A 144,179-nucleotide genomic window follows, 5' to 3' on the forward strand; every position below is an offset into this window, starting at 1 on the left:
CTACCCCAAAGGGCTACATGTAGCTCCTCCTTTCAGTTCATGTAAAAATCAAAATCAACTAAGTTCAGAAAATAAGCAACTTTTTAATAAGCTAAAACAAAATCACAGATGTTACCCTTCCCACAGCTTTTCGTCCCCAAAATGAAAGAGTTGAATATTTAAAGAAATGCCAGAAAGCAATCAAAACTGTCATCAAGAGACAGTTCTGCAGGCACTACAAAGCCCTAAGAGGGATAACATAGCACAGCGCTTTGCCCATGTAATCAGGAACAGAGAAAAGGAGGAGATGCTTTGCAGGGGTTTCCAGGCATGGTGCTGCAAGTGCATCTGATACTTTCTAGTAGAGTTTAGCAGTACAAGGCACATCACTGCAACTGGAATTATCAATAACCAGGGAAGCCCCTTAGGGCTTGGGTAGAAACCTGGTCACAGAGAACAGAGAAACCAGCTTAAAAAGGTCCATGCAGAGAATGCACTAGCAAGGAGGCAAACTTACTTGAAAAGATGTGCATGGGAAGGGTGGGGGGAGAGTGCTAAGAAATAGCCATATGAGCTCTTACACAGCACAGATGGACAATGTTTGTGATACACTGGAAATCATCTGCTGGGAAGGATCTAGAAAGCTTTCAGTAACAGGGATACAAAGTTCTCTTCCAAACCATGGCTCACCTACAAGAATACTCGGCAGCATTACGGCAATACTGCACAAAACAGAAGCACTACATCACAGCAACTGCATTTAAGAACCAGCAGGGAGGAAAAAAAGAGAGAGAAAAGATCTAGACAATTTGTTGACTATACTGAAGCCTCTAGTCCAACTATCACTCTTCATTATTTACATCAGTATCAGCAAGGTCACAGACAGCTCTCTGCCTGAGCCCAACCAGGTGCACTACAAAAAAGATCCCATTGCTACTAAGTACTTTTTGAGAACTCAAATCTAACATAGAGACATTATCACATTTGACCTCTCTCCCCAGCCCAAGAAAACACTTGACCCATACTCCACATTTGTCCAGAGGATCAAACTATCAGCCAACTCCAAAATAAAAAAAGAGCTCAACATAGACAAAACAGCTCCTCATGCACTTCTCTTGAGCTGGACTCCAACCAAGGTCAGGTCTGGACCTTTCCACACCTGCAAACTACCATGCTTCAACTTCTTTCTGAAGAGCTGTCTGGCTCTTAATGCACACCCAGTCTAATCCACCCAGAGAACTCAGTCACCTCTCTGATAAGGCACCATTGTTTAATTTTCCCACCCACTCCATACATTTCTTCTTGTCACAAAGTCTCTGCATGCCATATTTCCAGCTCCCCCCCAAGCTCACTTACAGTCAGGAGCGTTGCCTCCCTTCCTTTGTGGTCTCTTCCAGTTGTTCCTGTTTTCCCGGTGTCCTTTACAGCAAAGCTGGCTTTGAAGCAGGCAGCTTAACCAGTAAGGTAGTAGACTTCAGTAAAAGCAACCTGAGTTTTCCTTACAGCACAGGAAATACTTTTCTTATCCTTTAAGGAGGGTCTGCAGTCACTGGCATACTTCCCACTTGCAATACTACATGTGTCCTGAGAACAATAAAGAGTTTACTTTGGATAAATTAGAGTAGATGAGGGTTCCCTCCCCTGTCTCAAAACAACACAGACACCAGATAACACACCTCATTTACAAAATAGATGGGATTTGAGTCCTGGCATATGACTAGCATCTTCCACATGAGATGGGGAGGAAAAAACAAAGCATAACTGCAGGTTTCTAGAAGAGGTTAGGGGGCAGGGACCGAGCTTAAATGGAGCTCCTGGCCCAACGAGCAAAGGGTGTGCAGCTGGAGGTCCCAGGTGAGGCTGCTCAGGGCAATTAAGGCCTGTTGGTGCACTCAAAGCCCTGACAATTTTTACTTAATTGCTGCCCAAAGATGACAGCTGGACATGTCTAGGGAATTTTGATCTAGAGAAGTTTCTGGATTTCTGTAAGAGAATTTCACTCTTGGAACACGACAACAAGAGAAGTGGATTGGCTGTCACTTACAGCTCCAAATCAAGATTCAATGTCTTCTCAAAGTGCAGGCTCCTCATCAACCATAACTGCTACCCAAGAGTTTAAACCAGGTAACTATTGAATTTAATGAAGTCTGTGAACTGGCCCAGCTGCTGAGGGCAAAATATACTTCTTTTGCAAGATCCTGACTGTTCTCCATTATAGGCTCCCTTAAGACTGAGTGCCCTTTGGTGTCACGGTCTTACCTCTGCAAGGCAAATCGGACCCAAAACTGACCGAAGGCACTTGTGTGAAATCCTCCTAGATCACACTACAAAATCAGAAAGGAGCCAGGTTTAGGAGGACAAGGAGTACAAGGAGCAGTGATTCACGTGCCTTGCTGAGGCGCTAGCTCTCTAAAACCGCACGCTAATGACTCAGGCTAGCCGTGACATCGTGCTCCATCTGCGCTGTAACCTCTCTGTTTCTCCACTTGCTGTTTGCTTTTTCTCAGCCCTCTTGACTCCCTGGAGTTCAGCAGATGAGTTAAGCACATGAGTACAAGGAATTGACTTTTTACGCTGGTCTTTTCCTTTCTTTCACACCCTCCTTTCCCCTTATCCCCTCCTGCACCTTGCCATCAGCTGTCTACAGTTAACTCCTTGGCATTTAGGCTTTCTGCTCATTTCTGCTCCAAGTCACCGGTAGCATCCTCTCCCCCACTCAGCTGCCTGCTGCAGCAGCACTTCTGCACCAAGAAGATAATAAATACATCAAGCCTGTCAAAGTCTCATTGTTTTGGCTGGAAAGAGGTGCCCCCCTGCCGGGTGAGATCACTTCCCACCACGATGTATGGCTTTCCCTTACTGACAGCTCTCCAACAGGGAGTAATCGGTGTCCAGCTGAGAGAAGCAGGCAGCTAATGTTGTTAAATGGCACTTAGGACTGATGAGGGTGAGGAGGAGGAAAAAGGAGCTTAGACCTGCTCATACACAGCCTCGCTCGCGCGGGTGTACTGTGCTGACAGACAGACCAACTGGATCTCCCTGCTGGCCCTGCCCGTGATTTCCCAGGCAGGAGGTAGCAAAGAGAAACGGGAAGCAAATACTCGAGTCTCAGGGCAAGCGTCAGCCTTGTTCCTACATGAGGATGACACCTGGACCCTGTAGCTCTTGGCACCTGCATGTATTAGTTAACATGAGATTAGGAAAGGAAATACGTGAAGAAGGACAGGGGAGAATGTCTCTCCTGGCCCTTGTGTAACGATGCTCTCCCCGAGGCCAGGCCCTTCACCCACCGTAGCAAATGGTCTGGCAAAGACCAGCCCGGAGTTGCACTTCTTGCATAGGATGGATTTCTGGGACAAGAGCTGGCAGGGCTATGAAGTTCACTTGGGAAATGGACTTTCCATGGAAGAAATCAGAAAGAAATAATTTGGCTTTTTTATATTTGGCAGCTGTAATGGATTTTCATCCACATCTGAGACATCCAGGTAAAAGGAAGGGCAGCAGGCTTCTGATCTCCAGCTCATCAGCTTGCCTCACAAGCCTGCCATCACTGCACTGTTGTTTTCGCTTCAGCCAGAGGAATTAGCTTAAGTTCTTGGCTTTTTTTAATTAAAGAAATTTACAATAGTGAAATGATCATTGAGACACTGTGACCAGACTAAGTAATATTAAATTGAGTCATCTGGAGTTTCTTCACTTTTAGACTGGCCTCTTCAAAGACACTTAGGGGAATCAATTGCCCGTATCCCGCTAAAATCCTCTCTGTATGTGGTTCATGAAGATTTAAGCCCCTTTCCTGCCCCCACAACCTCCATCCCTCACCTCTGAAGTCTCTCTAGTCCATTATTCTTGAGGCTGATCTGTGAACAATGCGTTCACTTTCCGTACAGCCTAATGAAGATGTTCCTGTCCCTGAATATTATATCTGCTGCACACTTAATGGAAAAAATAGCTATTATTTTCATTGGTGGTTCAGCTGAGTTTCTTGGCAGTGAGGGTGGTACAGTTATGTGGACAATCAAACCAGCCAGTGATTATTTCCAATGCATTTTTGAGGAAATCATTGCTGTTTAAACTCGAATCACAACAATACCTCATTTAAAAGCATAAAAGCTTTCACTCAGCAGACCTACCTTTTTTAATAGCTAGACAATTAAATAAATCTCCTGACACTTAACCATCATTTACCCAACAGTCAGAAAATGGATTCAGTGCCTTCGCATTAGTTAGATTATGGTATTAAAGCAAAAATTGAAGAAATACAAGCGGGTGAAAGAAGATCTTTAAGGAGTGTACGCTGCACTGCAAGTCTGCGTGGTGTCCTTAGCGTTGGGGGGGGGGGTACAATTTTTTCTTCCCTTACTCAAAGGGCCAATATAGTTCTTAGCACTACCGTGTGTTGTGTTTGTGGATTTTAACTTTCCTGGGATAAGGAGGTGCTTGTTCCCCTTGTATAAGTTAGGAACAGAAGTACAACATGGATGATGCCAGCCTGCATTTCTATGCCTGAACCAGGAACTGAACGTGGATGTAGTGAATTGTTCAAGGCATTAGCCCTTCTACCCGTGGCGATGATTCAAGCTTTGGTTTGTTAATACCTCCATCAAAACTGGTATCTGGAAATGTCAGTGAAAGTGTGGATTAAAGCTCAGCAAGCAAAAATGTCTGGGACCTAGTGTTTTTTGCTGGCATCTCAGGAAAGACAGCATTATCTTAAATAACAGCCCCCAAGTTAACACTGAAGCAACCGTGACTGATCCTGTGCCGGTATGAACATTAGCCATTAACAGCTTATCGATCTTTTATTATCCATGATCCCCAGTGGTACTCTTAAACCTGGTTCTAGCACTTCTCCCTCATTAGGTTCCTCATGTGAAAAGCATGTTTCTCTGACACTGTTATTCAGAAGCTGACACTAAATAATTCCTAAATTTATTACCTTCTGCTGGCTGTGAGCTACCAGCGATGGCAAAGGGAGTCCCTCCCTCCTTTTTAGGTAACAGCAGTGATGACACAGAGTCCTTATCCTCCAAGCTGTACTTGAGTTTGAGATGGGTTACTATGTATTCATAAACCCATGGTGAATTTTATGGTCTCCTTTAAAATATACTGTTTGGGGAAAAAAAAAAAAAAAAGAACGAAAAGGAAGGCTAACCAACTGATCCAGTCTCATTCCAGGGCATCTAAATAACTCACAGTTCATTGTTTCCTGATTCCTGCTTATTTGATTTTTAAAGAGTTCCCGCAAATAAATTTTATAGAAATTATATAGAGGACCCTTGTTTTTACCTCCGTCCCAGCCCTCCTGTTTGGCAGAAAAGATGCACATGGTTTGTAAAGATGTTTACGACGGGCTGGAAAGAGTTAAAAGCTCGTCTTCCACTCCTCCCTCTTTATCGTTTTAATTGGCTGCTCCGACGACCTGACCACCTCTTTGATACGCATCGAGAGGCGGCCGTGAAATACGGAGCATGTCAGCCTGCCGAGCAAGGGTCAGCCCGATCGTCGATACGGCCGGCCGTCAGCCCCGCCAGCACCACGGAGCCGATCCGACCGAGCGTGCCAGACGGGAACGCAGCGGCCTCGCCGGCGACGGGGCGACGTGCGGTGCAAGGCCCGACAGCTCGCGGAGGGTCGCCGGCCCAGAGGCCAACAGCGGCAAACTTCAAACTGGGAAAAAGCCACAGTGAGCAAACACCAACCCCCCCAAAACAAGCAGCGAGAAACCCTCCTGGCCAGCCCGGCGGTGCTTCCCAAACGAAGCAGCCAAGTGAGGTGAGAGCGGAGGGAGGACGTGCAGGGAGCCAGCAAGTGAGAGAGAGGGGAGGTGCCCTTAAAGGGCGGCATAGCGCACGTCCCGCCTAACGGCACTCGTCCTCGTGCTTCTCCTCGTGGTACCCCCCCAGGCAGGCAAGAGCGGCAACGCCACAAATGAACGCCACGGTTGCACAAAACACACTTTCCCCCCTTCCCCCTCCCTCATCCTCATTCGTCCCCCAGTGAACTGAATCAGGGACTAGGTCTGAGCTAAAATCAACCCTAATTTCCTTCTGAGCTTTTGGGGCAGTTGACCACGGAGCTAAGAATGCCCCTGCCAGCAAGGGAGGAGACAGCACGGGAATGCAGCAGCTAGAGAAAGGAGGGGGAGAGGAGAGCGCTGGCTTACATTGGCCTCAAGAGTTTATGAAACCGCTGCGTAACATTCAAGCTGCACGGGTGCGACGGCCACACTAGCTGCAGCAAGGGCACATTTCTTTTTGTACTGTCACCATCACCGCAATCTTCTTCAGATCATCTGCTTATGGACAGGATGTAAAGTAGGGGTGACACTCCACGTAACTCTGCAATGAGAAGCAGCCCTAAGATGTCAACCAATTGAGGTGCAGGATTTCCTGAAAACGAAATAGCTTCTGAAACACATGACCTCACCACGGGCAGAGGAGAAAGGGATTCAAACGAGGAGTGTCCTCTTGCAAAACTGGGGAAAGACTGCATCCAACGAGAGACTAAACGGCACAGGAAGGCCTAAAGACAGAGCACGGTCCTACCCATCTGGAGTGTTCTTCTGGCTCCATCACGGCTCGGCCTTCTGGGAAGGAAGAAGGTCTGAATCCTCAACAGGCTCAAGGTGCATCTGCAAAGGCAGGAAGCTCGAGACAAAGCGTCTAACCCCAATACAAAGTCTCACAGATGGCACATGCACTCCTGTACACCAGCACGCCCACTCACAGTATTAATACACAGGAATGCAAAAGCGTACCCACATGATGTACATACTATTTTGAAACCCAGGAGCCTGGCAGCTACGCAGATAATGCTAGAAAACACCACTTAGCTTGCAGTACCACCCCTGTCGCTGTTTATGAGGCCTTGCTACTTAGAGACTTTCAGTAGATGAAGTCCATCACTGTCACACGTACAGACCTCAACATTAACTCATGCAGCTGGGCATAGTGACACAGACACCCCCCAAAGCAAAGTTCCCTTTTTCCTGCTAGCCTGTCTTTGCTCTGAAGACGAGGCAGTCGCTTGCTAAAAACTTCAAGCCAGCTGCACCAGCCGCTGTGTGCTGATTTCACACCCTTTGCCTTGCCACCCCTGCCCTCTGCTGCACCTCCTCGTGTTGCTGCTCAGGTCTTGTGGCTCACAGACTGGTGTGGTGCAAATATTTGCATGCTCTCGGGGAGGAACACAGTGCACTGGCCTCCAGGGGCAGGCTGTCTGCATATTTATTCTGGAATAGCAAACAACAGGGAGAGCAAAGAAGAGAAGAAGCCAGATAAGATAAAAGCGTGTTACCAGATCTAACAACATAAAGTCAACAAAAACCACAAAGAAAAGTTATCTGTAAAGACCAGCAAATCCAGCAGCAACTGATTCTGATGGAGGAGCCTTTTTACAGGTTGGATCACTCAGAAGACTGGTGATACAAAGCTCTCTGTCTCTTGGAGTGCCCAATATCAGGTCACTGTGAATCACTGCTTGTATCTCGTGACGGTTTACACAAAAAGGTATTTTTGTGGCCGCTGTCCTGCCCACACCATGAATCTACAACTGCCACCGGCCCCTCTGTAATACAGAACAGAACCAAAAGATTTTCCCACACATTATATGATCTTTCCAGAACAAGCCATAGGCTAATGTCTGATTGAAGAGTGGTAAGAAACACTGAAGCAGTTAATTTCCAGTACGTCACGGGACTGGCTATTTCCTTCAGAAGATAGATTCGTCCAGCTGTGAAAGCTTCTTCTTTCATTTAAGAAATATCCACATTTGATGACGTTTTAATTCATGTATGCGATTAACTTTTAAAGTGTCACTTTGCTGAAACAAAGTGTACTTGTTATACAAACTGCACAACGATGAACCCAAAGGGAAAAAATGGGAAGGAGGTACTAGAAGAACCACATGTGAAAACCATATGGAAGTGTGTTCCACCAGCTTGGAACCAGATGGAAGAAAACACTGTCCCTGGACACTGTACAGAGTCCTACTGATAACACATGATAAATCATTCACTGAGTGTAAGCAGGAGAGTGAACATCATCACATACCAAGCTGCGCAGGGACAAGACGACCACGAGCTGGAGGACATTAGATAAAAAGCCAGCATCAAATGCTCAGATGTTACCCTTGTGCAGATCTAATCTGAGCTATTATCAGCAGGGACAGCCAGAGCAACAGCATAAACAAAAGCACCGCGGAAGGGTTTGAACGCACTACAAAAACTCACAACACAGCTGAGGATGTAATAACTAGAAGCTGAACAGAGATATTGGAGGATAGTCTAAATATTCACCCCTACAAAGCAGATATGAACTTAGTCCTGTACCCGAACACTGATTTTTCTGTGTGACCTTTGACAAGTCATTTAAGGTCCTCTGAAGCCAAAGGACAGTCTCCCATCCACTCTAGCACCGTTCACCGGCTGCTTTTTCAACCATGCCGCTGGCTGGCGCATTTCCAGGGACAGGAATTCTCCTCTTCCACACTTCTGTCTGTTTGCATGGAGGGTTCCCTGTGACAGTGCCCATCTTGTTGGGAAGGACAACTTTTCCTGACACAAGAGGACTCCAGGTTTGACTGGGTCAGCCAAGATGACATCAAAATCAAATAAATGATGCTCAGAGGCATGCTAGACAGAAGGTGACTATGGCTAATATTCAGTAACTTCTCCATAGTCACCAGTACCAAAAAGCACCGATGCCTGCAGTAGTCCTCCTTGAGCTAAATGGGCCACTGCATTGACCGAGAGTTGCAGATGTCAGACTGACAACTAGTTAAAGCTTTACAGCCATCTCAACTTTCAAATTCTGTTTATGGCCTGAAAGGTCATTCCCAGCCGTGACTCCTCTTATCTTCCCAGTCTTTTCATTTCTTCTATTATAGAGAATTCTTCTATCATGGGGGAGGCAAGCCTATCCACAAACATGACTTGTTCATGCCCTCAGTAGCCCCCATGTAAACAATTATCTGTATAAGCACCAAATGACTTCTTGCCCTAAGAAGGGCCTGCAATCTCTCTTTCAATTGCAGCAAATGTTTTGGTGGTACAAGCCTGTGTAACAGACCCAAGAGCACGATGGGTCGTTGTGAAGGGAGGGAGACACGCCGACAAGGAAGCTCACCAAAGCATGTGTACACCGGACCACCAAGGATGACCCTAAATTAGACCACCCAGTCACTTAGTTGGCCCTGTTCTGAGGAGGCAGAATCTCAGAGCACAGAACTGTGTCCTCACCCCGGTTCCTTGGCCTGTGTTTTAGACCATCGCGTATCTCCAGTGACTTCCTGCTACTGACCTCCTATAATAAATCATCCTAGCCAGCCTCCCTCCCTCTTGGCAACATCCTGTTCCTTCCCTTAAAAAAGACTCCCACTCACAATTCCAAGGTTTGATATCAATCTTAAATAAATGCCTCTCTGGGCTCAGCTGCATTCTCTAAACCACCTTATCTCCTGCCTCTCTAGAATGGCTGCAGTTCAAGAAGCATATGCAGAAGCCTCTTACGACTTTTTGATTTTAATTCTACACTCGTGTCCTCTTTCTGTTCCCCATTTTTCCTATAGAGAGGGAAAGTTAGCTTCAGGAGGATGTGCACGGCAATACAGATATATGCTGTCTGTGACTTCTGAAAGAGAAAATATGAAAGCTCAAGAAAGAGACAGTGCTGCAATTCTCTACAAGAAATACAGTGAGGAGAGAATCCAGAGCAGAGGTTCTCTTCCATCGTCTCCCTTCCTCTAGCTTCCCTCACTTCACAGTCTGCGAGAAGGAAAACCTTTTTAGCATATTGACACATCAGAGTCCTTGTTCAGCATCCAGAAGTAGGGGGACCAGGTGCCTCCATTTGACCTTTGTGCTTCTCATCAAAGCTTGGGTTGACCTGGGGTACCTGAGTTAGGAAAGCCTCACTCCTCACTCCCTGGATCACCGCTGCAGGACGGAGAGGCTCCGACAGCAGGCGATTCAGCCCTGGAATCACACACTGACCACAGGAAGAGTTCAGGGCACCTGGGCTCTTAATTGCATCCTTCAACCAAACAACTTAGGATGAATCCAGATCCTGGCATTAGGCATGTCTCTGGAAGCCTGTGGAATAACTGATGGCCAAAAGGAATCATATTTGCCCCTTGTTCCAGCAATGCCCCTTTAATTCTCTATGTATTTATGCTTTGCCAACCACAGGGATGACTTGTTTATGTTGCATTTCGGCTGATTTTCACTCAGGGACTCTTTCCCGAGGGTTTTCATTATTTCATCACTTCTGTAACCCTCTCTGATAACATATTTCCCCCGCCCCCAACCTCATGCCCAGTGCCATGCAGGTCACAGTCCTCCCAAACAATGGAATTGCTCAAAAGCTGTAAGATCTGCCTGCTTAAATTTCATATTTATACGCTTCTATGTAATACTGACTCTTAGCTGCTTATCTACGCTTTTTTTTTTTAATCTTCCTTTGCTCTGTGCTCATCTTTCCCTGCCTTTAGAGACCACCAAAACACCCTTGACCATCTAGCCAGCTCCCTGGAGTCCGTTTCAATGAGGGATCAGTTTCTGACTGGAGAAGAATTCCTTGGGTGTCCCCAGACTCCCATCTCTTTTTTTTCCAGCTGTAAGAGTAACCGACTAGTTCGTTATCAGCTCATTTGATAACAAGCCAGCGACCGTCTTTAAGCAGAGCAGCAGCAAACTAGCAGATTTCAAAGTCAGAGGAAAAAGCTGGAGAAGCAGGAAAAGAAAACAGGCTCGAGTCAGAAAAAGAAAGTGGGATGAATAAGATGGCAAGGCAGCCTCCTAAAATGCCCTCAGAGTTTATAAAGTAACCGTATTCCAGCACACACATCCCTCAGATGCCCTCCCGCTCCTTATCATCTAACTCACTCAGCCATGTCACTGACATATGTACTTAGCAGCAGTTATCGTCAGTGGCACATAAATAAATGGCAGGTATCAAAGAATCAAGGTCGTCAACTCGTCATGAATATTTCAGAGAGAAGCAACATGCAAAGCTCGAGTGTCCCAGCCTCTCGGATTTCCAACAGAAGGAAAAAAACACAAACCACACGCACACAGGCACGCGCGCACACACACGTGGGCTGCTGGCTCGGCCCTCACATGCACGCAGTTCATTTCAAGGCAATACCGCATATGTTACAAGACAATCTGTCACTTTTTAAAAATATATAAATATATATTATGTATCTCCTCTGTATAATGTGCAAACTCTAAGCAGCTGGCAAGAGGGCAGTGGTGATTTAATGCAAGCAAACTGCGCTTTGCTGAAGGGGCTAGCGACTACACAGCTTGGGCTGTAACGAGAAGCCTCTTTGACAAAGGCGCAGAGTGGCATCTTTTCACACAATTATATGTGGGTCACGTTAACCTCTGCTGTGCAGGATTCCCTTGAGCCGCTTCTGTCTGCACGTCGCTGCAAAGAAGTCGAAGCGGAAACGCCTCTCTCCCGCTCTTCCTCTCTCCCTGTATCGGGCGAGGCTGCAGGACGATGGAGAGGGAGAAGGGGGTCCCGGCTCGTCAACCAAGCAGCGGGCTGCCGGCGGGAGCGTCGGCCAGATCGGGAGTGAAGTGCGTTTCTTGCTGAACGCGGTGGCAAACTCCACCTTTCAGGAGCAAGTAGTTTCATCAACCAGCTATGTCAATTGATGGACACATCTGAGATTTCAAGCTGTTTCAGTGCAATATAGTATTTGCACATACAGATATTTATATCCAAAGAGGCCTTGTTGACACTCACTTTCGGTGTACACGCGAGACACTGGAAACTATTTGCATTTTGTTCTATGGATGGGGAGACAGACAGACAGAAGACGACAGACAGACATTATTTCACAAGCTTTTGGAGACACAAATTTGCAAATGGAAATTTCATCAAGACCATCATGATTTATTAAACAAAACAAACGCTTCTTTAACCAAATCATTCGGGCAATCCACTGTTCGGGGTCTGTTTGTTTTTGAATGTCTGTAGGGAATTTATTTATCAGACAACTGCACTTCTGACAATGGGAGGACAAACCTTCAATGAGAATAATCTCCCCCTTTCTAGTGCCTTGCAAGTCTGTTCTTTTATAGATTTTCTTTTTTATCGGGCAGCTTAGCATAGCATTCCACAGCACCTCTGGATTCAGCATCTGATGTGGTATATGGCGAATGATCTTTTATGTTCCACAGCAAACTAGATTTAAATGACAGGAACTTCTAGATTTGAGAGAGTCACCACGGAAATTCTGGTTTCATTTATGTTAAAATGTGATCTTTCTTAATGAACTGATTATGGAAACGAAGGATACATTCCCCGCAGTGACAACTGTTACTCACACTGTCATCCGACTCCAATTATTTTAGTTCATTCCCACATTTTCAATACCAGTGCGTCGCAGGTTTTTGAACTTGCAAAACACAAGAAGCTGGAGAAGTTCAGAAAGACAGCTGGCAACTGAGATAAGCACACAGATTGGAAGTGTCTGCCAAGACACCTAAAAGTGAAGGTTAAGACCCACAATTTTAAAGGTATTTGAGCATGTTTCACATGCTGAGATCAGGTGCAGGCCACGCTTTGATATTGCAACGTACACCACGGCATATCAGGAGCAGTAATTGCTGCTCACCTTTCACCCTCTGTTGCTCATTCCCCCTCCATGCCAACGTGCTCTTTCCACTCATGTGTGCCAGCAAAAGTGTCTGTGTGACCAGGCACTGAACCAGACTGAGGAAATTCTCCTGCTTTAAACAAACAAACAAACACGCTATTTTTTTTTTTTTTTTTGGCCAGGTTGGATCGCTCCTCCCATCTGGTTCACAACCACATGAGGAGTTGTGCCAACAAAGCAGCAAGAACAAGAGGCCAGGAGACAACAACGTTTTAAACCAATGTTACCGCCAAGCAATTTGTAATATCAAACCACAGCCTAAATCTCAGCTAAAAGCTTTTAGGGTTTGGAGTGAACACCTCTATCAAGATGAATTAAGCAATTCGCAGTGCTCAGAGCTGTAGATTCAAATGTAGTTTAAATCTTTATTTTCAACACTCACCCCTGAAGCAGAAATGGCCTGAAAGAAACCAGATAGGAAGACCATTAATTCCAGGTTTCTATAGATGAGGTTTTGTGTGTATATGTTCTCTGTAATGCAAAAGCGTAATCCTGCACAGCATTCACTACCACTGTGCCTCCACAGCATTGTTCAGATACCAGAACTACCTTAAAATTAGCTAGTGCGGATGCTGATAACCATCTAGTCTCAACATTACGGCACTCAGCATGGACTAATTTGTCCTGACAAGATTATTTGCAAATTAGGTGAGGAGGTCAGATGGCTGCCCTATAACCGCATTAAAATGTAGTAAACGCTGGCTCCAAGTCTATAGCCTACCTCCATTGCAACATTCATGGGGCACTTGGTTCCTGCGTCCCCTCACTGCCAAGTTTCACCCACTCTTAGACCTAGTTTCAGCCAAGAGTATGTTCAAATGCCTTGTTCAGCGCGAGATCCCAGGTGCGTACCAAAGTCAGTCAGGAGGCTTTCGGGTGAAGATTAGGAAAGAGATTGTCAGCTAGGAAGAATCAGGAGCGGTGACAGCCAATACCACGTGGAAACCGGATCACTGGAATTAAACGTGTAAAACTGAGGAGGATGGGAGCAGGTTTTGCCCTGAACTAGCAAAGAAATGGCTCCTAGATGTTTATACATTGCATCTCTCTGTGCGCTGCAAGAGCCTGCCCCATCTGGAGGGCAAAACTAGTCAGATGATGTTATTATGAGAACAATTTTGGAAGGAAATCAGAACATCCTCCTCCCTTATGCTCTGCAAAGGGTCTGTCTCGGCTGTGTCATGCGGAGGCATGAGCTGCCTGTCAGTGAGATGAGCAGAGGACCGCAGGATTTCCCACGCAAAACGATCCAAAACCCACGGACTCACATGAACCCGTCCAGATGTCTCAACGGCTTGTGCTGACACATGGCACAAGCATGCTCAAAAGGCAGACTGAGCTGGAAGAGGGTTCACGCTTGTCTTTAATCTCAGCTTTGCAGTCGATGTGGAAAGCACACTCCGGGAGTTTGTGCCCTGTTCAATGTTTTTGGAGTGGAAGGATTCTCTGAGTCTGGGAAGCACTAACAAAAACAAGACTTTCTGGTCAGGGCCACTGCATGCCCTGAGGAAAAAAAAAGGTACACAGATAATATCTCTTTAATCCAATGTTTACGTAGAAATGGTGTCTGACCACAAACACTTAGGACATATGTCTCATCACAGACATATCCTACATGTCGATGTATGTGGACAGGCTGTACACAAAAGCAGGCATACCCACTAGATTGGCAAAGAAAAGCCAGTGTAATCTTCCCGGGCAGTCTCAAGGGCAAGAAGATGCAGAAGTAGCTCTCCTGCTTCCAGAACAAGAAGAAGAAATGCCATGCTGGGTCACATCAAAGGGCGATCTAGCTCAGCACCTGATCACCACCAGAAGGCAGGGACAGGCACTTACGGAAGGAATACAAGAAACAGGTCCTCATAGACTCAGTCTTTCCCTGTTACTCTTGGCAATTGTTTTATCCATCTGTTTAAAGGCCTCCTACATCAGGTGCAAGTACAGTCATCGATGGACCTATCCTCCATCTACACATTTAAATGTTTTTTGAACATATTTGTGCCTTTGCCACCATGTCTCTTGGCAATGACTTCCACAGTTTCTTTGGTCACTAATTTCATAAATTATTTCATTTGTTTTACACTCATTGCCTGAAGGTTCTTCTGGTTCTCCTGACTCCAAAGCCTCCTTAAGAAAGCTGGTCAGGAAATTTTTCAGTGAAATTTTGTTGGTAAAGGTCAATTAAGCCAAACCAAAACTTCTTGTGAAAAGAATGGAAGAGTTTCAAAGAGAGTATATTATCAGGTCTACCATGGGATTTCTTCTGCAACTCCACATCTGATTTTCAGGATAACTGTGTGTGATGTGTGGTACCCAGGGTTAATTCTACACCACTTGCAAGTATTTTATCACGTATATAACACTGAATGCCTCCAGCAGGAGAGATTACAAAAGTTCCTCCCTGCCATCCATTGCATTTGAGCTAGTACACTTGATGCAACGTGGAAGACCTCTAGTCCATCAGAATGAATAAGGCAGGACAGAGACTGGAGCTCCGGTCTCGCATCTCACAGCTGCATGCCAAAAGCACTGGATTACTCTGGGGTGACCGAACTTTTTTTAGTTTTGAATGGCCTTGGATTTGTCCGGAATTCGAATAGATATGAAAACCATTTCTCTTCACCATTTGTGTTCTCCTATGTGCAGCATCCATTTCCTGTACCCTTGACCTTCACTTTTGAACTCCTAATTCTCCAACTGTGCCTTTGCTTTCTGAAATCCCTGCCTCCTCAAATCTTACTTCTTCCCTGTAATTCCATACTCATTGAACAAGCTTTTCCTGTCACTGCAGTGAGGTCTTCCTCACTCTGATCCTGACACTCCCTTCCCTGACACCTCGGGTGCTATTCTGACAGAAGTAGATGAATGCAGTACAGGTTTCGTCACCTAAGTCAGTACAATTAGGAACCTTTTACAGTCAATAATAAGAAATGGGCATTTCCAAGGCATGATTCATCTCATCCTAAAGTGAATCACTACATAACTAGAATATGGATGACTAAATCATCGGTAAACATGTACAATGTAAACACCTGAAGTTATTTAAAAGAAATCTCACTTTCTATCTTTACACTCATCTAAGACTTCTCTTGGCCACATCTCAAATTCATGCACTCCAATTTGGCCCTGTCATTTTGGGTGCTTTAACAAGAGTGGCTATCTCCTCCCTGCAGCCTTAGTTTCAATAGCACTGTCTTCTCTTGACTTCTTTTTTTGTCACTTTCGAACGGTTTTGTTTTCCACCAATCACATCCGACAGTATCTCACGAACCAACCGTAAGTCCTACCACTGAGAACAGCCTCATTACCCTGTCCAAAGGCCCCTTTGTGGACACCAGCTAGAGAGGTTCTCAGACGGATGTAATTAATTCGGTTGAACTGACAAGCAATATCATCTGTACAGAACAAAACCTTCAGGTGCGTCAGTAATCATCTCAACTTTTAGGCACAGATATGACCTCCCAACACCAAAGCATAATGATACACACACACAGGAAATTAATTCGGCTAGCTGTTAAATCAAAGCTGTGAAAGAGCCTTTCTCACCACTCCAGAAACAGGCTTTTCTTATTATCTTGTTGAATAAATGACTTTTGTAAAACTCATGTTCATCGATTTGGGGAAGTTTCAAAAGGATGTAGGGAAGGAAACAGTGCTAAGATCCTGGAGCCCTCCCTGACACTGCACCATGGCCTTCCCCCATCTCCTGTATATGATTAAGAATCTGAACTCTCTGCTCATTGCTGTGGTGTCAAAATGACCCAGGGATGGGTCAGTCCCTCAGGCAGGCGGATCTGAAGCCATTTATGAGTAAATTGTTCATAACCCTTGAAGTAATTCTGAAAGCTTTTTAGGTAAAGGGCTGAATTGGTTTTTGTCTGAGAAAATCTGACGTACGAAGCGGTAGCCCCGTCAGCAGATGACATAACCCAGATGCCATGCTGACTTGACACTGACTTTACAGCACTCTGGAGAGAGGAAGCAACTTCCCCTTGATCAGGCAACACCCAGGATCTCTCCTGCATCACTGAACACTCCAAAGCTCTCCATCCCACTTACCTCCCTGTAGGCAAAATGAAATGTTGTCCCCTATGCATCATTCATCAAAGCCATGCCCTATAATTAATGGCACCATTTGTTCAGCGGATTTCAATAGGTACTGAAATCCAAAGCATCAAAGCATGGACACTGTCTCATCCCAGCCCGGACAGATATAAATATGCCAGGCAGACTTTCACAAACACGTGATTCAGGATCTGTTGTCCCTCTAAAAAGAGTTTATAGGTCTTTCAAAGCTTTGAGATATTGCAAACTAGGTTCTCAGCTCCAGCACAGATGCTACTTAAAAAGGAGTGTTACATGAGGAGACCACCTTTTTGATCTCTTGAGGCAAGACTTTGGCCTGGAACTGTCCCCACAAAAACTGAAAGAGACACAGTTACAACAAATACCAGAGCTTCAAATGAGCAGCAGACTAGGAGTAGACAGGTATGATGCAGGCCTGGTCATGCTCCCTTTTCCTTTGGCAACACTTTCCACTGTAGCAGCAGGAATAACAATGGTTGTTGGGAAGCAGCTATTGTTCCAACCAGAGGCTCAACCCAGATCTCACCAAACCAGCCCCACAAGGCTTAGTTAGAAACCCTTTCTCCCTAGCACCGCAGCACAGCCTGGCTCACCCCAGCACAAGATCTCAGCCTCCCGCTTAAACTCTGCCACTCCTCCGAAACAATATTTTGGGGCCTGTGGTTTTTCAGCAAAAAGGAATTTAAAGAACAAAACCTTGGTTCATTACATCACGGCTCCAGTAATGTCTAGGAACACTTTACATTTGATAAAATCTCCCCAGATTACCTTCTGAAAGCCTTGCGGTCAGGTCACATGGCTGGAAACACTAGAATGATGTAAGTAACCACTGAATAGCCCACAGATCAGTTCTCTCATGATGCTAATACAGAAGCTTGGGAGAGGCATTACTCCTCCTCCAAGGGAGCGGGATAATTAGCTGGAGTCAAGGAATGCCTATGGAGGTAGGATGGCCCGGAGTTAACACGTGCTTAGTCTCACTTCCCAGGAATTTTGGGTACAAGGTTGCGCCCCGCTACCAACTCTCTGAACTAGTACGTTCCCTCCCTGTCTATCCCTCCGTGTCTCGGTTTCCTCTGGGTATACAGTCCCACCTCCTGTCTGTGTGGTTGGGAAGCTCCCTGGGGAAAGAGGATGAAAGACCCATCTTTTACTGAATTTTTAGTGTGAGACTTCGCTTGCAGTCCAGGCTCTTTAAATAGAGGTGAACCTACCTTAAGGTGCAGATTCGTATCTGAAGCTTGGATATACCGATATTAGACTGGATGGGCAGAGTGAACCCCTTCCAGCCTGAAGGGTTTACAAATCTTCTCCCTGTTAAACTCAGATAAAGATGGCAGAACACAGGGACATGAAAAGTGCCAAGCTCCACAGGGAAAAACTGAGGTATACTTTTCAAAGAGACTATTATTTCAAAGGCAATCTCCATTTCATCCTTGCACGTTTTGCCTTCAGGAGATGCACATTTAGTTTTGTAATCTCTGTTACTTACAAGATAAGCCTTGTGCCTCGGTGGAATACTGTACTCTGCTTTTCAGAGACACAGGGTGAACCCTAAATCTTCATGTAAAGGAGCATATACACAATCTATGTGTTTAACAATCAAAGGATGGGCAGGGGCCACCTTAGAATGCTGAGCTTAGGTGACTTCTCCAATGCCACTCACGTCAAAGACAAATTTAGACGTAATAAGCAAGAAACCTTATTCCCGGACTGTAGTTATAACCACTAGTTCATGCTGTTTCTCATCAGAGCAATGTCACCATGAGACTCTTACTCAACTGAGAAAACAGAAGTGACAGCAGCTCCTTGTTTTGATTGGCCCCTAAGCTTCCCTTGTCACACCGTAATTAGTTAGCAGCATTGCTTTATTGCAAATGGGGTATTTCATTCGCGAGTGCGTTTGGATGGCTAAATCAAAGATAAGTCTCAACAGCAGAGAACAGTACAGTGTTGCAGCCCCTCAAAATGAGATGTTTCTCTTATCTAGGTAACTCACCCCTTTTGCCCACTTTCCATTATGGACGTAACAAGTCTTTCCTTTTGCTTTGAAGGCTCACATGAGCTGGAAATTTCAGCTGAATTGGGAACTCACGGCACCGGATAATGACTCAGCCAGAAGACCACTCTTCCTCTTGAGCCGTAGCTGGGGTTCTGGACGTGACCAGCCTGGCAAAGAAGGGATTGTGCTGTTCGCACAGCTGAAGATTTCTGGATGCCCCGAGGCCTTGCTGCAAACCACCCCCCGCCTTTGGCACTGGATCTTTGTCAAAGCAGCTACAGATAAATGCTCCAGTCTGGTACGGTTCCCAGTGCCCCATTTGTAAGCTTTGGCGCTAACTTCCTGGTAGGTGCCTCCCTTTCAAACTGGAATCCAATTTACAAAGCCTTTAATTTTAAACTTTCTCATCATGGACTTAATAAAACTAAATGACAGGTAATGGTCCCAGAAGCCAGGAACTATTAGATCTTTCTCAACACTAATAAGGGCTGATCAGACGCTTGTGTGCTCCTTTTCCAGCTCACGAAAGCCCAGCTCCCCAAGGACTCTGCAACCGGGGGAGAAACAGGAAACCAACCCTCCCAGAGGCACGGGAAGGAGGGAAAGGAAAAAAAGTAGGCAAAAAAAATGCATCAATGTGAACACTTAAAACTGCAAATGGGTAGCAGGATCACGGCGGATAATGCCTGCTCTCCCCTCGGAGTTCATTCGGGGCCCACGTGCTCGCTCCATTTCCCCAGCAGGGCACTGGGGGCTCTCCGAGGCGCTACAGGCGCTGTGGCTACACGTAGGCATGTAGCAAACCGGCTCTGATTTCTGCCCAAAGGCATCAGTGTCATACCGGTCGGGATGTCAGCTTGGGAGAATGTCAAGGCAGCAGTCACGGTGTGCTGTCACAAAGAGAAATAGATATCATTTCAAATACACAGCTCTGGAGAGAGGAGGGAGCAGCAGAAAAGAGAATCCCATCATGCACTTTTTAGGGGGGAGGGATAGAGAAGGAGGGCTTAACTCTGCTTTGGCCATATGGGAAGAGGTGGAAGTAGAGGATGCTCCATACTTGTACAATCAACATGCCATTAGGCTGGGAGGAGCAGGAGGGATACTCCAGAATGGACCTGATTCTCAAGTTATTTTATGCTAGTTAGAAAAAAGGAGCTGGAAATGGCCCCCTATGAGTATTTCCTGCTTTCGGGAGTTCCTTGGCCAGCACGAAGCTTTACCCTTAGCCTCCAGCACAAAGGGGAAGGATAGCACTGGGGCTGCAATGAACAGGGCTCCAGTGGTTTTCTACCTTCCTCAGCTTCTGTGTCCACACCTGACTCAAAAGGAGGCTTCCAACCCAATCTTGCTCCTACCCCAGCTGCCTTAGTAAGAATCACGTCTTACAATCTTCATGTCCCAGGTCTAAGGCAGCCCTGACTTATACACATTGCACTATACCTTCTTCCAGCCAAGGGTGGCTGTTACAGTCATATTTTCCCCCATTACGGAAAACGAGGAGGAAGGTTACTTGGAGGTACTCTATCTCATGTACTGTGCGAGTGAATTAGACTGCACTGTTTCGGTAGCCATTAAATTACTGAGCCTTGTTTTGAAAAGGAGAAACTGAGGCAATAGAAGATGGAAGAATATTACCCAGGTGATAGAAGGCAACTGTGGCACAGCTAGGACTAGAAGACGGAGCGTCAGGTTCTCCTCCTCAGCTCCAAGACCATCTTGGGGCAGCTCCTCGCTCTTTCCTTTTCTTTCTTATTGCCAATATTGTCTGGCTTTTGCTTTTGTCTCCTGCCATTCAGGATGGTATTAGATCTGCTGCCACTACTCTCTCCTGTACCACACTTCTGTCATGCTGTATTTCAAGCCTTCCACAGTTACAAGGGCATTAGAACAGTTTTTTGTTGGAGGGGAAAAAGACAGAGTCTACTCTTTGGTCCCTTTTCCACAGCTAGGAGGAGAGCTGAAAGGAACAAGTTATCCATCGCAAAAGCAAAGCCTGAAGGCCACTATTCCCATTTACATCAGCCCCCCTCAGACCAGCTGATACCACTACCCAACAAGGAAAGCAAGGTCCATAAGAATATAGTAGACGGCCAGTGACAGTGCCTGGAAGGAATTTCAAACCAATTCTTGCAGCTGAGACAGAATGAGAAGGGAACAAGGAGGTATTGGGGGTCTGAGGCAAACCCGGGCTAGGAATCAAATCCAATGGATGCTGGCATCTATTCCCTTCAGGGTTTGGGGTCCTAGGTGGTAGCAAACCCTGATCACTAGCGGCAGCTGCCACTCCTATTGGTCTGAAGAGTTAAAATTTCACAAGATCATCTGTCAAGAGTTCTGCCCATAATGAACAGTGAAAGTATCCCAGTACTGCCCAATGACTTCATCTGGGTTTAGGTAACCATATTATCAAAGCAAGAAACAGGACCACTTTTGAGGTAAGACCTTTTAGTGTCACAAAAACGCCATCCCAGAGTACGTGTATTTTAACAAAAGGACAGTGGAGGGAGTTAAATCTTGAGAGCAACGTGACACTTCCAAGAGCCCTCCATTATTCCTCCATCCCCATAAATCGTTTGCTTTCTGTTCATGTGCACAAAGGGAACAGCACCAAGGGATCTCAGGCTTCACCTCTGAAGGCGTCCTAGTGGTGAGTCTTGGAGATGACACAGAAAGCTTATCTTGTTACCCCCACCACAGATGTGTATGTCGTGTTTCTGATATACAAAGTCTATACCACAGAAAGCCCTGGAGCCTGTTGCAATATAATTAATGTGGTAGGAAATCTTGTACTGGAGCACAGCCAGGATTTTCATCCCACTCAAACCTCACTCAGTTACCACCGGACTTTCCATTCCTCCCTTAGCCACCCACCTTATTTGTCTTTGCTTTCCAATTCCTCTGAAGCACCTTTTAAACCCTATTGACATGACTGTTGGCCATAGCAGTGTGCAGGATCTATGAAGGACTCTCTGTCTGGAGCAAATTTCTTGCTTGCTGGTGCGTCTCTAGCCTAAATCAAGGCTCTCTTATCCTTGCACATGACACTAGCTCAAATAGCCTTGCAACCTCTCACTTCCCTATTCCCTTCAGACATTGTTATACTTAAAGTGGTCCCTCCTTCCTCACTCCTGTCCTTTTCCTCCCAAGTTTGGCTTTCCACATAAAATTCTTTCAGCTTTTCTGAATAGCTAGAAATCTCCCAAGACCCTGCGTTATTCTGGTTACCCCATACTTTGCCCTATACTCTGGATCTCTCTCTCATAATAAGGTGCATACGCTGTATATCACAGCTGTAGAAAGAAGGGGGATTTATACGTGGCCTCTTCTAAGTGCAATACACTGGCCTGGATCCCCTCCCAACATCTGCTCTTAGTCTGGTCAAAGGGAATGAAAGATGTTACAAGGTTTGTGGCTTGTGTAAGAAAGATCTCATGAAGAATTGCATATTCCTGACCCATGGGAAATGGGTACGGACAGCCTCTTGGAATGAGGTGTAGCCTCAGGGATGCTTCATCTTGCAACACTAGTTTTTTCACTGCATTCTTTACTAGTAAATAGCATTTGTATTGCTTCTTACAACACTGCAGCGCTGGACAGATGAAAATGAAAGTATCTGTAGCCCATAACAGACAGCATCAGCAAAGGGCTTGCCTCATCCACACAATACATGGACAGCAGAGTGAAGAAGAGAAGCTGGTGTCTTAGTGTCAAGGGTTACGCTTTGTTTATCTGAATGCATTCATGTTTTGGGGAAAAGGACTTTTTTTGCTCTGTTTCTACCTTCTGGTCACTCATGAGGTACACGAAGTTGTCTTCCCAAGCAGGGTGCTGGTTCACTTAGTCCAAAATTTGCTTCCATAGGGAAACATAAGCAACCCCTTGCTGGCAGCTTTGGTTTCACCTGGTGCTAAAGTAACCCAACCCTCATCACTAATTATCCTTTCCTGTTCCTTTTCCATTCCTTATGAGAACTTAGATGTAACTGTGGATTTTCTCACTGACCACGTAAGGTCCAATAGTTAGACAGATTCAAAGGACGATCTAAATCCTTGTTTGGAAACAGTCAGCATTATATCCCTGGGCATCATCATATTTTAGGTTTGACCAAAGCATTTCATAAATTCCTAATGCCTATGAATCAACTTGCTTTTCACAGGACAGCATGACAATACAAGGTCCCCATAAGGCCACCAGGTTCACAATACCCAGATCCCCAGAAAGGCCCTAGATGCCCAGCTCCCACGAGAATCCTGAATACCAGCCCTTACGCGTCTCAAGTGAGGTGCTCAAAAGCCACGGTCCTCTAAACCTGTAACGGAAAGTTTGGATTAATTGGCTAATTTAGTTGGAGCTTTCTGTGCTTTAGGCAGTGAGTCACACCCCAGGCTACTGTATGTCCCTGGGTATGTCCTTTTTATCCAGCCCATCATTTTGTCCACATGGGACTTGACACCTCGAGACAGTCCCCTGGGATTTCAGCCTGGTGGAGCAGTGTCTGTGACCTGGTCTGTACGAAAAGTCCAAGCAAACAACTCACAAACAGTAAATCTGAGATGTCTGAGGGGCACTGCAGGTCCTGGGTGGGAAAACAGAAATCCTCACTCCACAGAATGGGCTATGCAGACACAAAAATCAAGGATAGCAGGACTTCTTTCATAAATACTACTGCTCTTTAGGATGACTGTTTTTCAGCCAGCTTAGGCTGGGAAATTCATCTCTCCCAGAAACTAATAGCCAGAAAGAGAAAGGGTGTTTCTACCTTGAACAGAGAAGAGCTGAGCTGCCCTCCTGATTCTGCCACCACCTCTTTTTTAGACTCAGGGCAAATTATTCAATTCCCAGGCCTCAGTTCTCCATCTGCACAAGGGACACAACAGCAACAGTTCTCTCCCTCTTCTCCTCACCATTTGCTGTCTCGTCTATTCAAGCATTTCACAAAAACAGCTAGCTCAGGCCTAGTGCACTGACTTCAGCTGGGGTCTTATGGAAGCGGCAAAGAGCAGTTAGTAACAGGGGACCTGCTTTTCCCAACAAGTTAAGAACAAGAGAGGAGATGTTGTAAGCTGGACGAGTTCAGAGCAATACTCACCCCTGTGCCAGGGCCCGGGCGGCTGAAGAAGCAGTGCAGCGCAAGCACAGCGCAGGATTCCCGGCTGTGAAGCGGAGCCCTTGCGAAGGACAGCTTTGCAGAGAATATTAACAGCAGAATCTCACTGGTTGTTACAAGCTGTGACCTCCTCTTAGGCAATTATTTTATTAAGGAAAATACAGCTCTCATAAATCCCCCTCCCTTCTCCCCTCCCCAGCTTTTCTTCTCGCGTTCCCAGGACCATGTAATAAGGCGTAGCTTTCAAAGGAGCACAAGCATGACCAGATGGTCTAGCAAAACCGAGCTTGTAAAAAACAAGTTCTCCACAAGCAGAAAACTTGGGATGCATATGTGTCCCTTGGAAACAGCTCCCAAGGCGGATTTTGAGGTGCAGTGTCTCAGGAAAGGGTGAGGGCCAGGATTTCTTTCTAACCGATACCCACCCAGGCACATACACGATAGACACTTATCCTTCTCATGGCTCGTCGTCTTTTCAAACCACACAACAGTGTCATTGTTCAGATGGCAACTTCACAGCAAAAGGCGATCGTCACATCCCTCCGCTGGAATTGGCTGCAGTTCAGATTTCAAAGCCCAGAGCAAGGTTTCTTCACTGAGGCTTTTCTTCTGGGAGCAGGCTGACAAGCCGAGTGGCTCGCCCTCAAATGTGCCAGGCCGTAATAAAATCACCAGTCACCCAGGATCTTCTCCAGACCAGACAAAGGTACTGCAAGGGCAGGGAAAACAGATGCCCTGCAAATACCAGAAATCATGTGGTGTTTACTAGGACTCGCGGCCTTGTTCCTGCCACTCGGCTGGACCGACTCCAGGCGTTCAGGGTTCGCACTGGACTGACTCCAGATTAAATGACAGTGTAATAATTTATGTGCATCTCCATGCTTTGGTTTTCAAACCTACAATTAAAAGGATACAGGGACACAGTAATTTCCTTGCTGAATCAGACCTGCGGGCCAGCTAAGGCAGGATCCTATTCATTACACTGGTGCGTGGAAAGTTGACAACATAGTTCTCCCTGTCCTGGTATTTGGGAAATTGTTGCTTCAAGAAGGATGACAAAGAAAACCCGAATAGTCAAGAGTAAAGAGCAAGCCTTGCTGAGAGAAGCAGGGAGCACTTTCTGCAGTACTTTCTCCAAGGTATCTGTAAACCATGCATGGCTCAGCCTGCATCCATAATAACGTTGCTAGATTGAGGAGACGAAAGGAAGTTCCATTTGATAGCGAATTTTATGCTTTCATTTATTACTTCTATTTGGCTTTGGAAAAGGACCCCCAAATCTCAATGTTCCTTTCACGTTTTTATGTTGAACTGACTGAAATACGTCTTATCTTACACACTACCATATACAACTAGGAAAAGAATGTAACTTCCATCTAAAAAAACAAGCAAAAAGTCACTTGGAAAGAAAAAGAACAACTAAATAAAACATATGGCTTCAGTCTAGTCAGGATCTTCTCTCTATTATTCCTCTGAATTAAAAAAAAAGGGGTCAAATCAATGCCATTTCCTCAACTGTTTCAGTTTTGCCAGAATGGCATTTTCCAATGGAAAGGCAGTCTGTCAAAATGTTTCTTACCAGTTCTAACTATAATAGTTCCTAGAGAGTATTTATGTGATAATTAGGACAAGATTTACAAAAAATTGGGTTACTACGAGGGAATTCAGTGCTTGGACATGGAGCATAAAATTCTGTGATTCCTACAATTCCATTTTCACCTTGAGATTTTGAGATGTTGGCTGAGGACAACTACTACTTTATCATCAGCCAAGAGATACAGCCTATTACAGAGGAAACACATCTATCAAACAGCCCCTGTTACGAAAACTTAATTCTTTTTCTGTCTTGTTTAGCTGTTTTCTCTTAAAAAGTCATCAGACTGAAAGTAAATGGTCAGCCTTTATGAATTGAAAACATAGCATCACATCCTCGGTTTATCAGCATGAAGAAGACAAAACATAACGGACGTACATCTTGTCTAAATGCCAAACATTTAAACGTCTCTAAATGTGACCAGAAATGATTCTTACCAGCTCAGGAAAATCCTTTTTGGGGGGAAGATTTTCAGTGCTAACAGCTTTTGATTGCATGAAGAATATTGCATGGAAGTATTTTCTCGAGGCATTTTGATAATCCAGCTGCCAACGCCAACCCGACAGAGGAATCTGAGAAGGGAACGAGCAAGTGTATGAGTGTTTGTGCAAGATGGTGAGTTCTGCGACAGCTTTAAAAACGGTGCCGTGCAGCTGCCCTGCGTTAGCAGGAGCTTCTCCCTAAAATGTTTCTTCTACAGATATTTCCTGCCAAGTAGCATGTTATTCCTGACCTGTAACAGCAGTGGATTGCTTTCTCCCTCCCGTCCCCACGCTGGCTCAGCTTCTTGGCCAGAAAGCCGCGGGGTGAGGCCGTCCTGTGTCTCTCTTCACCCTCTTCCCACCCAGAAGCTCTTAGTGAGCATCCCCGCCTGCTCCCCGGGCTCACACGAGGTGGAGATAATGCCCGTAGGAGTATACGTGTTACTCCAGCTCCCTAGGATAGGTGCTCAGCCTGACTCAGGCTTGCTCTTGGAGCACAGGGAGGGATTAATGCTTGCAGGTGTAATTCCCACCTCTCCCCCCTGCCCCAAAATATATTTGATTTTAAATTCTTCCAATCTTATCAACCCTCTTCAAACACCCAGTTTTGGTTGTGTTTGGCTGAGAAGATAGTCAGCTGTTTACCCGAACCAACACAATTGGTCCATTGCTATGAATAATCTTGGCAAAGCGAATCCAACCGAATGACACGCTCCTCTGCCGAGGTAGAAATGGCAGGGAAAGGTTGGAAAGGTTCTTATCTCGGCACTTCAAAGAGCCTCTTCCCTTTTGACAACGTGGTGTTTCCCTCTGGATGATTTGGAAACATTTTTCGGAAAGGTTTTAAGCGTTTTGATCTCCATAAAACCCCAGTCACAGAATATCTTATACTTTATGTCTTGAGGAGTGCCATAGACCCTGAGCCATTGCCACCTCCGGTCCTCAGTACCACTCATCTTGCAGCATTTAGGACCTCGTCTTTCCTTTGAAGGGACACAATCTACTTGAAAATCTCGTATGAGAAACATAAATGCGCCTGCATTTTACGTTAGTAAAAGAAGAATAAAATCCATCATCTACTCATTCCTCCCCCACCATTGCAGCTTCTAAGTTATTTGCACATAAGTCATCTCCAGGAACAAAACGATGAGGGAATTTGCAGCCAGTTTCACTCGCTGGGCAGTTCCACAAACTTGCTACTGCAAATGCTGCAGGGGAGTATTTTAATCTAAATAAAGCCCAATCTAGTCTCTTTAAAAAAAAATGCATTAATCAATTCATTTGAAGAACATTTTGTAAGGCTCTTAAAAATGCAGAACATGTAAGTTCACTGATGACTTAAATATTTTAAAAATTCAGAAGATCAAAAGCTGAATGACAAGGATTTATTTCTACACATGCTTACTGAAGGTTCTTTTATCCGTCCGTCTATTTGTCAGTATTTCTGAAGGTGCTTTTCATCGCCTTGCTGTCTCAGGGCCGGATCTCCATCCACAGCACTGAACAGCCCTGAGGTGCAGGGGGCCCTCAGAATTTCACTGCCTGTACTCAGAGCCGGGACGACGATCAGCCCTGAGCTAATTTCAGCCTTGCTAGCTCCGGCCATGGCGTAGGGCACGAATACCATCAGTAGCTATCACCAAAGGTAATTTCTTTGCCTTTTCTGAAGTAAGTCAAGGCATGGAGCTGATCTGGATTGCAGAAAGAAGTAACAGAGCCTGAACTCAAGACGCTTCTGAGTTCACAAATTCACATGGCACATTGTGCCATAGATACAAAATCAGGTTTGCAAGGTCTCAAACAAGAAATGGGTCTATCACCAAGACAGTGTTTCCCCTACTGCTAGAAATGGAAAATAAGCTCCTTTCTTTTCCATCTTTGCAATCGGTGCATTCCAGCATAGTTAGAAAAAAAGACAAAAAGTATTTAGCCCTATTTTGAGATGTGGGAAAGTGAGGAAAGAGCTCTCCTTTTCTGGACCTGCCACCCAAGCAAGAAGGTGTGTAGAGAGTCAAGCCTTCCTCTTGCCTATTTGTTAGAAGAGGAAGATCAATCTATGCCCCTCTTCCCCCTAGAAGACCAGTGAATCGTGAAAACTTGTGGCATTTTGCTATTTATGTCAAGCACAGCACAGATTTGCTTTTTACAAGGAATGTCACCGAGTTAGTTCCCCCCTTCCTGCTGGATCAATACTTGCACAGAGCTAGAACGGGTGATTTAGTTCATGGCAATGCTTCACATCTCACGGACTATTCCCCGTCCCTCGTCCACAAAAGTGACAACAAGCAACTACATCCCAAGTCACGGGGGGGGGGGGGGGGGGGGGGGAATGACGGCCGCAACGGGGATCCGTTGGAATTATGCCGCATTACAAAGTAAGGGAGAAATGTTTCCAAAATCATTAAATTTCTCATTTGTCCAGTGCAGTGATCATAAGAATCAAGTCAGGGAAAACAACAAAAAACGAAACAAACACAGAATCAATAGGAAGGGAGGAAGGGAGGAAGGGAGATCAGTGAAATTAGCACTACCCGAGAATTAGCACTACCCAGGATGTCAAGGTTGACATCTTCCTTCTCTTTCCCTTTGAAGGGTAGGTTAAGGCAAGCAATAAAATTTTATACACAATGTACAGAAAGACAGGGAAGGGAAATAAAGAAGTAAAACAAAAGGAAAGAAAAAAATTACAGGGCCTGTGGTTGATGTTAGAAAAAAATACAAAAAGGGTATTCCCCCCAAGTCGTCAGGGATACACCCGGCACCTGGCACAACCGGCATCGACAAAGGCTCAGATCCGTATCATTAGGAGACGGCTCCACAGGTTTGAGGCCTAATTTATGATTTTCAGATTGCCAGCTGGGACATAATTCACTGGGCAGCAAGACTGAGGTCAATATACGTTTAAGTAAAAAGGTTTTTCGTAAGCCTGTGGGGTCAATCAGGAAAAGCTGTCATTACCGCACGGGAGGGAAGCCGGAGAGCGGGCGGGCGGGCAGGGGGAGGAGAGGCGACCAAGCAGTCAATTCCCGTTAAGTAACTAAGGCTGTTTTATGGCTAAACAGCAGTTTAGCAGCAAAGCACATCCTGGAGCATCTGAGCCAAAGCATTCACCCTTTTGGACAAAAAAATTCCACCAAGTCTCCTGTGCCTCGTTCCCTACTATGCTCTAGGCAACTTCTTCCCAAATTCTGGTAGGATCCAGATTCAAGTCCTTCTTTCAGAGAGGGAAGAGAGGCAATTTAGGAATTTAGGAAATTTATAGAGTTCAGTTCAAGCACCCCCGTGGATGACAAGAGCATGAGATATGCCCTGCCCATGCCCTGCATCATGGCTTCAGCGCCCCGTGTCGCTTGGAAGGGGAGGTCTTCCAGAGACTGAAGCTCCAGTTTTATTCACACCTACTCTGGGGCCACTAAGATGTCATTTACTCTGTGACAAAAACCTTCTACTTAGTAAAATCTACATATTCATATTTAAGGTCATATTTAAGATTCCTAGCAGACCATGCTAGGGAAAAAATCACCACACCTAAACCAACTGAAGCAGATAGCTCATGTCCACTCCTTGAAGGATAACTCTGGTGCAGATAGAGTTAGTTAAGTGTCCCCTAGCCAGGCCTGAACCCTGCAGTGCACACTGGTGACCCTCTAATATCCAGGCCAGGATGATGGGAAGACAACTGGTCTCTGTGGTCAGGCCCCATTTCCTCACAAAACTGAGGCAGCAGCAGCTCCTGCTCAAGGTGCCAGGATGGGAGGCTGAGTATTAAAGCCAGACTGAGGGGCCTGATCTAGGTCCCTGCTCTTCTCCAGCTACACCACTCCGAAGCAGTTGAAATCATCTGCTTAACCTGACTAAGGTCAACAGCAAAAGGACGAGGAGTACAGAAGGGAAAAAGTGCCCTATGTGAGCAAAGGCAAAGAGGGTGGGAAAGGCTGCCAAGGTTGGGTAGGTACTTCCAGTAGCTTTTACTACTTGTGCAAAAATGTAAAATGGTGTTAAGAGGGGAAAACCAAAGAGAATCCAGCCCAAAGCGTTCAAGGGATGATTACAGAAAAAGGTACAAAAATCCATCTTCTTGCAGACTATCTACAGACAGACCCCGTAGCCGGAAGAGTGCAACAGGCTCTCAGTAAGATCTAGCTGGCTGCTTGCACAAAAAAGCCTGGGAAGCTGTTCGCAGGCCAAGTAAGCTTGGAAAGCAGCGTTACTCATCAAGATCGCACCAGCGCTATTCCAGAGAGCATGGACGTAGCCATGCAGCCCAGCTTGGTTTGGCACGAGAAGGTGGCTGCATAAACAGCGGTCAGAACGAACTCCAAAAACAAGACCGTTGTTCCCACAAGTGAAGATGGCAGGATACAAGAGAGACAGGCCTCCACAAGGAACAGATGGAGGCAGGGCCTAACAAACCTGAGCTTGCAGTTCTAGGACCGTGACTGCTGACAGGGCTGGCGTGCCCTAAGAAGGCACCAAGAAGAAATCCAGGTTTCACTTCTGAGCAGGAATGTGGATTATGACTTTTCAATTCTAATGCAAAACTCTACCCGGACTTGCTACATAAGTCACTTACTGTTCATACTCAGTCTCAAATTTACTTCCCCTCCAGCAAACTCCCCTATGTTGGCATTAGTTTTCTTCTCCTTACAGTAAAGAAACAGCCCATCCCTCCCTGCTTGGAGCATTCTCTGCTGCATGTAGGACTCTGGGGTGCCAAGAGTCTCCCCTGGACAATCCCTTGCTGCCCACATCTGCTGAGGCTTCTGCAGCCTCTCCCTGGGACCCTTTGCTTTTTGTTACAGGTAGTTGGGCCATCTCTATCACCCAAACCTGGGTGAAAGCAACACTTTTATAAAACCATTAGGCATCTTAAAGAAAAACACGGTAGCATACTCATTTCAGACATAAACTCTCCTGAGAAACAGATATGGGTTCTTGGCTCAGGCCTCCGCCTTGGAAAACCAAAACGTGAAGGAGCTTACGGGGGGTTAGAAGCACTGGCTTTCAGGGTGGGACCCAGGAACTCAGCTCTTGCACACCTATGAACCAAAGCTCAGGTATACACCCACCATCTCTAGGCAGAGCAGTTACATTACAGAGCATTTAGGAAGGGCTGAGAACCTCAGCTGCAAGGTGCACACAAGATTCAAGTATTTTCCTCATTATTATTGCAGAGGCTGTAAATGGCAGGAGCAGCTCATGTTTTCTCCTGGTTTCTAACTTGCGGGAAAGCTCGTTATCAGCAGGGCATCCTTGAAACAGCAACCAAGAGCATTAACTTTTAATATTTAATGAATTCTTCAGGCTTGGGGAGAGCAATGTGAGAAATATCCCGTAAAAATCTATTAGTGTTAATAAAATACCACCCAACAGGTTGTCCATTATCAGCAATTAAAGTTTTCAAAGCAGGTCAGATAACTCCCTGGAATGATTTGTGTGGCCTTTACATCCGTTCTTCTCCTTCTTCCATTTTTTTTTTCTGTATTAAACTTTCTCAACTCTTTTTTTCCTCCCTCCCACAGCACAGTCTGAGCCCTAACCAGTGAATTATAGCACTAATGAGGTGTTTATACTCTCTGCCCATCAATCACAGATGTGTGTGAGTGAAAGCGCCAGCCGATAGCCGGGAAGTGCTGCAGCCTTTGCTGCAGCCAACGGGATATGAGACCGTAGCTAGATAAATCCCTTGCTCTTTCCCTTTGCTGCTCTTAGCCACAGGGCAGGAGCAAGCACACTCCATCTGATTTCCCACCCAGCTCAGAAATGCGGAGATCTTTGTAGCTCACTTAGGTAACCTGCGTCCTTCCCTTTTGGCTCACTTTACCCCTTACGCAGAGCGCTGCATCCCCGGCAAGTGACATCCCCAACAACTAACGGAGCAGGTAGCGCAGGATGCTGTGACGTAAGGCAAGAGCTGTCCCCCCGTTCCCCGGACGCCGCACAGTTTATCACCAGCGCTCCTGTCCTCCCTCGTCCTCACCTCCTGCTTTTCTCATCTTCTTCTCAGTGTCGATGTCTCACTGTGAGTCCCCAGCACACAGCTCTGCTAATGCACTGGTGCTGCACCCCAAAGGAGCAACACCAAGACCATAATTAGAAATTAGTTAATTAGTTAATAATTAGAATTAATTAATTAATTAAAAAGAAAAAGACTTGGTTTTTTAATAGTGAGAATTTGGCTTTTTTCCCCTGGTAATGAATACATCTTAAGGAAATAAAGGAATAAATATGGAAATTTTCCTTAAGGAAATAAGGAATTAATCTTAAGGAAAAGTAAACCAAAATCTAAATGACTAAATACCCATTTTTACAGAGGACCTGAACGTCTTTACACCCACACAAACGGAGTAATGACATGAGGTTGCTCTGGCCTCAACTTAGCATACGCTGGTGGAGAGTGGGACAAACTCGGACGCGAGGCTCAGGAAGAGCTCCTCGAGGAGTACTTACTGCCATCTCCAAGCTTACAGGAGCATCGGACCTGGCGTGACTCAGCCTTGTGCAAGAACAGAAAGTCCCCTACGCAACCCTTAAGAAAGTTATGAGCAGATGAAGGAGTTGAAGAGATGCAGCCAAGGCTGGAGGGACCAAAATCAGCTCTTCCAAAGCAGCTGCTTCTGCTCTGGATTGAGAGCAGGATCCTTGCAAACGTCAGCACCCCAGCAGCTCACAAGAAGTGGGGACCGAAAGGCGCGTGCCTGTGTGCTCCTCATGCTAAGCAAGTCCAAAGCTGTGCATGCAACACCAGCAGCCTTCCCCTCTCCCTGTTGAACAAATACTATGTTAGGGTTTTACATTATTATTAAAATAAATTGTTTTCAATTGAATGTGGTTGATGTCTGTGGTGCTTTCTAGAGCAGTGTTCTCCCTCCCACCCCCCAACCTTTGATTTTTGCAAAAATAGCTACAAGTCATCCCATCTCCCCTCCCTCCCCACCATATTTATCTCTTCTCCTCCTCACAGGGTCATGTTCCAACTTTTTCCGGTTCATGCTCCATTTCTGTAAATCTTTGTGCCCTGCTCCCTCCCCACACTCTCACACGCAAACCCAGACTTAAAGCCAGCTCCCTGGGTGCTGGTGCTTTTCCACTGCTCTAGAGCTGCTCATCCAACACGGCATCATCCTTGGGGATGACGGCAGCCTTGGAGCTGCCATTTCACTTAGTTTGGGATGGGGGTTTCTTCTCTTTCCCTGGATTCATGTGTAGGGGAGAGGTTTTTAACCTTTTTCAATCTGCAAAGCCCTAGCATTTTTCTAAAGAAGTTATAGGTCCCTGTGCAGCAAATTCACATCTACTGACAAAAATCATGATTTTCTTAGTTAATTTTCAGAAATCTCTTCTCAGTTACCCATGGAACCCATCAGCCTGCTAGCTGAAAAACACAAAGACAATTTCCATGGGAAATAAAAGCCTTTTTCAGCCCGACTGCTGGGTTGGATCCGCACAAGAACCTGCTGGAGACTGGAGGAACCTCCACCCTGCATTTGGGAATAGCCCATCTTCTGGCGACTCAGATCAGCAGAACAGCATCCTGTGGCCACGCTGCTTTCGGTACTCAAGCAAAGGCATCCGAAGCCAGCTCGGGTACCTCCTCCTCCCACCCCGTCTGCTGCATGGACATCTCCTGACTCCGTGCTAGGGGGGAGGGATGAGAATGAGAGAGGGAGACAGACACTGGGTTTTGTGGCGAGCAGCGGGGAGGGGGGACTTGGCAGCTCTTCTTAGCGGAGCAGGAAGTGTCCATACTTGGAGCCAGTTGACTAACCTCACTGGTGACCTTCCATCGCAGGCGCCAGTGCTCCCGCACAGGGGGGAAAGCAGAAGGACAGAAAGAAGCAGGAGCAGCTCGAAGGTGGCGCAAGCGATCAGTGCAGCGCTGGATAACGACGTCTGTAAATACGGGGGGAGCGCTGGGAGAGGGCAGCAGATTCACTGCCCCGCTGCACCCCACAGACGTGACTTCTGGTTTCAAGGGTTCAGTTTCTAGCTAGGCACCAAAACGAGCGGTTGCATTTTCTCAAGAACTTGCCACGCTGAGAAAACGTGGCTCGGAGCGTCCCAAGGGCTGTATCGCAGTCACGGGGTAGGTGCGTGCTGCAGTCTCGGTCCTGGCTCAGTCACACGGGCGACACGACGAGCGCACGCTACGGCTCCCTCTGACTCACGGGCCCAGGACTCCTCCCTGCGGAAACCAGAGCGTGGGAGGCGAGAAAACAGAGATGGTGCACAGCCACATCTCCCGTCTGGCAAGAGCAGAGCCACTCCTGGACGCGAGAGCTGGGAAACACTGAATATCCCATAGTTCAGCTAAAGCCCCAGGGAGCTACTGGGTGAGAAGTTCCCCTAAAAAACTCACAGTCTTGCAAATCTTGTCCCCTTCCAACAAGCCAGGCAACAGTAAGACGGAGAGAACAGGGATGCCCTACTTCACCATGTTCCTGAAGGAAGGAGCCTCTTTGGATACATTTCACATATTCTTTCTGTTGCTGGAATTGAACATTCAAAACATAGCTTGTCCCTGAAATATTTTAAATATCCCTTTTTCTCCCCTTTGCCCTGTGCAGTGAAATTTATATGAAGAGCTTAGCAAAGCATATATGAATATCACATTTCCTTCCATCACAGCATTGCAGCCATCTCTAAGGAGGAATAAAGCAACTATTTTACAACACACCCGACTTCTACGGTGAAAAAATACAGGGAAGTGCTGACGATGCCCATGAATGTGCTGAGATAACGTGTGCATGCCTGTGCGAGGGAGACAGCTCACAGGCTCCTCTGCTGAATCCGACTGCCCCCAGCTACCCACCCCACCTGTCTGCCAGGGCTTCGTCTCGTAGCAGGGTCAGCAGAGGAGAACGTGCCTCCACGCACACTACGGAGCCTGAGAAAAGAGGGGGGAGAGCGTGGGCAGCACAGTGGTTTACGGGTAGGAATTCCATGTTTAGGACAATACTAGAAGTCAGCTGAAAATCATTAAGTTTGGTCACTTGAGTGCTTTTGAAATCCATGCCCCAGACATCAGTCTGAGGCAGCCCTGATGCAGAGTGACTCACGTGGCAAGCATGCAAAGATCATACATGGAGAAGGACCCATGCGACAGAACCAGCTGTGTAAAGTGTAAAGCAAAAATAATTTCTAATTAAGGTCACCCTCTAATATGTCATGTGTGATACTGGCACTGTTACACTACACATCATTTTTCCTTGCACTGTCGCCAGGATGGCAAAACACGCACCCTCCAAAGTCAACAAAGGCATTTTGGACAATGCCCAAGAATCCATATGTTGGGCTCACTCCAGCAAAGCTGGGGAGAAATGACCAGATCACAGCCAAAGGCTGTATTGCCACAACAGTGGATAAGCGTGGAGCCAGCCTGGGCAAGCCGGAGTGAAAGACATCGATTTTATACCACCAATATAGCCTCTGCGAGCACTGCTGAATTCCCTGTGCCCGCTGGATCTGACTGTTTGTGGAAATAAGAGCCAGGACGGGAGCAGGGAGAGGGGAATGAGGGAGAACTCCCACCCCGTAATTTTAACCCTCTAAAAGCCAGGGATTCAGTCCAAGGTAATTGCTTAAGTTCACTTTATAATCAATGGAGAAAGAAAGGCATTGCCAGAATGCAATTTCTCTCATCTCAAATTGGGGGGGATATGTGTGTCCCCCTACCACTCTCTGTTGACTACAAAGGAAGCCTAGACAATTAGTATAGCCCAGATGCTTAGCTTTAAGAAGACTAAAATTAGGTGAGACGAATCCTACCCCAAATGTCCTATCCCAGCGAGCCCAGCCAGCCAGTGACAGAGCCAGGAACAGGATCCAGGAGGCCAGCGGCACTTCTCCCGCTCTGACACACCATCTTCTGACCCTGCCACCTTTGCCCGTGTGGATCTTCACCTAAACCCCTGAGAAACCAAGCCAACTCCTGACACTAGGATTCCTGAAAGCAGCAAAATCTCGGTTGCAGGAAGCAAGCAGGAATTTTGGGAACACAGGGGAGGAGAGGTGGTTGGCATCACAGCCATTTCAAACAACTCATGCCAATCACGAGATTGGGACAACTCCCTTTATGTGGCCATATTGTCACATTTCTAAGCTGGAAGAAGTAGCGGGCCCTGGCGCTTCTCCTCGAGCAGTGGAGCCTTCTGCCCAGCTTCCTCGCACGAAGGGGCACGAGTGCGTGAGCCCATTAACCCCTTCTCTCCTTCACCTTCGTTCGCTCTCTGCTCCCCCCGGCATCTGCAGAGACCTGGGCTGAGCGGGGCTCAGCCACTCTGGTGGTGAACGAAGCCAGCTGCCGACGCGCAGGGCCGCAGTCGGCTCCTGAGAGCCACGGAGGTGCGATTCACCTCCTCCGTGCCAGGTTACACCAGCTCTGCCATCCACGACATCCCTGGCCTCGCTCAACAGCTTCAAGCAAACTACACAGACTTGCGCTGATACAATTAGTCTGCCTCAGCCCTGGAAAAAGAAAAACCCATGAAAAACTACACTGAATCCTGCCTCTTGCAATGTTCGCAGCTTCTTCTCCCTCCTTCCTTCCTTTTGAATTTTTTTAATTATTCTCCCCCTTCTTTTTTCCCCCCTCTTCCCCCATTAACGGGGGAAAAACACAAGGAAGAAAACACAGGCAGCCAAAAGCTCATTAACATACTTGACCTTTCGGAAGAAAATTAATTCCAAATTCGCACATACCGGCTGTGTTGCTTGGTTTTGTCAAAACGGTGGCATCATTAGAGAGGAGAAGAGATGGCTCAAGGGGACGGGGTGTCTGCCACCTCAATGGAACTTGCACCGAGTTACTGAGTGCTGGCACAAATAAAGCAATGACATGGGCCATTCTGTCAGCTTTTCACATGAAATTAATCTTCGTTTCGTTGGCTGTGTAAATTTTTATCACCATGGAGTGGGGGGTGATGAATATACCAAAGCATCCTGACAGCTATGGCCTGAAAACTCGAGATTGTCTCTGCATCTTAACCGCAGTGGTGCTGGAAGAATTCTCCTTTCCTAATGTTCTCCCCGGGTGTGCGTGTGCGTGTGTGCGCGGGCGGGTGTGTGTGTGTGTCTGTACGTGTGAGTGATCCGCTGACACTGTCTTTCGACTTGAACATGCTCTGGCCTGGGAAACACTTGGGGTTTGGGTTTCCCGGCTTGAGGGCAATGGCAAACAAATCACTGCTTCCCTCTCCCTCGCCGAGTCCCAACCCAAAAGCGAGCGTAGGTCCCAGCCTGCTCTGCTGGGCTCGCCTGGGTTTGCTAACTGATGATCAAAGAGAGCAGCTCTGCCTTCTCCCGTGGCTCCGCAGCTTGTTGTTGCTGTTGTTTTTACCGTGTGTGTCACGATGCAGTCCAGGTAGGGAGATGACAGTGTTTGCTGCTTGCAAGGATGTGAGAATAACACACACCTCCACAGCGCTGGATGCACGGTGCCTCCTTCCCCGACAGCTCGGGAACAAGCACGCACGCGCTCACAGGGGCACAACACACCCATGCACACAGACTTGGCCCTTCTAGCTATACGACCCCATCAACGCACAGCGTAAGCATAAACCCACATAGACCCACATGCACAAACATATGGACACACGTGAACTTGCAAACATCTTCAGGAGCACTGTTCACGCTGTGCTCCGTATTGCTTTTGAGACAGAAGAGAGACGTAAACCTTTCGGTCCCCATAGAGCAGCAATGCACATTTGCTAATGACACTCATCTCTCGCGCAGGCTGCCTGAAAACGGCCAGAACACAAAAACCCCAGAAGGCTGGCGACGCTGAGTGACCAGGCCTCTGGCCACGATCACGCAGGCTGCATTTTGCCTCTCTGGTTAGTCAAGGGCATCGGTTGCTCTTTTCCAGAGCAATAGAGAGCTGGGCCAGGCAGAGTCCTTCCCCCTGCGCTGAAGCTGTCAGTCAGAGGCAATATGCTAAGTAGGAATTGTGCTGCTTCACTTGGCTTCCCCCAGGAGGGTCAGGATTTGGCCCCTGCAGGCAAAGCACGTCTCCCTTCCCAAATTAGCCAGTGCATGTCCTGTCCTAAAATGTGCATGCACGGAAGTCTGCACAAAGCTTGCAGATGCAATGCAATGATAGAGGCTTATCCTGACTCACATGAGCACAGTCTGCAACACATCCAGGAATATCTGCATAGGACTGGCTGAATGGAAGGATGTACATGCCAAGTAAGAAACTCCTCTTCTAATGTAAATGGAGGTCCTCACTGAGGGTGCACACATGAACATATACAGAGATGGATGCTCACATCCATGCATATTTGAAGATACCCCACAAATAACTGTTACTACAGTCTTAAAAGTAAACATATGTGGAAACATGCAATAGAGGTCAACTGCTATTTTTAGTTAAAGTATTACCAATCTGAAGCGATTCCAATGAATTCTACACTTGAGCAAATCTGTAATTAGAACCAGAACCCAGCCTCCTTGACACTGAGCCACAGGTAGCTAAAAAAAAAAATGTATATAAATACATATCCACACACAGTCATGTCTGAACGCTTTCACGGGTCACCATTCCATGCAGCTCTGGTTAACCGCCAATATCACACATATTCCTACACTCTGGTGGCTCTTGCACTGACAGGGATAAAAATCAAAGCCACTTCAGTCTGCTGTGCTTACCTCATACATGGCAAACCCCTCCTGTGCTTTATGGTTTTTTAGGGACAAATGAGAGTCTTAAGCCTTTAAGCTCCTCCAGCAGCAGTGGAGAGGTCCCAGGGAAGCTCCTCTCTCAAGTAGGCTGGCTCATTATGGCCAAAGAATGTCACGAATAGCTAGCTGAGAGGAGTGGCCTGGCCTCCAGCCACTGCCTCTTTCCCTGTCTAAAAAGGGAGTAAAGGAGCAAGAATCCATCCAGGAAACACCACATCAAAAACTACTCTTTGCTCCAGAATTTCTCCTGGTGAGAAAACAAACTGAATTTGACAGACACAAAGACACATCACTTAATGCCCACCGCGCAGGTGGTCTGATCTTACCACCGTTATGTTGTATGAAATCAGCATCAGAACAGGATCTGACTCCAGGTGAATTTTCAGCCTAATGTTTTAGTCACCAGAATATTGTATTATCCAGATTTGGGTAATCCCAAAGCATTTGCAGAATTTGGCAAATGTCTCTGATTGCCAAAATGGGAAAAAGCAGAAAAGTCAACATTCCTTCAGATTTTTTCTTAAAATGAAACACTTCAGCTGTTTCTTTCTTTTTGCCATTCGCCTGAGTGGCTCTGCCCAGGATTCTTTGCAGCTTGAAGTTGAAAAGTGTGTGAGCTGGGATGCTCCCAAACAGGGTCTGAAAATAAGCTGAAGAAAAATACCCTTGCCTTCAGTGCATGCCTCACAAATAGTAGGCAGGTGAGAGTCTCGACAAAGCAGAATTTGGTGCTATTAAAGCAGAAGAAGTGGATGAATCAAACAGAAGAATCACTAAGCGCACAGCTATAACCTACACTGGAGACGTGTTACTGCAGGAGCACTGGCCCTACAAAAGCACCGTGAGCCGACCATTTTCCCTTGGGCAGGTAATCAGAGTCAAGGATCATGATGTCCATCTAATACCCCTTCTGAAAGATGGGACTTGGACAGGGCAGTTATAGACTTGGGATTAGTATCAACATCGACCAGTACAAGGACAGGACTGCAAGAGAAGGAGATTCTGAATGGCTGAATCCCTCCAAATATTTGGAGGGCAAAATGTTCAATGGATCTTCAAGGCCAGAAAGGAGAGCAGAGAAAGTCAGTTATGATCATGGAAGTATAAAAGATCATGATGGAGGAGATTGTGGTAGGTCATCTTATCCACCCTGTTCTTCCAAAGCTGGATCAGGTATTGTGATCTCCTGAAGAGGCTCATGGAACTGTTTTGAGATCTCAGGCCCATTCAATTTTAGCCCAGACAGGTCTGGACTGAGTAAAGCTCAGTCTTCGGTTTTCTTATTTACTGTTTTGTTATCAGCCAAAAGAGTATGGATACCCAGCTGACAGGTACCTGGCGGCAATGAAAGCTAACTGCGTGCTGTGCCGTGCTAACAGGAGCATAGCCAGTAGATCAAGGGATGTGATTATTTCCCTGTAGATTATTAGACCACGTCAGGGATCCAATATCCAGTTGTGGGCTTACAAGTAGAAGGAAGATGCTGATAAACTTGAGCAAATCTGCAAAGATCCAGCAATGGTCAGGAAGCTGGAGAACATGACCACGAAGAGAGGCTAGCGAAGACTCTGGGGGCTCCTAATAGCTGCCTTCCAATACCTCTGAGGTGGTTTTCAAGAAGACAGACCCAGGCTCCTTGCTAAGGTGCATTGCAGGGGAAAAAAGACAGTGGTAATAAATTGAAAGAGGGAAGGTCCTGACTGGATATAAAGAAAACAAAATTTCACCATGAGGACAGTTATGCATTGAAACAGAGGCCATAGGGGTTATCAAATATCTGACCCAGAAGGTTTTCACCAATTGACCGGACAAAGCCCTAAGCAGCCTTTTCTGAATTCAGTGTTGACTCGGCTTTGAGCAGGAGGTTGGACTAAACCTCAAGAGGTCCCTTGATTTATTTATAAATTTATTATTTATATCAGACCCGATCTATTCTGTGATTCATCTCTCCTCCCCAGTCCTCTCTGCACTATCTTTGCAGGGTGCATGAAGTACCTGTGCCCATGCATGTGTTTTTGCAAGAGAGAGGGTGCACGTGTGCTCGTGGTACTGATGTGCACAACAAAACGTGTGTGTACAAGATAACAGCTTGGAGTTTGTATGAGTGTGATTGTGCATGCCCAGATAAGAGAATTTCTGCCCTGTGTGCATGCATGTGTATAACAGAGGAAAAGTATTTGTGTGTGTGCAAGCAAATGTGTGTCTGTGTATTTACACGTCTGTTAAATTGCTGCATGAGGGAATGTGTGTATGTGCACACACAGGAGTCCAAGAGAAGAGGAATATGTGCGAGCGTGCACATGTGTTTCTGAGGAGTCGTTCCACTTTGCAGAGAAAATTAAATGGTGCATGCTTCGTGTTTCCAGCTGCACGGAGCTCACAGAAAAGATCTCTGAGGAAAGCTGCACTAATGGAGCATCCTTCTCCTGCTTGCCAGCCCTTTGTGGCTTGTTGAAGTAATGCAGTTTTTGAGGGGGGGAAGTCTTATATCTTGAGACAAACCACATACCTCCAGGGTGTGCATCCACCCTGGAAGAGAGTGGAAGTGAGACAAGAGAACAGTCCAAGTCTCTCCGAGGTGTCACTGTGCGCGCGCTGAACGCAATGACTCAGTCCCATTGGAAGCGATGGGGTGAGAAGAGAGAGCGAGCTTCCTTGAGAGGGCTTCAGAAATAGAAATAGGACAATCCCAATTCACTTCCCCTTGAAATCAATCTCCATGTACATTAGCAAAGCATCAGGGATCCTCTAATGCGATCACAGTTGGAAAAGTTGTTCAAAAACATGCTTACAGAGGAATGTGGGGTGCAGTCTTGAAGCGTGGTGTCAGAACACACATAACGAAACGTTTGGCATCAACTGCTCTTAGCCTAAATAGTCACCAAAGGAAGTTCTGGTTAATCTCCGATGCTTTAATCACCCTCTTGCCAACCTGGGCAGGAGCAGAGCAGCAGCAGTCCCAAATTCCACAGAGATGAATCACTGGGTAACCAGGGGACCCTGGTCACGCCGAGGTGAAGGAGAACTGAAACCGACTGCCGAAGAGCAGGCCGGCACGCGCGGGAGGAGGGAGCCGCGGAGGGCAGCGCGGTGCAGGCAGCGGTGTCTGCTCCGACGGCAGCCTGTGACACGCAGCAACATGAGAGAGACAAATCCCACAATAAACTCCAGACCCAGACACCCTGCTTGTCAGAGGAGCTTGACTCCCAGCCCAGATGTGGCTGTGGCTGTTCCTGCCTGGGGAAGGTTACAGCTCTGGGAGCCCATCACAAGTTCTGGGCTGTTTCAGGTCATCTGCAGCGAGCGGTGCACGCAAGCGAGGGAGCTGTACACTGTTCTCCCTTTATCTGATAGGATGTGTGAGGGGGGATTTCTAAGCAGGTGATTGGAATAAATGATTTACCAGGGCACTAAAAGATCAAGGCAGTCACTTCTAAAGGATCTCAGAGCATCTAAAGCCTAAAGTGCTGTGGCGTTCTTAGGTCTACCCCCAGGCTGTCCACCTTGCTCCAGCTTCTTGGAATAAATAATTGGCTTGCTCCACATTAACCGAAAAGGAGAAAACCTCTTCCAAAAGTTCCCTGTGCACTCTGCCAAGGAAAGAGGCATGTGATAAGCATCTGTCTTTCAAGAATACAGAGCCATAAGAAGCATAAAATTTCTGATTCATGTTCTAAATAGGATACCGTTTTGCAGCTCTGGTAGTATGAAAAGAAGAAGGAAAAAAAGGCCTTTGAAATGTCAACTCGGAATCTCACTCCAGCTTTCACTGTAACTAAACAGAAGTTTATATATCTAGATTCACGTTCTGGCCCTTTTCCATACCCCCTTCAGTTCATGGGTGTTTCTTTGGTAAAGTAGCTGAAGACCAAAAACATCCAGGTTCCCTTAATAAACGTGAAGCTTTGGGCTGAAAGGGGTAGAGCTGAGGCCATGTTACCACACTAATTTCAGCATGGATCATTTCACCCTTAATCACTGTGAACGGTTTCTGACTCCATAGGAAGTCCCACCAAGGCTGCAACGTGACGCTCCTGAAGGGGTGGTGAGCAATGGGGAACAAACTCAGAACCTCTGGATTTGAAATCCCACTTCTACATTTTAAGCCATTTAGTGCTTGCCTGAAAATGGCTGCTTTTGTTTGCTAAAAGGTTGCATCTCACTCATAAAACTCTACGTGGCCAGTCACTAGAGGGGGCCAGAAAGCCACCTTGTATCAATAGGGGCTGTAAAACCAATGGAAATGGCAAGGACTTGACTCCCTGAGTAGTCCCACCGACATGAGTAAGGCAGTGAATGCCATTTACTCCACGTATTGTCCCACTGAAATGAATGGACGTCTTCGAGGAGAAAAGCACTAGCTCCCATGAGTAAATGTGACACAGTTTGGCCTTTAAATAGCACTACCCTTTTGATGACCTTCTACAATAATAAAATTAAGTCTAGAAAGACCTCCGGGGTAAAATCAAACTGAATTTGTCAAAATGTGTCAGAAAGAACATAGTATATAGCCGACCTAAGTTGGAAACATGTCTCTGAATGGGTAAAAAATTGGAGGCCATGAAGGAAACACAAGTTTGACAGAAGCCAAGTGAAGTCCACGGCAATGTGGGAGGCATCCCATGCAGGGCGTCTCATCGATCCCTTAGGGTGCAAGAAACCCTGTTTTTTGGTTTCACATCAGCATTGAAAAGCTTCAACCTGGCACAGAGTCTCACCACAGCAAGTACCAAACACATTGAGAACATGGCAACTCGGAGCTGATAGGCCAAGCACACAGAAGAAGAGGGAGCAGCCAAGTCAGGAAAAGAGACCAGTTCTTTGAAATTCACACTGGTGCTTGATGGCAACTTGCCACGTAGATGCATTGCAGGATACTGCCTGAACCCAGTTAAGTTCCAGCTTCGAGAGGACTAAGAGCATCTTTTCTACTAACTCCGCTGGGCACCATGTCCACGTCCCTGCCGTGGTTTTCTCTTGTCCACGCTCATTGCACCAGCACTGAACTTTCACTCTGACCAGTGAGTACGCAGCCATGGACTCTGCTGAGACAGGACGACCCCTGAAACTAGGCTTCTTGGCAAGCCGAGGTCAATCTCAGCAGCTCAAATCTTTGCTCACTGCAACCAACAGCATGTACCTGAAAGAAAAAGACTAACGCGAGACCCCAAACCCCACTGACCAAGCTCTCTTTAGATGCAGGCACCATCAGGCACACCGGGAGGAACTTGTCTGTTTCTCACTCTTTTGTCCACATGGACAACTGAGGTTCCAGGGACCGTTTCTACAGGCTCCATGAAAGGTGACTAGGAAAACCAAGTTTCCTATCTGTAAAATTTTTAGGGATCCACAAATTGACAAACTATTCTCTGCTTAAAGACAGCTCTGAAACCACTGCTCTGAAGATGCACCTTGTGCTAGGAAGGAAGCGGCTCTCTGCTCTCCTGCTGGACGACCCCCAGTTTAGCCCTTTATTTGCATAACACCCACAATGCAAGGCCACGCCAAAAAAAGGTCTGATTTAAGTTATGAAAAGCTGTCAGTGAGGAGAAAGGTAAAATTTGCTTTTCAAGTCTTTTCTCTTAAACCGTCATTAAAAATGATTCATGGTTGAGACAAAATCTAAGCAACTACATGATCAGAACTGAGACCCACCATAAATTAAAAGCTTTTCTTTCTTTTTTTCCCCTGTTGTGCTGGATCAGGTTACTAGAACAGTATAACCGTATGGATCCCGAGACAGCCAAATCTGACGACTGAAACTCAACTGCTACTTGTTTAAAAGGTAAGTGATATCTCGAGAAACACATGTTGGTTACTCAGCTTAAAACAATGGATCCTTGTAGAAAATAATAAACCTCTAGTTAAAGAAAAAAAAAAGGTTACATTGTAAAATGACATTTACCATAAGCAACAGCCTGTCAGGGCACTGATACTGCATGCTGCAGTACTTCTCTAGGGCTGCTTGGCGGGGGAACAAAAAAAGAGGAGCTGAACATTTCCAGCATTCCTCGGTATTGAAAGAGGATGAACAGAGGATGTTTTTCTTCCTAATTTCTTTCCCAAAGAGACATAGAATGGAAACAGAAAGTGGGGAAGAGGAAAGGAAGAGAGACAGAGAGAGGGCGAAAGTGTCTGTTATTTTTTTTAATCAGAAAATATAAGGGTTTTAGTACTAGCTTAAATTCTTTTTTTGACAAAGAAAAAAGCCCAGAAAATTTAGTGTTCGAATAGCAACTTAGGATTTTATTTGGAAAGCAAAACCTTCTCATAAATACCACTTTAGAAAAAACAATAAATAATAATAATGTTCTACTTTGAAAACTACATCACAGAGGTATGCTTATTTAAATGCCAGCTGCATATCCACAATCACTAGGCATCTTTGGACGATATCAAGCACTTTGTCAAAATATATTTTGCCGGAAAGAAATAGTATTTTGGTTTTGGTTTAAGGAACTTCATGCCCCAGCAGCACAGCAACACTAAAATGCTACATCCTATGAGGCGTTCCAAACACAAAGACGCAAGGAGGCAACAGGCAGGAGGAACTGAGACACTTCAGTTAAAGTAAGAAATCTACTGTTTCTTAAGTCCATTTAATAGATAAATGAACCTTAAACGTATGAGGTTCAGTACTATTTGTTTCGAGTATCCACATTGTTTCTACCTAAACTGGAAAAGGCAAAAAAATAATATGAAGAGAATCCGTTTTTGCGTTATGTCCCCCCAGAAGTCATGCCTTTTTCCAGAAAATCTTTTTGTATAAAATCATTGCCACCGCTCTGTAAAGGCTGGTAAAATTTGGATCCATGTTCTAATTTTACAGAGACTCCATATATATAATACCCAGTGTGTACAGCAGTCAATGGATTTTTTTCCACTTACAGTATGTCTAGATTTGGCCCTGAGGTTCTGCTCTTCCTGAGGTTGGTATGTCCTCCTTTCTCGCGCCGCTGGTGCACTGGGCTGTGCTACTGGTCTTCTGTCTGCATTAGCCATCACTACTGAATCATTGTTGCCATAGACACTGCTACAGTAATATTATAGTTTCCACAAAGATGCTTCAGCAATTTAGTCTGGTGATTAAACTGCAGCCATTTATTGCACAGAATAAATAACAGGGCAACAGTGAATTATGGGGCTGCGATTCCATCGATGGGTCCCGGTGACATCAGAAACCACAAGAACCAAGCTCAAGTCATCACAACTCCTGAGATGGAATTATAAGCTCCATCATTCAAATTGTGCTCTTTAAAGATATTTGATATAACATATGGAGCCAACAAAATGAAAGAGAGAGAGGGAGAGACAGACCGTCAGGCTCTCAGGCCAACCACGTACTCCCCTGGCCACCACGGGTCTGCAGCCCAAGACTGGTAACAGCTGCGGCTGCCCCACAGCCTGGGGACAGACCACCAGGCACTCGGCACAGCCAGGTGCGTGTCTTCTGGGGGAAGTGCTATTCGAGCTCAGTCCTGCCTGCGGGACCACACGGATCAGCACCTGAACAGGGTTCTGAACCTTACAGCCTGCCGGGATGATCTGGGAGCGTTGGGCACTACAAAGCAACAGGAGAACAATAAAGACACATGAAGCATGGGCTTCATTTTCTTTGCTAGTTCCTCTTTCTCTGAAGCATTGAGCAGAGTGGGGTCACCTTCTTCCTAAGGTCTGAGGAACTCCAGAGAGAATGGGCTCAGGTTTCAAAGAGTCAAAGGAGCCTAACAGCCAAGCACTGGAGTAGCACAATGACACTTGCCTCATGGCTCTGCATCCCAATGGTATCAACGAAGGCTCTTTTTTAGAACAGACCAAGACTACTTGCTGGCCACAAATACTCTTTTCTCTTAGAAGGATATGGGGCCAGGTTCTGAGCTCGTTATAAACTGCTAACATTGATTTAAATGAGCCGAGGCTCTGGCTCAAAGCCTACAGTGCTGGGATAGCCTCTACCTGCAGATGATGACTGTGGTGGCTGAAAAACATTGATTGCTTTGTATGTTTTGTCCGGCTAGATGTTATTTAAAATACTGATGTATCAGAACAGAACAATCTGTAGGACTAGTGATAGCAGATGGATCTTCTCACTCATAAAAGTTGTTTGTTTGACTTCAGGGCTTACCAAAAGTTGTCTTTAGCAACTAGTAAAAGTGAAGGGGTTTTTTTTTTTCTACTCTTGATGTGACCAGGTTTTTGCTTCACTGTGCTTTCAATAACACATAAGACATAAACCAACCAGTCTCTTACTTGAACAGGTCTTCAGATTACAAAAAAAGCTCCCTGATGGGAAATCGCAGTAGAAAGGTCAAAGCAGTGCTAGACTCGAACAAATGCAATGGTGAGCTCTACCCTAGCCATCTTTTCCCTCTCATCACCAGTTCTCAAGAAGTTGTTTAGGATCAGGGAAGCTAGACTCAGTCTTGCTATAGCGACTCCTCTTTAAATATATAGTTAAGGACGGCATTTTAAAAATCACTCACCATTGACCTAAATGTGATGCTATTTGAGGTCAATGTTATATGTTCCACTGGAGACAGTTTGACCAACGTTGAATACTTTTAAAAATTCCACTCATACACATATACAGAGAGAGAGAGAGGCAAAGAGAGTGTACAGTGATACATGTATCTTAATGTACCACGCTAGACACAGAGACAAAACCACAATTTTAATAGCTTTCTATATTGATTTCAAAACTACTTCTCATATGACTGCAATAGCATACTTATGCTAACTTTGAAAACTAAAAAGAAGCTTCAAAACATCAGCTTTGACTCTAAACACATTGTAAAAATGAGAATATCACCAATGAAGATCATTACTCTGATGTAAAAAAGATGAGGATCAGGTCATTTTGTGTCATTGTAGTCTTTTCACCTTCTATGGAATGGGCGGCCAGGTGGAAATATAATTCAGAACTGTCCTTATCTATTGCAAAGCTGGCTGGAATGACTCTTCGAAGCTGTGTTTCCCTATATCAGATATGAATTTGTTCTTTATCTTCACATTACCTGTCTCTGTCACATGTACACACTTAAAATTTTAAGTTTCATCTCTCCCGCTTTCCTTTCATGCTCTCTTCTCTACAAGGAATCCTCCTTGTTTCCACCATCACAGCTTATTTTTCCTCTCGGTATTTCTTTGGCAGTTTACAACAGGGGCTTTATTGGTGTGCTGATATCCCAACCCACTTTTCAACTCCTGTTTCTGCAGCTGCCCTATGGGGAAAAAAAGGCCAAAAAAAGGCTCTACAGTTTCAAAATCAGAAGAGCAGCCTCTGACTCCCACCTGCAACCTTCACCCACATCTGCCACTCAGCTGGTACATAAGCTGGAGCGCCTCACCTCAGAGCAACCTTCCTCCACGAGCTGTGGCAGTTTTGAAGTGTTGGCTCCTTAGGACATGAACTATCTCTCTGGTGCAATTTATTCCGTCTAACCTCAGATGTCCACAAGCTAGGTGTCTAAGTGTGTGCTAGCTGTCCCTAGAGCTCCCTTGTAGGTGATGGAGGGGCAATTCATTTGAGCAATCTGACATCAATTCCAGAGATGTGAGGAAGACCCTCTGCAGGTGACTATTTTGCTCTACTGATGGAGTCTTGGATGGCTACCTTTCATGTTCAATTGTCAACGCTGACGTGAAGGCAGCTTTGCTGGAAGTTGCTATAAAATCTAGTACACAGCTTCCCCCCCAAACCCCCTTCATTCCTCATCCTTATCCTCAGTAAGGGTCTGCACAGGATACAACAATACACATTTAAACATTTTTTAAACAAAGTTCATTTCAGCACTGATCCAAGGATTCCAGAAACTTCAGTGAGTGTATCCTTGGTGGCCAAAGGGCAGGGAAAGAATCTTTTTCTTTATTCTACCCGTTTTGTGCTTTTTATCCAGTCATGGAACACATCGTTTCTAGTGGAACTGGCGGGTAGGGAGGGCTGAAGTTCTCTTTCCCACCTCTTGCCACAGCTCAGTCACAGCACTCATGGCCGTCTTGTGGGTCTACTGGAGACAGGTAAATGTGCTTCTCATTTCAGAAGTGACCACAGGCTATACCTGAGTTTCCCTCTATCTGAGGAAAACCGGCATTATAAATTCCTGTTCCACCACTACCACCTCTCCATTTCTAAAACGATTCCATTCTTTTTCTGGTGGATTTATTTCACTTGCACTAGAGCCTCACTAGGAATGAACAAGACTTACAATACAAACAAACTCTCAGGCTTGGTCACTATTTCCACACAACGGAAAATGGGAAGGGACTTCCAAATTCAGACTTACTGAATTATATTAATTTTTCTTCGCAAAAGAAGGAAAGAGGTTTGAAGTTTTATTTCTCATCAGATTTCACTGCTTGCCATTGACTCACTGCTAGTCCCTCTTTAGCTTTCCTCCTCCCCCAGGCTGGCTCATCGCATCACACATGCTCCTACATCTGCAGACCAGAAACCGTGGTTGCACAAGATTCCCCTCTCCGGGGAACCACTTAGCAGGGGTGTTCTGCCACCAGATCTCAATGACCCAATGCATCCTCTATACATGGGGAATAAAAAAACAATCTTCAGCAAACTAATTCTTTTTGATATCTCTCTTGATGTTCTGGATTGTGAAGGGCTAGGTTCAACTCTCCTAAGGGTGATGGGAAATTAGCTCGAAGAGGTGCTTAATCAACTCTGCAGGCAGTGCTGCAAACCAGGCCTCCATGCAGACCCCATCTGCAGTGGTACCACTGCTGGATGCACTTATTATTTTACATGAATTAAAAGAAGGAGGTTTCTCTTCTTGCCCCAAGCAGGTGAGAATTCTCTGACTTGTCTTTTTAGTTTGGAATCACTTTGGACAAATCTTTTGTGGGTATGAAAGGGGAGCAATCACTTGGCGAGAGTAAGGAGGTCACCGTATTCATTCAGCTTTACCAGAAATGCTCTCCAAGAAACAAGTCTGGTCCGAACACCACTCTCAAACTCCTAATGATGCACACCCAATCATTTGAAGCTCGGGCTGAGAACACTATCGTGCGCTCTAAATTACAACCTTGCCTGTAAGTACGAATCTGTTGTAGGGAAGTGAATGAGTCACAGTTATTCAGCCCTGACCGTTTTATAGATGTTGGTCAATCCCCTGCAGGAAGTTAGCGTTTTCCAAAAGGTCACACCATTCAAGAGTAAATACCAGATGAGAACTATTCAAACTCTGCAAACACCAAACTGAAATAAAACCGGTTGTTTGTAAGCTGAAGCCAGTTCCAATGTGTGAATGACAAGGAATTTATTTTTACCCGTAGAATTCTTGAAAAATTTTAAATATTAAAATTAAATACGCAATAAGTTATTGATAGCAAGAGGTATTCTGTGGCAGTTCTATTCCTGCAAGAACTACGGTTTGACAAAAATAACTAGTTTAAACAAATTCATCTAGTCACTGCTTTGGGCTAGCTGGTAAGGCCAAACAAATTCCCTAAAGTATTTCCAAATGAAATGCCAAGTGTCCTAGAAAACGATTTTGGAAATCATAAGGAGCCAGACAATTACCTCCAACTGTTCCCACAGATAATTCTAGTGAAGCTAAATACGTAAGGATTTTCTTGTTAATTTAAGTGTTATCACCCTAGTCAGAGCCATCGTTAGCTCACCTGTAACGCAACTGGCTGAAAACATCAACAGTATTGCTGTTTCACTGGAAAGCAGGGAACGTTTCCCTATTTTTCACACTACTTGGTTAATTGCTGAGTACATGTAAAGATTCTGGTGAAATTCTGCATATTCCACTAATTTTAACACAAGTGTCCTCAAAATGTGAATGAAAAGCAACCTTCCCACCATTGCTGCTTATAATAATACTGCTTATAATAGGTAAGACCGGCGGGCAAGAAGCAGAAACCGTATCATATGATAGCTGAGCTCAGTGCACAACAGGAGCTGTGAAGGACAGAAGTTACCACCTGAAGAAAATGACCGTATCTGAAATAATCTGCTACTCGTCTAATGCCCATGCCCCATGTATCTGGATGTTAGAATTCAAGATCAGTTCACAGATAATTTGCAGCTTAAAAAGTAAAAGAATTTTATTGTTAATACTATTCATTAAAAGGCATGTGACAACTGCTACCGATCACTGCACTCCATAGATGTTTGGATTATGTATTATATGTATTTGTTACAAAATGAATGCATCAACTGAGATCAGCCAAAGGTTATCACAAGTAACCTTCACTAACCAACCAGGACCTCTATCCTACCATACTGAACATGGCATACGCTATCTGCAAAAGAATCATGTAAGAGAGAGGGAATGAAGCAACATCTTTCACAAAGGTAGCACTCAAAGCTCTCCACCTCTCTAGCAGCACCGTAGAGGGCAACACCTTAGGAACATAACGGAAAGGATAATTTTAGGAATAGCACATAGGCAGGTAAGATAGTAACTACAAGGAGACTAGCAGTGGGCATTCCCCCTGCATAGGATGAAGAAGTGGCCAAGTGAAGAAGACGAGACTATTGTTCATGTCATTACAGATCACAGACTTGGGAGCCTTTTCTAAAGAGACCAAAAGTTTTATAAGACAACAGCAAGACAGCAAGGCAAAAAGCAGAATCACAACCCTGGACTTCAGGAGAGCAGACTTTGCCCTGCTCAGGAATCTGCTTGGAAGAATCTCATGCAATACGGGCCTGGCAAGAAGAGGGGTCCAGGAAAGCTGGTTGATTTTCAAGGATCACCTCTTCTAAGCTCAAGAATGGTCCGTCCTGATGAGCAGGAAATCAAGCAAAAACAGCAGGAGGCCCGCATGGATGAACACAGAGCTCCTGACAAAACTCAAATATAATAAGGAAGAATACAAGAGGTGGAAGCAGGGTCAGAATATAGACACTGCCTGAGCCTGCTGGGATGGAGTTGGGAAAGCCAAAACTCATCTAAAGTTGAATATGGTGAGGGAAGTGAAAGGCAACAAGAAAGGCTTCTACCGGTACATCAGCAGCCAAAGGAAGACTAGGGAGATGTGGGCCTGCTGATGAATGGGGCAGGAGAGCTGGTGACAAAGGACACGGAAAAGGCTGAGGTACTTGTTGTCTTCTTTGCCTCAGTCTTTACTGGTAAGGCCTGAGCAAGCTGCTCTAGGTGACCCTGCTTTCAGCAGGGGGGGTTGGCCCAGATGATCTCCAGCCATTCCTTCCAACCTCAACTCTTCCGTGAGTCTGTGAAAGGAGCAGAGAGAGACACTTCTCCAAAAGCAATGTGTGTTCTTCTCATAGTGCTCAGGCCTGAACAAAGGAGATGCTTCCCCAAAGAAGGAAGCAGGATTCGAAAGACCTGAATTACCTCTTTCCTTAGTCCCAAAGACAGGGAGAAAAAAGCCAAGTATGGGCCTAATCTAATCAACCACATGCAAGGCAATCTCAAGCTGTCTCATTTAGTGTGTGTGTATGTGTGCACATGCAGTGGGAAGGGAGGCTGGAGGAAATGCGGTGTGAAACGGGTAACACTTTCAAACGCGGGGCCTGTTGTCTCATCTGACCAAATGTGCCTTAATGGGGCACTGGCTCCATTTCACGTCTTGGACAGGAGCGCATAGAGTTGCACGGCACGCAAGGAACTCTACCACGAAGGAAGCGCTGGCCTAACAGAAGGGGAGAAAAAGCCAAATACCACTTCGCCTCACCTGAGCCCACTCGCTCACTTTAGTTCCTTCACCCAGGTGACAAGACCCCTTCACCTGAGCAGAAAACAAAGGAACAGCAAATGGGGGTAGGAGGAAGTTGGAGCAATATAAATTGCCAATTGTTTTGTGCATGTTTTTTTCCCCCCTCCTTCTTTAATTTCCATTTGCAAAGACAGTGAAATGGAAAATGTGCCTCTAATTATTACCCCTCTGTGCTTCCTAAAAGCCTCTCTCTGAACTTTTAAGTCTCCTCAAGTTTCAGGTCCTCTTTCTCTCCCTCTCTCTTTTACTCTTTCTCTCTCCCCCTTTTTTATTTAAACTAATCTAAAAAAGCTATAAAAAGCCTCTGACACTATAAATTCCCTTGTAAACCCTGGTTTTATAGGTTTAATTGCCTCATTTTACTGCCTTGCATGCTTTGTTCCTTCAGTATTTCAGAGAGCTGCCCCAGTATTTAGTACAAGCATGCAACTTGGGGAAAGAGAGGCCATCTCCGAGCCCTCTGCTAGAATTTGGATGTGGTCGGGGCTTTGGCATGGTTAGCACCCTATGGAGACTAAGCCTTGAAATGGCTCCAGTCAGACTCACGCATATGAGAAGTTGACCTAGACAAAAATGGAGAAAAACCTCAGCCCTGGGAAGTTCAAGTGTCATTTGGCATGGAATATAATGATACTCCCAAGCCTTAGGGTATGAGAGAAAACCACAAGCGATCTCTCACAGGGGTAGGGATGTTGGGGAAGGTTCTTCGTGGTATTTCTATTATACGAATAGTGAATTGACACAGTATTTCCCAAGAACAGTGCAAGAAGCCCGAAGAATCCTAGGCAAGGACCAAGGGCACCCTTTGCTAGGTGCTGTACAAACAAGGTCGAAAAAAGTGAGATTTTGGACCAGAGAGCTCCTGGTCTAAACACTTATCCTCTTCAAAGAAGGGAAAGAGGAGTATAAAGATCCTATCCAGAATTCCCCTTGTTTTCATGGTCAGCATGTCGTCCCTTGGTGGCAGTTTTGATCCCAAAGCCTTAATGCCCAAGCAATAGGCAAAACTCACTTTTGACTTCATATGGGACCTAACAGGAACCTTTGTAACTTAGGCTACATCTAAATCCAAACCTCTCCAAAAATCCATCCTTGACCTCCAAAATTTTTCCACTTAGTAGAAACATGACACGATATTATTTTCTTTGTTCTCCTAATACTTAGTCTGCGGTGTACATGGTCCCTGTATATAATACATAAGGCTTTTGGCACAGAGTTAAGAATAGAAAATTTGACTGATTTCTACAAAATATCTTTCGCTATAGCGAACGGGCCAAAGTCCATTCTCCTCTGCTATAGCATCCTGCGGGTTAGCACACTCCATGTGGTTGATTGCTCAGCAACCCCAAGCTGCTCTGAAAGAGGCAATTTTTTCTCGGGATTAAAATCATCAAATGGACATGCAGAAACTAGCCACATTAGCAATACACACTTTGTTTCATTAAACAAAAAAATATAGCCTCTTTACGGGCTGGTACTGCCTAAGCACAGTCATCCTGCAGCAATGCTTTGGAAGCATCTTTCGCTAGTTTGAGCCGTGGGCCCAGGACGTTGATGCCTTGTAAAGTCGGCACGATCTACTGCAGCCCTTTCAGCAAAAGGGCAGGGGACTTGTCCGCTCCAGGCAACGGCTCCAGAAGCCATCTCTTGGTATTAGCAGTCCGGATAACCCTTGTTGGAAGTTTTTATTTTTGGAGAATACTACAGATAACTGAAAGGATGTATTTGGTGTCAACTGAGTCTAGAGATTTCTTTGATTATCATAACCAGCTGATCTGCTAAGAAGGATGGAGTATACAGTACTTTTTTTTCCTCAAATTTTCTCTCCTTATCAGTTCTAGTTCAGGCATGGTAAACAGAAAACACTAGACAGAAGGGAAGAAATAAATGAAAGTCTAGCAGCTTTCAAACAGTTTGGTTTTGGCTTAATTGAGGAAATGATAAAGGGCTCCAAATGTGGGTTTTGTTGGCAAAAGAAGGGTTTTATTTTTTTCTCTATTTTCCTAAAGAGACAAGGCTTATGGAATCATGATGTGTGTTCATCTGTCATTCTTTTTTGGTTTACAGTAACTTTAGAAAATATTGAGTGTTCTTAAGCAAATATGTCAGAGTCTCAAGATTATTAAGTGTCTGTAAGTTGCATAAATACAGGCTGGCTAGTAAAGATAGAATTTTTTTTTCTCCAGAAATCTAAACCTTGCAGAATCTAAACCACACAGAAAAATAAAATTCTCTATGCTGTTCATCAAGTTACCAATTTCTAAAAACGATTCTCCCTGCCCTGGTTACACAGCAAGGGGACACATACGTCACGAGAAGAGCTACCACCTTTGGCTTGTTCTGAATCTGCTTTTTGCAGTAGCCAAGGTAAGAGCAACTGCCTGCTCATTTTTCCAGGCCACTCACGGTTTTATAGACCTCTATCGTATCTCTCCTCAGCTACCTCTCAGGCTGAAGATCGCTGGTCTGTTTAGCTGTTCTTTATAAGCAGGATGCCTTTCCCTCTCTGCTGGGTTCCTTTGTTAGCTGGCTCCTGTGTCCTAAGAAGAAACAGTCCTTGCTCACAGAAAGGGAACTTAAAAGTATGTGTCCACACGCACACCTTCAAACACGTGCTATTCCCTGCGAACAAGCAGAACCTGAAAAAATGAGTTGCTTGTTTTAGCCGTTAAGCTGCTGGCAGCAGGGTAGGCAAGAGGAACGACGATGGAAACCTCGGAAGGGAAGGGAAGAGAAGGGAGAGGCAGTTAGACGATCAAAATCTGGTGGAAAGTATGTTAAAAACAAATGAACTGAAGAAAGAACTTGTTGTTGGTGAAGTTGATCCTTCGTGCTGCCCTGCTATCTTGTAAAAGGAGTTTTATTTGCCTTTTAGTGGGAGTCCTGGGAGGAAACTATTAAAGGAACAGGCTCGAGGCAGTTTGTGGGGATGTGTGTGCAGGCGTATGCGTGAGCGTGTGTGTGTTTGTGCGTGCACGGCTCTGTGTTTTCCCCCTCCCTTTTACAGGGGCCAGTTAGGTCGCAAGGTTAAAGCCAGGGGGGACTTATTTTGTGTTGTAAGAGTTTTTACAAAGTGTAAAGGATCAAAGTAATTAGCTAAGGGTGAGAGCCCGAGACTGTCAGAGAAGTAACGCAGTCCCCGCCCAGGAGTCTCGACTGCGGCGGGCCTGACCGACACGCCGTATATCAGCCCCAAGTCACCAACGGGTCTGAGCAGCACAGGGCGTGTTGCTAGATACGAGACTTGTAAGGAAGAAAAAAGACAAAATTTTGGATGGAACAACTGGAAAAGGTTCCAGAAATGTGGCCAAATGAAGCACAGGAGCTTTTAGGTGTGAATGTTTTAAAGCCAGCTGTCTGCTGCTGTTCGGGTGCCAAACCACGCTGGCAGTCTTTGGGGAGCAGGTCGCTGCTTCCAGCTGGCCTGGAAAGACTATCGGAAAGGGAGTCGGGGCTCTCAGGCTCTCAGTTTGGTCTTTGAAAGCACGTGAGTGAGAAGGAAAGAGGGACGTGGGAGATGAAGGATCAACATCAAAACAGCAGGTCCCAGCTAGCAGGTCAAAGCTACCTGCAAGTGTTTGCCGAGCCCTTTATTACCCTGCGTCGTTGTTTCCTGGGCTGGCGCCTGCCTGTTGCTCTTGGGAAGCTGTCCTGAGGCCATCAAAGTCAACAGCGCTGCCACCAAAAATGACAAAGCCAGGACAAATCCCTACCATGTCTGAGCAGAGAAACTTCTATTACACCAGTGTCCTGTGCTTCCTGGCCCAAAGGAGTAGATCAAGGAGCCGCTGAGCCGCTGCCTTCCAGATCCCCAGAGCAAAGAGCTTCACCTCTTTAAGCCCCCATTGCTTATCTTGGAAAAGAACCTGTGATGACACAGATCCTCTATGTCTACTAAGGTAGCTCTGGTTTTTATTCCTAGAATGACAGCGGTATATGTACACAGTATTCACTTCACAGCAAGAAAAGCAATTGCTACTTACATTGTACAATCTATCTGGAAATCTACTGTTCCAAGTCCTTTTTCTTTCTTTTTTTTTTCCCCTATTGTACAGACAAATATCCAATCTTCAGAAAAATGTGCTTGACACAGGCTGTTATGGAGAAGTGCAGGGATGGGATAAGATCTCTAGCCAAAGACACTGCTCTACCTCTGCACGACTCCCGCAGCTCTAGGGGTGGTTTACGTGTGTGGAAAGCCAAACCACAACGAAAATACACCCAGACTACACCACTGGGGAGCCTCCAGGTCCCTGGATCTCTCCCTCATTTTTGGTTGGCAGTAGAAACTGAGAAGAATGGATTATGCTGCTCTTGGAAACAGAGACCAAGATCTTCCAGGTGACCATAAAAGATCGTGCTGGGGTTGTACGCTTCCTCTGGCCAGGCCACCAGATCCCTCCACAGATTCACTCAATACAAACAATCCCGGCTGCCAGCGTTAGAACTGAAGGGGATATGAAGGTATTACAAAGGGAGAGCAGAAACTCGAGCTATCTCCCTATCATGGCTAGTGATGAACTACATCCTCTTTACTCGGGGGGCTGGGATGGTAGAAGGAGGAGGCATTTCTACACCCTGTTGCTGCTGTGAGAAAAAGAGATATTTACTCATGGAAAAGTTTCTTTTTTAAACTACTGCATTAGTTTTATTAACTGTTTGCAATCTGCATTTCACTTCTCCTCCCCAAATTGCGTTCATCTCTGTGAGAGAAAAAAAAATTAGTTGCCTGACCACAACTTTGGCTCAGAGCCTTCTGCTGTCTCCAGGCCCTGCTAGGATGAGTTAGTGCTTTGTAGATGTTATTGATCTCCAGACACAGCTTGTCTGGCTGCATGGTCCTGGTGTCTCCTACCCTGCGCCGCTCCTCCCACCTGAAAGCTGCCTTCCCCTGGCGTCCCCCGACTTCTGAGCTTCTCTGCGATGCAAAATGTGCAGCTGGCAGGTGTGGCTCCATGATGGCCTGCAGCCATTTATCACACAGTTCTCAATAAGCTAATAGCCCTAATGTGTGAAAATTGATTTCTGGGGTGAATGCAAAAGTCTCAGTGATTTACACTCTATTTCCAATTGATGAGGCTCAATTGATTTCAACGAGTACTAAAATATTTACCATAGTGAAAGGCAGGGGGAGGGTGTGTGGGGAAGGACTGGGAACGGGGTCATCATTCAAAGAGAGGCATCTCAGCAGCGCTTGTAAACAGCGCAGTCAGCCCGTGGATGGGCCCATCAGGAAATGAAGCATTTCATGTAAAAGGAAAACAACTCAGTCAGCACTAAGTCCGAGAATAAGGAAAGCAGTGACAAAAAAAATAAAATAAAAAAAGGAAAAACTCTCGGGCCATTCTGGGGAGAAGCAAGTGAGAAGCAATGGCAGCCAGGGGATGTGACTCTCTGTGAGGTCAGCGCCTCTGCCAAGCTTTTGGGGTGAAACATCCGCTGTTACAGGGGGCAGGACTTTGGTGTCAGGCAGACTGTGATGCTGCAGACTGAGAAGATGCACACACTGAGCTCATCGACTGCTCCTGTTATAATGAAGTGTCCTAAGGTGCCAAAGGGCCCCACCAGGTAGAAGAGGAGTTACAGCTGAAGAGGTGTCCACACTGCCTTGCGGATCTTCAGCCTCTCCCCCCATGAAATGATATTAGGAACCCGACTGCAGATGCCCCCATGGCAATAGAGGGAATGAGAACCTCTTCACCACATTTCTTTCAGCCTAGCTAGAAGCCTTGCAGGGTGAACTCCCTCGCTCTCCCAGCTGTGTCAGCTAAGCAGGAGTTCAGTGCTGAGCAACCAGCTAAGTAAGTTGCATCTGAACCTGGGACTCAAACCTGCAGGAGAGAGTATTGCTCACTAGAAGAGCTAAGCCTATAGTCTTGGGCTCATGCTGAGAAGTACCATGCTGCATGCCGGGTTTATGGGATCAAATCCTGAACACCTAAAGCTTGCAAAAAATGTAGGCACCTACTTAATATTACATAATGGAAGAAATGCAGGCACCTGCTTAGCATTACACTATGTGAGCCATCTTGCTGAGTGGCTTCTTTAGGACACAGCTGAGCATCACCACGTGCTTCTTCAAGCAATTATCGCAATGACTCATCCTTGTCATAAAAAATGAATTTGACCAGTATATCACCGCTATTCCCAGCTTCAGCACTTCTTCTTCCTCCCCTGCATTTCCAGATCAGACTGAATGAAGACTCTAACAGGCCTATATTCATCAAAGCAGGACTTTCCCATCCAAACCACCTCCACACCCAAAGAGCGGTACAACCTGCAAAGTCTTACCAAACCTGCCAACCCTTTGCAGCTTGCAACCTTCCTTAGAACCAGACCTGTTCTCCTCCACCTTTCCACATTTAGTGCTGATGTCAAAAAGCTGGACAGCAACCACAAGCAGAGTGTGCTGAGTCACTTTTTAATGGCAATTTTTAATTTGACATTGTCATAGCAAGAGATGTTCTAATCACAGCCCTCCAGCTTTGCTGTGAGCTAAGATTCACCATGAGAGACACCACCCTATAAATCCCCTGCCCTCTTGGAGCAACATCCCCAGGAAAGCACCTTTGATGCTGTGTCCTGCCAAGGACAGTTTGAACTGCAGCAGGCTTCACCGTCTGAGTCATGTCTGAGCTCCGTGACAGCAAGGCTGTGTTAGAGGCTGCTTTGAAACCAAGGTCCAGTGAGCTTCCTGAATGCCTGGCCAAAGCCACTGCCTGCTCTGGAAGGGAAACCTCTCCAGGTACAGCTTCCCAAGCTCATCTGCTGATATCTTCCTGAGCCCCACAGAGGACCTATTACTCTTCTCCCCAGTCCCTCCTTTCACCTGAGCTTGAATCAATAAACGCAGCTTTCAGCTCCCACTGATCTTCCCAAGTGATCCTACCCTTCCCCTATTTATCAGTCCTCCCTTCTCCTTCCCTTCCCTTGCCTCTGTAGGGTAATGCTCCCATTTACCAGATGAAAGGTTAGCTCCTGTCAGACCAAAATGTTTGAAATACTTCTCAGCAGCTAATCATTTCCAAGTTTGGAGCTGCCCCCAAATCTCTGTCTTTGCCATTCGAGAGAGATTCAGCACAGAGGCTTGCTAGCATTTCATAGCAAATGCTGGAAGACATTCTTTTTTAGCAGTGCACTCAAGAAACCAAGCTCAAATCTACATCTGGGTGTGAAACAACTCATCGTTAGGGAGTTGATTTGTCAAGAGGGCAAGGGACAGGTATGGTGGGGACCTTCACCCATCACACACTTCCCCTCGGGACTTGACAAGGGGGAAGTGGAAGTACTGCCCCTATCACTGCCTTCATAATCCTGTCTGCATTGGGATTGCATCAGTACCTGTAAGTGTGACATTGCTCAGTCCACATTTCCAGTCAGAGCCAACATATGGAGCCAATATCCTCAGAGTTCTTGAGTTTATCTTGCCATGATCTATCCCAAGATCCTCTCTCAGTAAATGGTGACAGATTTCCTGCATATGTCTGTCTTCTCTGAATTTTTGAAGATGTTGGCAAAAGCAGCAATTTATCTCTCAGCATCCATCTACCCTCACTGCTCCTCACCATGATGACAAAACACTCTGGGGACTATGAAACAGCAATAAATGAACAAGGAATAAATTCAGCTGAAAAAAGTCCTTTTCCTACCAACTTCCCAATACAGCAACGTTAGGAACAAGGTCAGGAGTATGACATGCACCAAGCTTAACGTACTGCATGTCCTGACTAACACCCTCCCCAAATCAACTGCATTAGCCTACTTGTAGATGTGGTGCCAGGTCCTCAGCTCATAAAGCTCAAGACAATTTTGTTGAGTGACACCAGATGAGAATCTACTTTATACACAGCTGTTTCATCGTTAAAGGGGACAGTCAGATTAGGACAATTCTTCAGCTAATGCAGAGCAACAGAAGCCAACAGAGCTGTCTCAGTTTAGAGCAGGCGACTGGCTGAAACTTTTTAAAACATTTTAAAAATCCTTTGCAAACTCCCAGTCTGCCAGCTGCAAAGGAATTCACTGTCCACTATTTATGTTACCTACCTTTGTTATTCTGCTCTTGGAAAGTGCAAATGGAAACACCAGCTTTGCTATTCAGCAGTTCTGTCTTCCTGCCTTAATGACCTGCCCAGTCTGACAGCTCGGTGTTGGGGCTGAACACTCAGCGCATCTCATTGGCACAAACATCTTTATACTAATACCAAAACCCAGCCCTTCACTTCCCAGCATAACAAACAGATACAAATGTTGCCTAGGCTGTTTTTGCACATCCTGGCACTCTGTGGCAGATCCTTCAGCAGGAAGGAGTCATTTGCCTAAGCAGAAGTACTTCTTGGTGCTAGCAAAACAGTCTTGTTAAACATATTTGCTATTCTCCTTTCACTTCATCTGAAATAGCGGGAAAGGAGGTGAGAAGAAGAGATAGTAATGCTATCACCCAGTGAATTGTGGTCAGCTACAGCAGTCATGAGTTCAGTATAAGAGCTAATCTTCTTTCTTTCTGATTTTCCAGTTCCCTATTTTTAGATAATTCTTTACTCCTCTTCTCAGTCTATAAACAATTCAAATGATCCCTCCCCTGCAAATTCAGGAGACAAGGATGTGCTGAAAAGAAGCAAACCAATCTACAACGACACTCATGCATTCAGTGGGCAAAAGCAAAAGAGAGAATTTAGACTCCAACATCCCTTTTTTCTCTGCTACTGATGTACTCTACAGCATCTTGGCCGAGTCACTTCATCAGTCTCTGCTTTATTTCACCTTTCCAACAAGGTACAAACATGTTGCACTTGGAGAAATTGGTATAGCAAGATCTCAGCAGTGTAAAGTAGCTTTAATTGTTATTCACCTCCACAAGAAGATGACGTAGTATTTAATCAGCAAATGTCCCCAAAGACATTTGAGCTCTCTAGGTGAAAAATGGTATGCAAGTGCAAAGTGTTTTTCAGAAATACTGGAAATACATTTTATAAATAATAAAAGAAGAGAAACTTTCATTTTAGACTACGTCTATTCCTCTGGCCACCCCCAGTCCCCTTTCTCGTGCTCATTCTGCAGAGCTGTATACAAAATCAGAATCCAATTCCAGCAAATCCTATTGACTCTCTCCTGTCACTCACCTGATTAAAGGTTCCACTTACTTCCAAATGGTTAGAGCCAGGACTCTGAGCCATTCATAAAACTCCTATTGAAGGATTAGCTTTCACAAACTTTGCCTTAATGATTATGCATTCTATTGATCAGTGGGGGAAACTATAAAAATTGACACCAGAATAAACTTTGAAGGACTGCTCTCGCTCAGCACAACTAGGATCAATTTGAATCGACCGGGATGATAGGGAAGGGGGGAAAAAAACAACCTCTCTCCATTAGCTGGGTGTAATCCTGATCAGCTAAATGTTTAAGTTTTTTTCTGTCCATCCTTATTCGACTGCTGAAATCCCACAGGGTCTCAGTGCGATGCAGATTATCAGACCTTGAGGTTAACTCTCTAAGACGCACTGGTGCAGGTTCATTCCACCTTTGCTCCACAGATAAGCCCTCATTCATGACGGCTTTGATGCTGAGATATTGTCATCCCTGTCCCCCAAATACAAAAAAACAACACAACAAAATGATTATTTTGTTTGTGGAGGGGAACAGGCATTACCCACTGATTACAAAAAGGAAACAGTATGTTAATATGACACTCATTCTTATGGCCAACTAGGAAAGCCACTTGGAATTTTCTTCCGACCACTTTTTAGCCAGCATATGTATACATTCAGGTATCCAACTTTGGCTAGCCTGCCCTAAATAGGACATGACTAAGGAGAGATGTGCCCCAAAGCGACTCTTTTCCTGAATATTTCACTTGTTTTAATAAAAGAAGAAAATATATCTTCTTCCCATAAACCTTGCCTCTCCCAAATCCTTAGATCATCACAACTGCACTAGTCATAATGATTTTGTTCTATTTAGACATGCAATTTGTCATTAAGCAGACTGTTCTCCAGCTTCTAACCAGAATGTAGCTATACCCATATACAACTGCATTTCAGCAGGCAACTATAGCTTAGCTGAGAATACCCATTTCCAGTTCCTCGCGTTCCTTGTATTTTACTGTCTCATCACAATCACCCAAATTTCATTTCCACATACGATCATCATCAGCTCATCTGCACATTCAGCACCGCCAGCTCATGGTGCTGAAGGTGCAACACCAGTAGTGAAGACGGGTGTGTGATCTTCCCAGCGTGTTTCAGTTCCAACGCATGCCAAGGATGCAAAGCAGGAACTCCCCGAGAGGTTTTACAATAAAATCTGCATCCGAAATTTGACTAACAATTCCACATAAGTAGCTGTCTTATTCCAAGGAGTAGGGATAGGCTCCAGTTCAGGGAAGCAGATGTTTTTAATCACAGAAGGGACCTTATCTGTAGCCCAGCCTTCACGGCCATTGGAGTCCAGTTTGAGTTTACATTACGCTAAGATATTTTCCCCGATTCAATACCAGGTGGTCATTGAAATCTAGGTCTCCTTTTTACTGTGAGGTTACTCACAGAATGAGTGATCTGCTTTCTCTTGTTTGGTATCATGCATACTTTATTACAAGGTATCCCAGACAAATCAGCTAGTATGAGGGGACAGGTGATCAGAAAAGAAACCTGAGAATGAACTGTAAAAACTGCCAGTTCAAAGAATTAAGATTTCTCTAATGAAATGGGCTGGCTAGGATAGAACTTTCCACCAAAACATTTCTAGGCTTACAGAAATTAGGGAACATTTGAATAGGTTTCATCTCAGCTAATCCTAATTGTGTGAAAGTGAGGTCTGCCCAGCGCAATCACCCAGGATCTCTGCAGCACCAACAGCAACAGGCATCTCCAGGAGGCAACACAACCCTTCTGTTCCTAACACCATTCCGCGGACGAAGTGGCTCACCTCCTACGGAGCGCACGCTGGGCACCATCTCTGAGTAACAGGCTTTAGTTACCTCTATGGTCCAGAAAGAACCAGAAGCGTGGACAAAACAGCCAGCCAAGGACCACGTGATGAACACGGACGACACTCAAAAATAATTCTCTGACGTCTTCAAAGACACAGGAATAGCAAAGGAACAACATGATCGACTCAACAGGAAGATTGTGATCAGCCCCAAAGATAAAATCAAAAGTAAAGCAAGCTGCTAACAGGAAAAGGCTGACCACTGTGGCTTAAAGAAAACAACGGATGGATTAGATTGATCAGAAGGTACAGCCAGACTTATTCAAATTAGAAGTTAGATGCTTTAAAGTCACGGCAATTAACTATTACAATAAACTGCTAGGAAAAGTTGTGCATCACCTATTTTTGAAAATTGGGGTGCTTTTCTGGAAGATGTGTCAGTCAGTTATAAATAAACGGACTCAAATGTAGTGGCTTCCTGTGCAGAAGAATTCAGACTAGATGAAACATCCCTTTGACTTTAAATTTTGTGAATCTATGAAAAGAGGTTTATTCCCATGTTTGCAATAGAAAAGCCAGGCAAGTAAAAATATCTTCTGATCTACACAATTGAAATAAAGGCATAGAATGAAAACTTTATATAACACGTCAAAGAAATATGAACAAAAGCCGTCATAAATAAAAATATTCTCTGTCTTAACTGCATATAATTTAGGAAGTAAAAACCAAGCCAGTGTCATTTAATACACCCTTTGAATGTTATATATTTAAATAAGAGCTGTATAGCATTTATTCTGCTCCTGAAGTGTTCTAAGGAACAGTTTCTGCAAGCTCTCAAAGTGATGAATCTAGAGTAGATGACATTCTCATTTAGATTTGGAGAGCTGAAAGAATATATGGAAAATCGTTAAGTTTTGCAGCAGATCAAAGAAACAAAGCTATGGTTGAACTTAAAAAAAAAAAAAAAGTAATGATACTACTAACAAAAGTGATCCATAATGGATGCAAGTTGAGTAAAGATGACTTAATTGCTGATCCAAGGAAAATAAAAGCAATAGCTGAAGTGTTCACTCCACAAAGTAAAGCAGATAGAAAGAGATGTATGGGGATGATAAACTGATTTGGCAAAATTCACTCCAAATCTATAAACGGTCAATAAGTCCTTGTGGAAATTGTTGGAATATGAGGTTGCTGGCATTGGGCAAAAAGACATTAATAGACATCTAAGTGGTTAAAATCATTTATTAACAACGCAGTTCTAAAATATGATGGCATGACTAAGCTGGTTGCACTGGAAGCACCGCTCGGTGCAGACACAAAGTATCTGCCAGACTTTTAAAGCCATTCCCGAGAGTGCATCTCGTCCGAGCTCGGTACCGTCCCCGGGACGGCCCGGGAGCGCGCTGACGCGGCACGCCGACGTCCCCGGGCCTGGGCCTCTCCTTCGGCCCGTTCGTCGGTAAGAAACAAGATGGATGTACTCTAGGGCACGAGTTTCATGGGGATCCAGCTCACACAGATACGAAAATCCTCCTCAGACCAAATGGTAGTTCTGCTTCGAACTCTTTTGGGGACCTCCAGAGCTCTCAGACTTTGAGCCCTGAACATATTTTCTGTTTCAAACTGTTCCTTGGCTATTCCCGGCTCACCACACCTCAATCTACTGAAAAATATCCATCCAGTAAAGAGCTGAAACAGTGAACGCTGAACTAAGCGGCAAGCTAACCCCTCCGGGCCCTTATCAACGCCGCTGAATCATCCTGACCGAGATGGAAAGTTGGTGGGGAAGGATCCCAAGGAGAGGCTGCATTTGAGGTTTTGGGACATCAGCAGATAGTGGGGTGAATATTTATCTTTCTAAAGAGCAACAAGGAAAAAAAACTACATTCCCTTTGCAGTTGCCAGTGATAATGGATGCTGTGTGAGCTAAAAACCCAGCAGTTAAAAGCTACATTTATTATCACTCTATCTCACACCAGCAAATTTATGATCCCTTCCAGACCTAAAACATCAAAGCAGAGCAGGAGTCACAGCCTTTTCAGACTGTTATTTTTTTTCCTTCTTCTTTTCACATAGATTGCTTTATTTATTTTTTAAAAGGAGGTGGGCATTAAAACCAAAATCTGACCTTTGATCCCCTGAGGCAACTCATTACTTACAAGGGCAAATAGGGAGCTGAAAGTTTTTCCTGCATGAAACCGTAAATAATTCTTACATACGTCCACAAATCACTCTGGGTTGGTAAAGTAAATAGTAATTGGTGGGTTTCTCCCTAGAGGCAGGTCTGAAGGGGGTTGTAGATTAGAGTTAGGGATTTTTTGTTTAAAAAAAAAAAAAAACTAAAAAAAAGTTTTTCCCTCGGCTCAGCGCTCCAGATGCTCAGCTAATAAGGGAAGTTTTGGAGGTGTGTGCACGGCGGGACTGTGGGGAGGGGACGGGCTTGCCATTTTCCTTGAAGTTTAGTGATTTCTCATGTCAGAATTTAAGCGATTCACAACTCTAGGGCAAAGGGGAGTATTAAAAAAATTAAACACCGCATATGTACAACAGCCTTCTCCGCGTGTCATCAACAAGGCTGAAAGAAGGGACCTTCTTCCCATCTCCTCCTGAAGAAGCAGCTCTGCTGATTAAACGGAAGAAGTAGCGGACTGTTGTCTCCCTGCTGCCCATTTCAACATGACCCAGTGCTAGAATAAAACATGACACACATGGGGTCCACCTGTTATCAGCTTTCAGCGCTAGATAAATCTCACCGAAAACACCTGAAGTCTACCCAAGTCCAAATCACTTGTCAAGCATCAATGTTTCATCTGTTACCAAAACGATTCTACTCAAGAATGATTGCACCCAGGTATCTAAATTAATTATCTAAACACCCGTGCTTGCTAGCAGAATATAGCTCTTCTGGCAGACCAGTGAAGAGCGTGAGAAAGCTGGATTGACACCCACCAGTCATCGAAACAGCGTTACCCAGGGGTGCATCGGCACAGCGCAGCGACTTTCTCTCTACGGAAAATCGTCCGAGAGGCTGCTGAGAACATGCCAACGGGAAGCTGGCAAACGCAGAGCCGCTCCGAGCAAAACACAGTGATCCCAGAAAAATGGATGTGCGAACTGCTACACTTTGCTGAGGAGGAAGGCCCGAGTCACGAGGATAAAGATAAAAATGGAGGAGGAAACTGGGTGTCCACAAGTGTGATTGATGCATTTGCATGGACTGACTACAGCCAAACACTTACTCACAAGGAGGAAACCGGTCTCAAACCTCATGCTATTTCCAAGAAAAACTAGGGGTCATAAATCCGTATTTAAATTGAAACAAATGGCCTGACTTCCAGCCAGCCTGAGCAAAACTCATTGAAGGTATTGATTAAGACATGGGATTTTCTGCCTGGCCTCTGACTCCTCCGAAACCTCCAAACTCCAGTGCTAAAGACACGTGGAGCTTCATCTTAGGGATGTTTGAAACTCCTTACATTTACCTTCGAGCCTCCTCCAGCCCCGAGATCTGCAGCACTCAGCAGCTAGTGCAGAATAAACCCCCGGCTCCTGCTGAGGACCCAGAAGACGTTACAGTAAAACCTGCACCTTCTCTGAACACAGCCTCTTTCCTTACACACACTAAACCAGACGCAGTTGGGTACATAAAATTGCAACGACCTGCACGGCTGAAAATCAGAGCAGCTGGAGCCCATGGTGTTTCCAGCTCTCTGACCTCCCGCTTTCCCCTAAAGACACCGTGGGTGGGGAATGGCGAAGCCGCACGTGAAGCTGGTCCTGAACTGCTGCAGCTGACGCACAAAATTACCACGGTAGAACAAACCAAGCACGAGGTTACTTTTAATAAGCCAGGCTGAAAAATACCCATCCAGTGTGGGCTTCACAAGGAGTTCAGCTATCCCTGCTGACCTAATGGCAACCCCGGCCTTTATTTTTCACATACATAACAAGTGATTTACTCTCCATCTCCCAGGGAATGCGGAAATTGTTGCTATGCCCAAACAGGGAGCCGAGGCAAGGGAAGATGAAACACCCAAACACCGGCCTGGAAACCTTTGGCAGAGCAGGAAACCGAACTCACCCCTCCTTTCCGAAATGCAGTTCAGCTTCTTAAAAAAGCAGCCCATCATGGCAAGGCTGCCGCGCCACGCAGACACGTACGGCTTCCGCAGGGCTTGCGAGCCTGAACGCGGCAGCGAGCAAAAGGTTCCCGCGGGCCCAGGCTCGGATCCTGTCCGCACTCAGGGAACAGGTTTCTGGTTTCAAAAGGAGCTGAGCCGAGGTTGCTTTCCATCAGTTGCAACCTTTTTAACAAAACTGAGAGATTTTTCTCCAGCAAGTAAAGCCATAAATCAGGACATCTCCTGAGGTTCTTTTTTTCCCCCCTCTTCTTCTTCTTTTTTCTGTAGTTAGTGTGCCCTCCCTCCCCTTTCCATCCCTCCAGACTTACTTCATAAACATTAGCTTTCAAGCTTCTCTTCCCCCAGAGGACATATCATAAACATCATGTTAAATATTTAGAACAGGAAACCACCTCACTTTTCTAGCTACATAAAAGCTATCTTGGGAGGGTGCATTTTCTGTTCTTATGTCTTTTATTTATTTATTTATTTCCCAGTGCAGATCTTTCAGGACTCAGGGAGCTTACATTTGCCAGGGACATTTGACAAGAGTGTTAAAAAGTCCCCCTAAACTTTGGAAAAGGAAAATGGCCCCTGGTACTCCAGAGATGGCTGCTAGTGTCTCAGAAGCACCCTGCTCCCGGGGTATTTTTGCAGGCCTCGGATGGACACCGCTGCCTGACTGCAGAGCTCGGAAGAGGGACTGAACAATAACAAACTACGGCGACTTTGCTGCACTCTCAGCATCCACTTTAATGTCTAATTTCCCGCTTGTTTACCTTAACTTTCCGGAGTGTCCCCAGGAAGCATTGATTGAGTGGGTTGAGCATGCAGCAAAGATACTTAATAATGGCCAAGTATTAAACAACAACAAGTCCTCCTTGCGCTCCCTTGTAAACACTGGTGGTTCCAGGCTTGACTCACAGCCGGCTGGAGCCAAGGGTACACGGCACCAAAGTGTCTTTTTGATGACTTCAGCTGAAGCAGGATCCGTCTGCCTGTGATATGCCCCATGCCCTCACCCTGGCTGGATTTATTTATTCAGCTTCAAGGCTTTAAGCAATGGCAAGGTCCAGCCCCAGGTTCAGGATGGTCTCTCCTCAGCCAGACCATCGCTCTCGTCCGTTCAGACAGACAGGGCAGGACCTCAGGACTCCAGCCACTTCTAACCCTGCTTCGCCTCACCCAGAGGCGATAACCCTCAAGCACGTACTGGGCTGTCCTCTCATCTTCCTCCTTGCCTCTGAAAGGCAGTGGCAGCAGCCTGGGCCTCCTCAGGTCCATGAGCACCTAAGACACAAGCCTCCTGCTCCTCCCTGGCATTACCGGGACAGAGGCTCCGAGCCGGCTGTGCTCAAGAGAGCGTTCAACCGTTGGCTGCGCACCTACAACACAGGTTAGGTCCCACCCAAACACCAGAGACTTGAACGACCCCAGTTCTTTACGTTCTTCCAAGATCTCACAAAATCAAGCCACAGACAGAGCAGATGTAGTTCTCCCAGACAGTGTGACCCTGCTGCCATTCACGCCACACTGCCCAGGATTTTATTCAGCCTCCCTGTGATCAATCCCAGCTAGCCACTGATTCCTCCAGCAAACAAATCCACACCTAGAAACTCCCCCTTTTCAGCTCTGGTCACGCCCCCAGCTATTTGGCATCCTCTTCAGTACTCTTTTGTCTAGTTCATGTATTTGCCCATCAAATACCAGCATCATACCTTGTCCAAGCTGCACACTGCTCATCTAAACTACATCCACCAAACTCAGAATCTTTCCCCATAACTTGGTCTCTGCAGACATTTAACATTAACTTACTTTCTTCTAAGCTTCTAAATTTTCGTAAGAGATGGCCCAAAACTGCACGAAATGGTGCAAGGAGCCACCAAAAGCACCAGAGCCACAGAGAAAAGAAATCCAAGGGCGGTATTGCAGCCCCCAAATTACCTTTTTCTTCCACAACACATTGCATGCTCACAGTAACTCATTCTCCACCATCACCCCCTTCATCTGCCTGGCTGAAATTCAGTTTGGCATCGGGGGAAGGTAGCGCAACAGTCAGGCAAACCATAATGTTCTGCTTCAGTCTTATTTTTAAGATTTAAAAGGCATAAAGGGCTTGATGCTGGCTTTTCAGACATGGACAAATCTCACCCATTGTACCCAGATGAACCAAATTTTTAACGATGCAAAATCCTTGCCAGGTATGCATGCAAGAGAAAGAAAAACACAGAACATAAAGATTTATAGATTGCTTAAAATGCACCCACCCTAAACTGTGAGCTGCTCCAAAGAGCACTACCAACCTGGCTGAAAAGTTGCATATACATTAAAAGGAGGACTCAATCCGTCAGAACAAGTCCCCGTTGTACTGGGACAAGCACTTCAGCGAAGATCGACAGACAGAACAAGGTAAACTGTAGGGTGTTAGTTCAGTTCCTCATAACAATAATATTAAAAGCGCTGTGCCTTTCAATTACGTGTTTACACTAAGAAGCATTTTTTAGGCTCTAAGGACATAGGGGACGATAGTGGTGCACTTCTCTCCATCGCTACACCTAACACATCCCACTGAACTACATCAGTTGGTCGCGGTGTCAGGGCCACAATTCCCGGCTACCCCGAGCTGTATCACGTCAAAAGACAAAAGCAGTCATCAGAGGAAAAGTTTAATTGATAGATATTGTGCAGGGGTCTAGACCTTCACCAATAGTTTAACCTGAGTGTCCAAAATCCAAGCTGGCCAAACAGAGCTGAAAATCTCTTTATAAGAACAAATCCCCTTGCCACAGTCTTAGTTTTTCCTGCTTTTAGTTTAGGCTAGAAATGGGGAGAAATAGCACTCCATAACATTAAAAGCGTATCCACTTCCACTAAGTCAGAAGTGGGATCATGAATAGAAGTGTGCGAAAATAAAATGAACAAACATCAAAAAATAACTACAGATCATATTTTGTGATCATTTCGTTTTAGGCAAGAAGGCTGAGGCTGGTTCTAATTTGAACCTAACCAGTTGGCCAGGCCCTACCTTATATATTATCTTTGGAATGTGAGTCATTTTGTTGGCTTAGTTATTTCTTCTTCTGTAATATGGCACTCCTGGCTACAGTGGTATGTGGGAGCTATTTTTATTGGGTAGTAGTGAAAGGAAGTGATGGATAGAGCTGGTTGGGAACATTTCAACAAAACATTTTTTCCTCCAAATTTCCTAGTTCCTCCAACGTGAAGTTGTTCACACTGAAATGGTTGGTTTCGGTCAATTTTTTATTTGGAAACAAAACTAGAAAAAAAATTCAAAATAGTCTCTAATATTTCTAAAAAAACCCTTCCATTGCTTCGGTCAAAATGATTTTGTTTGAAATTTTGTTTTTTTTTTTTTAATTAAGTCAAAATGGAAGCAAAACACTATTTGAGAAAGACTGGGCAGGCCTGAAGGAAGGCACCATCCAAAGCACGCAAAGCTGAATTCGTCCCCTGCATAACTATCTAGTTGATGTTCTTCCCTTTAGATTTTAAGTTCTTGAATATTTTCAAGGCTTTGGCTTTTCATCTCAGTTCAGAACAGCGGCTGCTTTTTTCACAGCCTCTTCCAGGTCTTCAGGAACATTAAAACCTTCTATCTGGCAGTACAAGCAGAACACTGTACAGGCATGGATTTGGGAAGGCAAAATCCTTGAAACGCTCCCTGGTCAGGGTCATCTTGGTATCGTAGCATGCAGTCCCTACATCATGTGGTGCAGTCAAACGCAGATGGTAAACCACATGCTGGAAACCTACCAGTCCCAGGTGCCCACAAAAGCCAAAAATTAAAAGGGTGTATCCTCAATGGATGACCAGCCACTCCTGAGACCCTGCCTTTCCCAGTGGGGTTTTCGTAACAGCTCTCAAAAGCATGGCCAGCTCCATCTTAAGCAAAGCTGGCCAGTGATCTAGGAAACTCTTCAATTATAGATGAGCACCAATAAACAGCCAGTGATTTGCTGGAAATTATGAAGTATAAATAATTGAGAAGCAGGGAGCTGGCCCAGAGACACCCTCCTCTCTTGCTGATTCGCCTTAATGCATTTCCTTGATGCAACTCCCTGCTGTCTACCTAACGCTGCAGGGAGCAGCAGGATAATGGCCCTGGAAGAATATGCTGACCTGCTCGTACAGAGTTATAAATATGTGAACATCTACCAAACTGAAAGGTGCAACTAAGGAAAGGGGGTTAACTCACTGGGTCTTAGTCTCATCCTACTTCCAGTATGGAAATCAGCCATTTGACTGCAGAATGTAGGGGTTCTCCAGTCCCAGTGGAGTCTGGCAGCATCTCACGTAAAAAAACACAAGCACGTATTTGCTGCTGTTCTTCATGGAGGCATTAAACGGGAGACTCGGTTACTGCAGCGCAGGAGGTTGCCCTCGGTCATTTAACGGGCTGACGCCCAGAGCCCTCCTGTGAGAAGGAAGAGTTAACTTGGGAGCTCCTGATCTTCCAGCCTGGATGGACAGGGCTTCGGCCAGAGCTCCTCCCCTACTGCAAAGGGAAAATATCCTCTGGGAAAACAGAGCAAAATTTTCGCTTTTGAAACATTCTACAGAGTTTGCAAGTTGAGAAAATTGTAACAGAGCTGATAATTTCTTTCTATCCTGCTGGGTCAGAGATAATGAAAATGTCTGAGGGGGCATACAGCAAGGACCTCAGAGGATACCCATCGAGGCTCAGGACCACCTCTCCCATCTCTGCCGTTGGCGTGGCAGAGGACAGTGCAAGAACCTGTCACACTCAGTTATGGACAATTCTAAGAGAATTTGCTTGTTAACATCCATCAGCTAACAGCTATTTCATACCTTGAAGCTTATGCACTTTTAAACCTGTTTAATATAACTGTGGATGCTGTCATGATCCATATAAAATCTTTCTTACTATAAAAATTAAAGTCTCACTGATACTTTGTAGCAATGGTTCCCATAAAGTAAAAAAGCACTGGGCCATAATCATACTTGCTTTCATGAGCTCTAAATGTGTCTTAACTTCAGTGAGGGTCTCTTGGCCCTTGCACTGAAACAGAAATACTTGAACTATCTCAGGTGTAAAAGCTGGGAACAGGGAAAGAAAGAAGTTGGAAGACGGAAAAGAAGAAACCCCATCAGAAGAAGTTTCAGCCAAGACTTTCAAAGCTGCTAAGGAAACAGGAAATTAAGGGATGGAACAAGTGAGATCTAACTTAACTGTCTAAAATTAAGACATCTAATTCAGGGCTAATTCGCCCGTATTTCCTTTATAGCCTTGGTAAATAGGCACTCCACCTCACTATAAAATAAGCATCTAAGACCAGTCAGATGAACTGCCCTCCGAACTGTCTCCATTGACTCCCATAAAGTGACACTATAACGCTCAGACTTCAACTTCCAAATTTGAGACATCTAAAGGTAGGTGATACAAACTCCAGCCTGAATCATCTAAAACCAGAAGAAATTTTTCCAGTTCTATCACAACAGAGCTCCCCTGGGCAGGTCACTGCGCATGTGGTCCCGCATCCCTCGATGCCTGGAAAGCTCACGTCCCCCGGGAAAAAGAAGAAAAACAGAAAGATGGTTCGGGGGGGGAACCCCAGAAGAAGAAGATCCCCAGAAAGTTAGTGGGAGAAAAGTTAGTGGGGATGGCTACTGCTGTGCTCACAACACTCAGGTCCACCCGAGCCCACCTTTTTCACCAAGAAAAGCTCAAAAGCGTGGGGATTTTGAGGGATCCCTTAACACGGCACAGCTAGGCTGGCACATAAGGAGACAGGATTTCGAATAAGCTGCTCTACCTGTTCTTCTGAAGGCTAAGTTCACAATGAACCAGTCCACTGATTCATGGCCTCATCTTCTCTTTTACAGGAAGATGATGATGCTGATTTCAAAACAGCCATGTCTGTGCGGTTATGAACAGAGAGGTGAGACCCTCTCAAGCGGAGGATCGTCCTCTCCGGCTGTGTGCACGGCCCGGAGCACGCCGGCATCTTAGCACGGAGCACGCCGGCATCTTAGCACGGAGCACGCCGGCATCTTAGCACGTGACAGACACGCGGCAGCTCGCTGAGCAGACGAAGCAGATCCGCAGGTAGGGTAAACTTCGCCGCGGGGCGTGAGCAGGGAGCTCTGATGAAAGCAAAAAGACGGTATCGCGTCCCCCCCAACGAAAGCAGGCCCCACGGACGCCCCCCAGGAGGGCGAGCGGCCGCGGTGGCGCCGGCGGGAAGCCGCGAGCCGGGAGGAAGGATGGGGCGGCCCCGAGACACGAGCTGGGGCGGCGGCGGGCCGGGAGCTGGCAGCGCTGGGCCGGCGGCGGGGCACCGCGGCTGATGAAGGCTGAGCGGATGCCACAGCTCGTAGCTCGTGAGAGCGGAGTAAACAGCGCAGAGGGACGTGGAGCCGGGGCTCGCCATGCAGATTTTGCTCCATTACGGCTTTTTGAGCTGTTTTTTCTCTTTTCACTCCCAGCTATGGAAGACGCCAAAGCTGTTAAATATCAAGCGTGTATAATGGGAATCCCATACGCTGGGGGAATGGCTGGGATTCAAGGATATGTCCAGAGTCGAGAGGAAAAAAAGATTGCACAGAAAAGAAAAAACAAGAAAGCAGCAAAAAATAAGCAATGTGGGGGGAGGAGGCGGTGGGGGGGAAGCAGGCCCGTGGTTCCTCATCGGCTGCTCTCAGGTTTTTCACGTCGCAGTAAATGGCACCGGGATGATTATTAATTACGGCTCTTACGCGTGGTGCTGAGCACCTGTAAGGAACACAGCCCCTTTAGGCCACCCCCCCCACGGGGGACCGGGGGCTCCTGCAGCCTCAAACCCCACAGCCTACGTAGAGAGGACACAGACTGCTCTCTTGTCCTGTGTTACCTGTACGCTTTTAGCATCGGGGACAGGCCGAAGGGGGAAATCCCAGCACTGCCCCGATGCTCCACAGTTGCAAGGAGTAGGTGTGAAGATGCTGGAGGGAAGCAGGAAGGGTCCCGGGATCGCGCCGGCTCCGGCAGCAGCGGCCGGCAGGAGCAAGGGGGCAGATGGGATCACTCACTGCTAGAGCCGGTCTCGTGTTTTCACAGCCAAAAGCTATCAGTGCTTGCACCCGAGGAATGACCAACGCAGTCGGCAAAGAACAAGCCCGGTCTTTGTGCCGGCTCCCGCTCTGCAGAGGGTTCTTCTGTGTCCATCCCTTTCTAGCATCATCACCTGTGATTCCTAGCTAGGTAATCCCAATTGCTAAAACCACCCTGAATATTTTCCAAAGACATAATGGAACATGTAACGTTTTCCCGTATGCGCTTAGTTAGCAACTTACATAGGCCTCGGAGAAGCACAGATTAGGAGAGTCTTTTGGAAGAGATATCACAAAAATCAGGCAAAAAGCATACTGCAAAGAATGGTAAACCGGAGTCAGGGCAGCTCAGGTTACTTTTCTAAAGGTGAACTTAAATAAGACAACTTGTGCTATTTCTAAGCATGCTACATAAATTAGGTACTATTTTCCGCACTTTAGAGATGGCAGAATTAAGTGCAGGGCCAGCTAAGGACTTTGCCCATGATTACGGAAACCTGAGGCAGAACCAGGACTTGAACGAACCCTGGTGCTACGTATGCTCATCCTAACAGTACTAATCCCAAGGCAGAGCCTTGGAAATCATCAATTTGCCTTCAGAAATCATATTTGAAGCGCACTATTGAATTTCGGATTGAGAATGCCCTTTCAAAAGCATTTGCACTTTAAACATGAGCTTACTTTAAAAAAGTCTACTTAAAAAAAAAAAACAAACTCCCCTTCTCCCCGCAAAGGAACAGGGGCTCCAAGGCTCTCTAATGAAGAGGTGATGCCAGAAGCTGGCACTTCATAGGCAAACATGCACTTGCACACTACAGATTTTGCAAGCTTGCAATAAAATTAGAAACACTGTAGATGGGCAAGGTAACCAGAATGCAAGGAGAAAGCTTCTTTCCTTGTTATTCCAGTTTGCTTGGGTTTTTATAGGAAACATTATGCAACAGGATCAGGGCAGGGCAAGAAAAAGCTATTTTCATCCCCTTGACCACTTGGCTAAGAAATACATCAGCAAGCATGACTTTATTCCGGTCTATCTACAGTCACAGCGAGGCTCCTGCTGTCTCAAGCGCTTTGGTTTCGGCTGCTTTGCCGGTTTGCGCAGGTGAATTCAGAGCACAGTTGCTGCTGCTTCCCAGAGGAAGCCTCCAGCCCGTTGGTCTCAGCACACAAACCACTGTTTTCAGTCCATCAGTCAACGTCAAATCTCAGACTGAGAGAGGGACACACAAGTACTCTGAGAAAGCCCCGTGGCTGCAGCACCAACTCTTTGACCAAGTCCGGAGGATCAGTACTACTGCGCGATTCTGGAAGGGGTTTAAATCTTGCACAGCAAAATAAGGATGAATGGGAGAGGGGAAATAATCTCTTTATCGTGTCACTAACAAACACGATTTGGAGCCACCTTGTCCCTCACGTTCTCAAATTCATAATGAAGATTTAGGACGCAAAGGAACAGTTTAATAGGAAGGACAAGGTGCAGCTAAAATCCACCAAAAAAGGTGGAACGATCATGTTGATGTTTAGCAATAGGATAAAAATCATTCCCTCTTCAAAACCTGGATCTCTTCCTTACCTTCTCGAAGTCACGCCCCCTGTTTCAGGCAAAAGTATACAAGGAGAAAAAGGTATTTCCCCCCCTTCTTTTGGATAAAATAATCCAGTCTACTGCTTCAGAAAAGCTGTTATTCATCTTAAACCTGTCCAGCTCTCCCAGTGGGAGCTCCAGATTGATTTACCATCTAATCCAGTTAGTAGCCCCTGCAACCACGGTACTCCAGCACGTCCCTAACACGGAGGAGGGAAAACACTCTATAAGTACGCGTGCGTGTGTGTGATGGAGAGTATGTGCATGTATGTATATAGGTGTGTAAAGGAAAGGGAAAGAGAGAAAGCAACCAAGAAGTTACATTAATTCAGAAGTCCCTTCCTGTTCTCGCAGCAAAACAAAACACCCAAGCTGTGGAGCGGAGAAGCTCTAGCAGAAGCAGCTAAATAAAGAAAAATGATGCTAACAGCAAGGTAGCATTGACTCTGCAGATAGGAGTGGGGTTTATCTTGGGCACAGGTGTCATTTTTATCTAAAGTCACTGCAGTTAATTTCTTCCTCATTTCTCCTTATTTAATTATTCACATTGCACAGTTGCTCACCAGGCACCTGACCAGCTGAAAGGGCATTTATTGAGTGATTTTAAGAGACTTCAGTGTATTGAGTCATTCGCCACAACATTTCACATCAACCTTCTCAATCTTTCACGTTTCACTGAACCTTCTGGCGGGAGTGTGAAGACAACGGCCCGACGATCCCCGCGGCCCTCGGGCAGCCCACGCCGCGGGCAGCCGCAGCCGAGCGCCCTGCCACTGCTCAGCCGGTTCCACCGCAAGCTCTTGCGGCCCTCGGCGACAGCCCTGGCGAACCCAATTCCCCTGCCCGCCAGCACTGCTCCTTTCCCTTCCCTGGACGGTCGGTTCAGGCGACAAAAACGGTGGCGGATAGTAAAACCGCTGTTGCTACAACTGTCACATGCGGCTCCGGCAGCAACGCCCAGGTCACAGAGAATAAAGTTAGAGTTGGGGAAAAAAGTACAAAGTCAGATGCTGCCTGTATGACGTTATCGTCCCAGGATTTTTGCCACAGATCAGCAGCAGTTAAAGCCGTTGCTTTACAGGATTATCACTGCAGCATTTGGGGCCATGCTCACAAAAAGGCATCACTTTTCTAGGGAAAAAAAAAAAAAAAAAAGGCGTTTTTGACAGCTCCACCCCAGGCTTCCTTTACCTTGCTAGCGAGAGAGGGTGGTTGGAGGGGCTGGGGGACAGAAGCCATGTCAGCGCGTGTCGTTGCAGGCACGTGGGTTGGTTCCAGTATGGCTTCAAGGCAACGGCTCGCCCCTCCCCTTGCGAAGCCCCGGGCACTCGCTGCTCCTTCACCGAGGGCGGCTGCAGCCCCACCGGGAAGGCGCGGGAGCGGAGAGGCCCACCAAGTGGGAAGCGAGCAAGTGTCACCGAACAAAATCAACAGCCTGGAGCCGAAGCTGTTTCTCTCCCTTCCCTGTCTCTGCTCCGTGTGCGTGCACGCATGTGTGTGCCTCACTCCGGGGCTTCTTTACCTCCTCCATTCCCTTCTTCCCCCGCCACTGCAAACGTTGCGGAGCACGATAACGGGAGCTGGTGTCCAAGCCACCAGACAAGCCCATCACTGCAATCAGAGCAAGCGCGGGAGACGGCGCCCTGCAGGCTCATCGAGCTGTCCTGACGCCGGCCAGCCTCGCGCACAGGGACATGCCAATCTCGCCTCTCCTCCGTTCCTCCTCCTCCTCTTTGGCAGCCCAGTCTCCTCACCCTCCTCCCCTGCCACGCTCCCTTTCTCGCCCTCCCCCCGCTCTGCCGACGCGCAGTGCCACAGCAACGCCAGCCCGGGCCACATCCGAGCGCTCGTCTCTTAGCGATTCTGATAGGAAATGCCCAGCAGGCTGAATCTTGCCTGGAAAAGCAAGGGGAGGTCGGAAGGCATATGGTTGCTGTCCTCCGAGCTCCGGGTGACAAGGTCTGTGATGCTGCACCCTTCCCAGGCACAACAGGAAAAAAAGAGAGGGAGAGAAAGAGAGAACTAGCGCCTGCTTGGCCTTCGGGAAATCACGAGCTGCTCCCCGCGGCGGGGAAGCTCCCCGACCCCGCGCCGTGCTGCTGGGCCGTATCGCACCACCCCGGCGCGGCGCGGGCTGGCAGGGGCTCCGCTGCCTGCGCAGGAGAGCTCGGAAACCTGCGGAGTCTGAAGGCTCGCGGTAATTTTTAGCGCAGCCACGGTCTGTTGTACCCTTTGGGACGGGCAAACATCGGGTTGCCTCTCCTCCCCCACCTCGCATCGCAAGTTTTTGGGGCAGTGGCTACCACAGACGAACTGCAAAGAGAAGACGGAAAAACACCCCGGTATCTCAGCAGCTTCTACTGTCACCGTTGCCAGAGGTTTTGCCCCGTTCCAGTCACACCGTTACTTAAAAGCCTGCTGGAAACAAGAGTCACCCTGCTCTTCACTCGGAGAGCAGCGCTAAACGGCAAGGCTGTCCTTCACGGCAAGAGCAACAGGGGCTCTAGAGAAGGAGATAACCACGGAAGCAGAGCGGGTGGCACAGAAGACCACGGCCAGTTCCCTCCTGGAGACCCGCTCTCCCACCGGACAACCCAATTCAGCAGCTGAAAAGCCGCTGGCCAGTGCTTCCTCCACTGGCTTCGCAGAGTTCATTACAACACCCCCGGTTAACTGTACTCTTGGCACTACGTGAATTCACTGATCTCTTCCTCCACCAACATAAAGCTGCTTTCCAAACCAGAGACCTCACCTTTAGTAATCCACTTGCTCAGCTTTCAAGGTCATACGTTGAACAGATTAATCCCACTTTTGGAAATCTCTTCCTCTTCGGGCTGATTGACGTTATGTGGAATTTAAAGCGAAAACGCACCGACTGGGGCTTGGGCTGGTCTTGCCTATCGAATGCTAGGCCAAAAAAAAGAAGCTGCTGTTTGTCCAGAGTAAAAAGGGCAAATAAAATAATTTCCAGGCTCTGAAAGAAGCTATTACATATAGTGAAGTAGAAGAAAAATTACTTGATGACAGCGGCCTTTTAAAAATCTGCAGAGAGCAGCAGCAATAAGCAGTTAGCCAAAGGGCATCTATATTCTGCTTCTCTAACATGTGCTTGTAGCTCCTGCTTAGAAAAAGTCCATTCACAATCATGACACTGTATTCACAGCACAAAACAATTACTTGTAATCCTACACGCTATCCTCTCCATTGATTCCTTACAGCAGCTTTTAAAAATATTTATCTAAATGGGATTCGAGCATGCTGTAATCGTACAGGCCTGTATCTGAAATGCAGTACAAACGTTAAGAGAGAAACAGAAGAGAAGTCTGGGAACTTTTGGTTGTCTTCCTTTTTTTCTTTAACCCCCCCCCCCCCCCCGCCCCCATGCCTCTATTATCAAGATGATTTGTGTCCTAGAAGCAGAGAAATAGATTAGCTATACCTAATGCCAGTGAGCACCATCACCTCTAGGAAAGCTGTGGCTAGCCACAGCACTAAGCAAGGCATCTGCTGCAGTTGGGCTTGAGCCAGACTCTGGAAGGCAGTGTTTATACCTGACCTGGGAATGCATTGCTTTGGACAGCAGAGAATTTAGAGGAAAAACCCAAGAGTTTGCCAACCAACAGGCCAGATCTGTTTGGTCTCAGTGCGGGATGGACTTCTGGTTCAAATGCTCAGACCTGGAGCTGGACAGGGGTTTGTTTCCTGCAAATGATTTGCATGGAGCTCACCTCGTCGGAAATCCTCAGTAAAGCCCTAACATTCCCCATCGTAAAGGGCTGACGTCTCTCGAGCTCCCTGGCTTCCAGTCTTGGTTTGGCCTCAGACCTGTAGCTTCGACATCCAGCCTTACCAGCCACTCCACAGCACAACTCTACTGTTAACCACTTGTATTTTACCTTAAGCAGCACTTTCACCCAAGGATCTGAAAGCACTCTACCAATATTAAATTAAACAAGCCCAATCATCCCCTTTCTTGGAGGCAAGTAAAGCTTATTGCCCTTCTGTGGCAGACAGATATATTACTCGCAACGAGTCGACGTGAGCTGGAGAAGGTCAAACAATAATGAAGCGGCAGCGGTTTGGAGGAGAACCCAGAAGTCCAATAGCCCACATCCCTGTTTAATCTACTAGACTTTGCTATAACCACTATTCATGTTTTCAAAAGGAAAGGCAGAAGAGTAACGACTGTGACTTATCAAATGTCTAAACAGAAGTGGGAAAAAAAAGTGTGCTAGGCTGTCTGCTATCACAAAATGGTGAGCGCTTCTGCATTTATTTCTCTTGCCATGTCACTAAGAATTACAATCTGCCTAGACGCCTAAGCACATTGAGATCATATAATAATTACAGTGTCAGAATTCCCTTGGACATCTGAGCAAGATCTTGTTTCCTAATGTAGCTCAGGGAGAAGAGACTGCAACTACAGTTTGCCTGTTCCTTCACAAGTGCTAAAAATTTGGATATATTTTTAGTTCCAGTGGAAGGGGCAGACAGGAGCCACCTGCACAACACCCCTGCCATTCACGACATGGTCATGACACTGTAGCAAGGGCGAGTGACAGCAGATCCTGACACCGTTCCGCCACGGAGATCGATGGGAGATTTGTCTCCAGAGCTCTTGAAGAGACAAACAAAATTCAAAGTCTACAATATCTGAACGTCTCTAACCACTGTAGGTCATTGCATCTTCCTTCAACTTGGCAGGCTTGTGGGTCATTTTATGTCTAGAGTCTCCCATCTTAATGCTTTCTTCATTTTGTGCTCTGCTGGAGTCGGATCACACGGGTTGCCAAGGGATTTCAGCTCCCCTCGCTTCCAGCGGGAATGGCAAGCCCTGCCTCACCCTCCGCGAAGCATATGTGCCCTCAGAGCACGGGGCCCTTAAAGGCCACCAAGAGAAGCCTTCAAGCCACGTACAGAGACGGGCTTGAAGTGTCCTACCTCTGTGTGCTCCCCGGGCCAGGAAGGGGTTAAAGCCATCAGGGCAACAACAAAAGCAGAGATCCTGAACATCATTTCATGCAAATGACCTTTCAGTGGCTTCCTGTTCGCTCACTGTGCTCTTGTCTGCCAGGGCCCCAGGGCCTTCAAAACCTGGGGCTAGATTTTAACTCATCTCCCCTTATCTGCTTGACTGACTGTCAGCCTAGCACATCTCCCTGCTTGTGATGAAGGCCTTAATTAGTGCTTGTCTGTTTACCCTTTTCCTATTGCCACCTCTCTTTCCCTCTCCCTCTCTCTATTCTTCTTTCTCTCTCTCTCTCTCCCATCACCCTCAGGCTTGTTTGCTTAGCTGGGCATCGCTTGTTTACTCAGTAGGGAGGTTCTAATATATGCAAATAAAGTAAGCCAAAAACTCCACCAAAAAAAATCATGTATCACATACGAGATAAAGAAATACCAACACAGAAACATGTCTTCAAAGAAAAATATTTCACTGCCCAAGAATCACATCCAGAGACGCTGCTAGAGCCGGCCTCTCTCTCCTGTCTAACAAACAAAACCATTTTGCTGTCTCTGCATACAAAGGCAGTTACGAAACTGAGCTGCTTTTTCTTTTTCCTCTCTTCTTCCTTTCTTTGGAGACTTTAACATCACAAAACACGTGGCCAGTGTGCAGTGATGGTGTGCTGTGTGCAGCGATGGTGTGCTGTGTGCAGCCACCACCCACCTGATTTGCTTTTTTGGGGTAGACGCTACCTACTTCCAATCAGCCAGTGGCACCGCTGCATGGCTCCTCATCAGGGCTTCTGCTTTGAGAAGGTATTTAATAAATGCCACATCTGTCCAACTTTCAGAAGCTGCAAGCACAAGGGAAGCTGCAAGATCAGGTAGGTTTTTCTCCTTCAAACAATTATGTTGGCTACCCATTCGCTATCTGCGCCATCTAAAGAAATTCAGAGCTGCAGAGGAGACAGAAGGACTAGAAGAGAGGTGTGAGCATCCCCCTTCCTGGTTTTAGCTCTCATTTGTTTTTTTACACTGCCACCTTACTGCAGAGCTCTGATTGATACAAACCTACAGTCTACAGCCCCTCAAATGAGATCCTTGTGCCAAGCATGGCAGAGACACACGCTGAGGAATCCCGAATGTCTTGCAGATGTTGATAAACAAGCCAAATGCAGCACGGGGGGATAAACCCAATCTCATGCGACAGTTTATGGGCAGAGACAGAACCGACATCTTCCAAATGCCAGGCTACTTCTTACCCACTGGACATTACTCTCTCTACTCCAACCAGCCTTGCTGTAAAATGACACGTTGGGCTTGTCCACTTCCTAAAGCTGTTAGTCAGCGGGATGCTGGAACGCCTTGTCCTCCCAGAGCGACCACCCAAGTGCCGCTTTGCTCCAGACCCCAGGCTCCAGCATCCCCTCCAGCCTTTCTGCGTGTTTGGCACAACCGCAGGAAGCCATCTGAAAACACATGCCAAAGCCACCATGTCAGCAGCACTGCGAAGAGCGAGTTTGGTTACGTGGCTGCCAGCCGGACGTGCCGCTCGGGAAATGGTCCTCCACGAACCCAAACGCCGGAAAGCCCTGAGGAAAAGGAAGCAAGTCTGCGCTCTCCTGCAGACGGGGCAGTCAAAGGCCAGAGCTTGTGACTTCTCGTACGGGGTGACCATGGCTTACACAACCTTCCCAACAAGCAGAGGCCTAAAGTTAGGCTGGGCAGTGAGATCTGTGTGTTATATCCACTGAAAACAGGACGCTGCGTGCGTTCCTACAGCGACATCAGACAACCGGTAAATCTTAGCTGCAATCTCTCTCCTGACACATTCCTCCCCATTAAAAGCCGCTCCGTAGCTGTAATGCAGAGCTCATAAAATTCGCTTTGTAGCTGGATGCATAGCAAAAATTCTGCAAGGCTTACAGGACTTAACCATGAGGAAGTGCGTAGGGGTTATGATCAAACCTAGGCGCATTCACGCAGACGCACGGCAGGCCAGAGTCCCGAGCTGCTCAGGTGCCTGCCAAAGGAGTTGAGACTTATCAAACATCACGGGAAATAGCAAAGTTCAGGGGCTGCCAAAGAGCAAAGGACGGAAAGGAACAGTTCTCCCATTAGCAGGTAAAAGCCATTAGCTTAAATGGGAGTAACGTGCTGGCATCGGGAGAGAGATAGGGAAAAGGAGGCCTGGACCGATAGAGAGCAGCGGGGGAGGAAGCGGGATGAAAAGGAAGTGGCAAGGGAGACACAAAAAAGCAGAGAAGAAGAAAAGTCTCTCTCTCTGACAGAGGATTATCAGGATAAATTCACTCATATCTGTGAATGATTCACACACTCTAGTGCTGTCTGGAATAGAGAAATATGGAGGTTTGAGGCTAGGGAGAGACAGGCGGGCAGACAGAGAAAGATCTTAGCGTGAAAAAGGAAAGGAATGTGGTAACACAGGCAGCGATGGAGCCAGGGCTGGTGAATGTCCGGGAGACAGTCCCAGGCCTGGCCAAACATGCCCTGACCTATACAGCGGTTCAGCTCGACACATGAAACAGCCAGCTGTGCCAGATGCCGTGACGTGCCGGGTGAGGCGAGTCCGTCAGTCCTCAGGCAAGGAGAGAGTTCACCCACTGACAACCGCGCTCCAGCACAGTTCCTCTCTTTCAGGGAATTATTTGGGATTCAGATGTAACAGATTCAATGAGATTCTTAAAAACAGAATAAAAATCAAGGGAAAGAAACAAAGAGCCAATAAAACTTCTTGTCACAGTTACAAGTATTTCTGGGTTAGTTCCTGGAGACTTGACGTTTTTATGCCTAAATCTGTAAGTAGATCCACTCCCAGCTTTGGTCGGTTCATGAATCAGAGACCCCGGGTCATTTTTAATTGCGTTAAGAGACATTTCAGGGTCAATTTGCAAGTATTTGTAAATGTGAAATTTTCGAGACTACTTACTCATGAACAGGGTGTGTATTGCAGGCACACAATTAACTGCATTTCAACAGATGATCAGCATTGCTAGTTGCCTGTTGGGGCCTGAGTTTTAGGATCTCAGTTTGTCCTGATAAAATCTTCTAAGACCTGAATATTGCGAGAGGTTGCGTCACTCCATGGTTTTAAATATTAGTGACACACCAGGTGAGACCCACCCCACCCCGCTCGCTGCACTCGGCGTGAACCGGGCAGGAAGCCCGTCCATACGAACCTGCCCGTCCCTTCAGCTTCGGGGGGGAAAGGGCCGGAGCCTCCTCTCCCTAAAGCCCGGGAACACCAGGAGTAACCGTGCCAATACCACCGATGTCTAAGGAGAAGACAGACGGCGAGCCAGTCCTTACCCTGGTGCTCTTTCGTGAGCAAGGGCCTCACGTACATCTGCCCCTAAACAAAATCACTGTGCAGAAATGAAGGGAGAACAGCCCTGGGTGGCCCGAAACAAATAATAATAATAATAATAATAATAAAAAGAGTAGAGGCCTGTTCATTCCTCCTCTGCTCACCTCCCTTGGGAGCAAAGGCATGTCTGTGTGCTCAGCAGGGCTCACGCAGGAGGTCGTGTGAGACACTAATGCTCATTGCCTGGGTACAATCTCCTGACACGGGTCAGGGTAACCAGGAATCGCACAGCCAGTCAATAAATACTGACTCCAAGAGCTGCTCTTACATCCTTCTCCCGCCAACAAAATAAAAGTAAAAAAAAAATTCAATTGCAGATAAAACACAACATCAAACAAAACCAACAAACCCTGGCTGATACAGCTAATTAAGAATAGAATTAACAGAGGCATTTACATTAGAAAACAAGGCAGTAGTCCTGCAACCCACCATCCTGTCTCCCTGACAGATGATAAAATTGCTCTGCTTTTTATTGGGCATCTGCCAATAACTACTACCTCTGAAGCAAACATCAATGGCTTTCTGACCACAAAGCCATTTTTAGTTACCGGCTACTGAAATACAGCCCAGGAGTCTGTAATTTCCGAGATGACATGCACCACTTAATTGTATGGTTCAGTGAGGTTGCTGTCCCACTCCTCCCTCCTCCTGTCTGCAAAAAGTTCACCAAAAATGAAAAAATTAAGGAAAAAAAACGCTTTAGAAGTGACAAGTTTGTGTACTGGTTGGAGAGCTAGACACCAGTTGCCAAAAACTAAGTAAAGCCTACGGAGGATGCTTCTCAAAATCACAGCTTGGACCTTCATCCTTTTACTCCTTCAGAGCTCTTGGATTTGTCCCATTTAGCCCTTCCATAGTGCTACTTCTTGGCTTCCTAGTGTCTCACCTTTAAAAAAGGTAAGCTGCAAAGAGGACGTTGAAGCAATAACTACTTCCAATATCTGCTGGGAAGGAAGATGGAACAAAAGGATATTTAGCTGCTCAAAAATCTTCTTGTCCTCTTTGACTGCTTCCCTTCCTCCCTCCAGGGACCTAAAAGATGCCCATTAACTCCCTGCTGGACCTCCCGCTTCTGCAAAGTTCAAGGAGTGCAGGAGCACGTTCCATCATTCAAACGTATTCCTATGGCTAATAAGTATCCCAAACAAAACTGCGGCACTTCCAAAATCACAAAGTTCGGCTTCTGTATACAGTAGGCAAAGTTTACTGTTAGCCTCAATACTGAGCTGCATTAACAACATTAATAGAAAGAGATGCTTCAATCATTTTGCCATTTTTTTCCCTCTAGAAAGAAGGATTTCTTCTGTATTTCATTCTTATATCTGCATTTATGTGGTATTTCTGAGCCCTACTGAATAACATTTAATTTCACGTATATTTAAAAAAACACATCTGATGACATAAATACATTTAAAAGCATTCTGGTGCGTACCAGAGCCCCCATCGCTAATACTAGGGATGTTTGTTACTACTCAAAAGTTAAGAACTTACACTTGTTTCAGAAAAAGACCTACCAGTAATTCCTGCATGATGAGCATATAATAGTCTTTCTTAAGAAATGAAGTTCAGCTTTTGATGCAGCATTTCTATTTTCCCACGTTTCCTCTTTAAAAAAGAAAAGGGGGCAATTCCCTCCGCCATCAAAACATACAAACTTCATATATTTAAACCCACATATCCAAAAATTTCTCTTTCCCAGCAGCCAGAAGCAGCAACTTTAAAGGGAGGCCTAATCATTCCCCAGGGTGGGATAATCTGCCAACTCCCCTACTTCCCATGCCGGTCGCCCATATTCAGTGACCGGCTCTGGCCTGGGCGCTCAAGGCTCCGGCATCGAGGCCGGCAGTTACGGGAGCCGTCTGCATGGGACGGCCACAGGGAGGGATCTGCCTGAACCAAGAAATCCCTGCAAGTCACGTGGAGACACAGAGAAGGAGATGCCTCCATACGTACGGAGAGGATCTGGTTCAAAACATGACTTGTCTTCTTCAGGGCACAGTGATTCAGTATAAAGTGTGCTGAGAATGAGATTTTCTTAAGAGACTTTCCAAGAAGCCATGGGACCATGAGATGCTCACCAGAACGCTAAATTGGGATTTGTAATTAATTGGGATATACAGATACAAAAGAGAAACTTCAGGAGAATAAAAGGCATTATGCGATACGCTGGTGTACACTAAATGGCACTTTTTATCCTTTCTGTTTTGCCAATACTCTGTTTTCAAGAGCATAAGCTGATAGGCCATTTCTCAGATGATGTAAATCAGGACGGCACCACCGGATTTATTTAGAAAATTCAAAACAGATTAACACAAACGCTCTCCCACACAAGGCTTGATTAAAACAGGACACTCATTGCTACAGGAATGGCTCTTCCATCAGTATCGCAAGCGTCTGTTACCAGCCACGCAGAAAGAAAACACCACGTCAGTGGTCTTGGGGCCATCTCGGCGGTATTCCTGCTTTCACGACCCCTCCTGCCATGGGGAGCTTCCCTCAAACGCAGTTTGGCAGCAGGCACAAATTCTGTACTATTTTTAAAATTCAATCAATCACTTAAAACAAATTAAAAACAAATACTTGGAATTAAAACTTTTACCATTCCAAAGCCTTGTATTAGCCCTGACCGCACGCAGAGACAGACCTTCCAAAGGGAAAACATTGCACGAGTCTCTGCCTCCAGCGAGGAGCTGTAAGCCATCGCACGGACTCAGCAACCTTCAGCCGAAGAAAAATACCAACTTTTCTATACTCAATTAATGTTCACCAGGGCAAATTAAAGAGGACAGAGCTGTCGCACAATGCTCCACTTTGAACTTCTACAGCTGTCTGACATCTGACGAGCTCCAAGCGCTTCACAAACGGAAGTCAAAAAAGCTTTGCAACACCCTTACGTGGCAAGAAAGCCCCGCCATGCAATTTTCTCCAGGGGAGGGAAAGGGAAGAACACACAGGAGAAAGAGAGAGTTACAGAAATGAGTCAGTGGGAGGGTCAGGAACAAAACCAAGCTCTACCTGTGCCCAAATCCAGCATCTCCTGTGCAATGTCATACTACGTACAGCAAACGCACAGAATTTAGCAATGCGATTGATGCATTAATCCCCTGGCTTCTGCCCAACGAGCTACGCAACAAAGGATAAAACTCATCTGCTATTACTGGGAATATCTGAAAACAGTGGCTGAAGCGAGTGATGGATCTAAACACACAGGGTGTTCATCCGTACTGACCTCGTCCTACCTGAAGAGACATCAGCCAGAGGTTTGGCAGCCAGGGCCAAACCAGGCGGCTCTGGTCCTACCTGTATTTTTATTGCACTCCTAGCTAGCAGGATGAAATCCCTTTCCTTAGAAAGTCCTTTGGATGCACCAGAATGGGACTGGAGCTCAGCCAACATACGCCTTCCTCAGCACCGAGCATCAATTCAGCCGCAGGCCCATGCTAAAAAATACCTAAGCATTTTATACATAATTTTACATAGGCCCTCTTATCTTCTTGGTCTAAGATGCACTGTAAGATAGACCTGCTTCTCCACAGTTAAAACACTTTCAAAGCGCACTTTGATTAAAATCGGTCTAAAAGCAGTATCCGTAGGGAATCTCATAAACAGAGAAATAAACTCCCCAAATGCACCGACTCAGAAAAGGAAACTGAAATTGCAGAATTACCCACCAGACAAAAACTCCAAGGGAAAAAGAGCTTTTTCGATTGAGTTTAAAGCTTGCATTTTGACATCAACGGTTCAATTTTGTATTGGTTTTAATATTTATTTAATAATAATATATGAACAAAAGGCACACTTCAATATTTTAACGTCTCATAAAAAATGAAATGGAATGACTACCAAAACACAGTGTTTCAGCACTATCAACAATTACTATTTTGCTAGTTCTAAAACTCAAGGCTCAGGTATTTCTCTGTTGAAATACCTTACTGACACTGACTGCTCTCCAGAAGCTTTGGATTTCGACAAAACTGCTTATTTCATCAAAAAAGGAGTCACCGAGCGTTCTTTTTTTTAACACTTTCTATTCGGGGAAGCGTTTTTTTCTCCCGTCTCCTCCGCTCCCATCCCTCACGCCGGGGCTGGTCGACGGGAGGCTGCCGCCAAGGCGCTGCGACTGCGTCGCTTCCGCTTTCGTGCCAACCTGGCTGCTGCCGCCACCTCGGCTTTGGAAATGGAGGCTGGGACCGGGGCCAGCTGGCACCTGGCCACCAGCGCTTTCCTTGCTGGCACGGACCGCACCAAAAAGACACGCTCCTCGAGAGGCTGCAACACTTTGTGGGAAAAATCAAGTTACGGGACAACGTCCCTTTCAAGTTCACAACGGTTCACGCTGGGAAATGAATTGCAGATTTTTTTCCTGCCACGTGCAATCAAAAAATCGCAAAGAGCCTGCTTGCTTTCTCCTTTTGGTTGAGGATGGTGGGAGAGTTTGTTCTTTACTTTTTATTTGTGCTTTTTTTTTGTTAAAAAGAAAACCAGCAAAATATAGGCATGAACATGAGAGGAATAATCCCAGGGACAGGAGCCCCATCCACAGAGGCTGAAACTCCCCGGTATGTCAAAGCCAGCATCTTGCCTCATCGCTGTCGTCAGGACATCAGTGAGGGTTAAACAGAGCCTGGGGAACGGCTTCTCTTCTGCGGGGGGTAAACTCATTTACAAAGAATAATAGCGGCGCCAGCGCAGGGGACGTCCCTACCTGTGTGAGCAGCTCCTCAAGGCAAATTGACATCGGCTCTTGCGTCAAAACTGTCCTCGCACATGTTACTTCCCCTCTGTAGCCACAACGGTGCAGGTTTTGTCAGACAAGCTTCCTGAGGGATCGGCAATGACACCTGTAGATCCGCTGCACACCGGCTTCTAGAAACTATTAGAGCTGGCTTCTAGACATGATTAGAGAACGACTTTTATCTTTTAACTGTCACAACTAGAATTGAATGAGCGACAGAGCTGTCAGCTTCTGCACTCTACCCCATGAACGAACCGATCCTGTGACCCCAGCCCGTCTGCTTCCCAAACCAAGCTTTCCAGCCAGAGACCCACAACTGAAATACACGCCTCAAGCTGTAAAGAAAAATACAGAAAACAAATAATAAGTTCAAATCCTCATTCTCAGCCCCTTACGAAATCCTACAGAGCTTTGACTTGCCCTGTTACCAGGCTTATCAGTGCTTCTTTGAATGCTTTGCAGCACAAGACGCTATCTTTTGTCATCTCTTCTGCAGGTACCAGCCAAGGCAGAAGCTCGGAGGAAGAGGCCAGGAGACAGAGGGGAAAATGACCTTTCCTGTTTCCACCTAGAGTTACATTACCCCATGCCGTTGGCACAAGCCCAGGTTTAACACGCTTTTACTTTCACACAGCCGGCATCGTTTCACAAGGAGATGGCCTAAAGCAACAGGATGGCGAACAACCCTTGGACAGTGCAAGGACAGAGATGCTCCTTGACCAAGGGTTTGCACTCCGCAGGTGGAAATCTGTTTTGTGAGAGGGTCTCCTAGGTCTAATTTAAGATTGTCCCCCACCTGCACCTTTCCACTCTCACATGCCAGGTCGCCCTCCAGGCAAAGGTAACGGGGAGGAGGAAAAGACGTGAGGAGGGAGGATCGGTGGAAGAGGCGGCGGCAGGAACTGCGCTCTGCTGGGTGCGACGCACACGAGCGCAGCTGACAAACGCGGCTGCGGGAGCCTCTCCGACGCTCTCTCCCGTTACTGCATCGCTCCCAGAGCGGCGAGTGCCCTACACCGGTGCAGAGCTGCGAGCCAGGGCTTTCTGAACACGGCGCCAGGGTTAGTCAGGAAGAACAACAACAGAAAAGCCTGACAACGAGAACAGACTCGCGGAGGGCATTTCGGAAATCAAACTCACACTGCCATTTACTGCGTGCATGGAAAAACTCGGCCATCACACAGAATGTGGCTTAGGAAACCTAAAAAAAAAAATCAAACCCAGTGAAATCAGATGGCACAAACTCAGGCTCTGGTGCCCATCACCACCAGCTTGCCAGTTTGAACACTGTGGCATGATTAAAAGGTGTTGCTATAGCTGTGACTAAAAGTCCTTGCTACATGTTGGACCTTTGGTTGTCTTTAATGAAATATATCTGCTGCTTCTTGTTCCCAGTGGAGAGCTGTCCCATAACGCGTGAACCCACTGTCTGCACTGCCGACCCTCTGGGTTGAGTGAAGGCCAAACAGAGAGTGGAACTGAATTAGCTCTCCTACCCCAAATTCTCCAAAACAATCATAAGAGAAAAAGAAAAGGAATATTAAAGGCCAAAGGACAAGTGACAACGGAAAAGCAGGAAGAGGTCGCAGGTAAGAGAGCACAACTGCTAATGGAGGAATCGCACGTCGGACGGAATTGCCAAATGTACCTGAATCTAGAGATAACTGGCTTTTAATTCCCGCTAAAAGGAGTTCTGCAACTCCCAAGTGATCTGCTAAACCTCAGGTTTACTGGAGAAATATTTAATTGACTAGCAGCTACTGGAATACGAGAGACAGAAAACAGAGAAACTGTGTTTAGGAACTCCATCAATAATAAAATCCATAAAAAAAATGTTTTTCACTTCACCCTGTCAGGATGTAGCCAGTGAGTGACAGGAATAGGAACAAGTCAGTCATTTCCCAGGTGACTTTCCTGTAAATTGATCAAATCAAATGAGAATAATTTGGGTTAATTGAATTGCCTTAAACATAGAGGTTCTGATCCAGAAAAATGCTATAGGGTCTGGGTAGGTGCATGGCATCTGTCAGGATCTGGCTTGAACTTAGCTAGTCCATAGCCTTACAAAGCTGGCGACAGAGGAGCTGAAAGGCATAGATGTTTCATCACGCACCACGTTCATTTTAGGTTATGTTCCCTTAAAACAAGGATCTAAATAGAACTGATAAAATAAGAAGTAGCGACATATATTCCTGTTAGTCCTTCACCTGTTATGATCTGCACAGATACACTTGTTTTTTAACCTTATTCGCTGAAATTATTCCCATAGGTCATTCCTAGTCTAGAGCTTTTCTCTGTAAGCGACTACTGTAAATATTCAATATGCAAAACCCGAACGGGATATGCGCCCTGCACAGAACCTTTCTGATCCGATTCTGACTCAAAAGAATCAAGCTTCAAGGGCAGATATTAGTAACTACTAGTTCAATATTCATTTCCTACAAGGTTGCCACATACTTAAATTAGATTTTGCTGCTTCCATGTTCATTGTCTAGGATATCTGTAGAAGGCAGCAATGAAAAAGGATACAAACACATATAAAGCAAATTTAGAGAAAAGTTCCGGGTAATAATATGTGATGGAAGGCATTGCCCATTATCTGCTTCGAGCTGTAAATGCAGCCTAACCGCACCTGAGCCTGCTTCATTTTCCAAGGAGATAACCAGTCTAGCCATCATCCACCATATTAATATAAGAGACATCAGTACACCAGCACAAATACTGTGTTCATCCCCAAATATATGAAGGTCCTAATTCTTACTTTTTTGGGGGAGTTCTGCCTGCCCAAACCTCAAGAAAATATAGATATTTTTCTCATTTCCCATCAAAAGCAGCACACTGAGTGCCAGCCTACCAGTAACCATGAGTCACCACCATCTTCAGCCGCAGCCTTCACTGCTGGAGACCCTCTGCTCTCTGGGCCATAACAGAGGGTCTCCAACACGGCCAACTTCACGCGGGCTGCACTTCTCTGAGGCTAAAACAGGCTGGATCGAAGCTTCTGCACCATTCATAACAGGGCTTAAGTAGGCCAGTTGTACTGCCTTTTCTGCAAAGGTCTGAACTTCATCAAGCGACCTGAACCCCAAAACTAGGCAGGCGCTAGACTACAAATCTATCCCAAGACCTAAGTGCTTCCTCAGCACTGTAAGTCTAGGTCAAGCACAGAGTAAAACTGCCTGCTGCCTCATTTAAATATTCAGTGAACACTGCAAAGATTAACATTTCCTCTTTTGAATATCTAAATATTTGCCCACGATCCCCCTGCTAATGAGCAAAGACAAGTGCTGGTAAGTGGCAAGCAGCATTAAGCCTCGAGTCAATCAAGGGAGCACAGAGGCCCTTCAGCACCACCACAAGGCCCGGGCGCGTTAATTCAAAGCTGGTGGCTTGCAAATGGCCCTTCGCTCCCGCTAACTCTCCCCCCCGCCATCCATCCACACACATTCCTCCCTCTCCTCTCCTCTCCACCCCCTTTTCCGCTCCATAACCCACTTGGGGGCATAAAAACTGGTACTGAGAAACCTGCCAACTGCTTCAGACCTTGGAACACAGGCTCTGCTCTTGTCAGCTCGGAGCCCTCTCCACGATGGAAAACATTACACATCTCGCTAGCTAACGACCGCGCTGCTCATTTACATGTCGCAGGCAAATACTAACAAGGTCACAGCCAGAAAAGTGCGGTCAGGAGCTGCTACTGCTCCTGGCAAGAGGTTAGTGCCTGGAAAAGGGCTGCCCGGGAAGCTCTTTAAACACCTTGGAACATGTGCTAAGCTGCTGAAGTATGAGGTGTGGTGACAGCAAGGTGTTGAAACGGCGCTTTTAAAAGCTGCCAGTCATCATTAACAGATCTCCGCCGAGTACTGGCAGCCAAGTCAAAGCCAACACCCAGAGCATCTTCTTGAAAGGTGGGTGGGGAGAAGGGAAGAGGAGAGGAGGCAGGTGTGGAGAAGACAAAGGCAGGACAGAGCAGTCGCGCCGAGGGGGGTTCCCCTCTTGCTGTCACTCCGAGAAATCCCCATCCTTGCTTCACAAAAGGCAACGGGCAGAGCTGCTCTCCAACAGCTCCAGCATCAGCTGTCTGGGCAACCTGCAAGGGGAACCGCGAGCTAATTCTGCTTCTGCTCCCCCCCGGCAGTTCCTCACCTTGTCCTGGTTGTCCTTGCTGCTTCGGGGATCGGGTGTTCCTACTGCTAGTGGTTTTCTTGAAGCAGCTGGCACAAGGCCAGGAGAAGCACGCCTGTCACCTCCCGTGCTGGTGGCACTCCCACATTACTCCTTCAGTGAATCAGTAGACTAACTGGGAGCTGCTGAGTAGCCAGCAAAGGGCTGTTGGCTTGAACAGCCAAGTTTACGAGCAGAGATGTCCTAGCAATGCTTGCACAGGCTGGAAACCACGCTGGCTGGGGGCATCACCTTCCTGCACGGCTGCGTGCAGGATCCGCACAGGCAGCAGGGCCGGTGTCTCCTCCTAGGAGCGGAGTTTCCCCTAGCCCACGTTCAGGCACCCTCGTGCACTGGTCTGGACAAGTCTGCTGCTGGAGGGACCTCAAAGCTCCCCAAAACCAGCGCTGAGGAAGTCCATCAGCACTGTAGCATGCAACCACCCCATCGCAGCTGGAAAACCTAGGACAACAGCAATGTCAAACCTCCCATCGTGCCATCACCCCGGCCCCCTGCAAAAAGACGCATGCTAAATCCTGGAATAAAATACATCTGCCACTTTTATGTTCAACAAAAGTTGTCCAAATTTTGTATTTCCTAATTTTTGTGTCAAAATTTTGACTAGTATTTTTTCCAGTTACATGTTCCCTCACATAAGAATAGTTCCAGCTTTCCAAAAAATTCTGTCTCTGGCTTTTATATATCCAGATACTTTGCAGAAGACTTAAGTCACCAATACACACAAAAATCTTGGGAAAACACAGCAGCAGACATGATCTTTCCCCCAGTATGCACGTTATAAGAAAAAAAAAGTATCTAGCACTACCAAGTAGCTTGATAGGAAGTTTGTGTGAATTGAAAGAAAACAGCCCTAACTAAATATAATTCTCTCTCTTAAGAGTCTAAAACTGTATTGCACATCAAAATCTTAAATATTTATTTGAAATTATGCACCCTACTTATTCCATATTCTAAACCTGTGCAGCAGAGAGGCTGTAATTGTAATGGATTTAATAAAAGCTATCATATTCCATAATTCAGCAGAAAGAGATTATGCATAGCCCCTAGACGCAACTAAGAATAGCCAAGTTTCTTCATGTTAGTGATTGTTCTAAGAATAAAAGAAAAAAAATTATGTATTTCTCTCTCTTGCTCCTTTTTCTCCCTGAAGTACTGAAGAAGCACCAGGTCCCACCAGCGTGCAGATGCTCTGCTCCCCTCTGAGCTTTGGAGGCGTTAATCCATTAACCCTTGCAAGCACAGCATTTGTCAGTATTTAGCTTTTTTCCCCTTAGATTTCCAGGATGCTACTGCAAGTAAGTGAACATCACTCCTACCCTAATCCCTAAGAAAACATGCCTTTTGTGACTGCGCTGTCAGTATATTTGCCGATTTTCCTCCTGGCCACCTAACTTTTGGGCCCTCAGTTCAACCTCAAATTTGACAGGGGGGCAGAGGTCTCAGATGAGCTTCCCTGATTAAAGAAAGGCTGTTCAAGCTCAGCAGCTCGCTGTCCTGAGCGGCAGCAGGGCCCTAGCCAAAAGCTCCAGAACAATCTGTTCTAGCCTTAAATCTACCGCTCATGGAAAAAATCATGATTTCTTCATTCATTTACTTTCTTATTTGCTTAATCTTGGTAAAACTAAAATACTAAAAGATAAAAAAAAAAAAAAAGCCAAGTTTTTAAAAAGACATTATGGGGCTTCGGTAGCTAATTACCTTTAAAAAAACCTCTAAGCTGAAGTGACTTGCTTAAAGATACCGAGTGAATTATTGAACCAAGCCTCTTGGCATCCACATTTGCAGCAAAATTGCTACAACTTTGTTGATAACGCTTATCTCACCTGAGGATAATCATTACCAGACAGGAAAGGTGGGAACAAAAGCGTAAAGCTCTTCTTTAGAGAGAGGGAGATGAGAATTACTCTCCAGCTTGCTGCTTCCCTTGCTGCCCCTCACACTAGGTACACACACAGGGACACCTCGTCACCAGCTCCGCCGGCGTGATGGACACATGCCACAGCTGCTCTCAGCCCCCTTTAGGGAGGTTTTCCTCATCCATCTTCCAGGCAGGGACTGTCTCTCCATCACGCGTCTGCAGAGTCCTCCGCACAACGAGGCTGGGGCCTCCAGGCACTATCACCATAATAAATAACGATAATTCAGGGGGGCGATGCTTTCAAATCCCAAACTTACATTCTTCTGAGCTTCCTGCCACACATACGCACACCCCCCCGCTTCTCTATTTCCAAATTTGACCTTTGCTCGTATTCAAAGCTGAAAAGCTCCGTTTCTGCAGGGGCTGCAGTTCAGTGGGGGATTCCCGGAAAGCCCACTCGGGCTCCATTTATTCCTGCGAAGCCAGGTGGGATGAGACGGCCATTAATCTGTTCACACCTTGTCAACAAGGGGCCTGATCTAAACACATCCCTCTCTCAGCTGTAGGAAATTACCACAGATGATGGCAAGGAGCAAAGCAGAGAAGCTATGCAGAAGTGAGCAGAGAGCAAGGGACATCGTACACAGCAACAGTTCACTACCCACCTAATTAAAATATCAGGGCAGGGTGCGACTGAGATGAGTCTTTCTCTGTCTCCACGTTTTGGGGCACCTCAAGAACATTCGTTGGTTATTGCCGACTCCCAGAAGAACCACCACCTCCTTTTTCAGCAGGCAGCGATGATAACCCCCAGTGACTTTAGTATGACTATGCCCCCCCAAAATACGCAATCGGTGCTGTCTCTGCTTCACTCCACCCCGCTGCAAGTCTTCCCCTCTCCCCTCTCTCCCCTTAATTCTCGCATTATTCTCCTCCCCTCATCTGGTCTTTTCTGTCTGTATTAAACCTAATGGTTTTACCACATGTTAGAAGGCAGCAAAAGGAAGTGGTGAAGTGACAAATGGGAATTTTCATGCTTTAATTTATTATGACAATCGTGCCCGGGTCCACAAAGTAAACTGAGTCAACAGAGAAGGACTTTGTGCCAAGTTATTTATCCACTTCTCTAACTGGGGAATCTTTTTTTCCCCTAGCCAGCCATGAGGCTGGTTAAAGTCATCAACTTTATTGATGAGCAGAAGCAGCAGGGAATTTTCTCACGAAATATGTTGTTGTTGAAAATCTTGGACTCATCCAAACCAAAACCTTTTCTCTAGGAACGGTTTGGTGTCGCTAAATTCCCAGACCCAAGGGAAAAGAAAAAAAAAAGAAGATTGGGGAAAAACTCTGAAGTAATCAAAACAGTCTGTTTTAGTCACTGAAAAGACATTTGCTTTTTGTTCAAAAGAGCTTTCTGTGCAGTTTAGTTAAATTTTGAAATGTTTCATTTTGATTTTTTATTTTTCTTAGCTTTTCACAGAGATGTCAAAATAAAACATTTCAACTGAGCAAAACTTACATTTTTCCCTCTTAGTTTGTCAGCAACATGACATTTTTCAGCATTTTTGCTCCAGTCTGGCACAAGACAATTTTTCTGCATCTCCAGATTTCCCATTCAGCCGTATTCATGAATGCATCCTATTAACCCCACTGAACGTTAGTCCGGATACGCACAGTTGTCCAGTATTACTGGTGGAAATTCTGTTCAAAACCTCGGTTGTTTCTTTTCGTAGGAAGGGTACGGGACAAAGTCGCCGCCCAGCGTAACAGCAGCAGAACAAGGCTACTTGTTCCTTAGCATCTTAAATCATATGAATGATCGTTTGTGCTAAGGCCACAGTTCAGTTCAGTGTCCTGTCCTCAGCTGTGGCAATAGCAGAAGTGAGGAAAGACTTAAAGGACAGGACGAGCATGTAAGGTCTCTACTCCAGAATGCTCTTCCGACCACCCATAATTTTCATTTCAGGGTTTTCAGAGGCAGAAGTCGTTCTTTTGTACTTAACCACCTTTAACAGTTTTTTTTTTTCAGGGAATTTATTTTTCCCCACTTTAACCCTCTGGGTTTTTTTCAGGCTATTAGAAGGAGACAAGCCTCACAGAGTATTAACAGGAGCATCACACATGAGGCAAAGGAGGTCATGCTGGCACAGGTAACTTCTCAGCTGAGCCGCAGCATCTAGTTTTCATAGGAAAAAGTGGATAGACTGGATATACCCCCGCGGGGAGCACAAGAAATGCTAAAGTAGTTTAGAAAACAAGACCTACAAGGAAAGGTCGAAAGAACAGGGTTTCAGTAGTGTGCGCAGGGAAGGCGCGTGCAATGCCCTGCAGCCCTTCACTTGTATCCTACACACGCAGCTGAGCAGGGATCTCATGATACCTCTTTAAAACACTTCTGTGTCCTTTGTACTGAATCACATTCCAACATCATGACACAACCTCCAAAGTAGCTTTTTAACAACCTACAGTCAAACAAGCAGGCATTGTTTGCCACCCTGCTTGTATAAACTCCTTGCTATTGAGCTGGAACATGCCCACATCCGGGTGGAGGACACCAGGACTACCAACGTGCATCAGATCCAACAGAGGAGACGGGAGCGCTGATCCAGCAGGTCTATCCATCAACAGCACCAGAATATGCCAATGGAGACTAAGAGTGCCCAGAGGATTTCTGTGCTCTCCCAGCATTCTTCCTTCTCAGGTTATAAACATTTCTGCTGGGAAGCACTTTTTGGCCACAGAGGCTCAGCCCACCCCGCAGTGCCTCTGAAACCGCACTGAGTCGACCTCTGAAAGGCTCATGCAGAGATATGACGACAGTCAATAGATTTTGTTTCTTGATAAATAAATTTTGGCTAACAGCCCCAAATCCATGAATCATAAATACCCAGAGCAATTAAACTACAGTAACATGTACAATATGTCCATTAACAGAAAAATAACAAGGGTTACACTACCAGACTCAGGTGAACCCTCCCAAGCTTTCAACTGGGTGAACTACATACTGGCTCTGACACAAATAAAATCGGTATTACGGACATGCTGTTTATGTGGAGATCCCCTTCATTACTTCTGATCCCTAGGCTGAATTAAGGCAAAACAAGGTTCTAGGCATAACCTATATGGTGCTCCCACATCCACATCTCTGCTATGGCTTTGGTTTCGCCCCAAAGCTCCGTCCCAGTCTGAGCTGGCAGAAGGTATTCTTTGAAGGGAGGGGAATAGTCTGCATCCGTCGATGCTGTTGTTTCAGACTGTCTGCAGACTCAGGCAAACACTACTTAGGCTCAGGCCATATTATCAAACTTTTCTTCCGACCCGTTACAGCTGGAAATTGCTCAGATGGAGACACCTACCCTGCTGCTGTCCAATCCAGATGGCTGAAACCAGCCAGGTCCTGAGGGTCTCGTGGTGTGACTGTACTCCAGGCACGGCTGCTACCGCTCCTCCTCGACCTCTTCCCTTCCAGAAATAGTCCAGGATCTTAGTACAACTCTGAGACAAAATTTTATCTTATGTTATGCCTTTGCAAAAGGCCTGTGTCACTGCCCCTTCCCATGTCTGTTTTGTGGATATTATTAACGTGAGCATACACCACGTAAAGATATTAAACCCTTTGGGGAGGGAGGGTTCATACGTTTGACCTATTAGGGATTGAGATGAAGTATAGCAGAGAGGCAGATTATTCTGCAACTAACTGCTATGAGCCAGACTAGTGGACTAGAGAGACCCTGGATCTGATCACAAGTGCTAAATCCTTTATTCCTAAACATTGGCCTTTCCTAGTCTCCCTTTATAATTTGTGTAAATTACTGTCCTCTGCAGGAGATGCTGCACTTTGCCCATATGCCAGAGAAACAGGTCAACAGACTGGGCGGCGGGTTAATAGACTGGGCAAAGTTTACCTTTGTACAACTTCCCCGAAGTTACAGCTCATATGGTGAAAAAGCAAAACACTGTAATAAGATTTGCCTGCCTCCAATAACACTAAAGACAGTTCTAGTTCATAACTTCCAACTGAATTCACTGTACAGCCAAGCGTCGCTAATGAATTCCCCTAATGATCATGCACTAATGTTTGACTTCATTATGTCACTTTTGCAATAGCTGAGCTACAGAAGAACGTGTCTGTCTTTCAGTAAGGATCCCTCGGCGCTCCCCCTTCCCTCGGAGGGCACAGGCGCCCCGGCACAGGGGAAGCCTCCGCCAGAAGGAAGCGCCGCACAGGCCGCCGTGCCGGGGCCGGGAGCGGTGAACTCCCAGCCGCTGCCCGAGCCTCTTCCCAAACCGCTGCTCCACTTCAGCTATCCTGAACACCACCCGGGAAACTCTGAGCTACTCCAGTCCTTGCCTTCCCATCAGGGCGGGGGCAGAAATGCATTCCCAGCTATTTCCAGCTCTAAAGTGCTGAGATAGAAAAGCTCTAGGCACTTAAAGAGTTTTCTTTTTTTAAAAAAAGACCATGGTAGGGTTGAGAGACTCAGAATTAAAGATGCTCCTGACATTTTTTCCTGTGCATTACTCAGCCCAATCTGTTTAATGGGTCTTCATCAGTGACTGTGATTGCTGATTCGTGCTGGCGACATCATTCAATTGGACATGGCTTTGAAGCAGAAGAATAATTATTTCCCATCTTCCCAAAGACCATTTAATTCACGCTCCCCAATCTCTGGGAATAGATAACCCGTAGCCCTTTTAGTTCGTTAACTCTCTGGGGCTGTCATCAAAGGACTGTCAGCTGCTTAGACAGAGGTTGCACAGTTCGGAATTTGCAGAGGAGAAAAGTGGCTGAGAGCCTGCGGAGTCCCTCTTACCCATGGATTCAGCATGTGAACTTCCTGTCATGCATCCTGCAACATCCAAACAGCTTCCCAGACCAAAAAAAAAAAAGACTTTTATTGCCTCACTCTTTCTTCTAGCAGCCTGGGACCAAGTCCGTGTGTAGTCTAGCTGTGGCTGCACTAAGGATAACTTGGTGCCGATGCAGAGGCAAAGCAAAACCAGACATCAACCAAGCCCCGGGGAAAGCAGGGGTGACGTGATCAGCTGTAGCAACGGCTGTGCGGCTGCTGGGGATTCAGCAGGATCGCATCGGTGGAAGGATGCCTCCACCACGGCTCACGGGGAAACCCAACACCTAGACACACCACGCCTCAGGTTATGCAATTAGTACGGACCACACCAGAAGAGAGACCTGAGCCAAGCAAGGCTCACCTGCAGCAAATGCCGCGGTCCAGAGAAGTAAAGTTTGGCAGAATATTATTGTATTTCCTTCCCTCCCTTCCCACAGATATCAAGATGGCTTTAAAAATGGAAGACAATAAGTAAATAAATAAACAAAAATCCTACTCTAAGACTAGAGCAGAGGCTAGCTCTGGGAGGAGCCAAGAGCACTAAACCAAGCTCTTATATAGTGTTTTTCAAGACTAGACTTAAAAGCACTTTGCAAAGGAGGTAAGTGCCATCACTCCTCCTTTGCGAAATTGGGAAACGAAGCTCTGGAGGAAGGGCATGCAGACGCACTCAGCTGCCTAACGGCAGGTCAGGCCCAGACATCCCGCGTCCCGCGCCCTAGTCAGCATGTCTCTTGCCTCGGACACCTATATCCAGAATTAATTTCAAGCACTGAGTGCACTCGGAGCTTTTTCTGTAAGATGGGAAATGTACAGACACTGCAGTCAAAAAGCTCTCCCTCCCTCGGATTATGAGTGGAAGGAATTTAGCTAAAAGGCTTCAGTAAATCAGCCCGAAGCCTCTTTTCCTCGGGTTGTATTATTTATCTCCCTATCCACTTGACCACACTAAATTCATAAAGGCATCTTGGCAGTGTACAAACATATAGGGGGACTTTACTGAAAGTGCTAAACATGCTCTAATTGTTTTCTCCGGCGTTACTCCGCTGAAGCTCCTAGTGCCGTCAGCGGGAGCAGAGTTAGACGATCGCGGAAGAGCTTCGAACCATCTCGCTCCTAATCTACGGAGAGTGGCGAAGCTGAAGAATGCCAGCACCTCTTGAATTCAGATCTTTGCTTCGCTACTCATTCTGCCTTTCAACCCAGGCTTTGTCTCGATTGCTCAGGAGCAGGATAAGGACTGTACCCTTGTGTCCCTAATCACGTGGTATCGTGAGGCTCAGCTAAACAATACTCACAAAAAGCTTTGAAAATGAAAAAGTGTTGCATAAATATTCCGGTGGATTGTAATTAAACTTTTGGCATGTGGTTTCCACGTAAGTGCAGAAATACCATCAATAAAAGTCAATACATTCTTTTTTCCCTTTCTTTCGTTCTTTCTTGCTTTTACTTTCTTTAGCTATTCCCCAGATATCTGTCAGTGTTTGCTGAATTTTCATAAGGGAAAAAATTACTTCCTAAAATGTTCAAAAGCTTTTCCTTGGTTTGTTATTAGAGCAATTATCTAGCATAACACAGCGAAATAGCACAAAGTATTCTAATGGGAAACAAATGTGCCAAAGAAGTGACCAAACTTGGAATCTTTATTGAAAAATGAGGGGAAAGCGATTAGCTGAAGAGGCAGCAACGGAAAGATTTTCCACCTGGCCTTGGGCAACACATCAAACAGACCTCAAAAGGGTGCTATTTATAATTGTTGTCTGGCTGTCTACGGACCCCTGTCTGTCTATCAGCCTGGTCTGTTCTCTCCCCCCGCCTCCTCTCGGCCACGTGCCCTGGCTGCGACTTGTTTACACAAGGCGCTTTCAGGAGGGAGGGAAGCGGGAAGCGTCTGAGCCCCCTCAAGGATGCTGATCCCACACCCCTTCCACGGGGAAGAGCTCTGTGGGTTCAGTGGAGCTGCAGAATACGCAGATCTTTGAGCTGTTTGCATTGCTATACTACATTACTACACCATGCTACTACAAAAGCAGACACAGGCAGAGACTAGGCTTCACTCAATCATATGTAAGGTACAATATCTTGTCTGGTCATTTCCCCTCAAATAAAATCAGTTCAAAGTGGAGGCAAAAATGTTGCCAGATCAGGAAGGTCCTATTTCACCTCCACTTTGCTCTAGTATAAATAGCTATGCAATTTGTAGGTCAAAGGCCCATCAATCCCGGCGAGTTTGCTTTGGTGTAATTCAAGAAGCAATTACATTTTGCAAATATTGAGATGATTTATAAGAATTATCTACAAAAGTTTTCGGCCCTTTGGCATGACAAACAAAAGATGTGAAAGAATCATAATAGCAATTTCTCACTACTCACTAATGGTCACTCGTCATTCTCCTTTAACTGTTTCGCTTATTCAATTCAAATTGGGGAATAAAGAAAACAGTGAGTACCAAGATCCTCAGCTAGTATAACTGCTCGTAGTTTAATTGAGAGCCTTTGGAATTATCACCATTTACAACAACTGAGGAACTGCTTTTCTTGTGAAAGGTAATAAACCCCCCAGCACAAATAAGAATAGACAAGCAACTGAAAACGAGCTCAGAAGCACTAGTGTGCAAACACCACCACTGACTAAATTGCAGTCCCATAAGCTATCCAGGAAACACAAGCGGGGGGAACATTAATAGAAAACAGGACCATTTAGTGATGGATCTGTGAACAAATAACGGGCAGCAAATTGGCAACAAGCACTATTCTTAGCAAGACATTCGGCCAGTGCTAGGAGAGAGAGAGGCACACAAAAACCCACACGAGCATGCCACAGCTTCATTAACCAAACCAGGGACTTTTGAAGTTCAGACATGAAAAATAAAGTCTGATTTTATCTCTGTTAGATTCCATTTACCCAAAGATGTCCAAACCTCAAAAGGGGTCAGATGTTCAGTCCAGATAATCACACAAAGTCTGGGTGTGTAGTTGAAGCCTATCCACATTATACCAGGCTCTCGAGGATGAAGGACGGGAAACCTCACGAGAAGAGTTAAGAGACACCACCAGAAGCTTTCTGGTACATTCTGCTTTCACTCTGATCATAAATACTGCAAGAGCCGCCTTCGCTGTGGTATTTTAATGTTTCCAATCTCCAACTTCCCTGGGCTCTACTTAGAGCAATGCGTTTGTAAGTGCATACACCCTCCAGGTAAAACTCTGTGCCTTTGCTTGGCAGAGCATTGCACTGCAGGAAGCATCTCTCCTCCAACCCATCCCAAAATGACAGAGCCCCAGACGCACAGAATTTCCACAGGGACAAGGGACAGGCATATCATCCAGTGTCACCTCCTTCCCCTGGACAACAATGGGCCAAATGAGGAGAGTTTGACAGTTTTTCTCCTTTGTTCTTGCATCTCTGCCTACCCACACGCGTACGTGCAGTGACTGAGAGTCTCTAAACGCAGCACTCCCTCACCTGTGGCTTCCAGAACACCGGCACGAGTGAAGCCTCGCTAAGTGGTCCGCGGTGAGTCTGCGAAACTGCACCGAATAGTCTTGCAAATATACTGGTGGTTCATGAGAAATGATTAGGGGTGACAGCAGTTGATATTGTAAAACACTGGGATTTTGTGTTCTAAACCAAAAGAAAATACCATATTCCCAAATCATGACCAAACTGCCAAAAGAAAGAGGCTTACCTCATTAGTTCAGGTTTATATTGCAGTAGTGCTTGGGACACTAACTCAGGGGAGGACTCCTTAGTGGTAGAGGAAAGTCCTCTTCCCTAAGAGATTTACAATTTCAACAGTCATTAGCAAGAGAAAAATGGAAGTGACTTGCCCATAATCACCCATGGCAGGTCAGTGGTGAAACCAAGAAGAAAGCTCTTGTTCTAGTTCCCATCCACTGTTCCCTTCAATAAAGCAACGTACATGACACCAAAACAAAAATATTTACTTCGACAAACCCATTATTATGTGAATCTCACCTGTAATACACCTGTTCTGAACTTATTTTGGATATAACTTCTGAGAGAAGGCCATCTAGAAGGGGCATTTAAGGAGTGAAGGTCAAGTGACGACGTCGCTCTCAGCAGAAATGACATTCTGCTGCCTATCTCCCCACGTGGAGCAGGACAGCAAGACCGAGATCCACCCTGGCGCACACACACAACGAGCAAATGACACGTGCGCTACAGTTATGGAGGTGAATGCAACCCTCTGTAGATTTTGTTGACTAATTAAGTATTCAAAGAAAGATAAAAACCTGAAATCAATCTCTAACCTTGCAAAATCAGTCTCTGAATAACCTTCCTTCCACAGAGGAGACTCTAGGGGACAAGCTTTCTGGGAAAGTACCATCCTGCGTCTGTTCACAATCCTTCTTCAGTTACAGGCCAAAGCCTGGTTTTGTGAATAAGCTCCAACTTCCTTATTACATCTCTTCCTTCCTTCACAGGCACACCCTAAGTCCCCTTCTCCTTCCCCCCAAATCAAGCTCAATAGCCTCCAGCTACACATACTGGAATATTTAAGCATTCATGTCTTCCACTGAAGGGTGACCGCATAGGCAGGGTTTTCCAGGAGACAATGGCTTTATTTTCTCTTCTTCTGACAGAATTCAGAATGGGATGTAATATGTTGTGTGAAGCACAACGAACATCAGCAGCATAAACCCCCGTGGAAACCATAAATCTTGAACACATCGTCTGGATTCTTAATTCTCATTGCAGGAAAGCATCTATGGCTGAGCTTCTCAGCCAGTTATACAGACTGTCTTAATCTGCTTTCCGACCACTGTGTGCTCTGAGAAATAGCTCCACACCAAAAAGAAGTATTTATAGTTTTCCAAATTGCTTTGGAATGAATCTGAGTGCTTAGAAAAGAGCAATAGCGCTCTCAAGCCAGGTGAAACGCTGTGAAAACAGCTCAGCTAATGCTTCCAGTGACCAGTCTAGAGCCTTTCTATGTGTGAAATGGGCATTTCCTACTTTTCTGATTATCTATAGTCCAAGTGAAAGCTTTTTCCATTTGAACCCTTTCTCTGGCTAGACAAAAAATCCACCTTTGAAACTCATGCGAGGCCATCACATCTATTTACTCACGTGCCCTTGAAGCAGAGCTGCACTCGGGTCCTCTGAGGTTTGCTACACTGAAGAAATCTCCTGTAAGAGTGGTGCTGTACCTGTACATTAAGACACCTGACGGGAAGTCAGGTAAGCTGCATTACAGTCCAAGCTCCACCACAGACCAGATGAACATGTTTGGCTGAGCAACTTCGTATTTCTTTTGTATTTCTTCAGATGCCGCCTTTGTCTCCTGTCTGTTGGGACTGCAAGCTCTTTAGGACAAGAAAAATGCTTTCCTGAATGTTTACTCAGCGGCCAGACCTCCTCGTGGTAGGGGCTGATAGTTACCATCTAACGCAAAGAATTGTTATCTAACCAAGCTGTCTTCAACCTATTCTGGGTGGTGATTTACTATCTGCAAGGGAGGTTCCGGTAGAGTGAGCGTTTTCTGACCTGACTGCGCGCACAGAGCATTACCTCATCTACCGGAGTCTGACCAGATCGGGAGTGCAGACAGCCAAGCCCTAAGTAACTAACTAGCTAAATGCATAAAGAACCAATATTTCAGTCACCTGTGAATGCTTGTCTTTAAAGAAAATCTCCTGCTTCCCCTCCTGTCCAGGGCTACGAGAAGGGATAGCAATGCCCAGGAAATGAACTGTGAGTTTTTGCCCAATTCTCCAGTTTCACCGGTATTTGCTGGTTTCCTACAATGGTAGCGCATATGAACCTCTGTTACTGATGATAAGAGTCTGAGGAACACACCATTAATATTACAAGTATCTATGCTTTAGAGTAATTCATCATGCTTGTATTGGTATGTTGAATACAGCTGGTAGCTTCTATGAGCAGATCTCAAAGCACATTACAAGCTTTCATGAACTATGTCCCTAACATTCCCATAAAGAAAAATATCATCCTTGTTTCCAACACATGCATTTAGCCCAAAGTGTCATAGCGGGTGCAAAAAGTCAGAAATAAGTTCAAGAGTCACTTCACTGGTCTTCTAGGCCAAACTGGAAGCAGGAGGGTTTTTTTTTTCTTTTTTTTTAAGGAAAGGAAGAATAGAAGTGTCGCCATTTTCTTCTGAAGAGGGGACACCAAAGAAAAGATGTCATGGGTTTTCTGGCAAGCACCCCACACATTCTCATTTCTTCTCCTCCTTCCTTACTGTTGCTGCAATCACTGAAGAGCTACCATAGAAATCCATTCACTGATGAGTATTAGTGTCTCTCCATTGGGTTGCTACAGCTTTTCACTCATTTGCACACAGCCTTTCACCATCATTTATTTAGCAGATATGCTTCTAACGAGCGATACATTAATCGAATGGGCGCTCGTAGGAAGCCTGTAAGACTAGCACAATGCAAGACTTGCGGACACAGCAGAGCTGCCTCCCTAACGATCCTCTTCAACCCTTTCAACCTCACTCCTATCTGAGCTCACAGCAGCAGCGATACACGCTATTTCCATCTTTGATGGAAATGAACCCTGCTGGGTTACATAAACATACATAGCTCAAAAGATGTCACAAGTCTGACCTCTGCCTTTCTTTGCTAGGTTTCTCAGTATATGACACTGGCTGTCGAACAGAATAAATGATGGAACGCACAAAGAGCAACATCAATGAGACCAAAGGAATCCTGGCCAAAAAAAGAAGACAACAAAAGACAGTGGAAACGATCTAAGGATGTCACTTGGCAACTTTACTATTGTTGTCCTGTTCTGTAGCTACCAACCAGTTTTGAAAAGCCGATAACAGTTCACTTGTGCCAGTTGAGATTAGAACACTATCCGTGTTGGTATCAAAGGAGACAAATTCCTTCCCTGCTCTTGCCAATAAGAAGAGGAGCAACACCATCTTTCCACTGGGCAAAGTCTCTTGTATAACTCCGCTAAGACAATGGAGTTTTATCAGTGATGAATTTGGTCCAGTGTTTTCATGGGACTAATGCCAAAACTGTGGTAAATGCACTGCTGTTGATAGCATCTCTGGTGTGAGTTGTAAGGTAAATAATATTCTGATATGGTCTCCCTTTCAGACAAACATCTGGATTTCTACTGATTGCAATTTAGCTGCATAGACAATGAAGGCATTATTGTTGCAAAAAGCATTAGAGGTTTCTATAGCATTGGCCATGTTCATGTGACCTTCAGCAGAGCCAGTTTTAAAAGGTGGTTTTAGCGCACACATAAAAAAAAAAAAAAAAAAAAAGAAAGAAAAACAGAAGAGAGGCATCTCATCACAGCTACTTTCTATGCCACTTACCGAAGTGAGGTTCTGCTATATCAGCTATCAGAGAGTTGCATAAGATTTAGTGGCAAATATAGCTAGTCCCTGGAGGGTTTTATAAATCTGATACAGGGAAGAGAACAAAGTCTTCCAAGTAGGCCTGATCCTGATGCCAGAAAGCGTACATTAGTAACTGATGGGCCAGTATGAAGAATGCTGTACCGCTGCTTTTTTTGCGGGCCAGGAACACATTTCTCCTGGAAGATGTACCTCATTGCCTGTCTTGTAGATGTGAAGCAGTTTGGCTTCACGTTAGGGGAGTTCATTCTCCATCAGCTGTTACAACTCCACTGATAACAGTAGCAAGATCACTGTTGATTTTCTAATGCCATGAACTGTGATCTAAGGAGGACTGGACTGAGACCATCAACTCATTTCACTCAAGTTAGAGATCAACATTCATTTATTCATTCTTACCAGGAATTACGCTTGTGCTAAAAATCCCTCCCCGTAGCCAGCCATTACCTTCTCAGCTTCTGAGAGTTAGTTCTGTTCCTTCTCTAAGGGACTGCACTGAATCAAGGAACGCTCTTGCACACATCACACTTTACCCACATGCAGACTGTAAACTTTTAAAGGGAAATATCTTTTGTTTCAGCTCTTCTTTCTTTTCCTTCCTTATTTTGTGGTCTTCACATATAGTCAAAGACTCAGGGCCTCCTGTGTGCTAGAGAACATACTACCGTACTGAGAACACAACTGTTGGCAGCTCTGTTCCCTACAAATGGTCCTGCCGTGCAGGCCTGGGATCAATCCATGCCTCTGAACAATCTCTAGTGTCTGTATATTTAGTCTCCTCGTTTTTCTCACAAGACCCTGCAACATAGTTCCTATCTTTTCAACTGTTAGCAGCAAAGCTATTAGCACTATCCCCACACTCCTTTCAGTTCAGTGGCTTGCAGATGTTTCTGACCCAAAAAGGACCTTTTGGGACTTGCATCTGAACTTCCTGCTGGGGTGAGAAAGAGATAAAAGAACTGGCCTGATTTGGGCTGCTCTAATTTGATTCCCAAAGAGGGAAATCCCTTTTTATTTAATGCATCTTTATTGCCCCAAGCAGTGCAGCTGTGCAGTGGAATTAACCTAGGAGGACATTGCTGAGTTACACAGCAGAGTATCTCGTATGGGACTGCCCAGGACTGTACTTTCCCACTGCTTCTCTCTCACCACTCACAAATAGACACTGCTACTCCCCTTGACACCACTTTGAGGTCATTATTGGTTCTGGCATGAAAAGGAAGTGAGTTGTCAGTATTAAAACGTAAACCATCTTAACTTATCAAAATCACAGCATGCTGTTAACTCTTCAGCAAGTGTTTTTCAACTTCACACTGAAGCTGTGAAAGATGCCCTCAGACTTCTATAGCATTTTAAAGGGAATATGAATTCAGCTTCAGCAAAGCACCACAATGTAAGAAAACAAGGATATAGACACATCTCTTACATACTTATCTAAACAGTTTCACATTCTACCTTCACATTTAGATTCCTGTAAGACTTTAAGCTGCTCCTAAAATGACTTAAGTTCTTCTTTATGAGTTACATTTTAAAATACCACATAGGTCCATCAAATGTGTTAGCAGCACACAGAGCCAGACACTTTACAGATGAACAATCTATAGCAGATGCCGTTAGAAAAAAAAAGAGAAAAAAAGGAAGGGATATTCTCCCCAGAAGCAAACTCAACCCTTCCGGTTTTCATAAACATTATTCTAACCTGTGCTGTGCTCTGCCTCATCATTTTACTCCTTCCTTCACAGTTCAGTGAAAACCCTGGTTCCCACAGGGAAGCACTCTTCTAGAAAAGAGCTGTATCATACCGTGGCTCTAGCAGGAGAAGCATCTTCTTCTTTCCCAGAAACTCGGTGGCAGTGGCAGTCACAGCTCCTGGTCACAGGATGGGCCATGAACCCCCAAAGGAAGAAGAATCTGGCTGTTCAGAAAAAGATAACAGGCAATTTTATTAACTTTACATAGTGTTTTGGAGTAGCTCCTGTCCCAGCAGTGAAAGGTACTCCAGTTCGGTAACCTCGGCTTAGTAAGATCAACGGTGTCGTGGAACCGCATGACTTTCAGTACCACAAACAAGGAATGTGAGACATTAAGACAAGCGAGTTAACTGGCAATGTTTGGCTTAAATTATATTAATGCCACAATGTCAGTCTGACATTTTAAAATATACACAGTCATCTGTTTTGTTATGTCTCTGAGGGAAGCAGAACATGTAGGAACAATAATCGCACCGGGTCAAGAGTTGAGATTGTTGTCATTCTTTATGCTACTGCCGCGCAAGAAGCTGCACCAGGACAGCAGCCTGCCTGCGCGAAGCACGGTACCCAGAGACCGTCCCGCAAACGGGCAAGCGGGGAAGGGGAACAGAGAAAAGTGACCGGACACCAGCCAGGTCTCCTGAGCAATAATTCATTAACCTTTGCACTGCTCCCTGAGCCATAATGGTCTGGTCTACTACTATTCCAAGACACAGGAATGAGAATAGGATGCTTCTGATTCCGTTCCCGTATGAACCAGTTTCATCTCTTTTTCTCTAAGTTAAAATACATACTGATAGCCTTTCTGCTTTGATTGCATTTTTTGGAAAGAACCACCACACATTTTGTTTCTCATACATTGCTGCGTTTTCCCCAGTTGGGGAAAAAAATCCACCTTGCAAAACTAACACCTTGCTCCTGTACATATTGGCACATGCACTGTTTCCGTGTCATGTTTGCTCTGTCAAAACAAGTTTTCCTCGCCCCTCAGGGTCAACCCGGCTTTTGAAAACCAAGCTGTCGTCTCCAGGCATCATCACTAGCAGTAGCCAGATAACAGACTCCGGGTTCGCATTCCAGGACGGTTATGACTGGTGATGAATGAGCCGGCTCAGAGACAGCAGGAATTTCCTACAGGTTAGCCTGACCTTCCACCACGCTCCTCCGCCTCAGCGACGGCGGCACACGGGACGCGCCAGTCCAGGGGGCAGGGGGAGGACGGGAGAAAAGGCTCTTTACAAGGGTGACATACTGCGCGGTACAAATTACTATTATTTAATGGATCTGCATCTGTCCGGGTGCCTTATCGGAGGGTAAGTAAAATAATATATTAAAGCAATATAAGAAGAGTAAATATGTTCTTGCCTCTCTCAGTAGAGGAAAACTGAGGTAAACACAGTAGATTACAGGCTGATAAGGAGCAAAAGTGCTAAATGGGGTGATGGTCTATGATTGAAAGCTTAGCCTAAACATCACTAGCATCAAGATGACAAAACATCATGTTGCTTGAAGCATAACAGGCTCAGTGGTCACTCCCTACGGTCATAATCCCAGCTCTACAGCCGTAGAGCAGCTTCCCACCTGAAGCAGGAACCAGACCTTGATGCCCGGAGAAAGCCAGAACCTACATCCATAGCTATGCCATTCGCACTTCAGTTGCAGATTTGGTCTTTTATTTTGATACCTCCACTGTGTTTGAATGCACAGCAGCCCAAACGAGCAAAAAAAATCTATTCCAAATGTTGCATTTCAAATAGTCTACTTGTATATTGCTGGTTATGAGATTATGCCTAATCCATCAATTGGCAGTATCTACATTCCCGGGATTTCGGCTGCAGCTCTAAACTGTTCGGCATACCTAATTAGCATTAATTTACCATTTATCCCTATTTCTTGTAACCATTGTATGAGTATGAAAAATACAGCCCACCGTCAGTCTTTTTATAGATTCCGTCAGTCCCACCTCTGTCCAGTGTGAGGACATCTAGGTAGGCATGAGTGCAGCCAGGTAAAGCCAGGAGCCTGATGCGAGTCTCCCACCTCCCCAGCAGAGCCAAAAAAGGCATTTGGCCACTTTCTGCGGAGGTCTGATGAAGCAGCCCTGAGAGGGAGACAAGGCTCTCTACGAAATATTTCTCATTAAACTGCAGATGCTACTACGAACTGAGGACAGGACATCCAGAGGGTGTCCAGGTGCGCAGCTTCTCTGATCCTCCACCAGCTACGAGCCCAAGGCTTGTCATTCACCAGCCCCGCTCTCTGGGACAACGCAGGAGGCACTGCAGGGTGCAAAATTACTCTTCCGACTGGGGAGTTTCTAATGCTTTAGGAGAAGGTGAGTTTTCCCCACATTAAATCTACTTATTTCACTGAGGAGAGAACTGGAGACTTCAGGGAACCTGGCCTGCTCTAGTCAGCCGCAGAAGTTGCATGTAGTATTAGGAATTTCGTAATTACATTTAAAATTTCAGAGAAAGTAGGAGGAAGAAAATTAGGAAAGTATTTTCACTTAAATACTGTGCTTTTCCATTCTCCATGACTCAATTAATAATTCTAGCTGAACCAGAAACATGCTGAGAAAAAAGAAAAAGTTTTTCTTGTGCTATTTTAGGATTTCCTTCCACAGCAAGAAAGAGGGAGCAATAAAAAAAAAAAAAAAACCTTGAACTTCAATAAACATTTCTAAGTGAAAGTTCAAGTTTGTTCTCAGTGTTTTCTGACCTGATGCCTATAACCACTGTTCATAATTTCATATTAAAAAAACAACTTTGTTTTAAATAAAAAAGATGATGTAAAGAGTAAACAGATTAGCAGTAACGAGCAAAGCTTGCACCACAACGCAGCACGCTGCCTAGGACTCGGGACCCTCCTCATGGAACGAACAACAGAAATCACTCTTTAAAAATATCGAAGTACATTTCATGACCACATATGCACGAAAGCTCATTAGTAGGAGTGGTGACTTCTATTTACGATCATTCTTTAGCTCCTTGTTGCATGCTGAAGCCCAGGCATCGCGTAAGGTACCCTCTTACCAGGTGTTAACTCATCACCTTCCCACCAGCCTGAGCACCAGCGCAGCTGCCCACGTTACTCCTGCCCCAAAGACAAGAGAAGTCCCCTGCGCAGCCTGGCCAGCCGGCCATCCTTCACCAGGCTACCCAGAGCCAGAGGAGCAAGCGCGTGGGCCATGCTTGCACCTGCCCCCTCTCTAGTTAATGCTTCATCGTGCAATGGTCACCAAGTGTCCTCTGCAGGCCCTCCGCACCCGACCGAACGGTTCGTCCCAAGTCTCGCTGAATCAGGAACAAGCTCTCTGAGAAGCTACCCGTAGCCTCTGCTGTGAGGGGGAGGAAGGACCAGTTTTTGAAGGACAGATGTTGTGACCCTGAAGCAGCAACAGCCCTGCAGGGACCCCTGATTTGAGTCTCTGCGTGCCACAGACACTAAATATAGCCATCTCCTCGTCCTGCGGGCAATAGTGAAACAGGCTGGAAAAAAAACAAATGAAAAAATCATGACCCAAAGTGAGAAAATAGAAAGGAAGAAGGGCCAGGACGTTGTCCTTACCCCTAAAGTCACACAGCAGCAGAGCAGTCATGTCAGCTATGTTAACAACAATTTTTTGAACATTATAACTATTTCCATTCCTCTTGACTCTCAAAGCGTCTCCCCCTCCCCGCACACTACATCACATCAGATGACTAATGAGTTTGACCCTTCTTCAACCCCCATCTGCAGTTTCTCATGGCTCCGTCACCGTTTGCTTCCTGCCTTTATTAGATCAGATGGGCTGTGCGCGCTCTGGGGCCCGGAGCCAGAGGGACACGGAGGCAGGGACACGAGGGCCATCCGCGCCGAGCCCCCGGGCCGCGTGTCTCGCAGTTCCTCGCTCTGCTGCTGCGAGGATGTTCCACTCCAGCGTTTTTTCCTCGCTCTGATGACAAACACCGCTACTTCCTCCCACTGGAAAGAGAGGGAGAGCGATGCAGGCCTCTTCGTAATGTCATTCCACACTGGGCAGGGCTGCACGATGGGTTTTCCAAGAGATTAATTATTGCACTGCTTTACTTTAACACAGGCGAGTCCTTCAGCTTCTGCCTCTCCCCACTCCCTGTTTCTCTCTGTCTCTCTCTTTTCTCCCACTTCGCTGCACCTTTCATCTTTTATTCCTTCTCCCTGTCTAACCCACACCGGCCATTTGACTCTCTCTTCACATCATTTACCCATCTCTTTGGTGCAGATGATCACCAAATCTCCAGCCACTTGGGTATTTCTAACATATTTTCACGCTGATTTTTGGGCACCTTATTTGTCTTTTATCTCACTGTGCTGAGACAGTTAACTCACACTGCCTTCTCACTGGCGTTGGGACAGGACTAAGAAAGATTGGGTAGAAAAGTTCAAATTAAACACTTTTTTTTTTTTTTTTTTTGAAACTATAAGTTCTTTCAAATTGAAACATTCAGCAGAGATGGGTTAGTCTAGGTCATTTCCAAAGGGTTATAAAGAGGAAGCCAGTTGTGGTTTCCCTGCCAGGTAAGCTTTGAGATCTGCTTGAGCCTTGGCAGGCCAGTCCGCTTGGACTTCTACAGCAATGAGGACCTGAAGAGCCCAATCATAGTCTCAAAGTCTGCCAGTGAAGACTGTCAAAATCTGGGAATTTCTTTTCCAATCTGAACAAAACCAAATGCAAAAATATCAATACCGCTCACAAAAAAAAGAGTTACTTCCTTCCGCACAGCTCCAACACAGTTGGAGTTGGGCAATCTAGCATTAATAAAGCTCACGGCATTACAGTCCAAGACCATCATGCACCTGAGGACAGCATTCACCTATCAATGATCCTGACAACATCTCACATTTAAACACATCTAAGTGAGAGATTTGTGTCACCCATTATAATAAGTGGGACTTGAAAGTAGAACCTGGATTGAATTCCACACTTTCCAGTGTGGCGGACATATAAATACTGCATGTAGGATCAATAAATGATTACTAGCTCTGTTAACAAGTGGCTAATGTCTTGTTACAGACTTTTATAGAGTCCAGCTGGTCAATAGGTTGCATTTAACCATGACTTATGATCACCTATATCACATAATAACCATGCCTGTAATATGCTTACAGAGTCCATTCATCATGCATTAATCCTTTTAAATTTATTTATTAATATACTCTTATTCTAATGTTTCACCAAATGGAATAATAATAACAATAATCAGCAAAAGAAGAAGAGCTTTGCATTTTATAGCCATGTTTTATTTTGCCCAAGGAACAGATTTTGAATCACAGGTTCAGTTCAAGCCCACTCCCGGAGATGAGACCCGAAGCACTGGTTCAGCCTGAAAGTATGTTCCGAGGCTCTCCGAATTCACTTAGAAGGAACATGGATTAGCCATCTCGGATAATGACAACGGAGGAAATACATGGACACGTCTCCAGGGAAAGAACCCTAGACCACAAAGCAATAAACAGAGCCGGAGACTCCAGTGATGAAAGTGGTAGAAACCACTGCAAAGTCTCTGTTCAAGGCCTTTGGACTAGCAGCTTTCCCTTGCAAGACGTTTTCATTGCATATGTGCAACACTCGAAGCGAGGAGCCATGCAGCACCCACAACACACCTACTGCACCCACGACAGAGAAGAGGAAGCGAAAGCCCCCTAGATCACACATCTTCAGAAGCAGCCTTTCCCTACGACACACATCCCTGTTTTATGAGCTCCGGCTTGTACCTGCTGCCTCACTCCCACATCTGTAGGATGCAAGGACTGGCTCCGGGACTGCTTCATCCCAGCAACATACTCCCACAGACAGAACAGCACAGGTTCAAAACCTCAGTAAGCACCAATTTATATTAACATTAGGGCCCGCTACACCCCTCTGACAGCAAAGGCCTAGATATATCTGCCTCCTGCCCCGCACATTGCCAGAGCGCTGAACAGAAGTATCGGCTCTCGCCCATGTAACTGCGAGGAGTGTGAAGTTCCGCCCATCATCTTAAAAATCAAGCAGTTAAGCAGTATTTCAGAAACAGTTAATGGGATTTTCCCACCAGTAAACCCTGTGCTAAATGGTACGTTTTAATAAGAAAAGAATCAAAATCTCATTTATGGACTAAGAAGGTTGTACAGAGGGTAACATTAGGGGAGACTTTGCCAGAGAAAACAGAAGACTTAATAAGAGAAGGACTCAAGAGAAGGACTCAAGAGTATTAGTAAGAAAAGTTGTGAGCTGCCTACAGGCTTTTTCTCTTCTGGTATCACAGTGGAAGAAAAACCCCTGTGGTTGATTCATTATGCTCTTTCATTTCTTCATATATAATTTACATGCAACATAAATATGGTGAAGTATTATTTCTGGATTGCATTCTTGGGCCCTGATCCAAAGCCCACTGAAGCTGAGAGAAAGACTCCTAGGTTGCAAAAATCAAACATTATTGAGAAACCGGCCTATTATACGCCAACATTCATTAGACAAGAGTTTATATTCTAGCAAGGGTTAAAGACTCAGGCCCCAGCTCAGCAAAATGTTAAGTACATGCTTAACTTTAAGGTTACACTCAAATCCCAAGTGGATCTAAAGCACATGCTTAATTGCTTTGCTGAATCAAAGCAAGTACAGATTTTTATCTGAATTTAACTGCAGCAGGGATGTGGACTACTGGGTGGCTGACACCAGGAGGAACTTTCCTGAGGAGCTTTGGAACTTCCCTGTTCTGGATCCATCCATCCACACACATATACAACGAATCATCATGACGACCAGAAGTGTTTTTCAGGTTCAGGCAAAGAAAAAATTAGTTCTGTATCAGTTAAGCTCTTAGACAAAGGTTGCATCTGTTTTTCTTTCATACGAGCTTCTTTGTTCATCACTGGTGTTTTGATTTTCTCATCTTGCCGCTCAGAGAGCTCAGTGGGTAAATCCTCCTGCCTCAGGAGCAGAACAAACTCCTTATTTGGGTGGCAAAGCAAAGCCAAGTGTCTGAAATCTCTCTGCCTTCTGATCCCAATAATCCAGCGCTGGAACAAGATGACCTCAAAGGTCTTTTCCATTAAAATCTTACAGACTTAACAGTTCTTTTGGATAAAACACAGGGATTCAAATGTTTATGGCCTGTCCCCTGCCGCCTCACTCACCTTCATGGTCTTGCACTAGGGTGCAAATATCCGTGGAGGAAGGATTTGTCGTCACCTCCCTACTGCAGAGTGACAGCTCCTGCCTCCCTATGTTCCTATGGCCTCCCTATGCTCCTGGGGTTAGGAATTGAAAGTTTGGCCAATTTTACTCTGAGCAAGCCAGTTGCTATCCAAGTATGGACAGGCTGGCCTGCTCCGGGACAGCAGGAGAGCAGCCTTTTTTCAGAATGGCCTTTTTAAAATATGTATTTCAAAACTCACAACCCTAGTTTCAGAAACTTTTAGCAATTTGCCTGGAATCACACAGGAAGTCAATGGCAAAGCAGCGACAATAACTTGGTCATAAATCCACCAATTCCTAGATCTGCGCCCCAAAACTGAACCACGAAGCTTTTCCGTGTCCCTCGCTTGCTCTCATCCCACCCCCAGCAGAGCCATCTCGCAGCGGCAGGCAGGCGTCTGCTAACTCACGGCTTCCAAAAAGCCTCCCTTGCATTTCTCCTTAGAGTGCTGCCACGCTTGCTTTAAGGTTTGGTCCGTTACCTCGTATGCAAATGGCAAGTCTGAAAAGTAAGGATGCAAATAAAGCAAGCGTCTTTACGGTATATGCACCAGCCCGGCTATTTCGTCACAGACTCGCCCGTGCAGGCCTCCCCGCACCCCGCGGACGCAGAGGTTCGAGCGCGCGCTCCGCGCCACGACGCTCTCGAGACGGCCACGCTGCTGCTGCTCTCGGGAATCTCCAGGGAAAAGCTGCAGAGCGGTGCAGTGATTTGTTAATGCCACCAAGAATGAGGGAACATTGCGGGGGGAATTCACGCATATTAAAACCAGAGACTCAGCTCCGAGGTCTTTCAGGGTTACCGTACGCCACTGGATTAATCCCAACAGTTTTAAGGCAGAGGTGAGAAATGGTCAAATTCCCTGACTGACTTCAAACGGGCAGATTCTTACGCTGCTGCCTTTTGGCACTGCTGTTTTGTCCCAAGCCAAGAAGAACTAGAAAACCTCCCGGAAAGCCAGCTCCGCATCTCTGACCAGCAGACTCCAAACGTGTTGCAATCCTGGCTCGCTTTAACTAAGCCAGTTTCAAAAGAAGGAAAGGCTGTGCCAGGATTACAATAACTGCCTGTCAGGAGTCTCCTTATTGAAAAATTTTTTTTTCTTTTAAGTGGAAATTGGGACAGCCCTGGAAAGATATTAAAGCTGCATTTTGCACCAGTGAAACCTTCCAACAAACAGGCAATAGCTAATCCCCTATCAGTTCACCATTTTCTTAAATAGCCTCCCAGAAACAAATGGCGACCGTCAGTGGTTGCCCACAGAAAACGATTTGTACTGTCCCACGTAAGATGACCAGAAGTCAGGATTTGCCATGAAACACCAGAAATGCATCCAAAATATTTCCAGTGAATTTCTCTTCTTTTCTGTCCAAGGGAACCAGAACCAGAGGCTGTCTCAGCTCCTGGAGACGCTCCTGCTGGCACTCCTCCTGCAGAGCATCCCTCCCTCCAGGCAGGGCACGTCTTCAGCAACGGAGCAGAGAGCCTCAAGGACTGGGAAGCCCCTGTATCCAACAGCATCCTCTATTTGGGAAGTTTAAGAGGAGCAGTGATGCTGCTGCAGTTCAGCTGTTTCCAAAGCTCTGCTCTGCAAAAGACCCACTGCTTAATTTTCCATAGCATCATTTTTGTTTTGGCTGCCCGTAAGCAAACAGAAGAGGGAAGAAGGGGTATTCCCCTTCCACAAAAAGGGAAGATAACACGCCATCCCCGAAGGTGCACGAAGCTCACGCTAATAAATCAGGGAAATGAAACCCAGAGCATTGCATAGGTGCATGGCTTATATCCCGTAATCCCACTCCAAAGAGAGCTTTCGCGCTGCCACTCCCTAGCAACCCAAAAAAGCAGCTGGTTTTACGACTGCCTGGGTGCCTTCAGGCGCCGACGGCGGAGCGAGGCGCTGCGTGGGCCGCTGGCGACTGGGAGCCGTGCCGCGGAGCCGAGGGGCTGCGGACGCAGCCAGGGCAGAGCCGCGGCCCGAGGAACCGCTCTCGTGCCCTGCGCGCGCGGCGCGGCAAAGCGGCAGGCACAAAACGCACGCCGCAGCGGCAGGCACGCCGGGCTGAGCTGAAGTATTTGCTGAGCCTGAAGGCTGCCTGACACCCCCGGGAGACGATGCAACATAACAGGCTTGTTTCCAGTTTCAAAAAATCAGAGCAGGACTGGTATATTCTAAATTCTGCATTCTATAGTATAGGTACGCTCCATCTGAATGTGTATTTAAAGAAAGAGGACAAATTTGTTCATATATTATTCTAACATTTCTTTAAAAAAAAATCTGTTATAAAGGTATTATTTTTATGTGGCAGCGTATTCTTTCCTAGTGAATCAAAAAGCAGTATACAAAATAAATCAGATGTCTATAAAGGGTTAAGCCAGAAGCTGTTACTATTTAATGACTGGTGCACAACCTGCAGCTCTTTGCAAAGAAATTCTTTCTTTACAGGAAAGTATGAAGAGCATGAAAATGAGGGGATTACTGAAAAGAACAAAGATCACCTAAATACAAGGATAAAGTGGAAAACACTCAACCTAGAAACTTAGGAGCTTGGCAGAGCTCTCTCCAAATCCAGTCTCCCCAGCTGCTTCTCCCAGGCCAGTTCTGCAACACCAGTCACAAGAAACGCTGGGTGCACCAGCTACTCAAGAAACTGCTCAGGCAAGGAGATGCTGGGCTGATACCCCTTTGGCCATGAGATCAGGCTGGTTATAAGTAGTGACTATGGGGTACCAGGCATACCTGCTTTTTCTGCTGCTACCTTCTCATTTTTTGTCTTTTACCTTCTCTGATGCTCTTCCCTTTCCTGAGTCTTGAAAAAACACGGTATGTTCTCCAGGTCGGTGCGTGTTTAGCTGTTGTCTTAATGTCTGTACTGCCACTAGCACCATGCAGCTTTAATGGGAAAAAATGAACATCTCCTCTAATGTTTACAATAAAGATTACTTAATATGATAAGAACTAAGGACCACATGTGGAAGTTGAGGTCTCGCCAAGGATAGATTTTTAATTTCTCGAGAAAACCTTGTTAGTCCATATGCAGAGCAGATGCCATACAGGATGGCGTGTAAGACAAACCAGGTGGTTATCTGTAGGTATTTCATGGTTTCTGAGCTCTTCCTGCAGTGGCACAGAGGCCATTCACCTCCGACAGGGTCCTGTGTGAAAACCTTGCTCTTAAACTCCCAGGCTCTAACTCATGCTGTCACTCTGTTATGCACTTGGCTCGCGCCAAGCCCGTTGGCCGTAGATATATGCCAGCTATGTAGGAAATTGCACTGTACTTCTCCTGTGCCAGCTTTTAGGTGTTGCAGACTTACTCATCCTCGTACCGTCAAGCTGACACGTTCCTGATTTGCCCAGACTAGAGCTGGCATGGCTTGGGGAAAGACATTACTGGTCAGCTCCAGTTGACTCATTCCCAGCAGTTGTGCAGTCAACAGAACTGACATCCAGACATCCTACACAGAGCTTAAACTTTGCTTTACCTCTTCTGGAACAAAAGTGGTTTCTCATCCCTACGGTTATGTATGCTGCAGTGATCCTTTCGTATTTCTGGAAGACCTGGTTTCTCACGTCACATATTTTAGCAGCTATCCTGTTGTGGGAGACTCGCTCTCATCTTCCTTCAGCATCCTGACCCCTTAACAAGCGCCTACAGATCTATTATTTTCTGACATCACTCCCTCATCTCTAGCCTCTTCCCATTCTCAAATACGGGTCTCTCAAGCTTACTCCTACGGTTTATTCATCACAAAAGTGTTTAAACCTCCTCGAACCTCCATCTGTACATTAGCCAAGGACATTCCCACTAGCTATGCAGACTTCAGTGAGCACTTGAGGGACATCTGGACCTTCAGACCGCCTTTCGGCAATGCCAGTCTTACGCCAGCTGTGTCTTTAACACAGCATTAGAAAAGGGCAGAGAACCTGAGCTCACAGAAAGGTGGGCCAGATGCCAGCAGTCATTTTGCCTGTGCAGGGAACACCCTCAGTGCCAAATTTTCTGTATCTGATCCTTAACAACCAATTAGTGAACATGCAAACATATCCAGGCATCTCCCCTCATCACTCTTAAAGCAGAAACAAGTGCCCAAACTGTCCTCACACCTATGTACACACAGCCCTAACGTCGACAGCTGAGAAACCTAAATGGTGACAAGAAGAAGCAGAAGCCAATGCTGACCCAGCAAGGTCAATTCAGTGGCTGTAAAAATCAAATCTTAATTTTAATATTAGTGTGCAGGAACACCAACTAAAATTAAAGGGAGAAAGAAAGGCTTATCACGTATGGGTAGCAAAAGATCACGATGATGAATTTACACGTGACACATATTTAAAGTGAAATGAAGGTCACTTGCTGTTTCCTGGAGTGGCAGAGTGCATGTTATAATTCCAGGTATAATGAAGTATCCACTAAGAGTGAAAGCAAATAGCTCAACGATGGGTCAAACTCTAAAGCCCTTAGCCAATTTTAACTCACACCTCAAATCTCACAACTCAGGACTGAGAGGGATTCAACGTGATCGGTATCTCCATAGACACGTATTTTCCTTATTGATGCAAACTTGTCCAGCACAAACACACCTTTGCACACGTAGCTTAAACAGCCTCCCCTTCCAAATAAATTGGACTAGCAAAAGAAGTTTAAAACTACCCTGTGAAATATTAGTTCATAGGACTTGTTACAGAGACATGCTTCCCGGTATCTCAGAGTTGCCTTCACACCAGCTATGCTTCAGGCACTCTTCTGCACGGGCGACATTTGGGACAGAAAGCACAGCTGAGCACATGCAAAAGATCGGGGAGTTTCTGAACACCATGAACAAGGAGTCTCTCCGAGACCGGCCATCGTGGTCAGGGCCAAGACGCGTCTTTGTAATTCTGCAGCTGTTAAGTGCTTGACATTTTGCTAAAATCTGCCTTTTAGACAGCAAATTGCTGCAGAATCAAAGTTAAATTTACAGTATGATGCATTACTATGGGGCCAAAATTTCCTGCCAAAAGGGAAAGAGCTTAAAGCACGCAAAGCATAAAAAGAAGCACCCCTAATGTTTACTGCATCAGCTTCCCTGGAAGGAATCTGAAAACAGGACTCCCGAGATAGTAACTCCCCTGCTCCGTACACCTGGGGCTAGGACTGGAGCTGAGAAATGAGCTTTATCTGTGGGCACATAATTGCAAAATTCTTCATTCAGAGGAACTTGTGCACTTTCATCTAGAGCACCCGGCATTGCTTTCACTCACAGAGGCCAATGACTGAACCCAGTATGGGGATCCCCATACAAACAGCAGTCATCTTCCAGCATTAGCACGGTCAGGTGGGAAGAAAAAGGCAGCTACCCAGTTCAGTTGCTTCGTTCCGGATATGACATAGGATCAAGCAAACGTAAGGGCTGTTCACAGTCAGGTTCCCCAGATCACAGGACAACGGACAGCAGAGAAAAACAAATGACTTCTCTGCGCAGCAAATAACACCAAAGCAAAAAACCAGGATCCAGACCTCCCACCCCCAATACTACATGAACCGAGTGATCAAAAAGCTATCCAGAGACAGCAATTATCACTCTGAACTACATTCAAAATTGCAATATGGAGTCAGACCAGTAAAAGAGCTAAAGGTCAGATTTTTAAAGCGTTCAAACTCATCAGCACCGGCTTTCAAAGAACTTAATATTCATTCAGACCCTTAAAGAAGGGCCAGAATTCCCCAAGAGGTCAGAGGCTGGCACACGGAGCAAGCACAAATGTCCGCTCGCTTACTCAGGTGGCCAGCGAGGACTTCCGAGGAATCCCACCTCCCAACCCCGCAGCGGCAAGGGGATACCGAAGGAATAATCTCATCATCCCACAAGGACAAGACTTGCAGTGATTGGATTCACCAAAGATACGTAACAGAAAGGACTCTGTAAAACACATCAACGAAAACAAGCAAACAAGTGATCCCTATCACCAGCACTCAAGCTGCTTTCCAGCTAACACTCCCGAAAAAATAAAGAAACAGTTTATGGGTTCAGCTTTAGAGGGCCGCCAATGGCATTCTGCTGGCATTTTAGGTCCAGCCCTGACCTCATTTACCCCACTGCATTTCCCAATTTTCTTTGATGATTTTAATGGTGTTAATCCGAGTTTACTGTCATGTGAGGGACAGAAGAATGCAAAGTTTTTTATTTTTTGGGGGTTTTTTTTAAGAAATCTTCTGACCTACAGTCGAAGCAAGGTTGATCTTTGGTAATTCGTTCTTTCACAGCAACAAATGGAGAAAGCGCAAACACTGTTCATCAAACACTCTCCCCGTTGTGCTCTGTTCCAATGTTTTCCATCTTCCTCACTACACTTTTATTTTAAGTTCATTTGAGCCTCGGTTTGTCAGAGAAGGTTATTCCACTAGTTGTGTCCCTTTTTATTTTATTTCAAATACAAAGCTTGCAAAATTTGGTCTTTCAAGGTTTCCAGATTTTTTTCTCAAAGATCCTTTCCCTCCTTTAAGACCATTGCTCCTTTGGAGATATTCAAATCTCCTTCTCCATAAAAGAAGTAAATTTCGGAGTTTGTTCAACCCGCTCCATTAAGCAGATGTCCAGGAGAAGACAACTTGGTTGGGTACAACGTGGCACATCGCTCTAAGGTCTGCACAAGTATTGGGCTGGCAGGATTCAGCTGCTCCATCGCAGTTAGGGCAGCTATTTCTTGTGTTTTGCTGCCTTGAATACATACGCAAAGATTCAGCAGGGAAGTCAAGTGCTCCCTGTTTTAATGCAGGAAGCAGTATCATAGTGCAGAACCAATATTGTTCAAGTTTTGACTGCAGTTGATTGTTTGAATAAAAAAACCAAAACTCGAAAGCATGAATTTCTCTTAAGTTCCAATACCTCTGTTTTCTCAAAAAGAAATAAGTTTTTAAAGTGCTTTACTCTATTTGGACAAGAACAATCCCAAACAACTCTGCAGCCAAACAGAATTTTCTATGATTTTTTCTTTTAAATCAGCTTGCCCCTTCCTCCATGAAATTCAAAAGATTTTGACCACTTCTGGTTTTGACTCAGGACTGTGGAATACTGCAGCCCTTTTTCTAACTACATCTGCCTCCTGCTAACTTGGTTGAATTGTAAAATCAGCTGTACAGCAGAGCAGACAACCCAAAAGCTACAAGGTGAAGAAAACTTCACTTGCTCCCCTTCTTCTTTTTTTTTTTTAACTTTTAAATTCAGAATATGCCTGAAATATCTAGTCAAGGCCACAGAACTTCTGTTATACTTGAAGAGTAGGAAGTACCTCGATTAAAAAATTTTTTTTCAAGAGTTTTCAAAAGTTTTTTTTGTAGAAATAAGTAATATTTAAAGAAATATCAACCTCCTGTTACTGAAAATCTCTTTCGTGGAAGATAAAGAAAAATTTTAAATAATACTGAATTACCAAAGCAACATGCAAGGGCATGTGGAAGGGAACATTTCTGGAGTTCCTGACAAGACAAAGCTGTAATATCCCCAGCTATTTTTTACAAGAACCTTCATTCCTGATGTTCATTTACCAGACCAGACTGGAAATGGCTGTAAAGACCTCATTAGATAGCGCTCTTGAGATGACACTGATGATACCAGCCAAGGCAAAAGGAAGCATCCCGAGAAGGTGCAACTATCAAGGAGTTAAAGTTAGCGAAGGCAAACACGAGTGTTTCCAATTCTCCATACCTGAGGAATGCAACTGATGCCAATGGTTATCTGAAAGCAACTGCATAATGCGCTTCTATCACATGTCCTGTTTCCAAAAGACGCACTGCACTGAGACGCTAGACATGCTGGGGACACTCTCCCTGTCCGTGCTATCCTTGAGTACTTATTTTAGAGCCCGAATTAGGAAGTCCATGTTTCATGTCTGGAGCTTCCCACTGTTCTCTTGAGATGCCACTGACCACAGCAGGAGAGGCCAGAGATCCCAGTTCGGGCGTCAAAGTTAAAGGCCTAAAGCTCAGATGAACGTATCCTCCCGTAGCGCAGAACTTTCAGAAGCGTTTAAGTGAATCAGGTGGAAAAGCTCTTTGAAGTCAGTGACACTTAGGTTTGCAAATGCTTTCAACTGTGCTATTACTCAGCTGGCTCCTGTGCTTTGTACTCTCCTCAATACATCAACATATAAACCCAGGTCACGGATAGATGGGTGTTACCGAAATATTAGTGATTTATTCCCAGCCTCCGAGATATTATTTTAATATATCTCACTTTGTCAATATAATTGTGATGGAATGCCCCTTCAGGTGAGTTGTAAAGGCAAAAATAAAAGCACTTTCTGCTTAAAGCAGCAAAGAAATCACGAAAAGCAAACAAGCAAGATGTGTTAGATACTCTCTTAGAAACACCTGTGTCTCAACAGTAATTAAATGGATGTAGACACAATGTCTATCAGGTCAGGTTTAGATCTCATACAGGTCTCCTGCTACACATCTCTAACACACTAAATAGGAATGGCAGATCATGCAGAGCAATAGGAGACTGGGGTTTGTTCCATGTGAAGTAAAATCTAAACTATTAAAACCAGCTATGTCACAAATTTTAGAGCAATAAGTACCTGGAAAAATCAGAAAGTGAAATGAACGTTTCTTACGCACTTTAGCTGAAAGGTTAGATATTAACTTAGACATTATGAAATGTTGTTTAAACAATGAGAATGTTAAATACAAAAACAAAAAAGTATCAGAAACTGTTGCAGTCTTACTATCTTAAAAAGACCACATAACATATGGAAATGCAAAAAACTAACTAATAATTAAAAGATTTATTCTTTTCTACAGTGTAAGTACAGACTTACAAATGTCTTCATTTTCTACTAAGTGTGGGACTTAGTAAAGTACTCACTATATGAAAAAATGTTTATTGAAAGACAGACATGACATGCAACCAGCCTGAGAAAACATTATGGTTCATAATCTGTATTTTTTGGCATTTTGTGCAGCCTTAATGTGAAATAATCTTGTTCTATTGCGTTTAACGGAGCAATAGTTGGAGCTGACAGCTAAGTTGCTACCACCATCAGAGCTTCAGGATCTGAATTTCTTTTCTTTTCATTTACGCCAACCTTTGACTAGCTTCATTGATTTTGGTAGAGCAACTCCCAAGTCATACCTTCAAGATGACAGAAGATGAGGCCCAAAGGCGCTTTAGAAAGAGCCTTTCATCAGCTGACAGATACCTCCTTTCAAACGTGCTTCGTGAGGAGCAGATTAAATACCTTAAAATCTCGCTGCTTCTCTTGGAATGTGCCTCCTTCACTCCAAATCCTAAGCACTCTTCTAGCATCTCCGAATCCAAATAACAGCCAAAGTCGACAGCATCTTACAGGAAGAAAACCGGGACTGCCTTTAAGTGCAAATTGGGCCCCAAAGTTTACCTACGCAGAGTGTCAGGCTGGATTACCCATGGCTGACCAAGACTGACACTCTCTTAAACGCCTCACTATAATTTGGCTCTCCTTTTACTGTATTGCTAATGGACAGGGAAATACAATAAGGGATAAGAATAAAAAATGTAAATGCATATGTATAATTCTTCTATCGCTTTCTCCCTCTCTCTTTCACTGCGTATAAATACAGCCTCTCTCTATATAAATATATAACTATGCATCTTTGTGTACTGGAGCCCAGGGCTAATGTTGAGCTGACAATAGTGGCACTAATGCTAATGAATTCTGATTATTCGGATCGGTCATTAAACTAATAAGCCCATCTCCAAATTAGCGTGGCTGCTTCAGCCAGCAAAAATTTAATCAAATCTGCTTCATTATTTCAGACATGGTGCACTTGGCGAAAGTGACTGCGGGAAAGGAGAATGGGACCCTCATCTGATAATTTTATCACTTGACTGCCAGACCATGAAAAAATCGGTGTGATGAATTTTTTTTTTTCTTCTGGGGGGTGAGGGTGTGGAGCAGAGGCGGGGTGTGTGTGTGTGTGTGTGTGTGTGTGTGTGTGTGTGTGTGTGTGTTGCTTGAGCTCTCTCTCATGTTGCCTCCTAATTAAACTAAACCCATCCTCTCTTGCTCTGCCCTATAACTGTTTTTTTTTCCACATCTTCCCCATCCCCCTCAACATCTTCACTCTCTTCCCTTCCTTCCCCCAGGTCTTACTCTGCCCCCATCTCATAGCCTTTGCACGCATGACCAAGGAACAGCTTTCAGCATCCAAGACGGAGGTTGATGAGACTTTTGTTAGCTATACAGCGATGCAAACAGCCTCCTGGCCCCAACTCCAGTCCCTGTACACACAAACTCCCCCCTCCCCTTTGCCTCCTCACCCTTGTTTTTCTCTTAATTTCTGAAGAAAACAGAAGCAGCAAAACATATCCCCTGGCAAAAAATTATTTTCAGTTTCCCTTCCTTTTTTTTTTTTTTAATTTGCGCTGTTAGAATTTTAAATCGGATGGGGAACATGGGGCCTATGCACCACGCACATTGCTGCAGAGAGGGGCGTGGGGCACACGCAAACTGAGGACACACACTCCCCGTCCGTATAACCAAAATCCTAAGCACACACTTAAATGCAAACCTCAAATAATCTTTCATGGTTGTATTTTGTATTATTCTTACACCTGGGTGTAAACTATAAGCAAATAAATTGGTTTCAATGGCAGTGCTGCAAATTAACAGCACTGTGCCTCTTGCCATTCCCTTTCTCCCTCCTGTAGGTATAACATCAAGCTAAGAACAAGGCAGGCCCACCTTGACATGGGGGCCTCATCCTTTATACAAATCTAGTCCTCCCACACGTGTCTATACAGTAAAGAGACTCAACAATTCCTTCAGTTACTAAAGCAAAACATTAAAAGTATTTCCCAAACCCAGATATGGATATCAAAAGAATACGCCAAAGCCAGAACGTAAATAAATTAGGAAAAAAGATCAGGCCTCGCAAATGCATAAGCCTCAGCAACGTTTAGCCACACTCAGTCCTCTTCTCTTGGTAACGGAGTTCAGAGGACGAATCTCACCCTCACTGTGGCGTTGGACAGCCCTGCAGAAGGTGAAGCAGAGAACTACGGGGCGTCAGTACAGGCGTAACGGAGCACCTCAACAGCCAGGAACAGGAACGGAGGCAAGGTGAAGCACTGCCCTCTCTGATAACAAACAATCGTCCCAAACCTGGGAACACGCGTCAAGAACAGTCATTCAAAACAGCGCTAGCCACTCCCGTTACAGTGCACAGCAGCTTGAACAGCACTTTATTGGCCAGGGTGTTGGTGGTACCTGAAGACCTTACACTGTTCTCAGGGATATTCAGTCTTCAACTTCCATCACAGAAAAGGTCCTCTTAAAAATGGGATTTATTAGTTACATTTCAGGTGTCTAATAGTGTTCCAGGTCTAAATTAGCCACTTAGATTTCCTTTATCTGCAAAGGACAAAACAGGCACTTTCAAAAGGCTACTCCTTCCATACCAACCGTGCGTCTTACATTTTGAGGTAGGATGAATACTCCCTAGAGAGTAGCCTATTTTTCTTCACTGATTATATTGGAAACATAAACACATCACTTTGACTTAACAATAGTTAGATGTCTAAAATCAGGCAAGTTGAATTCTGGACTAAGTAACAATTATGCGTGATAAAGCTGAGCCTGAGAAGACTACAGTAGCTGAGCCTGACAAGGTTGATGGAGATCTGAAGCATCTAGGTGCACAAGATTGATCTGCAACAGAAAAAAATCCCATAACTGAAATCAGACACTGAAGATAAAGTTGACTGGCAGCCGACCAGGCTGTCAACAGCGTCAGATACAATTGTTCAGACGCCTTCTTAAGAAAGGCACCAGAGTGATATTCTGCCGTCAAACATCTGAGCTCTAACTACTAACAGGAAAGCTGAAAGGCAGGCTATGGGTCTAACACCGTCAGCGCAATGGGGCAAACACAACATGTGCTCTCTTAGTAGAATCTCAGCCTGGTTACTGCTTATTAGTTGTCAAGCTTCAGCATTTTACATTTTCCACTTTGCTCAAGCACTCTTCCTCTCCCATCATCTACTACTTCCATGTCCTATACAGTCCTCTTTCCCTTGTGCAAAACACAGCCTACGGACTTGCTGACAGGCAGACATCTTGCCCAAATGCTCTTTGATTTTGCACGGAGGGTTCCCAAGAGACTGGTCTTATTACTGCAAGCACGCAGCTGAAGCTCTCCGATAGGACCTCTCCGCGACCTCCTTCCCTGGACCTTGCGAGACGAGTAAGTGGTTCAGAGCGATTTTGCTCCTCCCCGCTGAGGCCTTAGTAAGCCCTCGGAGCTCACTTATTCAGTAAGACATTTGAATCTAATTTTAGATTTGAAGAACTGAAGAGCTAAGAGACAGTTAGCCTGACTAAGGCTACGCAAGACCGTAGCTAGGAACGCAACCAAGATCTTGCGACCGATCATCTTAGCTATTAGACCGCGCTTCCTTCCAAGATTCATTGTTGATCACACTCAGAGCGCTCTCTCTCGCTGGCCCACGTAAAAAAGGAGAAGGCAAAAGGACTGATAGGTATATGTGTTCAGGCTCCATTTAAAAAAAAAAAATACATGATCATTATGGCTTAAAACTGACTGGAGTGAAGGGGGGGGCAGGAAACAAAGCAAAAAGGAACCTTGTATCCAAGTTAATCTTAAATTTCTCCACAACAGTTTCTTAATCATAGTATATTAGTTTTCTGCTCTTCAACTATGAAGGTACCTAGATTCCCCTTTTCTAAGAGGGGGCACGAGTGGAACGTATTTCTCCCCATGTCAATCACTTCTCAGCTCACCTTGGGACCCATAACAATACGGGCTGTCTGTGTTCGGCCCCCCTGGGAAGAAGGTAGAGATGGACAAGCATGCTCCGAAGCAGACTCAGAGAATGAATGGGGCAAACCACAACTCAGAAGCTTTGGGGAAAACATTATTGTGGAAACAAAAGAGCTAGAGAGAATCTGAACGCGCAGTTTACAGAACAGAACGGGGAACCAGGCTCTGCTACTTGCTTCGACGTCTCCCATCGGAGCATTTACATGGGGCAAAGCGCACTTCCCTGCGACGGCACCGAGTGAATCCGAGCTCAGGCTGAAGCAGGGACAAAGGGGGATGTAACGCGCGCTGCTCTCAACATCGCACAGCAGGGTTTGAGGAAGGCCAAGATTTAGCAGAATAGTTAAAGAACGTTCTGAATGCTGAAGTACTACCAGCAACGACAACCCTCGATCTAGGAGCATCTTTTGCTGCCACCACAGTCTTCGCCAAAGCCTTAGCAATTCCTCCCCTCCCCAACTAAAGCAGCAAATAAACTAGGAACTAGAGCTCGAAAGAGCGGTGCACTCAGAATAAGAACTAACAGCTTCCTTCTTCAGTGACCCAGAGCGGAGCTGAACGTATTCAGCACCGTGCAAGAGAAAAACGTAACCCGGACTTCCAGACACTAGAGGAACCAAAGACTGACAAGCAGGAATTGAAGTCCAGGTCTGCTCAGCAGCATCGCTCTGCCAGAGACCCGCTGCATCCGCGTCTCTGTCGCCCGCTTCAGCCTCCCGTGAGGCACACGTCACGGGAGAGGAGCCACGAAAACACGCCGAAGCCCGTGCCCATGGTGAGGCATTTAGGGAAACAGGTCTCTAAGCAAGGCTGGGTGACCCCACCGTCCCCTCGCAGCAGCGCTGCGGAAGCTATTCATTTTCTTTTTCTCTAGAAACCAGCAGCGGCCAGGACATAGGTATACACAGAGACACACACAGCGGACGCACCCGCAGCGGGTTTGCTATGAGAACGGTTCAAACTCTCGTGTCCTATGGCCTGGAGGAGGCCGGGACATTTAGATCGTCCTCCGAGAGGGCCAGCGAGACCTTTAAAAAACGACACGCAGCCCAAGAGCCTTCAGATTCGAAGAGACAGGTATTGCGGTGGCCTTCTCGACTTCCCAACTCGCGTCTCAGCCGTCACGACAAAGCCTCGTTGCAGCCATGAGCTACCCCTCCTCCGAAAGGCCTCGCAATAGATCTGTGTCAACAGCGATTAGCTGCTGCCCGGCACGTCATCCATTTGCCATTTGTTAGGCCAAACATGCCAACGTGGGTAATCTAATCTCTGCCCGGCACCGGCCTCTTCCAGGTTAAACGTATTAGAGGAGCGGGGGGAGCGGCCTCTGCGGCGGGCTGCGGCCTGCAGCTCCCCTGCGGGGCCTGACCCCCCTCCCGCCCCTTCCCCCGGGCCCGCGGGGTCGGGACCTCCGCAGCCCGGAGCAGAGCAAAACACTAACAGAGGGAGAGGGGAGGATATTGGAAACACATTCGCACGGCCCCAGCGCTTTGGAAATCCGAGAAGAACGTGAGGCGTTAAGTTAGAGCTTTCGCTGCTGCGTTGTGTGCATGTGTGCGCGCACGCGTGCGTGTTTTTTTTTTTTAAAAAAAACATGTTTCAACAAGAATTTGATAAAGATATCAGTAAGAAGGACAAGTTGGGTTTTTTTGTTTTTTTTTAAAAACATTGCAGCAGCAACAAAATGAAGCGAGCAGTGCTCTGCTCACAGGAGAATCCATGTTACAGGACATCTGAACCCACAGCTCATGTGCTGCGGAGGCGATTATTTCATTCTTAAAAATATTTTGAAAATAAGTATTTTCCAGCAAAAGCACTGCTTACTCTCACTTTTATCTTCTATTTGGATTCCCAAATACCCAGAGTTAGCAGCACTGATGAGCGGTCCGGCAGGAAGAGATGCTCCTGGGAATTCTTTAAACTGAAAATGATATAGCTCAAGCTATGTCCTCGGCAATCTCAAAGTATTTTTGCCCTGGTGGTAAAGAAACTCTCCTGCAAAGGTGCCACATTTTATCGGGTCGTGAGATCCTCTGGAGCTCCATTTCAGGCACAGGAGAAGACTCAATTCCCCCAGAGATAATTCCACCCAAGTCAGTAGTGAGAAACGAACAAAAGGTTTTAACTCAACAAAAGATAACCAGGACCAGGACTGAACAGCAGAGACTCTGAAGCAGGTTAACATCAAAACTAGAGCTGAAAATGCTCACGAAATATCTCCCAGAAATTTCCTTCCTTTGAAAACAATATTCAGGATGTTCCACAAAAGACCAAAAAAAAAAAAAAAATTTAGTCCATCACTGCAGTCAGGATTGTGCTGGTTCCCGAAAAGCTCACAGACACGAGCTGCCCCTTCTCATTATCATCACTATTTTTATTAGCATGTTTGAGACACGTACCATCTCCCCTCTCAACATCCACACACCTGGAGGAAATTTCATGCTTACATGCATAAAAAAAATGGGAGAATTAAGCATGCAATGCCTATTCTGAATGAAAGAGCTCACCCATGGGTAGTGCCACTCCACTCCTACAGGGTCTAAGACCTTTATTTCGAGTGCCTTGGAACAAAATACTATTTGCTAGCTGGAGTTGGTTCTATTCCTTGGGAGAAATTTTTATCAAACTAAAACATTTGTCACAAAATGTAGCCTGTTGATAGGCAACGAGAGCTCCCAGATGCTTATTTAATGCTAATTTCAGGAAACCATTTCCCCTCTTTGCATTTTGCTTGGTGGTGTTTGTTTTTTTTTTTTAATCGGTTATTTCTTTGCTGCTAATTCATCCAACATCAAAGAGGCTGATGACACTACCGTCGGGGGTAGGAAGCAGATACAAAGGTGGAACCAACCAGCGGAGGGAGAGCGCTCAGCGTATGGGATCATGCTGGAAAGCTGGTGCTGCACACATACAGAAACAGACACCGAGAGAAGGCACTTGATACCACTGATGCTAAATAGAACAGACATGACATAGCAGCTGCAAGCAAACTCCACTTTCTTTAATCCTCTGTTCCTGTTTCACATCGCCCTTAAGAGAGGAATGGATTGGGGCAGATGTTCATGATCTGTCTTAAGAGATGAGACACAAGACTGAAGCTTCTGGAGATTGCTAAGAGATTGGGCAGTAAAAGTACCACTCTGGGTAGCAGAAGATTAAGTGCCACCTCATTCATGAGTGGTCACGAGTTAAATGTAGCATAACAGTCAGGTAGCTTAAGCATCCAAAATCATCATACCAATTTAATTCCTACTGCTTAGGCCTGTAGTCCCAAATGCAAGTCTTATGAGTCTAAGCCCTTTTAAATGAAATCATGTCCTGGTGATACCCAAAATGTTGCAAGCGACACCCCTCACTGTGCTCTGGATTTCCTGACTCCTGCTCAGTAGAAAAGGCACAACTGTGTCAGAAAAGCACTTTACCTCACTTTTCCCAATCTCCGGCACTGCTTGCCTCAAATTTGCAATCAAAACACACAGATGAAGGACCTGTTATACCCAGTAAATCCATCTACAATAAATCCATCTACAATGCAGACACGTTGCAAGGTCCCTTGAGAAAGATCATATTCTCATTTCGGTGTGATTCAAAGACTTAAGAGCAACACAGCCTCACTTGTATCGAGGATGCAGGACGAGACCTTGAGGTTTATGTCTCAAACAATTCCAGCACTGCCCTTCTCAGCTGCAGAGTCCAGCTGAGATGCTCCAACCATCAACCCCTCAGGACAGGTCCTACCCCAGGTCTGGAACTGGGAAAACACATCCCTTCTTCATTCACATCTTCGACTTATCGGCAAGATCTGCCTACAAAGCTCCTCTCCCCCCTCGATTTTATTTCTCCTCCAGAAAGGAAAGCTAAGTGCGTTTAGGAAACATTTTTTATTTAGGACAATGGCTCTATTTTCCCCACTCACTATGTGAATTCTCTGTGCAAAGCCAGAGCATGAGTATGAGCGTATTTATAAACGTGTTTACTTTAATGAATTTGGTGGGATAACTTAACATGTCCTGATCTGGCCCAAATCCATCCTTCAAAATGTAATTTTCCTTGCTGTCCTCTGTGTTTTGTTTTTGTTTTTTATTTGTTTTGTTTCTATTTGCCAGCTGACACTCCTGAACCATGAAACAGAGACAAATCGGGGACCTACTGATTTCAAAATAGCTTTGGTATCAAGTCTGCACACAGAGTGCTTAATTAAGTGTCTACCGAGTTCTGTGGATTTTGGATCAGGCCCTTGAGGGGCAGGCATATTTTTTTCAGAAGGAAGCTGTTTGGGGTTCTTTAGTGCTGTTAAGAAACAGAAAGGGAGCTGCAGTGGTGAATTATTGGCATGACATTACTCTTGGGACCCCAAAAGAGAAATCCTATTAAATGGAGTCCTTGTGATCTCATCGCTGCGTATTTCATGGCTCTTCAAGAGGTTCTGCTAAAGTCATTCATAGAAAATTTCCCCTGGAAGGGCTCAGGGGACAGAGGGGCTGGATCACCAGTTGGTCTGTTTAGCATTTACTGCCTCTGAAAGCAAGAGTTTTTTCTACAAGCAGCACCACTGTCTAAAGAAGCCTGGAGATTCCTGGAGGAAAAAGAAAATGTAGCCAGGATGCAATATTTCACAACATTCTCCATTTATAGGGAGCCATCAGGTCACAGTACATCTTCACATACTAGAAGCATACTATCAACAGTGTTTCCACTAACAACGATTACTTTCCATACGCATAGTCAGCCAAAGGTCACTGTGTGCCATAACACGCACAAGCACCCTACTAAATGCCCAATACCTTAAATAATCAAACCCCTTAAGCATAGGGCCGAAGATCCAGAGAGCTTTCGATAGCTAATCCTGCGAGACTGCTGATACTTCTTTTATGAAGGAATCCCAAACCAATTTATTGCCTGACAACTAACCTTGAGGTTTCAATGAAGTTCTCCCTCACAGAAGGGTTTCTCAGGTCAGAATGCCGTTCACTACTGGTCTAACCTCTCTGGATGGTTTCTGTCTGTCACAGACGCTGGTTACTGATCACATTAATTCAGCAATTCTAGGAAATTAATTCTCACCAAGATGTAATCTGGGATCACTCATCCTTTCTCACTTCCATCATCTTTTCACACTTTTTTTTAAGCACAGCAGTCAGGATAGGGCCAGATTTTTAAAACCATTCTTCTTTTTGCTTGCACAGCCAAACTCAAACCTGTGCAGTCCCACTAGCTGCACCCAGAAATTGAGGGGGGAAGAAGCAATGTCTCACTTGAAGCTATCACAACACTGCTTTGAGGGCTCAATTTTGAATCTACAAACCTAGCCCTTCTGGACAGGCTTTGTACATGCGATGAAGGAGAACCCTCAAACTTAAACAGGACACCAAGGGCAGGCCCCGCAGTCACAGCCAAGCATGTCAGGATGCAAAAGCAAAGAGGAAGATATGCTGTATTTTCTTTCTTACAGTTATTTGTAGTCAGGCAGAGATATCAGTGCCAGACTGCTGACAGGGGGTGGAAGGTGGAACTTCTCCCTGAAGTGCCTGTGTCCTTGTAGGAAAAGGACTGAAACTGGGCCATCACTTACATGACCTGGATGAGATTTAAATGGGGCACAAGGAGGATATTTGAACGGTTTCAGTGAAGTGGACACGGAAAGGAAGTGACACCGACATCCGAAGGGAAGAGTTCCCTTAGACACTACAGGTGTGTGAATGACTGGAGTGGTGAAGGGAGCAGGGAAGAGCAAAGGCAAAACAAAACCGCAACAGCACTATTACTCCATACTACCATTAATCCTAGACTCCTATAGCTTTTCCTAAACAGTGAGTTCATTGCATTGCCAGCTGCCTTAGTACCACAATGAGAATACAGCAGAGAAAGCTCAGTAATTTTATCTATTTTTACACCCACTCAGATGAAAAGAATATCCCACTGAAGGAAAATAGCACGTACAAAGAAAAATGTTAGAAAGCTATAGGTTGTTGCTATTTATATATATATATATATACACATACACACACACATATATATATATACACACATACACACACACACATATATATATTCTCCATCCCCTCCAACACCCACATACAGCTCCAGTAACACTGCCACTGTCACCAGCTCACGGCAGAGAAAAGCCTTCTCCAGAAGGTACGCACCTCTGCTGCGAGCTGCAAGAGGACGTAGGCATTAGTGTTTCCTACACGCCTGGGATGAAGAAAGCTGAGAAGAGCATTTTCAGCTGCTTGGTAGAACTGTTTTGTCAGATCATTGCTCCATACAGTTTTCAATAAAGCCCCCACAGAGGTACCGCAGTCTCATCTACTTCTTCAAATTCATACAGAGATGGGTAAGATACCCGTAAGGTTCTTAACAGTATCCTTGGCAGCATAAGAACAAACTCTATCTGTTCAGGCTTCTTTACCACGTGATCCTAGGCTGCAGTCTAGGTTGGGATGACTACTCATACCAGGCGCGTTTCATATTTTTTCCAATCTGCCATGTTCCACAGAGACAGTAGTGTGTTAATACTCTGAAGTTCAAAAATCAACATTATTTAAGGCCCAAATGCCCCAAATGACATTTGACTGAGGTGCACGAGGCATAAACTACTCTGAGATTTTCTTTGCTCACCAACAGGTATCAACAGACAGCTCCTTCACGCCGACCTCTGCTCCGGGATGTTTTTCTCTGGCCACAAGCAGGTGTCATTAGCAAACTTTAAAAACCAACTTTACAGACGCATCTTGTGGTTAACACACGAGTGACTGTCCAACCCTGGAAGGCGACATCGACAGATACAAAAGGCTGGAAGCACTTGAGAAGGAAAGGAATTTGGCAACGCACCTTTTGGTATTCTCTGGCGTTTGCTCGTTTTTGTCAGCCCTGAACACTATTAACACTAAGACCTCAGATATAAATAACCTTTTTTAAACATCCTCTTGTACCTTCAGCTGAGATTTCAGAGCAAACAGTAAGCATCTCTGGCAAATAAAAACAGTCTTCCAGGAAAACCCAGGAAAGGTAACTTTACATTCCTGATATTTTCAAGACTACGAACAAGCAATATACTTTTTTTAAATATTAAAAACCCCATATAAACAGAAAACCCTTTCAGGTTTTCATCATAAAGAAACCAACTAAGGCCAACCTCAGCCTAAAAAAAGGACGTCTTTTGCAGGTCATCTTCAACCACATGTCCACTCCAGGGCTGTCTCAAAACTCTTTTTTTCATGCAACCAGCACCATTTTGCTAGAAACTTACCCAAACTGTCTTGGTTCACAACTAAGCTACCCCTTTCTCTGGGGAGAAAGAAGGGAGGGCTGTGGAGAAGCGCGAGATACCACTTCACTGGAAAGTTTCCCTTTTGCTTCAACTTAGGAGAAGAAAGGGGAAGAAGAATTTCAGGCTGGGAAATACTAAGCAAGCTATAAAATATACTCAAATCAATGAAATGAGATTCATTTCTTAAGTGTGAAGTTGTTAATCTTTGAACTGGATCCAGTTCATATTGGATTTTGCCTTTTGGCTGTCAAGAAGCATGCAGACACCTCTGCGTGGGAGCCGACGGCAGCTAGTCCCACCACGGGGCCGGTGTGTGCTGTCAGGGAAACGGGAATTGGCCCTTTCCCTTTTTTGCCCCTCTTCGTCTCTCCCTCAAGAGGGCAGAGACGCCTCTGTGCTGCCAGCCTCAGGGGAGAACGTGGGGAGGGGGAAGAACAGGAAAGAAAGGGTAAGACTACAGTTCACTGGGGTTATAAAGTCTCCGCAGAACAAAGTATGTTTGTGCTGCTCCGTCCTGGTCACTGTCTAGAGGTTTTTTCCTCTGATAATCTGCTCCTTCCGGTGAGAGCGCTCCATACATGAGCTCTGCCTGCAGCTCCCTTCACATCCCATAAGGAAAGACGATATATCCGAAATACCTTCTTGATATATGGCAAATAGCCGCTCTCAATTTCCAATCACTCTCTCCACTTTTGCCCATATGTTGATCAGAGTCTATTCTGAAGATGACATTATTTATTTTCAGGGCTGGGAACTCATAGGAGTTGACTTTCTGGGGAATTCAAGAAATGGCACTAAATTACGGCTGAATGGAGGGACCTTCCGATACAAATCTTTCCCCAAACTCGGTATAAATCACGTGGCAGACGTCTCACATGCAGCTGTAATACACGCACGTAAGTGAGTGGAGGGGAAGGTGATCTTTCTCATCAGGAATAAAAGACACACAAAATTAAGGCAGGAAATAAGGCCGAGGGAAACTGAGGGAACAAATGGAAACCTTCATCTGTGGGGAACGGCCACTCTGCAAAACTGTCATGATTTGGGGAATGGAAATGTTTGGGGGAGGAAGAAGAACGAGGAATCTCTCTACTTTTGTAAGATACAACTTTCAGCAGGAATTTCTCCTTGTACAGTAATGTCTTTCCCTGCTATACTGCCTCTTGTAGGAAAATACGACGAGATCTAGAGATCTTTCTATACCGTTTCAGGGAGGGGAAGATGCAGAGGTATTTTGTTCTCAGCTCCTGTTAGGGTGAGCAGCTTCATGCTCTTGAAATTACTTCAGCACAGCTTGGACAAGGGACTGCTGTTGCTCCTGTAAAATTTCTTGTAACATGGCAGGGATTTTCCCAGACTCTCAGTGCTTAAACTGACACCATGACCTTATTACCAAGGAGGAGGAGTTGATGTTCAGACACTTGGGCTCCATGCTGCCTTGAATCCCATCCTAACAATATCAAGGAGCACAGAGCCTCCGATTTTCTATAAGAGAAAATTCTTAACAGCTCATAGTGATCAGATTCACTGCTGTAATAAGCCTGAATTGAAGAACCTGGTGACCCCTATAAAATGAGACAAAAATCAAGCATCAAACTGAAATACAAGATCAGAACATCAGAACCCGAGAAAGACAAAAATGTGATCCTAAACACTGCTGCATTTCAGCTTTCTTTTTTCCCAGTGACTTCTGCTCATGGCTGGTCTTATTAGAAACAGTCAGAAGATTTTACTTTTCTTGAAAAAAAAATCTTGAAACTGACACTGTTTTCCTTTCTTCTTTCTTTCCCATAACATGCGTGTGTTTAAAAGATTACAATTAGAATCTCATTAGTAATCTTCATCCAATTCTAAACTAAAAGGTCATTAAAAAACCTTAATTTTGTCATCCAGTTTTTTCTTGAGAAGCCAGGGCAACACAGCTTCACTCGCAACAGACACTCAGAAATAAAATGCATCTTCCTTGATTTGTAATACTTATTTGGCATGAGTAAATATTGAAATACCTTACAATTTGGAAGTATTCTCATTTGTTAATTTATTATTTAAAATTAGTCAAGCAATTTTTATAACCCTTTTCATGACCTCTAGCTAACAAATGGCTTGTTATCAACCCTTCAAACTTTCCACACAATTAAAAAATGATTAACAACTGACGAATGGGCTACAATTGAAGAAATTAGGTTGCAATTAAGACGACATTTAAATGAATGTTTAAAACTACTTGGATTATAATTAGAACCAGATCAACTGCGAAGGTCACTCTAGCACGGGGTCCTCGTGACAGCAGATACAATTCAACCAATTGCCGCGTGGTCTCGCGCTGAAGCTGCGCAGCGAGACTGGCCGGGGCTCATGCTTGCTGCAGTCCACCCGTGTCCGCCCCAACTCATCGATCCCAAACCAGAAGCTAATCTCAAGTCCCTAGGCCTCACCCTTTGAGCTGCAGACCTATCTCGGCGAGGTCCTTTTCGAAGCAAGCGTCCACTGTTGCAGTATTTCCTTCCTGATGGCATCTTCGCTCTCTTAGCCAGAAAGGATATATGAACTACGATGGCACGAGAGCAGCAAGCAATGCCACCATCCACCAACCTTTCTCAGCAAGAGACAGCAACAAACCCTTTACACAGCGATAAGCTCTAAGAGTGGGACTGGTTAGAGATTATCAACAATTTTAGGTAACTAAAGTGGTGTCTTCAGTCATGGCGACAGAGATTCCTCAATCGATGTGGAGCAAAAAGCAAGGTAATCACACGTAAAGTAACAGAATGGGGAAGAGATTAATCTTAAGTCATTCTGCTAATCTCTGCCACATTTCAATGGGATTTCAATTTCAAGGAAAAGGATTTTCAATTTTTCAAGGGGGTTTGGACACCCATTGCAAATGACTTAGGGCAGTTTTGAAAATCTCAGTTGAGAGCTAGCACTTAACCAACTCAGCACAGTAAAAGCTGTCCCTCATTTCTAGAAAAAAAAAGGAAACAAAAAAACCCACTGTCAGTATTTAATCAGTGCATCATTTATGCACACCAACTGCTCTACACAAAGGTAGTAATTATTAAATTAAGGTCAGGAAAAGAGTAAAGATTCATGAGAGTCTAACTTTTGGGCTCACACGAGAAATGACATGAAAAGGAAAAACAGGAAATATCTGAACAGAAAACAGACAGTTTTGCTCATTCATTTTCTTCCCAAAAGTAACTATCTACAGTACTGCTCTCAAAGTGTAAGAACTGGAGATACATTATGGTCTGTGTCACACAGGAGGGCAGAATAAATACTCATCTTGGTCCCTTAAGCCTGACAACACACAAGTTAAAAATAAAAAAAAATAATAAAAAAAGTCATATTCAAAGAATGAATGTGGAATCAACGATATTTTGCACTACTGGCCCAGATCTGACTGGCAGCCTGTAGCGTGACAGTGATGCCATTCTTGTAACGGCAAGGTTTAGGCCAAGTTTCCTACAAAAATGGTTTGGCGTATAAACGGCCAAGTTGTGTGCTGCTCAATCTACACAGGGATAATCGACAATTTGGGGAATCTGTAGACAGCTCTGGTTCTCTCTTTTAAACGCATAGAACTGTGCAGAGACCATAAAACTGAGTGGTTTTGTTTCCATATAAACGCTTCTGCAGGCAGGTCTAGATGAAGACAAGATCCTTGTAAAATCCAGACTTGTATCAGCTACTAAGAGAAATTACAGCAGGACAGAAGGGGTTTTGGGGGAGCGTTATCAGTAGGATGAACTCTTCTCAAACAGATGACTAGGAAGGGAATTTTGAAAGCACATGATGAGGAGCAGGCAGGTGCCTGGCAGGAGAGAGTTGACACTGGGAGAGGAAGAAACCACACCATCTTTCCAGAGAAACTCAAGGGGGAGAAATATGCCTGGAAAACCAACACTTTGTGCTTATCTTTATCTGCTGTTTCTCTCCCACCGGAGAGAAACAGATGCCTTCAGTGATTGCTAACTGCCAAAGTTTTCCGTCACCTTAGACTTTATACTACTTACTGGCCTCTGCAGCTATAACAGACAGACAGACTGGCTGGTAACTCTATTTATTCTACCAGTCGTTCCTTTTCCATCTGACTCATTGCCTCCTACCAAAGAGACAATTGCCTCTTCCAGTCTGTCCTCTCGCCTCTTTCTTACTGCATTCATACTTCCAGCATAATTGCTTCTCCCGCCCCATCACCAAGAAGAAATGACATTGCATCTTTAATTCAACTGTTGCTCCAGAAGAATTCATCTTCTGTGAATCCTCTCCACGTGTTCTGGGGGACAAGTTATGCCTTTCTTTTGCATTTTGAACAGCTTCTAGAATACAGCCAGACCTTAACAAATTATCAGAAATATGGCTGTACCTATCGCCATGACAGAAAGTGTGCCCAGGCATGTCCGTTAGCAGCACACATTTTCCAAAAATGTATCAGAGCCTCTGACAGCATCACTAAAAGAGACTAAAGGCTCTGATGGCCATGTTGACACCTGTCCAACTGAGCATGAACCAGCTCAGTGTATTGAAAGAAACTTCTTTCTTAGCATCCTTCAGTCCTAGTTTAGTGGGGGGGGGAAAAGACAGTCCCTTCTTTTGCACCAGTTTCCATTAATCATCTCATTCCAAACCAAGCCCCTCATATTGTAACAAACACCTAAGGAAGGACAACACAAGCCAAATCACTGATCTGCTATTCATAACAGCAGCTGGGGCTTTCACCTCGTCATCTCAGGATCTCTAAGCATATTGCAGGACATGGGGAACCACTGCCGGGTGAGTTAGACCAGCCCACGGCCAGCTTCTGCAGCTGCCCCTACAAGAGCCTCCGGATAAGATTTGTTCCGTGTAACTCCTTGTAGCTCGCTTGTTCCTTTTCTCCAGCACACAGACTGAAGGCTGTTTTTAAGATTCAAAACTTGTAAGACTAAAACATTAATTAGCTCAACAGCTAGGCCTGGAAAAGAACGGAGGCTGCAAGCGTTAAAGCACAGAGACCTTTCGTCTCTCGGAGCCGTGCTCGAACCGTACTTCTGAGACAGCTCATGTAACACATCAGGCTGACTGTACATTTTTAAAACCAAGACTTGTAGATACACGATGTATCAAGAGAAATCTTGAGCCTCGCCTGCAGGGAGCTGAACTCAGTCCCTGATTCGAGTAACAACTGCCATCCTCGGGCTTGTTCCCCGTTAAACTGTTCCACCAAACTGAAACAACACATAACTCAGCTGAATGTTTCTGCTCAAAACAGGACTGCTGCAGCGCAGAAAAGATATAGCTTTGCAGGTTTAAAATGCACAGAGGGTGCTACATAAAGGAGCCGCGGGTCACACTGAGGTACGCCGGTAAAGCAAGGCGGAGCCTGAGTCTTAAAATGCAACAGCAAGGGGTGATCTGCAAACCAGGACAGCGAGGCGTTTCCAGAGAAAGGGGAGAGCGGTCAGGTCTGGAGTAACTAAGGATGCCCTCTACGGAGATGAGAAAACTCTGTAACCCCAACTAGCATCACCAGCCCCTCTCTTTCCAGATGACTGAATTCAGTATCAACTCTAAAAAGGTGTGTGTGTGGAGGGGGGGAAACAGGACAAAACAAAACGACCCTTTGAGGCCAAATCCAGAGTTCATGCAAACACTAAGGAGCTCTTCCAGCTTCCCCTAGGCCTGAACTGAGCTCCCACCAGCCACTGTCCCTTCTGATGTCAAGGTGATGGATTACAACTTCCTAATGCAGGATTGATGCATTATGACATCCTAATGTTGGGACGATTGATTGTGACTCTATTTTTAAGTATGGCTTACTAAGCAATTATTGACACCATCCATGCATTAGAGCCCTAATTCAGCAAAAAAGGGCTGACAGGCCAGTGCTGTGGGAAAAGATTAACCTATTCCAAATTTTATAGAGCAGGGTGAGACAGGACTTGTTCTGGGACAGGGCCACCCTCTCATTACAGGCCTTTGGAGACAGCAAAAACTAAACAGTTTATGCCACATCTTGAAGAAAATTGCTTTATCCCTTCACCTTTAAGTGGATTCAGACGCAGCCAGTTGACTTGGGAGTGCTTTGGGGTCAGTGCACACACGCCGGAACATGGAGAGGGAAAAAAAATCCAAATAAAGGAAAGAGAGAGGTAAAAGCCAGCGCTGTCAGCTCCTACCCTCTAACATCTGTGAGTAATGGAAGTGCGGAACCAAGGCTGGGAGCAGGGAGGTGAAGGCAGAAAGGGATGGTTGTAACAGTGACAAACAAGTCTAAAGGGACTTCTCCCCTCTCAAATGTCACTGGGGGAAGCAGACAGGAGACGGGGGAGGTAAGGAAGAGAGAAGGTCACGGCTGTAATACCCAGAGCGAGTGGACAATCAAATGTTTGCAGCTGGGCTAGGAAATGGCAATCCAGTTGCAGAGCACATCTGGCTCCCTTGCTGCACGCCATGGGGGCCACCTGGTTTTAATCATGCTGGGATCACCTTTGAAAAACAGAACTTAATCATAGGCCTAGTCCTAGCAATAGTGTTACATCCAGACTTCTCTCCAGGGGAGCAGAGGGCGGGAAGGGGGGAGAAGATGAGTTAAAAAAAAAAAAGTCTCTGTTTTGCTCAATCAAGGCTGGAACTTTGTCAACCATTTCCTCTTTGTCAGGTTCAAGGGAGTCACTTTTGATTTTCTTTCTCTTTGCATTCAGTTCAGCTTAGTTAAAGCTTTCCTTCTTATTATTACTATCACTTGGTCAGGTTAGCATCCATGAGAGATGAGAGAGCAAAGCACAAAGAGAAGCAGCTACTTAAGGGGACACTCTCTCTCCATCCCACCCCCTCCCACCATGCAGACCAACGGATGCGTTATACTTCTGATTAAAAGCAAAGGCCTTACACCTTTCCTGGATAGTCTTCAGGAATTCGTCTCTCTCTATGGGTGCCATGAGGAAAAGCCTCCCTTGGCTGAAAAAGGGCCAGAACAGCACAATCCTTCACAATAATGGCCATGTTGGGTCAAAACCGAAGTCCACCCCATACAGACCTTCCTTCCAACGAAGGCTGGTAGCAGATGCTCAGGAAAAAGGAACAAGAAACCATATAAATATGGAGTGAGCATCCCCTGGTCCTGCCTCACAGGTTCCATTAATCAAAATCTTAATGACATGCTTTCTCTCCCAGATTAATTACAATCAATCAACACATTTCAATCTGAAAATGTTGAATAAAAGGCATGCTAATCTGATTTAGGACACTTCCTTGGACATCGTACATCTTGAGAGGACCCCAAACCAGCTCAGCTATTGCAAAATATCCAACTCATTTGCTCTTGTACCACCATCTAGAATCAACCCATGTCAGTGTTCGAGAACAACAACACTCTTCACCTCACTTTCTTTGCCCTCCTTACCTGGTTACCTGCCTGCTCATACCCAATCTCTATCACTTCTCATCTCCAGAAAAGAAACAACTGGTAGTCTGTGATAGAGGTGCTAGGAATCTTGGACATGGTAGACAGAAAATAATCTTTGTTTTCCGTAATCCTAGAGCTTCGGGGGCATCAAATGGAAGTAGCAGATGTCAGGTTCAAAATAACAAAATGCGGCACTTCTCTGCACAGACCATTGTTACACCAGGGAACTCAATGCCACAGGATGTGACAGATGCCAAAAGTTTACATGGATATGAATGATGAGATCAATTCTCAGAAGAAAAAGAAAAATCCACTGAGGGCCATTAAACACGGAGATCCCACCTTTGTCTCAGGAAACATGCAGTTCACTGGAGACTGCAGGACTATTTGTAGGAAATATCACTCTACA

At 45.5% G+C, this 144,179-nt stretch overlaps 2 long non-coding RNA genes across 2 annotated transcripts; both read right to left on the bottom strand.

The window, feature by feature from the left end:
* Positions 1–10,898: 10,898 nt before the first annotated feature.
* LOC135330221 (uncharacterized) lies at positions 10,899–24,000 on the bottom strand. The gene is made up of 3 exons (XR_010392092.1): positions 23,832–24,000; positions 19,581–19,629; positions 10,899–18,906 (listed from the first exon to the last, which is right to left on the bottom strand). It is a non-coding gene; the product is annotated as an uncharacterized LOC135330221 (long non-coding RNA).
* A 9-nt stretch (positions 24,001–24,009) lies between these two features.
* LOC112994583 (uncharacterized) lies at positions 24,010–109,306 on the bottom strand. Its single transcript, XR_003261976.2, has 3 exons — positions 109,151–109,306; positions 25,881–26,015; positions 24,010–24,745 (listed from the first exon to the last, which is right to left on the bottom strand). It is a non-coding gene; the product is annotated as an uncharacterized LOC112994583 (long non-coding RNA).
* Positions 109,307–144,179: the final 34,873 nt, after the last annotated feature.

The sequence above is a fragment of the Dromaius novaehollandiae genome, chromosome 17 (genome assembly GCF_036370855.1).
Source record: "Dromaius novaehollandiae isolate bDroNov1 chromosome 17, bDroNov1.hap1, whole genome shotgun sequence".
Taxonomy (NCBI): Eukaryota; Metazoa; Chordata; class Aves; order Casuariiformes; family Dromaiidae; genus Dromaius; species Dromaius novaehollandiae.